The following is a 144179-nucleotide window of genomic DNA, read 5'->3' on the forward strand; positions in this document are numbered from 1 at the left end:
AAAACGGGATGGTTGGGAGGTATGGTGTGTGTGTAACGCATGCATTTTGTTAACACAGAACCTCCGGGTCCGAGTGTCACCCCCTTACAGCAGTTCCTTTTGGAAATGGTTGGTGCAACCTTTTGCGTAGCCACCCTCAGTCCAAGGAATTTACTTGTTATACCCCAGGTAGAAACTCCCTTTCCCCTATCATTAAATATGTGGGATCAATTTATTCTACTCCTGGGTGACCTCGATTGTTCACCTACCCACGGGTATCTCTATTCACTCCCCGATCCTGGCCACACTCCAATGCTCCACCCGATGAATAGCATAAGGAAAGTCAACCCCTTTTGGCTGTCACTTATTACCGAGGGGGACCAGACCCCCTAGTGCCTTGCTGAGTTTTTAATGACCTTTTACCCAGCCATCGTCATACTGGGAGGCTCTCAAGGCATGTCTTAGGGATTGCCTACAGTACTCTATAAAAATGGTCAAGTGTTCCACAGCACAGGAGGAGAGGGGCCAATAAATCTGTAACATTAGAAGCAGCATTTATAGCTGACCCCATGGACGATATCAGAGATGAATGGCTGAATGCAGGGCAGAAATACATGCATTGTTTGTATGATAAGCAGAAAAGACAAACATTCTTTACAAAACCAAAATACTTTGAGCATGGCAACCAGTCTAGTAGCCTACTGGCCCATCTCATACATCAGAACAACTCCTCGCCGGCTATACTCCAGGTTGGAGGCCCAGATGGCTCTGTCCATATTGACAATGCTGCTATACTATCGACCTTCACTGAATTTTACCGTGACCTGTATAGTTCCAGTTATGACAGGACCCGGTCGGAGCTACAAGACTATCTGGGGGACCTGGCCTCCCCTGCTGAGCAGAGACAGACATTAGATGCACCGATTACACTGACCGAATTACAAGAGGCTCTATCGAACATGGCTAAGGGGATAGCAGCTGCCCCAGACGGCCTCCCGGTGAAGGTTCTTGTGCAATACCAAGACCAGTTGCTCCCTGCCCTATTGGAGGTTTTGGAGTATGAGGCAAACATAGTCCTTATCCTAAAGCCTGACAAGGATCCCACTGAGTGTAGGTCTTATAGACCCATATCTCTCTTAAACTCTGACAAACTCCTCACCAAAATACTTGCCAGCAGGCTGGTATGGCGCTACCGAGTACATTTATATACTACCGAACAGGCCAGATTAAAATTTTTGGGCCGTTAGTTTGGACATGAGAGCCCACGTCCCCCCGAACAGCACTTAGCCTCTCACCTGGATCTCCGGTCCCCATGGGAGCGGCTGGAGAGCCCTAGCTTATTTGACGGGAAGCTCCTGCCAGCTCATCACACAGCGCATAGCGCATGAAGAGCGGCCAAAAAGATTATACCTGCTGAGGGAACTATAGCTCAATCCCCACTGTGGGGTAACAACACACTCCCACACCTAACGGATTTGCAAGAGAGTCAATTCTGTTTAGATCTGGGGGTAAGGACACCGGAGGATCTATATGTAAATGAGGTTTTCATATCCTTTGATTCGCTGGAACGGTGTGATATTCCTCATAGACAGTTCTATAGGTACCTACGGATCCGCCATGCCCTGTCTGCCCAGTTCCCAAACTCCGAGCTCCATATTTCCAAATACCCACTAATCAGGGTGATTCGCTCATCTCTCTAATATAATCCCACTTAATAAATGCGAGAGCATCCCCCACGCCCCTGCAGGCCGTTGAGAAATGGAAATCAATGCTACCTAAGCTTAACGCAGTACTAAATGTACCAGTCGCACATCTTCGTCTCACCTGCTGTAAATAATAAGATGATACAACTGCACATTATTCATCAAAGTTACCTGACCCGTCTGAGACTTTTTAAAATGAAGCGTATGCCCATGTCACAGAGGTCACCAGTCCCCTGCAGAATTCCACCATATGGTATGGGAATGCCCGATCCTACAGGACTTCTGGAAACTTATTTGGCCTGCTAGATGAGTAAATTTGGGTACATCATGACAGGATCTTCCTGCAAGAGACCCTGTTCTTAGCCAGGAAATCCATCGTGTTAAGGTGAATGGATCCTAAGTCTCCCACTTGTAACATGTGGAAGGGATTGGTCAATAATATCATACCTTATGAAAAGGTGGTTTATAAATAAAGGAAATTCCCTGCAAAATTCCACAAGATATGGGACAGGTGGGGTAATTCACCCGCTACAGCTCTGGGGCCACGAGACAGAAAAAGGGCTGGGATGCTGGGAGCACCGTTACTGGCAAGAATTCCTTTATATACATATTTTTTATAAAATTTCGGATTGGGTGAAGGAGACGGAGTATACAAGGTACCATTTTAACACCTTTGTGGCAAAATTTTCACCTAAAAGAATTAACCCTGACATAGTATTGCTTACATTACTTACGTAGTATTAATTAAATCTTGTGTCCAATTGCCACCCCCTCCACACCGTCATTGGGGAGCGCAGATCTGTCTTTGGCATACCCAAGGCTGTCAGGTTTCTCCTGATTCGTTACAATGAGCCAGTGCCTTTTTGTAATGAATACTGTACAAAAATGCCATATATTTCAATATATGGTAGGAACAATCAGACCATCTAGGGTTTATGTACCCTAGAGGGTCTAAGAAATAGCAAAAAAATAAAATATATAAAAAAATTACATTTAAAAAAAAAACCTAAAAATTCAAATCACCCACCTTTCCCTAGAACTGATATAAATACAAATAAACAGTAAAAATCATAAACATGTTAGGTATTGCCGCGTTCCAAAATGTCTGCTCTTTCTAAATACAATAACATTTTTACCAGCGTTCAACTGTGTAAGGAAAATGCAACTTTTTTGCCATTTGGAAAAATATATTAAAAAAAATAAATCTAAATGAAAAGTGATCAAAAGGCCGCACAGTCCTAAAAATTGTAGCATTGAGAATGTCATCGAAAGTCGCATTGCATTTCTATTTCATGCAGGGATTCCCGTCCACTGCACTGCGTGCAGCCCATGGGATCGTGCCACCGTATGGCACATATACACAAGCTGCAGACAATCATGTGTTACAGGCCTTAGGGTGAAGACACACATGGCGTTTTTGGTCCGTTTTTGGGCCGTTTTTACTAAGTGCGTTTTCAGATTGTTAAAAACGCATGCGTTAAAAAACGCATGCGTTTTTTGAAAACGTATCCGTTTTTGTCCGTTTTTCCGAAATTGCGCAATGAAAAACGGACAAAAACGCATGCGTTTTCAAAAACCGCATGCATTTTCAAAAAACGGGTGTGTTTTTTAACGCATGCGTTTTTAACAATCTGAAAACGCACTTAGTAAAAACGGCCCAAAAACGGCCCAAAAACGCCATGTGTGTCTTCACCCTTAGGCTACCAGATAAATAGGGTTTGTCAGATAATAATTAAAATCAGGTGCCAGATAAACACCATTAACTTGCTGGTATCTGAAAGTGTTTTCTAATTTAGATCAGTGTTTTTTTTTTCAATTAGCATATTGAATTTTTATTCTGTGCTTTAGAATATATAAAATAAGCTTTAAATATAGTTTTTTTTCCTTACTCTTGTTAGGAATACACAATGAACTTGACATTTGAGAAATTGTGTGTTGTCTAATCCTGAATCAGTGTATATAAACAAAATGGGGGTAGATGTATTAATCCGTTTACAAATTCTGTTGTAATTGGCACAAAAAAATCTAGATGGGGAATGAACAGGTTTTATATGTAAGTTATAGTGGAATTAACATGTTATACACATATTTAGCTGTGTACAGAATAATGTGCATTTCACTATAATCTATACATACAACATCTTCATTACCCATCTAGGACACTCAGGGAAGTCTGTACACCGCTAAATGTGTGTAATATATATTCATTCCACTAAAATCTACATATACAACCTGTTCATTCCCCATGTACGATGCTCAGGGAATTCTGTACACTGCTAAATATGTGTAATATATATATTTCAAGTGAAAGCGACACTACCTTTCTTTCCCAACAAAAGCGTATCACTCTTTACTGTGGATATATGGTGTTTCTCACGACTGTGACAACTTTTGTATTACTTTAAATGTAGTGGTGCTCTGTGTACCATTATAAGTCCAACGCATATAGAGTCCACGAGACAGATAGAAATGCCTCATTTTAGGCTCACGTCCTCCCTTCCCTAAAGTTTTGTGTATCTCTTGTAACTAAGTATGCATTAATAAAGCAAGAGGATTATCAGAAGACTGGTGAGACTGCTGTCCATTTCTATCTAGCTTGTGGACTGTATATGTGTAATATACAGTAGGTTCATTCCACTACAATATGCACATATAACCTGTTCATTGCCTATCTAGGATGTTCACGGAATACTGTACACAGCCAAATCTGTGTAATATATTTTCATTCTGCTATGATCTGCATATAAAACCTGTTTATTCCCCATCTAGGATGCTCAGGGAATCCAGTACAAAGCTAAATCTGAGTAATATATGTTCTTTCCGCTATAATCTGCACATATAATTTGTTCATTCCCCATCTAGGAAGCATGTGGAATATATAATACCGCTTTCTTTATTTTTATTACCGTAATTAGATTTAATGTCATTCTTTTTCTTCATTCTTTTTAGTATATCCCAGTCAAAAGATCATATAGACACCAATAGCACAGCGTAGTGAAACATGGAAACATCAGCTCCCTGCTACACTATAGAGTACCGGAGACTTCACCATATTGCATCTCCAATCTCAAGCTGTTCAACACAATGGCAAAAAGCAGGAGATGCGATATAATGATTGACAGCAAGAAGACAGAGAATCTGTAGGGAAGAGAGGGGAATATAAGCGTTTATGTTTTTTTAATCATTAAAATCTGTGTTTTTGCCAATGGAAAGCAAGGGGCTAGCAATGACTGTGGGTGTTAGCGATGGGCGTTTGCTGCAATTTGCAGAAAACCCCATGACTGTATGAACCCCATGAGCCCTCTTCATATATCCTTGATAGCCCGCTGATGTATATATCCATCAGTGAGCATTAAGGGGTTAAGGGAAAATGTGGTAGTCATCTGCCACTGCTTTCAAACCTAATTATGTGGCTGTTTGTGTCCTTCTGTGGCTTAATCAACTGGAGGGGGGCATCCATTATAAGATTTCCACTTCAGATAGGGGCTGCCTTTCCAGCAGACTTTTCAATTGATGCCCTCAGGCTTACGGCAAGATAAGAGGTTTTATCTAAATCAGCTAGGAGGGCCTTTTAGTTAAAGAACTGGTCGTTCCAGACTCTAGAAACAGAGTCTGTGCTATCCCATGTGGAGGCAATTTTCTTTTTGGACTCATCTTGGAAGATTTGCTGGAGAAAGCAGGAGACAAGAAAATAATTTTCCTCCTGTTTACAGACAATTTAAGCACTTCCAAGTTCTCTTGTATGTCAAGGTTCCAGAAAAGGATGGGGTGGAGGGGGGCACTCCAAGTGTCAGAAACCCCAATTAGGACAGAGGATTGTTATTTAATCAACCCTCAGACCAGTTCAGGCATAAGTCCTCAACAACACCAGGAGGTGTGAATACCATTCTTGCCTTTTCTTAAACCCTAAATAATTGCGGCTCAAGCCATCTCAGGTGAAATGAATACAACCTATTAGGATATTAGACTATCCAGAGACTGTATGTAAAGAGTCATTAGGAACATATATAGGTTCCTATCTGATCAGCTGTCACGGAGTACTGGGACAGGGAGCCCAGAAACTGCATAAATAAGGCAGCCAGGAGTGGTTGAACAAAAGAAAAGGTGCAAATATTTCCATTACCTTTCTGTGAAGTCTCCACAAATATTTTTGTCTCACAATAACTGATGCAAAAAAAAAAAAAAAAAATTATACAACATCTGAGGTGTGGACTATATATTAGATGACACGTCACTACAAAATTAGCAATACATTTCTCATTTTAATATAAAAATTAACTTTCAACATTTTATATCTTTAAACACTATGTACAGAATAAGCACAGGCTGCAGGATTATTTATAGTAGAAAGGTCCTCCTAACAGAAAGAGGATCAGTCTCATCTATCAACTAATTTGACTCTCCCTTTTAAGTCAACTTAAAAAAAATAACATATAAAAAAGGCCTAATAGAATAAATTAACTGTCTATTTATAAGCACTATGTTCTTTCCCTACACTACAGTTGTTACTCATCTTCCAAAACAACAATTTCCACATCGTGCATGCCATCGTGGTGTCCGACCCCAAGAACCTTTCCATCACCCAGCTCCATCACCTTAGATCCACCCTCTGGGTCAGGTGCTGGGTCTATCTGAATGATCGTCTGGCCCTCATCACCAACTCCATCTTGCCCAAGTCCTGAATCCATTGCAACAAGCTCCACAGGGCTCATAACTCCACTTAATGACCCCGAATCCGGCATTTCTGTTGCCAATACAGTAAGGGCATCACCTCCCCCAGTTTTGCCCAATACAGTGGTGTACCGTAAACCACCTAAAGAAAACTGCTGTCCAACTGGAGCTAATGTAAGGGGAGAGAGCACTGTATACTGTGGCTGGGATGACTGGGTACTCAAAGTACCAGCAGAAGCTGGACGCTGAAGCCGAGGCCTCTTAGGGGGTTTGGGAGTGTTAACAGGCATCAGGACCACATTCTGAAGAACTGGAGAGTGGCTGCCTTCCTGTTTCTTTTGCTCTTCAAGCTGTCTTTCAAGATCTGGAAATAAAAAAAAATAATAATAATAATTGCTTGCTTATATTTTTAATTATTTCATGCACTTTTATTCTTATGTTGCCACTATGTGTTGTCCACTGTTTACAACACAAGCAACAGAAGTGTGGCTTTGTGTGTTTGCTGGTAACATGTAGTTTAGTGGTTTTTCATTATTCAGGAGATCTTTAGTGAATTTGTAAAATTAAAAAAAAACAAAAAAACCCACACATCTGGATTCAGGTGATAACGCTAAAAGTGCACATGCACCACAAAAAAGAAAGAATAATTTGAGACAAAATTTAGATACATGTGTCCCTAATACCTAATAGGATTAAAAAAAAACTAGTTGATGAAAACATTCTGAAAGGAACACGGCTACTATAATATGCTTGTGTATATGCCAAAACTCATGTAATGTCAACGGCACCAAGATGGCTACAAATTAATAAGGATTTGTTAAAAAGCCACATGGGACAATGCTTTCATTTACCCCTTCCCACCGCAGCCCTTTTTCGTTTTCATTTTTCACTCCCCACCTTCAAAAATCTATAACTTTTAATTTTTCCATGTACAGAGCTGTGTGACTGCTTATTTTCTGCGTAACAAATTGCACTTCATAGTGATGGTATTTAATATTCCATCCCGTGTACTGGGAACAGTGAAATTGGTGAAAAAACGCATTTGCACCGTTTTCTTGTGGGATTGGATTTTACAGATTTCACTCCACGCCCCAAATGACATGTCTACTTTATTCTTTGGGTCGTTAAGATTACGGGGATACCAAATTTGTATAGTTTTTATGTTTTCATTCATTTACAAAAATTAAAATCTCCTGTACAAAAATAAAAAAATATTTTGCCATCTTCTGGTGCTATTAACTTTTTTATACTTTGGTGTACAGAGCTATGTGAGGTGTCATTTCTTGCTACTTTTGATGACGTTATTAATGCTATCATTTTTAGGATTATATGACCTTTTGATCACTTTTTAAAGAATTTTTTATATTTTTTGATTGCCACAAGTGGCATTATCGACTTTGGGCGCTATTTTCCGTTAAGGGGTTAAATGCAGTGAAAAAACGTTATTATATTTTGAAAGATCAGGCATTTTCGGATGCCGCAAAACCTCATGGGGCTTATTAACTAAGGGTCCACGGATGCACTTTCATCGGGTTTTCCGACATTTTCAGGATTTGGGCCACTGGGACAGGTATTTAACTTGGGATTGTGTCACACGCGATCCAACTGTAGCGCAGCTGTGCTGGCTTTCATGCGACAGAAATGGGGGGGAGCCGTCGGACGATCCAACGGATTTCGACTGAGCGCGGGATTTAACTTTCAAATTGTGTCGCAAGATAAAGCACTTACATGCACCAGGAAGAAGATGGTGAACTCTGTCGGACCTGAGCGGGGAAACGACACATGCATGATATTGGGCGAACGATCTTAGTGAATCGAGGCAGAGTGCATTCCAGTTGGATAATGAACTTTCGGGGAACTCCGTGGACCTGGTAAGTAAATGTGCCCCAATTTTTTAATAAATTTTTACTGTTTATTTATATCAGTTCTAGCGAAAGGGGAGTGATTTGAATGATTATTTAATTATATATATTTCTTTTTTTTAAAAAAACCTTTTTTTTATTTTTACTATTTTTCAGACTCCCTAGGGTACTTTAACTCTAGGTTGTCTGATCGATCCTATCATATACTACCATACTACATACAGTACATACTACAATATGGCAGTATATGGGGATTTTCCTTCTCATTAATTACAATGTGCAGATCGCACATTGTAATGAAAAGCTTAAAATGAGACAACCCCGGGTCTTCCGAAGACCCAAGGCTGTCATGACGATGGCGTCACGGGGAGTGACGATCCTCAACAAGATGGCGGCGCCCATGTGCAGCCATTTTTTTTAAGCCACCAGCAGTGATCAGCGGGTGTTACCGGTAAGCCTTTGCTGCAATATGCTGCAAAGAGATTTACCGCCTATGGAGAGGGCTCAGCCCGTGAGCCCTCTCCATGCACCCAGCATGCAATGTACGATTACATCACATGTCGGTAAGGGGTTAAACTGTATTTATCCTACAGAGAAATACAGCTATCAGGTGTACAGTATGTATAGTGTCTCCTAAACACCAGTGTGGTAGTCAGTATAGCAAGTCCTCCAAGAACCACTATGCAATACTGCAAGATATATAGATATCAGTTCTGTAGCACATTCTATTTTTCATTACACTGAAGAATCATATTTTACATTAACCTACATTATGTCAAATCGAAGACTTACCTGAAAGTGTATAGTGATACTGTTCACTCTGATCTGTCTGACTTCTTTTTCGATCAATAACTTTTTTCACAACATCGAGAATTCCAAATGTTTGACCAATGTTACCAAGTACAGTGGCGTCTAGCAGAAGAACAGGTTTATGATTTCTTAGCCTTAATTTTATATTAGTATAAAGAGCCACAAAATGGCAGGCACCATTTAAAAATGTACATCTAGGGTGCTGTCAAGTTATGACACTAATGTTACAAAAAGAGGAAAGGATAGTATAACCCAAAAGACACACACCATGAATAAACACAAGATGTAGACATTGTGTGTTTATTTTCTTTTTGTAATCTTACTTAAGTGTCATTGCCATTGCCACCCCCCCCCCCAATAATACCCAAGACGTAACTTTGCATGACAATAAGTGAATTTCACTCACCAGTGATTTGAAATGGTTGCTGGTCTATTCTCTGTTGGACACCACTTAAAAGCTCCTCAATTTCATCCTGGATTTTGCTTATGACCTCATCCATAAGTCCCACATCAGAGATCCCTTTCCAGAAAAGCAGAGTCTCTTCTGTAAGGTGCAAATGAAGAAATTAGTTAATGCAATCTCATTTCATACATATAAGCCAGATTATTAAAAACAATGGACTTGTTTGGCTTCAGTTTATTATGCATCAGATTTCATATAAAACAGCCTATATTTCCTCATCACCAACGGGACTGATGAACAATATATGCTCGGTGGTTTCCAAGATATTGAACTTACTTTACATTAAACATGTGCAGATTACTTCCCTGGGAAAGTCTGTACTGCTGCCACTGCTTCTGTTTGGCCATTTGGTCGCCATCTGATCAATAATATGGCTGCCTCTGTAGGACTGTCAGTTACAGACATCCAGCAAAACAACCGCAATTTATGCAAAGAAAGCTCAACTGATGTTGAGCTAACACTAGGGATATACAGGCGGTCCCCTACTTAAGAACACCTGACTTACAGACGACCCCTAGCTACAAACGGACCTCTGGATGTTGGTAATTTGCTGTACGTTAGCCTTAGGCTACAATATACAGTTATAACAGTTATCAACTGTAATGAAGCTTTATTGTTAATCCTGGTTAACAATTTTTAACAACCCAGACAACCTCTATTTTTGCATGTACTGCACAGAGCAAGCTGCAGCTCTCTGGGACAAAAACCTCACTTTATTGTATGTATGCAAATGTTTATCTCCAATATCTGTACAGCTAGAGCCTCCTATTGGAGATTAGCTCATACATCCATCTTCAATTTATAAGGTTTGCCTACTTTCTGAGGACAGCGCAGAGGCTGTTCTTGCAAATCTCAAAGAAAGGAATTGAGAGACGGATATCTCTCACCATTCATTTTATGGCAACCCCAACAAAGGGACCCCCATTCTTCAGATCAGCGGTCATACTACATTTTTGAAAAGAATTTTAAGGAGGAGCAAGAAATTTTCATAAACTTTGTTTTGACCAGGGTCACATTGCAATACTTTGGGGTGCTACACTTGTATCCACCACAGCACTACAACTCAAGTACCACCCCAGAATTGATAAACAGAGCCTGGGACAACAATAGTCGGTCGCTTTATTGAATAAATGTACAACTCCTTCAGTTGGCTGAAAACTTCTGTAACATGACAGGGGGTGTGACCAGAGCAAAATTTCCCTATTTGGCTTGTTGTACTTTGACCCCTTATCACTGATGCTTGTTTTCAGCTCAATGACCAGACTTGATTTTTCAAATCTGACGTCTTACGATAATTGGTTATAACTTCAGAACGCTTTAACATATTTCGAAATTGTACTTCATGATAGTGGTAAAATTTAAGTGATAAGTTTTGTGTATCATTCTGGAAAATAATTTAAATTTGGCAAAATTTTGGAAAAAAAAAAAATCTTTATTTTTAAAGTTTGAAATGTTCTGCATTCCAGACAAGTAGTAAAACAACCCCAAAAGCTAGATAACTAACATTTCTGGAATGTCTGCTTTATGTTAGAATGATATTTTATCCATCCTCTCCTTTTTCTAGGATGTTATGAGGGGCAGAAATTTAGGTGCGATTTTTCAAATTTTTATGGAAAAAAAAATTTAAAAAAATCCCTAAAACTCACATCTTGAGGGACAACTCGGCTACCAAGTGATTTCAAAAAGCCTAAATAATACTAAAACCCCATAAATTACCCCACTATATAAAAACTACACCCCTCAATGTATGTAAAACAACTTCTATTAAGTTTATTAACCGTTTAAGTTTTTCAAATGGGTTAAAAAAATTGAAGTGCGACTTTTTTTTCGAAAATACATTCATTTAGGCCAAAAATGACACTTTCATAATGACTAAAATAATGAAAAGCTCTGCAAAGTTTGATGCCCAATTTCTTCAGAGTGTACCGATACGACTGGACGACTTGTATTGTCACAATGTACCTGCTATAAAATTTAAATTTTTTTTTGGTAATGTGAACATACGAGGGCTTATTATTTGTGGGATGAAATACAATGTTTAGATAATTAATTTTGGTGGTCTATAGCTTATTCATGAGATTTTATTTACTATTTCAAGGGGTATACAAACAAAATTTTCCATTTTTATTTTGGATTTTTAGCACTATTTTCCCTGCTCACTGTAACATAAAAATAATATTTTATCTTTATTCGCTGCTTCACTACGATTACAGTGATTCCTCATTTATATAGTTTTGCTTATATTTGTTAAATCTTACTGAGCAAAGCCAATTTTAGAGAAAATCCGATTGTTTTTACTATTGCCCACCTTTTAGGGGCATAACTTTTGTAATTTTCTGTTGACATGACTAGCTGAGGGCTTATTTTTTGCAAAAAGAGTTGTTCTTTTCAGTTGTATCATAGGGCAAGTAACTTTTTTTAATCACTTTTTAGAACATTTTTTGTGAGTGAATTTGATTAAAAATTGTATATTATGGGAAGTTTTTTTTTTTTTTCACGTAGTTTACAAAGCGGGTTCAATATTGTTTTAGATGTATTGTACATATTGATGCAGGTGCGGTGATACCAAATATGTACGTTTTTTGGTGTTTTATATACGTCATCTGTTTTAAGTAATTGGGCTGACTAGTGGAACTTATTATTTAATAATTTTTTTTACATTTTCTACTTTTTGGCTTGAACAAGAGTTCATCCGATCGCTTGTTCAAGCCTTTACACTGCAATACACATGTATTGCAGTGTACGGTGTAAGTAACTGAGCATGCCACGCATGCTCAGTTACATACAGCCGGGTCCTGCCAGGAGGCGGAACCCGGCGCAGAGAGGAGCCAGCAGCCTTGGGGTACTCGCCGGACCCCGAGGCTGTGGCAGGAGGGATCAGATCCCCTGGTAAGCACACTTGGGGGTGGTCCAATCCACAGTGGGGACACTTACACGCCGCGGTCAGAGTTGACTGCGGCGTGTAAGGGGTTAAACACCCAGGATCGCAGATTTTCCATTCCCTGGTGTTCATGCCGGGTCTGGGCTGTGATATCACAGCCCGACACCGGCACTTGCAGGACCCAATGTGCTGAAATCTTCTTCTGACACGCCGCTGTAGAAAGGCATTTCATCGGAAGAAGTACCCTTAATGACCGACGTAGATCTGCTAACCTCAAAAGAATTGTTGCCTTTAAAAAAGACCAATATTGGTTAATGATATAGGATTTTTGGGGAATATATGGTCAAAAAGGAAAAAAAAAAAATCCACATCTTTGTTGCAAGGAAATTTGTCATGAAGAATGTCCAAAATGGTGCATGTAGATTTGAAAATGTGTATGTGTTTTAGCACTGAAGTCAAACTCCCCCCACCACAGAATGGCCTCTTCTCTGCAATTGTCTGTCCTGCGTTTAGGGACATCATAAGTGGCTCTCACGAAGTCTGGTGCATGTCGTCAATCGCAGCAGAGGGGGCGTTGTGAGGCATTGAGAACTTGACTTCAGTGCTAAACTCTCCACCTCTGTGACTTTATAACACCAGTTTACACATCAAAGTTGATTTTCATGATGATGGCTCACTAAAGAAAGATGATTTGGAAGGTGTTAATTGCTTGACAGCATACTTGTAGTGGTTCATTAGGTCATTTTCTAACAACAGATTTCCTTTAAAAATATTTACAATATCAGAAATTACAAACACTCAAATTAATACATTTCTTTCTTTAGTCTTGACTAAAATTTCTTACCAGATATCTCTTCTCCATCCTTTTTGCCTCGATCATCTCTATTCATCTGTACTGTTGCAGTAATGCCGGAGCCCCATTCAATAGCACCTTCTTCCACTGTCTCCTCTGACACAGTCACTGTAGAAAGGCACCCTTAGATTAAAGTATTCATGAAAAATCAATTGTGTACTTCATCCTTTCCTGTGATCACAGTCCAAGTCACCACCGATGGCAAATACAGGCTAAGAATGTTAATCCATGCACAATAACAACAACAATATTGCTTTATTTCTATAGTGTCATCATATTGTGCAGTGTTTTACAGAACATTGGGTTTAGATACCAATAAAATATGCATTACAGAGAAATTACATGGTCAGATGAAGCAATAGGAGTGAGGGCCGAGCTCACAAGAGCTTACATACCTTCCACTGTAGGCGGAGCCTGCACAACATTGCTTCCAGGAACAGGGGCACGGGCACTGCTAATCAGAAGATCGAACTTGGTACTGCGGCATGTGTTTGTGCAAAGCTTGTCATGTTGGTAAAAGTCTATCTGACCAGAATCCATCATTTTTCTGAAATGGAATGTAGAACAGTATAACCATAGAAATAGAGGATACAAGATTTATATAAAAGCTTTCTCAAACTATTTACCGTAACATAACTCCTTCGAGACGAATGGCTCTCTTCCAATCCTTTAATGTTGATTTTCCAGCCAAATTAACAAAGGTTTTTGGGCTAATCATCTGGTCATTAAACTAAATAAAGAGGAGTAAATACAAAGTGTGGTGAGAAAAGGATGAGAAGCTTAAATACCAGCTCCTATAAAAAAAAATGTATTAAAATAAGCCAGTTAATGGTGTGCATCATTCTTTAAAGGTATTGGGCACATTTACTTACTAGTTCACTAAAAGTGCATTGTCCCTCTATAATGCTGCCATTCACTAAGATCATGAATATCAGAAATCATGACTATGGCGCTTCCCTGACAGAATTAACAATAATTTTTGCGGTGCATCTTTAACATAGGCCGCGGGACACAATTTGAAATTTAAATACGCCGCTTGGTCCGAATCAGTCGGACCGTCCGACAGCATGCCCCCCAATTTGTTTTGCATGAAAGCCAATGTAGCTGCGCCACAAAAGGGTCACGTGCGACACAATATAAGTGCAGACAGTTCTTAAATACTTGTGCAAGCCGTTTTAGCCATGAAGAATGTGCAAGGTCCGACATAAGTGCACCCTTAATAAAAGGTGCCCCATTGTGTAAAGTGCTTCACGCATCATACATATTTTTTTTTTTTTTTTTTAATAGAGCAGTGGACTTAAGGTTAAAAATTTACCTTGACACACTTGACATTGATCCCAGGACACACAAATTTTTTCCACAGTAATACGGCTTTGCTGTCCCCACAAGTGATAGGATATGCTATGTCAATATCATCACTCAGCTCCACTGTACCACCATCTACACAGAAATAGAACAGCTTTAATAAAACACTTTCTCCCTGTGAGTAGAATCGAATAGTCTTGTATTACCTACCAAGTGTATCTCCCATCTTCAGGGTGTGAGTCTCGAGTGATACAACAGCAGCATTGGTGTCAGTCATCTCCTCATACATTCTGTATAAATACAATAACAGTTGTGTAGTTATGGATAAGGAGGCTCTCCACAATGTATTCAGATAAGCTCACTATGGGTGGAAATGTACCATGTCCAATATGATGACAATAGAGCAAGGCCCTTAATCCTAATGTTCCACATGACTAGGTTTTTACTATATATTTAATTTGTAAATGTCCCCCATGATTTGTAAAGTGATACGGATTATTATGATGCTATATATAACTATGTCCGATGTCCTTGCCCTCATATCCAATCTATATATTGAAACTCTACTTATTGCTATTGATAAGAAAATCATAAAAATTAGAGCCAGGTAGCACCAGGCAGTGTGATAACGCCATCCATCATGCTCAAGTCACCAAATCATTTTCATACACGCACCCATGCGGAATAGGCTGCAGCTGCAGAATAACCTGCGTCTTGGCATCTTCGGGATCTTCCCCTTCTGCGCAGTCACTGGGAATCACCACAACATCCCCCATGGGGACCGTAACCTCTGCGTTCGCCATATGTCACATGAAGTTGGTGGCCTGGGGATAAATACAGTCATACTGGAGGTCTAGGCTTCTTCTCACCGGATCTAATTCTTTAACCTGCAGAGGCCCCACTATATGTGTAGCTGTACTACATGCTGAAACTTCCTGTAGTAAAGGCATAATACAGCATAATGTGTGGCTGCACCTGGTACCTCCACAGCAGGGTCAATGTCTAGTAAACATTCTGTCACCCAAACAACCACCCCCAGAAGATCACCTGAAACCCTCCTCCTCCAGGGACGCTCACAGCTCCACTCCCCAAAACTCCCCGGATCTCAGATGCCGCGCATGCGTCCCTGTCACTCTCAGGCACAGAGCGAGACCGAGACTTCCAGTCACGTGTTACAACACAGGAAGTAAGAGAAATGCGTCTGGCCAATGAGAGCGCGTTTAGTACCGGGTCATTTTTGTGAGGCGGTTGGGCGTTATACTGCGACAGGAAGCTGTGGTGGCTGCGATAATGGATGTCATAAGACTAGTCAGTGGCGGGAGTATGAGTGCCCAGGTATAGAAAGCAAAGCTGCATTGTGCTGGCATTACTAATTCTGCAGTCCTTACCGGCCCACTGTGTGAAAATACAAGTGTAGTCACTTCAGTCTTATAGTGGATGCGTTTTCACTATAGTCCTCTGCTAGTCTATACCATGACAAGCCGATTATCCTCCTAGAAACCATACATTTACATCCGTTTTGTCCAGCTTATGTGCATCAGTTTGTCTATACGTACATATTTCTAAATAATAGTGAGTCCTAAAAACCTGTACTGACTAGGACTTGCACTAACGGACGGACACACAGACTGTTACAATAACGGCTGTGGCTGATCAGTTAAGGCTGCATTCACACTACCCCAAGGGGGACGTATATACGTCCCCCATAGACGGCAATGGGCGCGCGGCACCCTACGGGAGCGGTGCGGTGCTATTTTTTCAGGGCAGACGGCGCCGTGCGCCATATATCCCTATGGAGAGTGGCGGGGTGAGGAGTGCTCTCCCCCTCCTCCTCTCCCCGCACGATGCCGTGTGCCCGCCGTGCTACGGTACGGCTTGCCCCGATCGTGTGAATCCAGCCTAAGGCTACATGCACTCTGCCGCGGGGCAGCGCGGGGAGAGGAGGAGGAGGTGAGCGCAGCTCACCCCCGCCCCTCTCCATAGCGATATATGGCCGCGGCGCCGTAATACGGGAGAAGATAGGACATGTCCTATCTTTTCCCGGGCTACGGAGCGGTATGGTGCTGCACGTGTGCTTCACCGTACCGCTCCCGTAGGGCGCCGTGAACCTATAGAAGTGTATGGGGGACGTATTTCGGCCGCATATACGTCTGCCGTATATACGTCCCCCATACTGTAGTGTGAATGTAGCCTAAGACAGTAATAATACTGGAGATGATCAGAGCAGACTATTAATACGGGAGACCCCCCAGAGCTGACAATAATATTACTGAAGATGATCAGAGCAGACTATTAATACTGGAGACCCCCCAGAGCTGACAACAATATTGCTGGATATGATCAGAGCAGACTATTAATACTGGAGACCCCCAGCACAGACTAATAACAATGGAGATGCCGGAGAGACAAAAAAATAACTGCCTCTTCTGTTCCCTGCACTGCTTCTTGATGCTTGTTGTATGCGTCATCAGGAACCAGAGGAAAGGACCTAGGAGCAGTGTAGTACAGCTGACAAGGTCCTCTTGGTCCTGATGCTGATGCATACAACCAGCGGCAGGAGAGGACCTGGGATCAATGAGTATTTCTTGCCCTCTTGCATCAATGATCGGTTCCATCAGTCTTAGAAGCAGTCATTGGATTCTGACTGTAAGGGTGCGGTCACACGTGGCATTGGCAAAATGCATGCGTTTTAAAAGACACACGTTTTGTGTTATGCTTGCGTTTGGCTAATTACAAACCTGCTTACAGTGCGTTTTGGTTGCATTCTCAATGCGTTTTGACCACGCCCTTAAATGGCAAATGCACAGGGGAACACAATCAATTAAAGCTTCCAACCTAGTTTGAAAACACAGCATTAGAGAAATGGAAATGTAAAATCTTAGGGCACGTTCACAAGTGTCGATAGAGTTGCGTTTACAAACCCAATACTAGTGCCCTTGGGGCGGGTCCCATTATTACAATTAATCAATATCTTTATTCTTAATTAATTAACATGCCCTTTGAATTTTGCCACCTTTAGATCTTGGTCTATTTTCTTAATGGTAGGGTCTAAAGGCAGCACCACAAACTTAGACCAATTAATCCCCAATACTGAGAATTCACTGAATTTTTCACCATCTCAATCACATGACCAATAAAATTTCGAGTCTCCAATTAAAAAAAAATGATGTCATCAGCGTAGAGGGGTATGTTGTCACGCTTTCCTCAGTTCCAAACCCTTTCATCGCTTCATCTCTCTTTATAATCTGCGTAAAGGGTTCTATCGCAATGGTGAAGAGTAGGGGGAGAAGCCTGCCTCGTACCTCTTGACATAGTAAAAAAAATCGAATTGAATCCCCCTGAGCAAATACTTGTTTGTGGGGCTTCATATATTATTCTTACCCAGTTTCAAAACCCTGTACCAAATCCCATCTTTTCCAATGTTTTCCACAAGAATTTCATAGGGCTTTCATAGCATCCAATAACAGCATAGAGTGGCCTAACCTTTCCTTTTCCTGTATGTTTCTGCATATTGTTTTTGATCCCTGCCGGCAGCACTGATGGGCGCCGCCATCTTGCCGCGGATCGTTGATCCCTGTGACGTCATCGGGGAGCTGCGATCCGTCACCATAACAGCCTCGGGTCTCGTTTTAACCCATTCATTACAATGTCCTATCAGCACATTATAATGAATGAGGAGGAAAATCCCCAATGCTATAGTATGGCAGTATATGATAGGATCGATCAGACAACCTAGGGTTAAATTACCCTAGGTAGTCTGAAAAATAGTACCATATTTTTTGGACTATAAAGCGCACAGAAATTTCTCAGAAATCAAAGGCGCGCCTTATAGTCCAGTGTGCCTTATATATGAAGTGATTTACATACTCAACAGCTGCCTTGAACTGTGCACAGGACTGCCACCTGCTGGTCATTCATCCTTATAATCCGGTGCGCCTTATATATGAACCTAGATGTTTTAGCAGGCATTTATTGATGGTGCGCCTTATACTCTGGTGCGCAAAATACTGTATACTCCAAAAAATACTGTAAAAGTAAAAATATAAAAATAAAAAAAAGTTTAAAAAAAATATATAATAAAAAAATCTAAAAATTCAAATCACCCCCCATTTCCCTAGAACTGATATAAATATTAATAAACAGTAAAAATCATAAACTCATTAGGTATTGCCGCGTACGAAAATGCCCGATCTATCAAAATATAATAACTTTTTTTTCATTGCGTTTAACCCCTTAACGGAAAATAGCGCCCAAAGTCGAAAATGGCACTTTTTTGCCATTTTGAAAAACATTTAAAAAAAAAAAAAAAAGTGATCAAAAGGTCGCACAGTCCTAAAAATGATAGCAATGAAAATGCCATCAAAAGTCGCAAAATGACAGCACCCACAGCTCCATGCACCAAAGTATGAAAAAGTTATTGACACCAGAAGATGGCAAAATCAAAAAAAAATATTTTTGTACAGGTTTTAATTTTTGTAAATGTATGAAACCATTATAAAACCCATACAAATTTGGTATCCCCGTAATCGTACCGACCCAAAGAATAATGTAGACATGTCATTTGTGGCACACAGTGAAAGCTGTAAAATCCAAGCCCACAAGAAAACGGTGCAAATGCAGTTTTTCAACATTTCACTGCATTTGGAATTTATTTCCCGCTTCCCAGTACACGACATGTAAAATTAAATACCGTCACTATGAAGTTCAATTTGTTACGCAGAAAAAAAGATGTCACACAGCTCTTTATGTGGAAAAATAGAGTGAAAAATGGAAGTGAAAAAACTAAAAAGGGCCAGGTCGATAAGAGGTTAATGTTTCTACTAAGCTGTATATTTCTGTAGGGAGACCATCCGGCCCTTGTGTTTTATTCTGCCCTATACTTTCTGTAGCCTCAAATATTTCTTCCGCCCCTTTTTCTTTATCTTAACATACCCTTTGGTCATCCGTTAGAGTCGGATTATCAATATTTATCTAATTTTCCATCATCTTAAATTACTCTTAAAGTACATAAATTTTGATCTGGATACCTGCACAATAATGTACTATTTTTTTTAATCTCTGGGCACAACTCTCTCCATAAACATTCCTCCATAATCTTAACAATAGAAGTTCTGGAAGGTAACATAAGAGGCTTATTTTCCCGCCATCTGTCCACTTTTGCCTCAAAGATGAAAACAGGCATATCCCCGGAATAAGTATGGAATTCGTATAAACTCAACAACACTTCAAAGCGAACAGGTGGATGAATGAACAGTGAATGAATGTCAATTGCAATATCAATTGGAAGTTCCACAGAGAAAGTCTTGTTTATATGTTCACTACACCATTTTTTTTACCTTACTGAATTTACCAAGGCTGTACTCTTCGCTTTTGCCTTATTGTATCAGGGAGTGGCCACCATGTCCAGTATTTAATATTCCATGCAGTGTACTGGGAAGTTTGAAATGATATCTGTAATATGTGTGATTTGCGGATCTGGAGAACTGGGGCCATAACTGTGGTTATGATGAGCTGTAGAAGGTCTAGACGTAGGAGATTTATCAAGCTGTCTGCGCCAGAATTATTTGCACTAAAAAGCCTTAGATGCTTTGTGCTACAATCAATAACCCCTTGGGAGCCTCCATCTTTAAATGCCGACGGCACCCTCCGTAAGTGACAGGTGGGAGCCTATTACAGTCATTAGTATTTCTAGTAGCAATATATCTACAAAATACTGCAATAGCACTGCAGTTGTATTGCAGTATATTGCATAAGTGATCAAACACCCAAAGGTTCAAGTAACCTAGGGAACTGAAATACATTTTGAAAAACAATAAAAAAATAAAAATTCATATCAAACCCCCCCCCCCTTTCCCCAGAACACATACAGTGGGAACGGAAAGTATTCAGACCCCTTAACATTTTTCACTCTTGTAGCCAATTGGCAAGATAAAAAAGTCATTTTTTTGTCATTAAGGTTTTATTATTAAGGTGGTGCACATTGTGGGAGAAAAAAAACTAATGTAGACATTTTTGCTAATTTATTAACCGGTTCGCGACCGCCCGCTGTGTATTCACGGCGGCGGTCGCGTTCCGATGCATGGAGAGGGCAGGCGGGCCGAGCCCTCTCCATAGCCGGTAAGTCTCTGCTGCATATTGTTACCGGTAACACCCACGATCGGTGCCGGCGCCGATTGCGGGTGTTTTCTTGCGTGCATGGACGCCGCCATCTTTCCGAGGATCGCCGCTCCCCGTGACATCATCGGGGAGCGGCGATCCGTCGCCATGGTAGCTTCGGGTCTCACGAAGACCCGAAGCTACTTCGGGTTAACCCATTCATTACAATGTGCTATCAGCACATTGTAATGTATGAGGAGTAAAATCCCCATATACTGCCATACTGTAGTATGGCAGTATATGGTAGGATCGATCAGACAACCTAGGGTTAAAGTACCCTAGGGAGTCTGAAAAATAGTAAAAATAAAAATAAAAAAAAAGTTAAAAAAAAATATATATAATAAAAAAAACCTAAAAATTCAAATCACCCCCCTTTCCCTAGAACTGATATAAATAAACAGTAAAAATCATAAACACATCAGGTATCGCCACGTCCGAAAATGCCTGATCTATCAAAATATAATAACGTTTTTTCACTGCATTTAACCCCGTAACGGAAAATCGCGTCCAAAGTCAAAATTGGCACTTTTTTGCCATTTAAAAAAAAATTAAAAATTCTATAAAAAGTGATCAAAAGGTCGTACAGTCCTAAAAATAATATCATTGAAAACATCATCAAAAGTCGCAAAAGATGACACCACCTTCAACTCCATACAACGAAGTATGGAAAAGTTATAAGCACAAGAAGACGGCAAAATAAAAAAAAAAAATTTTGTTCATGAGGTTTTAATTTTTGTAAATGTATGAAAACATTATAAAACCTATACAAATTTGGCATCCCTGTAATCGTACTGACCCAAAGAATAAATTAGATGCGTCATTTGTGGCGTGAAGTGAAAGCCGTAATATTCAAGCCCACAAGAATACGACACAAATGCGTTTTTTCACCATTTTCACTGCATTTGGAATTTTTTTCCCGCTTCCCAGTACATGGCATGGAATATTCAATGCAATCTTTATGAAGTGCAATTTGTTACGCAAAAAATGAGCCGTCGCATAGCTTTTTACGTGTAAAAATAAAAAAGTTATAGATTTTTGAAGGTGGGGAGTGAAAAATGGAAATGAAAAAACGGGAAAGGGCCCGGTCCTTAGCCGGTTAAACAAGAAAAACTGAAATATCACACGGTCATAAGAATTCAGACCCTTTGATGTGACACTCATATTTAACTCAGATGCTGTCCATTTACTTCTGATCCTCCTTGAGGTGGTTCTACTCCTTCATTGGAGTTCAGCTGTGTTTAATTAAACTGATTGGACTTGAATAGGAAAGGTATATATATATATATATAGAAACCTGTCTATATAAAACCTCACAGCTCACAGTACATGTTAGAGCACATGAAAATCATGAGGTCTAAGGAACTACCCAAGGAACTCAGAATTATGGCAAGGCACAGATCTGGCCAAGGTTACAATAGAACTTCTGCGCACTAAAGGTCCTTAGAGCACAGTGGCCTCCATAGTCCTTAAACAGAAGAAATTCAGGAATGACCATTACTTCCTTGACCTGGCCATCCAGCCTAACTAAGAAATCATGGGAGAAGAGAGAGAAGTAAAGAAGAACCCCAAGATCACTGTGGCTGAGCTCCAGAAATGCAGTAGGGAGATGAGAAAGTTCCACAACTATTACTGCAGCCCTCCACCAGTCAGAGCATTATGGCAGAGTGTATCAACGGAAGTTCTCTTCTTCTTTTGAAGGCTCTTTCAACATATGAAAGTGGCATACAGCAAAAAGAAGCAGCAAAAAAACACATGATGAACTTCTAGACTATGAGAATTAAAATACTCTGGTCTGATGAGACAAAGGTTGAATTATTTGGTGTTGAGGGTAATAATACACCTTTTACTATGTTTGAGGACTGCTTTTAGCTGAGAAGGAGTATGAAATTTTTGGTATTACATATAAATAACTACTAGGCGTAAATATTGTTTCTTGCAAAATTACATATGCATATTTATTCACGAAAATCACCACAGCCAGTTTGTTCTACCTCCCAAGTCTCTGACCAGACTATGGCCGTCGCCCCATACTCCTCTAGTCCAGACTATGGCCGTTGCCCCATACTTCACCTGCCTAGACTATGGCTTTCGCCCCATTCCCCACACCTTTCCAGACTATGGCCGATGCCTGCATGGTGACACCACCCAGCCAGAATGGACTGTGATGAGTGGACCAAAAGTCTGCATTCTAGTTCCGCTGCGTGACCCAGAAATTATGCTGGATTGGCTATTCAGCCACCATTACGGCATTATGTCCTGGTCGCATGGCCAAACACCAATCTCAAACGTGTAAGTCAGGTCCACTCATGTCTATTTGAAATGTTTTATTTAAATCATTTGTTTTATTTACTTATGGGAGTGGGGGATATTTGTTTTACTTTTTTACTAACATTTTTTATTATAATTTAATGGCAACATCCCATCGGATCACTGTTATCAGTGATCTGTATATGAAGACATGCAGAGAGGCTGCACATCTTGCTGCTATGATAGGGGACTGATAACATTGGCCTCCTGTTACAGTACAGGATCGGGCTGTCACACAGATAGCTCGATCCTGCCGATGGCATTGTGTGCAAGAGGGCACACTGCAGGAGGTCAAGTAGCTGTAGATCTGTGCTCTGGTCATGTGACCTTCTATCGGCCCGTGCACTACTGTAGTGAATAGACTGCAACTAGTGGCCAGTCAGAGGGAGAGAGGATCGGACTATTTCTGAAGAGTAAATCTGCCTGCACAAGTGTAATAGACGCTTGTACAGACGTTATTGCGATCTCTGTGTGGCAGCATCGTGCTATGGTGGTGTTTTTCAGCTGCAGGGACAGGACGACTGGTTGCAATTGTAGGAAACATGAATGCGGCCAAGTGCTCTGGACCTCAGACTTCCAACAAGATAATGACCCTAAGTACACAGCTAAAAAGCAGAACATCAGAACAACTCTGTGACCATTTTTGACTGGCATAGCCAGGGCCCTGACCTAAACCCAATTGAGCATCTATGGGGATAATTCAAAATGGCTGTCCACCTATGTTCACCATCCAACCTGAGGGAACTGGAGAGGATCTGCAAGGAAAATGGCAGAGGATCCCCAAATCCAGCTGAGAAAAACTTGTTGCATCATTGCCAAGAAGACTCATGGCTGTACTAGTTCAAATTGCGCTTCTACTCGATACTGAGCAAAGGGTCTGTATACTAATGGCCATGTGATATTTCAGTTTTTCTTGTTTATTAAATTAGCCAAAATATGTACATTTCATTTTTTATGTCAAGATAAGGTGCAGAGTGTACTTTAAAGAACAAAAGAAGAACTTTTTTTATCAAAACAAAGAGTGAAAAATCTAAAGGAGTCTGAATACTTTCCGTACCCACTGTATTAAAATAAAGTAAAGTCCTCTTCTATGCATCACAGCCCGGCATCCGCTCCGTGTCCCGGTCCGTCGCAGGCATCGTGACATCAGCCGCACGCTGACATTCTAATGTGTGTGCCGCCGTCAGCACACAATATGATGTCAGCGAGCGGCTGATATCATAATGCCTGTGACGGACCGCGCAGGGACAAGGAGCCGATGCCGGGGCCGCAATGGATAGAAGAGAACCTGCCAGCAGGGCATTGGAAGGTGAGTACACTTTTAGTTTTTTTTTTCCTACAGGCATTATATTGGGAGCAGGGGCTGCAGGCTATATACAAGACAAGGCTGGCAGGCTATATACTAGTGGGGGCTGGTAGGCTATATACTAGAGGGGGCTGGCAGGCTATATTGTACAGTAGCTGGCTGGCTATATACTATAGGGGCTGGCAAGTTATACTGGGGGGTGCAGGCAGGCTATATACTACTGGGGGGGCTGTGACCAATGCATATCCCACCCTCGGCTTATGCTCGAGTGTATACGGTATATAAATTTGTCATCACTGTGATTGTACTGATTCAAAGAATAAGAGGTGTCATCTAAACCGCACATTGAAAGCTGTAAAAAGAAAGCCCATCAAAATATGAGCAAATGTGTTTTTTAGCCAATTACACCACCTCAAGAATTTTTTTCCAGTACATGGCACAGAATATTGACTGGTACCACTGGAAAATAAAATTTGTCTTACATAGAAAAAACAGTAACGCAAAAAAAGAAAAAACTTGAGGGGGTTCAGGAAGTATGGTGAGGGCTTTTGGCAACAAAAATGGGTGTTTGCTGCATATTGCTGCCATCGGTGCTGGCATTGATAATGGTGTTAACCCTCTGAAATTCAATGATCAAAATCCAGCGGTGCTTGGGCGCTGCCATATTTGTTTTGTTTTTTGCTTCCCATGATGTCATTGGGGAACGAAGATCTGTTGCCAATAAAATTTGGCCCTCTCCATGCTCCCATAACACCCTCAAATTTTTTCTTTATTTTGTTTTACCATTTTTCACTCCTCATTTTTTTTGTTTACAAAGCTATATGAGGGTTTGTTATATGCAAGATGATGTACTATTAATACGTTCAGTGGGACCGGGAAAACAGGTTTTTAGTGGTTATTTACCGCTCCATAGATTTTTTTTTTCCCACATTAGATTTTATGCTACAAAATTAGGTATTTCTGTAATCATACTAACCCATAGAACTTATATAACATGTATCTAAGGCCCCTTTCACACTTGTGTTTTGATGTGCAGAACTTGTATTGCACTCTGACCCAGTATAATTAATGTTTTTTTTTACATACTTCTTATTCATGCACACACGTGTTTTTTCTAACCTGCGTTTAAATCTTAGCGTGCTCTACTTTCCCAAGTCATGCGCATGAAAAACCCATGTCTATCTAGATGCATCAAAACCTCATTGCACTCTGAGATACATGCAAGTGCAATGCATTTTTCAGTGGTCAATTGCCATAGAAAAGATAGACCACAGTCCTGTGTCTTTTTGTAGCGCGTTATCTGGGAGTTAAAAACGCATTGAAAACACCAAAAAAGAGCACATGAAAAACTGAGACGTGAAAACTGATTAAACTCTGATGAAAAATGTTAGTTTTTCACTGACCAAACTCTGATATCTCTCTCATCAGACTCTGACGTGATCTGCAACACAAGTGTGAAAGAGGCCTTAGAGTATACAGTAAACACCAAAAAAAACAACAAGTCATAAATCAGTTAAAGAATTCATTTTTTTTCTACAACTCCCCACAAAAATACACTTTCAGCAATAGGACAGTAAAATCTGTGGTAAAGTAAATCTGGGGGTAGACCGTCCCCACTGACATGCTCGTTACCTTAGGGGGTACTGGGCACCTTGTTTCTTATTCTGTTTAAGCTCCCTTTTGCAGAGAAATTGACTAAATTACCTAAAATGTGGTAATGAGCCAGAGTCCTACGTCAGCTGAGCGTCTCCTGGCTCTAGCCGCTCATCAATTATTGCCGCCTCCATAATCAGAATTCATTATTTGATCCTCCCACAAGCTCTGCAGACAGCCGTTGACATCACCCAACTGTCTGGAAGTCTTGTGCATGCGCAGTAACACCTTCTTTGCTGAAGAACATCTGGGTTTCCTTGCACAGCCCCGAATTTTGATTATGGGGATGTGAATAACTGATGAGTGTCTAGAAGATGCTCGGCTGATGAAGGCTGGAACACCTCTGGCTCATTACCATATTCTTCATATTTTTAAAAAGTCGATCTCTGCAAAACCGAACTTAAAAAGAATAAGAGAGAAGGTGCCTAGCATCCCCTAAGGTAATGAGCATGTCTACCAGTAAATCTTTTATAGAAAACAAATATTTTATAGCTCACAAAAGTACCGTGGACCATCTAAAACCAAAAAATTCTGTAGAGCAAACCTAGCTAATGCATGGCCCTCCTTCTGCGCCTCGCTATGTGTCCATACAACAAGTGATGTGGGGTGTTTCAAATTGCATAACAAATTTTAAGATGGGTTTTCTCTTTTCATCTTTTGTGAATGTGTACATTTTAGGGCTAAATGAATGTATTACTGACAAAATTGGATTCTAAATTTCACCTCAATTTTGTTTTAATTACTAGGAAGATCTCAAAGGGTTTTATATAAGGAGTTCTAATATTATATATTTCAAATCCAAATCTCATTAAAAACAATATCAAAACAAAAAAGTCTGAAAATTCGGAAATCTTCTTGAAAATACAGAAAACCAATGTTCGATTTGTAAGCTGCGTGACATCAAAACATCCAGACATTTTAAAAATTATAAAAACATAAAGAAGACATATGAGAAATGTTATTTAGTAACTAATTTAGGTGGTAAAACGATCTGTCTGAAAACAAGATAATTTTGAAAAGGGCGAATTTTTCAAAAATTTCTAAATTTTGATGAATAAATGAAAAACTTATAAAAATTAACCACAAATGTAAAGTACAACATATGGCAAAAAAACTATCTCAAAATCACATTGATAAGTTAAAGTGTTAAAAAATTATAACCATAAAAAGCAAAGCAGGTCAGATTACAAAAATTGGGCTTGAGCCTTAAAGGACACCTGTCATCAGGTCTCTGCCACTAGTCCTGTCACCTCTACCTGTTGGAGCAGCTCACAAGGATCCAATCCCAGCCTTTATCTAGTTATTTCATACATTATTCATTGTAAAATCATCTATTCTTTATCATGTAAATGAGGCAGGTCACATGGTCAGAGGCAGTGATGTCACCCCTGTTTCCCCTCTCCTCCCCCTGCTCATGTCTGTGTGTAATGTATAGTAACGCATGGCTAGTGTGTGTGATGCATCTGCTGACATGCTGCATCCTCCTAATATACAGGTGAGAGACACAGACATCAGCTACACATGAATCTGACATGTTCTGCTGTAACATGGCTGCCTGGAGCTGCTGTATCTCTCCTATACACACATACATGCACACACAGGCTGCAGGGGGCGTGGCCACCAGCACCAGGAAGCACATCATTATACAGGCTGTCAGTCATGCACTGGGGGTGTGGCTGTGTCTCCCACTCATGAATAGAGTGGACAGCTTGAATATGCTAATGCTTCATTGGACATTTTACAGGTCATTTGCATACAGCTTTAGGACCTCATTGCTTAGGTTTACAGGGCCAATGAAAGGATAGAGGCAATGCTCTCTAATGGCAGTTTATGAAAATATATTTAGTTTAGGGGGGTTATTTTGCATGACGGGTTCTCTTTAACTCCTTCCCGCATAATAATAGTACGTCCCTGCGGGTAGATACTTCCGCACCAGGATGTTTTATTGCTTCTGGCACTGGCTCATGAATGGAGCGAGCACTAGAAGCAGTGGTTGTGAGCTTTATATTACAGCACCTGCGTAATAAGCCAGATTTGTCAACTGAAAAAAAAAAGTTATGCATATGAAAATATGTTGATGCTAAAATGAACACAATTTTCTCCAAATTAGTTTTTATTCAGTAAAATTCAATAAAATACACAAAACCTCCACATATTTGTTATCGCTGCGTCTGTGACAATCTGTAAAATAAAACAGAATCATTACTGTACTGGCACGGTGAACCCCTAAAAAAAACATTCCGAAATAAAGATCATATTTATTTAATGCCATTTAAAAATGCCCTAAAAAGTTATTTAAAAAATGTTACTCGCTTTAAAATAAGACCAATAAGAAGAACAACACTTCTTGCAAATATTAAGCCCTTTACCAGATTTGTCATCCAAAAAATAAAAAAGTTATGCATATGAAAAGACAGTCATGCTAAAATTAACAAGATTTTCTCCAAATTCGTTTTAGTGAGTAAAATTGGGAGAAAAAAAATCTATATAAATCAGGTATCTCTGTAATCATGGCGATCCAAAAAATAGTTGAGTTAATAAAATCTTATCAATTCTTATCAATTAGCTATAGATGCCCCAAAATTATGTACCAGAAAAGTGCATCTTGTGTGGCAAAAAATAAGCCCCTATATGTCCATGTTAAAAAATGGAAAAATATTAAAGCCTGTACAATTTGACAATACAAATCTGCTGTGAATGGCGCCTTCTTCCATTCTATGCTCGGCCGTGTGCGCATACAGCAATTACCACCACATATGGGGTATTGGTGCACCTAAATTTATTTAATCCATTGCGAATGTTTAATTTTCCACCCAAAATGATAGTATTCCAAAAATGTATAGTAAACAAAATATTCCAATTTGTAGACCACACCTCCATTTTCTTTTAACCCCTGTAAAACAAATAGGTAGCAAACTTCTTAAAAGTACTTTTCCATACGTTAATGGGTGTAGTTTCCTTAATGTGGTAATTTAGTCTTGCTAAGTCTTGCTATTATTTAGGCCTGTCGCAGTTAATTGAAAGTTGAGCAGGTCCCTCTAAATCAGGGGTGCACAGCTCCCAGGGCAGCAGCAGAGTGGCAATTTTATTACGTTTTTGTCGCAATTTGCGGCCAAAATGAAATAAAACGTGTTCAATAAGCACAGTGCTGCAGGACCTGCCCGGCTCCTGTACAGAGGGGAAGCTCAAAGACCTAAGATGATGTCATCATCACATGACACTCCGGCTTCTCCTCCATACAGCCTCCTGCGGAACAGGGCTGCTCACAGTGAGGGGAGGGGAACTAGAACTGTGGTGGGGGGACTAGAACTGGGGGCAGGAGGGGAGAGGGCAACTCGAACTGGGGGCAGGAGGGGAGAGCAGAATAGAACTGGGGGCAGGAGGGAGGAACTAGAACTGGGGGCAGGAGGAGGGAACTAGAACTTGGGGCAGAGAGGACTAGAACTGCGGCAGGGGGGACTAGATCTGGGGGCAGGGGGAGGGGAGGACTAGAATGGGGGGACTAAAACGGGGGGAGAGAATTAGAATTGGGGGAAGCAGGGGGGGACTAGAACTGGAGGCAAGAGAGGAGACACTAAAACTAGGGACAGGAGGGAGAGGGGATTGGAACTGGGGGAAGGGGGTGACACTAGAACTGGGGGAAGGAGCAGGAGAGGGGAAATAGAACGGGGGGCAGCAGGGGGGAATTAGAACTGGGGTAAGAGGGGAGACACTAGAGCTGGGGGCAAGAGGGAGAGGGGAATGGAACTGGTGGCAGCGGGAGACACTAGAATTGGGGGCAGGAGCGGTGACTAGAACTGGGGGAAGGAGCGGGAGAGGGGAACTAGAACTGGGAGCAGGAGGGAGGGGGATCTAGAACTAGGGGTAGGGGGACACTAGAACTGGGGGTAGGAGAGGAGGGAGAATAGAACAGGGGAAAGGAGGGTAGGGGGCAACAGAACTGGGAGCAGGAGGGGAGGGGGAATAGAACTGGGGGCAGGAGGGAGGGAGAACTAAAACTGGGGGCAGGGGTGGGAAACTAGACCTGTGGGGAAGTTGTACATAGGGGGCAGTATTATAGTAGTTATATTCTTGTCCATAGGGGGCAACATTATAGTAGTTATATACTTGCACATAGGGGCAGTATTACAGTAGTTCTATTCTTGTACATAGGGGCAGTATTATAGTAGTTATATTCTTGTACATAGGGGACAGTATTATAGAAGTTATATTTTTATACATAGGGGACAGTATTATAGAAGTTATATTTTTGTACATAGGGGCAGTATTATAGTAGTTATATTCTTGTACATGGGCAGTATTATAGTAGTTATATTCTTGTCCATAGGGGGCAACATTATAGTAGTTATATACTTGCACATAGGGGCAGTATTATAGTAGTTCTATTCTTGTACATAGGGGACAGTATTATAGTAGTTATATTTTTGTACATAGGGGCAGTATTATAGTAGTTATATTCTTGTACATGGGCAGTATTATAGTAGTTATATTCTTGTACATAGGGGGCAGTATTATAGCAGTTATATTCTTGTACATAGGGGGTAGTATAGTAGTTATATTCTTGTACATAGGGGGGCAGTATTATAGTAGTTATATTCCTGTACATAGGGGAAGTATTATAGTAGTTATACTCTTGTATATTGTGGCAGTATTATAGTAGTAATGTTCTTGTATTCACAATTTCCGCCATTATTAATATTGTCTTGTTTGTGCGCTGTATTGTAGTCTGCTCTGAGGTCTAAGTTACTTATTATACAAATACAGTATTATGCAGTAGTGATTTCTGGGGGGGAATTTGCTTTGTACTACGGTTTTTGGGGCATCTAGGGTTTTGGTTAGTAGAGCAGCCCCCTGAAGGTTAGCGGCACCGAAAAAGGTTGTGCACCCCTGCTATAAACACAGGGTTTCGAGATTTTCAAAAATTTTTTACCCAAATCGCACCCAAATTCTAAGCTTCATAACATTCCAGTAAAATACATGGAATGTTTGCCTAATATCTTTTTTTTTATATACAGGCAGTCCCCGGGTTACATACAAGATAGGGTCTGTAGGTTTGTTCTTAAGTTGAATTTGTATGTAAGTCGGAACTGTATATTTTATCATTGTAATCCCAGCCAGAACTTTTTTGGTCTCTGTGCCAATTGGATTTTAAAAATGTTGGGTTGTCATAAGAATCAGGATTAACAATAAATCTTCATTACAGACACATTTGGTAACTGTTACAGCTGATCATTGTAGCCTAGGACTAAAGCACAATAAATTACCAATATCCAGAGGTCCGTTTGTAACTGGGGGTCGTATGTAAGTCGAGTGTTCTTAAGTAGGGGACCGCCTGTAAATAACTTAACACAAAAGATATCAAATTTTTAAACTAATTTTAACCCCTTAACGCTCTGCACCGTAGCTCTACGGCGCAGAGGTATAGGGAATGTATGAAGAGGGCTCACGGGCTGAGTCCTCTTCATACAGAGGTGGGGGTTTTTGCATTTTGCACAAAACCCCCACCGCTAATAACCGCGGTCGGTGCTTGCACCGATCGCGGCTATTAACCCTCTCAACGCCGCCGGCAAAGTTGGCGGCGATCGGTTACCATGGTAGCCTCGGGTCTTCTTTTGACACGAGGCTACATGGCTTATGCAGGTTCGTTACAATGAGCCAGTGGCTCATTGTAATGTATGACCTGCAAAAATGCCATATATTGCAATACTGTAGTATTGCAGTATATGGTAGGAGCGATCTGACCATCTAGGGTTAATGTACCCTAGATGGTCTAAAAAATAGTGAAAAAAAAAAGTTTAAAAAATAAAAAAAATTAATAAAATATTAAAAGTTCAAATCACCCCCCTTTCCCTAGAACGGATATAAAACATAATAAACAGTAAAAATCACAAACATATTAGGTATCGCTGCGTCCCAAAATGCCCGATCTATCAAAATATAAAAACGGCTATGGGCGGCGGTGACCTCCGAGGTGGGAAATGGCAGCCAAATGTCCGAAATGCGACTTTTACACCTTTTTACATAACATAAAAAATGAAATAAAAATGATCAAAATGTCGCAAAGACCGCAAAATGGTAGCAATGAAAACGTCGCCTCATTTCGCAAAAAATGACCCCTCACACATCTCCGTGCGCCAAAGTATGAAAAAGTTATTAGCGTCAGAAGATGGCAAAAAAATTTTTTTCTTTTTTGTACACATTCGTTTAATTTTTGAAAATGTATTAAAACACAATAAAACCTATATAAATTTGGTATCACCGCGATCGCACCGAACCAAAGAATAAAGTAGGCGTGTTATTTGGAGCGAAGAGTGAAAGTCGTAAAAACTGAGCCCACAAGAACGTGACGCACGTGCGGGTTTTTTTACATTTTTCCACATTTGGATTTTTTTTTCAGCTTCGCAGTACACGGCATGTTAAAATAAATAACATTACGGGAAAGTAAAATTTGTTGCGCACAAAATAAGCCCTCACACAGGTCTGTACACGTAAAAATGAAAAAGTTATGGATTTTTGATTTTGGAGAGCGAGAAATGAGCCGAAAAACCCTGCGTCCTTAAGGGGTTAAGGACAATGTGTCACAAGAAAACAATCTGAAAATCCCCTGGATATGTTAAAGAGGACCTGTCACCCATAAATTGAGCACTAGGAGCTGCTTACTAAAGTACTAAAGTAAGTAGCTCCTAGTGCTTAAACAAACTCTATCGGTAACGTTATCTTACACTGCGGTGAAGTACAATGTAAACGTCGGACCGCTCGCCAAGCGTATTCATGAGGGGGCAGGGTTAGGAGCAATAACCGTCGCATGATGCGCGGGAGTCACCGCTGGCCTATGTAGCGAGCGGGGTGGTCCGGGGAAGAGGCAGGACCTCGGACCTCCCCCTCATGAATACATTGGACTGCTTGGCGAGCAGGCCGACGATTACATTGTATTCCGCCGCAGTGTTAGAGATCTCCGGTAACGCGGTCACTCTAACACTGCGGCGTTTGTTTAAGCACTAGGAGCTACTTACTTTAGCAAGCAGCTCCTCGTGCCCGATTTATGGGTGACAGGTTCTCTTTAAAGCGTTCCAAAGCAATAACCACTTATAAGAGACACAGGGCAGATGTGAAAAATGGGGTCTCGTCCTATAGGCTAAAATAGTCCTGAAGAGGTTAATTATGAGGAATAGGTGAATTTTTGATATCTGACAGGCTGGCTAATATGCTTTATACAGGTACCACAGAACTGGGCTCTTCCACCTCTATGAAGATAAACATTTGCTTTGTAGAGAAGGCTGCAGGAGGTAAAATTTCTGTAGGAATACAGAATGGGTCTATCAATTTCATTTTTGTCTTATATCTATCTTTTACCAGATTAGTGAGGACGCCCGGAGTAACGATCGCAGGCAGTCCAGTTTACAAAAATTATGCTTTCGAAATCTCTTGATGTCGATTCCGCACCGCCGTCCCCTGTATAGGGAACAGCGATGTGTCATACAAGGCACAAGCCCTTTTTAACCGGAAAGTAGAGCCGCTATCAGAGCAGCATCTGCGTCATCATGATGAAGTTTAGGGCGACCAGAACATGCGCATAATCCATGTTTAGTATGGAGTCATACTCTAGTATAACGCTGATACATACATAGTGCTACAGCACATGCTGATAAATCTTTCACGTTAAACGTGTTTTATTTCATTTCAACCGTGTTATTGTTGTACAAAAGTATTATTCAAATATATGCAAAAAAAAGCATTGTGGGAAACCTCCGGCCACGCCCCAGAAGGCGGGTTTGCGATTGCATATGTAATTGGCTGATAGTAATAAGATGCAGATAATTTACATACAAAGCTCGTCAGCTTTGCTCGCATGCAACAAACAGAACTAGTTATAAATAAAGTTATTGAATGAACAAAAAAAGTGGGTTATTTAGTAAGAAGCACGCATGTGCCGGGCGGGTGACGTGCTTCCGGTCGGTGGAAAGCGGATTAGGTGAGAGCGGGCTGTGCGGGGCTTGTGAGGACGGACTCTGTAGCCTCGGGTGCGGGGCGCTGAGGGTGGAAGTGCTGGGGCACTGTGCGCTGTTATACTGCTGCCAGCCACCTCTGTGAAAGGGATAAAGTTGTTTTTACCGTAGACGATGGCGCTTGTGTTGAGTGATAAGTAAGTGATGCAGTTGAGGTAGTGGAGGCTTGTAGTAATGGAAGCACCTTGTATGTTCTCCAGCACAGAACTTTCCTTCCTTGTCTGCGCCTGTGGTTACTTTATATGGCTAGGCCATTAGTATCTGTATGTATCCATCTTTTTACATATATGGATACTTATATACTTGTATGGTATTTATATGGTGTGAACATGGCCCTACCAAGGCCGCTTGCAGACATGAATTGCCATGAAAAGGTCCATTTGCATCAGTGTGTCATTTTTCACAATGGATCATCATGAAGTATAATGGGATCCATGAAAACTGCTTAGGACATGAGCTTGTTTAATGGATCGGGTGCACAGTCTGTTAAAATTAAGCCCATGGGCTACAAACTATTGCATTTAGTAGTTCTGTCATTGGAAGGTGTGTGCTCACTCTAATGCAGAACCTGCTGCATCGCTAACATCAGTTTGCTTTGTCCTTCGTTTGTTATTTTCATGTGTTTACAGTCGATATGATCACAGTTATACTGTATACACGTTTATTTCAGTACATTGGTCAGTTATGGCATTTTGATTACGGTGTAAACTGTATGATGTAATCAACACAACAAACCTGTGGTGCATAGAGATGAGAGAAGGGTTGTGCTGGGGTTAGAGCATCACAATGATCCCAATCTTCACACTCTTGACACCAAATTCTGGGAAAGGTTTGTTTTAAACATAGAACCCTCCCATTCATGGAGATGTCTTTCAGATGCTACAATCACTTATCAGCTAAGTTCAGTTTCCTGGCTCATTTCTGTTTCATGTTATTGTTGCCGTTGGAAACACAGAAGACTGCACAAGAAAAAACCCTGTTTAATTCCTTCATTTGTTATATAGTTCCCCCTAGGTAACTTGACACTTAGCCACCAATTTTATTAACATTATAGTGAGAAGGGCACCTGTGGTAGTTTCCCAATGTGTTCACGCACACATAACACACACTCCCATGTACACAACTTATGTCGTTGTTGTCCACAGAAAGCTGGTGACCATGACGTGTGTGCTCAGCGGTCCCACCGCCGTGTGCGATGTCATTACAGAGCTAGATGCTCAGCTGGCTGTAAGTAAGAAGTGTGTAAGCATGAGCCCCCTGTATAGTGATACCTGGTATCTCTATGCTCTGCAGCCTTATTAACTACCATAGTGCCGTTTGTTTACTAAACAAGAACAGCCTTCATTGAGTATCCACCATAATATCCTTTCATATCAGAGTCGCATACATATGAGCAGTGTCTGGTACAAAGCACACCGTGAACGGCACCAAAAGAAAAATTCCTCTCCCTGTGCAGTGCGGACCTGAGATGCCGTTACCTGGACCAACCAGTACACAGAGAACGGAACTGCATTTCCTGCTTAAATGACAGATTAGCTTTAGTGAGAGAGCTGTACGTACGGCTCGGAGTTCTGTGTAGATTTCTGTGATGTGTGTGGGACTGTAGTGTTGGACCCCAACAATCTGATATGTATGATCTATCCTGTAACTAGGTCATTAATATCAGAAATGTGCCACTACCTCTTTGACGTCTGATGTTTGCAGCAGAATATGGGTCTTTTTGCTCATTTATACAATTATATTCAGAAATTGCCAAGGCTGCCCTCAAATATAAGAATTTTCCTGTGGCTATAGTTTTTTTTTCCCTACTTTCCCATAGATTAAGATTATGCATCACCGATATGTAAACCTCTTGCCCAAGTCTTTCGAGACATATAAGATGTGAGTCTCTTGGGCCCTGTCATCATGCTCAGTGTACACGGTCATCGTGTATGTATTTAGATGCATATGACTAGAAACTATGCTAGTCACTAACTATGCTATGCTTGTACTGATCAGTCAGAAACATAACTCTTCTCTTTGTACACAGTTTGAAGATTGTTCTTTTGTTCTCTATAATCTTTACCCCTTTAAATCATATCATAGCTTCTTGGGCCCGGGCCCCATACCCCAAAGCAACGTGCAGACATATCCCGTCTGGGTGAGCTTAGAGGGAAGGCACTCCAGATTATGAACCAGTTTGGAGCATCCACGCTCATCAACCTGTCCAGCTTTTCCTCTCCCACCGCCATGTCTGCCTCTGCCACTGTGAAGCAGGAGCCAACCATGGCCAACAGTACGCCAGGTAACAAGGTATCTGGAACAGCAGCAGCAGCAGCAGGAGGAGGAGGAGGTCGTGCAAGTCCAGATGCTAACCAGGTGGGTCTGGAATTCCCTTACGTTTACAGAAATCAGCTTTACTTTACATATTTTCTATTCTTCCTGTGATACAATGAAAACTTGTGGCTGCTGGTATGGTGCTGTGGGTATTCCTGAATTTATCTTAAGGTAAGGAAATAACACATACAGTGTATTGTGTCTGGTTTTATTATATAGTTGGAGCCAGTATACAAGACAGACACTTCTAGTAATAGCTAATACTATGGATTCTACATGATCTCCTATCTGTGGGAGTCAAGTGATCATTGTAATGTTTACTGCTTGTTCACAAAATTACCCGTTTTCATAAATGTATACTAACCAGATTCTCTTATGTTTCTGATTTTTTTTTTTTTTTTTTTTAAGGTTCTAACCAAAAAGAAGCTCCATGATTTGGTGAGAGAAGTGGATCCAAATGAACAGTTAGATGAAGATGTGGAAGAGGTAAGGCAAGGTCATCAACCAAGCGGGAGATTTATCAGTGCTTCTACATCAGATTATGGCATAGAAAACTTCAACCGCAAATTTTTGAGCACTGCAAGTATTTGCAATTATTATTGTGATTACGCCACCTCTGTGGCCACACCTTCATGCACACACGGCAGGCACAAGGCAGGATTGCACACTTTTTAAAAACCTGCATCTATCGGTTTTTACATGAAACAATGCGAGGTTGGTCCTGGTGCAGTTTTGCCCAGAGGTGCGGGCTCCTGACTGATACATTAAGAGGCTTATGCAGGGACATGTAGTGGAGTGGCCTTTATCATACGCCGGTGCATGATGATCTCCATCCTATGCTTTCACATAGTGCAGTTAAATGTGTGGCCCAATTTGAAAGCTGTTCTAAAAAAAAAAACTTGTATTGATTTAACTGCAACCAACTGCTCAGTCTGAATGCACCATTATACAAAGAGTATTTGTAATGTTTCATTAATCTCTCTTGCTACAGATGCTCCTTCAGATCGCAGATGACTTCATTGAGAGCGTGGTTTCTGCAGCTTGCCAGTTGGCCCGACACCGCAAATCCAACACACTTGAAGTTAAAGATGTTCAGCTGCATCTAGGTACAGCTCCATATGATGACATGTACAAACCTTTATACTTTGACTGATTAATCCTTGTAAAGGTAAAACTGATGTAAAGATGTGGATAAAGGATAAAAAATGGTAAAAGATGTACTGAACACAGAATTTATTAACATAGGGACAGTAGTGTGTTGCTCATCCCACTTTTTCCATAACTAATCCACGGATCCATGTTTATGAGGGAATTGGGACATAGCACTATTTATTTTGGGTGTAACTTATCCCACAATTTGTATACATTATGACATGAATCTATATTGCTAAAATATTTTCTTTTCTAATGCATGGATAGCAATAAGATTTTTACTCCTAACGCACACAAGCATAAATATTGTAAAGAAGGTTTTATAAAATTATGGACTACTCCTAATTTGGTCAAATACAATACATGGTTTTAAACAGAATGTACAATGTTTGACTCTTAACAATGTCCTTTTCATCCCAGAGAGACAATGGAATATGTGGATTCCTGGTTTTGGATCAGAAGAGATCAGGCCCTATAAAAAGGCTTGTACAACTGAGGCTCACAAACAGGTAACTATTGGGATTCCATTAGCATTTCAATGATTCTAAATTGCCTTTAAGGCAACTACTATTTCTTTTAAGCTTGAAAAGGGTCACATTTAAAACCTCTTCTGACATGTCTAAAGAGCCAATCTGTGCCTCTTTCTTTTTTATGTTAGGTTAAGTTCACACATTTAGTGGTGTCAGTTAGTTCTGTTCCTTTATGGAATAGATTAATAGCTTTTCAGTTAATTTTCCATTCTTATTCATTGACTCATTACCATTAATTTACCCATTATTCATCTTTTGGGTTATAACTGCAAAAAAGCCTGCAGCCTTCATTATTTTTCCCTTTTTTATAAATTACAAAAAAAAAAGTAGTGGTAGGCACCAGTAATGGTGGTGTGAACTTGGATTCCAGAATAGCCCTTTAATACATCTGTGCAGGTTCATAAGATAAGCAGTAGAAGGCAAGGCAACCGGCTGATAGAGAAGTAGGAGGATAAAAGACATTGATAGGAAGAAGATTAGTTTGATACAACTAGGAAGTTTACATGGGTAGATGAGGCAAAAGCCCCAGCACATAGAATGGACAACTGTGCAATGTGCTTTAATAAATGCATGACTCCTTACAGGTCACACTGTAATTGGTTAATAAACAAGTTAGGTTATAAAGAAACCCCTTCAGAGTCACATACATAGTAACCATTTACTCCTATGGTTCTCGTGGTATTCAAGTCAACAACTTCACATTTCTGATACTTCCATGTGATTAGAAAAAAATGGCTGCCTCATCCCAGAACAGAGGCTACTGTACTATCTTTAGGTTGTGCTTATTACTTTATTCACTGACTGAGTTGCCATTCTAGACGCATGAACAAAAGTATTGCGGTTTCATATCCAATCAAGTGAAATTGTTGCCGAATTCATTTAACCTGATCAGTATGTAATTTGATTCTTGTTTTTTGTCTTCCACAGAGGATGGCTTTAATAAAGAAAACACAGAAGAAGTAACTACACGGCTGCAACACTCGCACTCAGAGTTTGACTCCATTGTCTTGCAGAAACTGGTGCAGACAACACCTCTTCAGAGAAGAGCCCAATTTTGGAGACAAATCTACGCATCTAGTAATGTGGACTTGGCTTTATTCCTGCATTACAAAAAACCCTCTGGCAGGGAATATGTTAACTACCATTACCTTTTGTATATATAAAGACAGGGCCTTGTTTGATTAAAGATTATTAATGTTATTCTGACAGGTCTTGGCTTATTGTGACCGTGGATGATAAGGTCTTTGGTATTCCTCTGCAGTTTTCAGCATGTGCATCCAGTTCTGTTCTGTGGTGCCTCTTCCCCGTCTGATCCTCTGCCACAGTTGTGCTCCTCCAGTTCTTGCTTCTCCTGTCTCACAGCTGTCAGCAGTTCTCTGCACAGGAGGGAGAGAGCCGCAGAAACATTGCTGCCAGTCCGCGCCGAGGTCTCTAGGTACGGTGCTTTGATGGAGTCGGCTAAACTCTGCGCCTCTTCCCGTGATACGCTTCTCTTCCCACTTATATCACTTTTAGTGCCAAGTAGGAGAAAAAGAAGAGGTTGAGGCTGAGCTCGCTCTGTTACCTCCTGGTGCCAATTTTGAATGCTCTCAAAGGTTTTGTGTTCCGTCAGGTCATACAGAAGAATGACGCAAGCAGCATTTCTGTAATAGGAGCGAGTCACTGCCCTAGAAACCAGAACAAAAAAAGGTTAAGTCCACATTGTCCATCCAGTAGCCTAGCCGGTCAGATAGGACACTAATGGGAAGCCATTAAAAGTTCATTGATAGCTATGGACATTTTAACTGATCAGTCAGACTTCTGTTATAATTTTTGTGACAGAAATCAATCGTGAAAGACCAAGCACTGATGTGAACTTGCATTGACAGCCAAGAAAACAAAACAAATTATACCAAAACTGGATGCGTCCTTAACCTCTTAACGATCAGGCCCTTTTTTGCCTTTTTCACTCCTCACTTTCAAAAATCACTAAATTTTTAAAAAATCCAAATGCAGAGAAATTTGTGAAAATTTACACCATTTTCTCGTGCATTTACTTCATATGGAGAACTCTCTACATGCACCTGCAGCTGACATGTGACTTGTAGATGCATCGCATAACGGTAAGGGGTTTCTGGAATTGGGTAGAACTAATGCTTACCTCAGTCCCCGCTGCTGGCCTCTTTTGGTTAACTGAGACTCCGCAGCAACATTGGGAGTCATTTATTAACACACTTGCACCAGAATCCTGATGGATTTGTGCAATAAAAAAACTGTCTAAAAGGAGGCATGGCCTCGTTGAAAGGGGCATGGTCATCGGAAATTCACTTTGTGCCAAAAATTGTGTTGGGAAGTAAGAGTTTTCTTTACAGAGACTGCCGTGTAGGCATGTGGAGACTTAAAGATATTCACATTCCACTACTAAGGGGTTCCGGGAAAATATGCAAATAAGTTTTCCAGGATGGGATAAGGCAAACCACACCAATGGCTAAAGTCGCCACACGCCTACACGCAACCTTAATTGGCAGTCTCTATAAGGAGAACACTTACTTCCTGACCCTCTTCAAAAGTCTGTGCTGTCTACATTTGGGAGTCTGTTCCTTCTGGAATATACTGGTTTGGTTTTAATCCGGCACATCATGTCAATGGGCTTCCTGAAAGTCTTGTCTTACAAGGTAACTAAAAGAGGCATGGTTTTCCTTATCCTGGAAAACTTATTTGCATATTTCTCTCCATATTTTGTAGCACAGTTTAGACCAAATGAAACTAGGTCTAAATTCGGAAGCAACAGTCTTGTACTGCACCAGAATTCGTCGTCGCATTGATAAATCTGGTGCAGCAAAAGACTAAGGTTCCACCAGTTTTAAACTAGGAAACCAGAGACACATGGGGGCAAACTGCAGTAAATGCAGTTTGCCTGTGTATAGTTAGTGCAGGGTGCAACAGATTCAGGACTTCTGGGGCTCTTGCACCGACTTTTTTTGGTGTCTGACTTTGCATGATAAATCTGGCGCACGGTTTGACTGAGCAGCGGAACGCCACGCTTCGCGTGAACAGTGATTTTTATTTTTTTTCCATCTAAATGTTATGTTTACACAATCTGCTAGTATTCTGTTGACATTGGACATTGTTTTTACAAAAAAAGCAATGTTACAAATTGCAATTCAACTAAGATGCAAACGCAATGGAAATGTGAGCGCATTGTTAACGCTAACACATTGTAAACACTCATGCAATGTAAACGCGTATGCAACGAGAACACAAAGCAAATGTCACATAAATGTAAAAACAACACAATGTAAATACGACAAAAAAAACACGTAACTGCAAATGGCACATAAATGTAAACACTATGCAAATGAGACAAACGCAAACACCGTGTATGCAAACGCAGTGTAAGTGTAAACACAAACACTGTGCTAGAATACACATGATATACATACAAATGATATGCATACAAATACTGCGTAAAGATGAATGCAATAATTATGATGAATACACAATGCAAATGCCACATAAGCATAAAAGCATATGTGACACAAACACCACAAAAATGCCACAAAAGCATAAATTTGATGCAAACGCAAATTCCACATAAGCCTATGTGTAAAAGCAACGCAAATGGCACATAAGTGTAAGTGGGACGTAAATGTTGAGTAAGCGCTAAGCAAACATAAACACTGGGTAAGCATTACGCAAATGCCATTTAACCATGAGTGTAAACACAATATAACCGCAAATGTGAAGCAAACCGTGTTTAAGTGTAATCACCATGCAAACGCCACGAAAAACAAAAATGCAACATAGATTTGATGCAAACGCCACGTAAACGCAAAGTAAATGCAAACACCATGTAAATGTAAGTATACACATGACTCTAGTGCCACATAGATGTAAACACAACTTAAATGCAACATAATCGAACATGCCAGTGAAACCCTCAATAGTGCCTTGTCAGCGTAAATGCCACGTACCCACAAATGTAAATCCGATGTTAGTGCAAACTTTTACATCACACATTGTTTACATCGCTTTTGTTGTAACATTGTGTTGAGTTTACATTGCATCTGCGTTCACATCACATTTACATCATGTTATGAAATTTGCATTTACACTGTGTTTGTGGTAACATCGCATTTGCTTTCACAGTTCGTTTGCAATGTAAACAATAGGTACATGCAATGTGAGTGCAATTGTGGCATATTGTGATTATGTAAACATGGTGTAAACGCAATGTCAATATAATATTAGCAGAATGTGTGTGAACATCAAAACTCACTACTGTTCATAGTAGCTTCTCTGACATTGCTTGCTAATGATTGGACAGTATGAGAGAAGATTTGCATAAAACACACCTCCAGCCTCAGCTCCTCCTCGCCAATTACAATGGTCAGATACTGGGACTGATATTTCCGCAACCATGAAGGCTAGAAAGAAAATTCAAAGTGCTGCTGAATCTCCATAGAAGCCACTACTGAAATGTACTGCTCATCTCCACATGTGTGAGGTGGTGAAAGGTCCAATTTGTTGACTATGCATGTAGAAAGGGCACACTCTCCACTACACTGGTTAGTGCAGCATTGTTCTCCCTTCTCCTCTTGGCTGAGAATTACTGTGCCCTCTACTGTACAAACACAAAATTCCTAGTGTGTCATGAGAACACCAAACCACATGGTGGCCGTATTTGTATTACAAACATAGATTATGCTAAAATATGTGTTAGACAACAATCTACTCTTTAACATGCTGCCTGCGGATAGGACACAATGTATAATCTACTCAGCAACTTCTGCTCTGTAACATGCTGCCTCCAGATTAGGGCTATTTCACACGACCTTGTTCAGTCCATAGATTTGGATTTCAGTTTGGTGGTGATGTACAGGGGAGATACATCATATTTCCCTTCATGGCACTGTGGTTGGTTCATGCATGGTCCTTGATTCACAGACCACGGTCAGCTGCATTTTCACTGCTTTAGAATAATATCTGATTTACTATAGGAAGTATAATACATTCCCAAGAAAAGGAAAACAATTGTTTTTGTAGCCTAAACAACAACCCATAACTCTTCTTATAAGACATTTATTGTGTGTATTAAACATTTTTCTCCAGTTGTGTTGATTGCAAAATTTCCCTTTATTTCTAACAATAAACAGTAATAATAATAATAATAATAATAATACATAGTATTATTCCATTATGCACAGCTTTATATTAACCTCACCGGTAGCGCTCCTGGCCAGCTGTGTCCCAGAACTGCAGCCTAACTTTAACTCCAGCCTCAGGCTCTTCTATTCGTGAGCAGAAGTCTACACCTACAGTGGGCCCCGTGGTGTCTGTAAAATCTTCCTCTGTGTATCTTCTCAGGAGAGAAGTCTTGCCCACACCAGAGTCTCCCAACAAAAGCACCCGAAACTGAAAGTCCCATGCACATGCCATCCTGGCCACGAATGCTGGTTTCTTCAAGAAACTGCGTTGTCAAGAAGCTTCATGTTGTGCAGTCCTCGTCTTCTTCCCCTCCCTCCTTTTTGTCTTGCTTTCTGTAGTTGCTCACTGAGTTTCAAGTTTCCACTTGCTTATAAAATTCCTTTGTCTGTTTTAGCCAAGTCCAGACCAGGGGCCAGGTAAAACATGTTTTATCCACGGTCCTTTTCACTCACACTTGTAAAAACTTTAGTATATACCGTAAAAAGATTTTGTATATATTATATTTAGAGTTAGGTCATTTATCTTGCTATTTACTTGGAAACCAGAACAAGTCCCTTGCTAATATTGTAATACTGAAGATCAGCTACTGTAGTTAGTTCGGATACTTTACTACTTTCCCGCAATAACCATGGAATCAGCATTACTGTATCATACCAGAGATGGTTGTAAATAGACGCAGGTCCTTCAAGTCCAAAATGTTATTTTTCCCATAACGTGATTTTTTTTTCTCAAGCAAAGCTTCCAAGCCTCAATCAGGACCCAATAAGAAGCAAATATGGTCACAGATTAGTGCCACACAGTAGTCAATAGTCACAGTGTAATATTGACTACAGATGTAGTCAGCAACTTCATGCATAAGACTACTTCTTTTACATCCAAGGCAAATAATAAAACTTTTAAAATACATTGTTATATGAATTGTGAAGCCGGCTGTGTCGTGCACCCTGTAGAATGTACTATATGCCTACTCCAATATGTGGGTTATACTTTAGACAATTAAAAGATTGCCTGTCAGAACATTACAGGGGCGAAACCCAAAACCATACAAAGCACACGCACTTTTAAAGGTGTCTTCAAACACTTTTGTGACCAACATCAAGGTAACATGTCCGCAATGAGAGTGACTGCAATAGATTACGTTCCTGTGAACAAGGTAGGTGGTAATAGGGTTAAAGCCCTGCACATGAAAAAAAAACAAAATTGATTATGTTACTAGCAATTTATTATATGTTTATTAATTTCTTGCTATTGTATCAACTGCTATTATCTAGTATGAACCTGTATGAACTGCTTATCTGAATAGTTTATCGGTCTCTCTCATGTGATTTGTTTGGGCCAGGAGGGTTTGATTTCTTCCTTCCTTCTTATCTCGGAGTAGAAATGAATAAGGACCCACAATAGATGGTCCGAAACGTGTCACCGGCTTTTTCACATAAAGCCATGAACCATTTTTACTGATTTTGTCGGATTTTCTACCAGGCGTGGTGGTGGTCCAGGTTTCAGACCTCTGACACTTTTTATTATTACTACAAATACAAAATATGTGCTGCTCTTTCTTGATCACAAGTGTTTAGGTAAAAACATATCTGCATTCCGGAGTAGCTCTTATTGCGTGTGATTTCCCATGGTTTTGCCAATTTTGCCTTTAAACATTATGAATCTGTTTTAACTGTAAGACCTATAGCAAATGACAGTAAAACCACATACATTTTCAAATTTGCCTTCACTAATACAGGCGGTCCCCTACTTAAGAACACTCGACTTACATACGACCCCTAGTTACAAACGGACCTCTGGATATTGGTAATTTATTGTACTTTAGTCCTAGGCTACAATAAACAGCTGTAACAGTTATCACTGGTGTCTGTAATGAAGCTTTAGTGTTAATCCTGATTCTTATGACAACCCAACATTTTAAAAATCCAATTGTCACAGAGACCAAAAAAGTTCTGGCTGGGATTACAATGATAAAATATACAGTTCCGACTTACATACAAACTCAACTTAAGAACAAACCTACAGACCCTATCCTGTATGTAACCCGGGGACTGCCTGTACATGTAAACTAAGTACTTTGAACAGACATTATTTTAATGGGCTGGGCTTGAAAACAATAAACTAGTTATACTCACCTCCTCTGGTGCTCCTGTTTTCCCACTGTGCTGTCCCTACTACTGCTGCATCAGTGGTCAAGATGGCACCGCCAGCCCTTGCTGTAAACAAACAGGCAAGAAGTGATGGACAGCACCATCTATCTGAAAGATCTGAGGAGGCAGTGCTTACTGCAGCTACTCCTGTCTCTCTGTGCAGTGCAGTGAAGCAGCAGCATATGGAGGGCTGTAATATTCCCCCACCCCTCCACAGTACTGCTGTTGGGTCCAAGAGGAGGGGAGAGCTCAGAGCAGTGGATGAAAAGCAAGAACCTGTGTCATCCTGCTGCTAAACTGTATGCAAACTGCCCATTAGCCTCATCTTCTGAAGATATTTCTGTAGTAGCTCCTACCTTTGTTCCAGAAAAAGGGGGCACTCATGGGGCGCTCATACCACTTACACAGACTTTGAACTGGGGCCCTTCAGCTTCTAGTTACACCACTGACCACTTATATGGTTACTTATAGTTAAAACATGAATGGCATAACAAAAATAAAAATGTATTCCTAATTTTGTCATGCCATTCATACTTTGTGAATAAATTCATGTTTTAACTATACTTGGAGTATAATCGCATTTTTGATGTTGTAACTCCATATTTGTGGTATGAGGGCCCCATTAGTGCCACCTATTTTCTGTTAAGGTGGCCATTAAAGAGGACCTTTCACCACCTCACTTATATGGAGACTAGCATGCCATTCTGTAGGGGCTGCTACATAGATTCACTGGCACTTTGAATTTTCCTTCTAGCCCCCACGGTTGCAGAGTTATTAGTCTCGAGATGTGACCATTATAATCTGTTTGGTCAGAGAGGAGGAGCTGGGGCTGGGGGCATCTGTTATGCTAATCTTCTCTTATATTGTCAGTGATGAGCTGTAATTTCTCTATGTGCATCTAAAGGCTATGTTGACACATTATAACAGGGGTCAGGAACCTTTTTGGCTGAGAGAGCCATAAACGCCACATATTTTAAAATGTAATTCTGTGAGAGCCATACAATATGCACATGCCCCCCAGTAGATAGGCACATGTCCCTGAGTAGACAGGTAGCCAAATTACATGGCCCCTCAGTAGATAGGTAGCTACAGCACTTCCCCTATAATAGATAGGTAACCCCAGTACATGGCACCCAGTAAATAGGTAGCCACAGTACATGGCCCCCATTAAATGGCCCTCAGTAAATGGTTAGCCAGCACATGCCTGTAGATAGGTAGGTCAAGTAGGTACCCCCAGTATATACGTAGGCACATCACATTAGCCACAGCACATACACCCAAATAGACAGCTAGCCACAGCACATGCCCCCCAGTATATTGGTAATCACAGCACATGCCCCCCCTTCCCCCCAGTAGATAGGGAGCACCATTACGTGCCTGGTAGTAAATAGGTAGACACAGCACATGACCCCCCCCCCCCAGTAGATAGGTAGTCACAGCACAAGCTCCCCAACAGATAGGTTGCAACAGCACATGCCCAAGGTAGATTGGTAGCCACAGAAAATATCTCCCAGTAGACAGGTCACATGCCCCCAGGTCCCAGTACATAGCTAGTCAGAGCACATGCCTCCCAGTAGATAGGTAGTGCCAGCACATACTTGCCCCCAGTAGATCAGGTCAACAATTGTTACTTATCAGCGCCAGCATGCTGAGGGATAGAGACGATGAATGCAAGTCGTCCAAAAGCCCCGAGTCAGGGTCCCGGGATAGTTATGAAGGACAAATAAACTGCGGAGAGCTGTTACTAGCGACCGGGCTGCCTATGGCGAGTGTTGAGCCAAGTGTCTGCTTCTTGCGGATTATCAAAGAAAATGGTTCGCTCCTCATGGATTATGCGAAGGAGCGCTGGAAAGGCCATGGAGTAAGATATCTGCATTTCAGGTAAGCATTTCATGATCCCCAGAAACGAAGCTCTGAAGTTTTGCAGGGCTGCAGAGAAATCTGGATACAGTGAAAAGGTGGCATTCTGGAACCTCCTAAAGGCCTGCAGTATGGTGTCTCGGTCTCTGCTGCACATTAACCGCACAATAAACGGTCTTGCCAGAGCGCCTGGCGGTGGTGGTTTGGCCGGAATCCAATGACCCTTTCTGCATAAGTGGGTGTAACGGCTGCTTTCTCCAAGGCACGTAATTGTGCTGGCATCAGGTAAAATAGGTTCTCCATGACGTGCTCCCTTAAATTTGGGAAGTGTTGTCACCATAGGTCCACATCCACGCGTATCTCATCAATTTTAGCTGTCAATGAGGTAGTGGAGGACTGGATAGCAGATAGCAGCTGAGCAGATACCTCTTTCAGCAAGGGTACTGGATACTGCACGGTATTTTTCAAAGGCGATGCTCCTGTGGGGCCAGTGGGAGAAGGACCTGCCCCATCTTGGGAGCCATTCCATACAAATTCCTGTAGCTTCACCAACGCTCCGGAGGCTTTATTTTTGCTCATCCCGGACCTCTGAGTGCAAGTACTCCTTCTAAGCTTGGGACCCGGAATGGTGGCGGCTGTGGTCAGGCAGTATAATCAGGTAAAGGCTGTGTGTGAGCGGGGCTCCTCTAACATGCAGCCGCTCGAGTTGGCTGCTAACCACGCCCTAATGTGGATTACTTTTTATTACATTTTTTTATGTGATGTAAAATGATGTAAAAGTATTTCGGACATTTGGACGCTATTTTCCATTATGGGGTTCACCGCTGGGAATAACCGTTTTTTATATTTTAATAAACTAGCCCTTTTCAGATGTGGCGATACCTGACATTAATTGTTAATTACGTTTTATGTTAGTTCTAGGGAAAGGGGGGGGGGGTGGCGACTTGAATTTTTAGTTTTTTTTATTGTTCATTATTTTTAAACTTTGTTTTAACTATTTTTTAGGCCCAGTATTATAGTAGTTCTAATCCTGTACATAGGGGGCAGTATTATAGTAGTTCTAATCTTGTACATAGGGGGCAGTATTATAGTAGTTCTAATCTTGTACATAGGGGGCAGTATTATAGTAGTTCTAATCTTGTACATAGGGGCCAGTATTATACAGGTAGTCCCCAGGTTACATCCAAGATAGGGTCTGTAGGTTTGTTCTTAAGTTGAATTTGTATGTAGGTCGGAACTGTATACTTTATCATTGTAACCCACAGCCAAATTTTTTTTGGTCTCTGTGACAATTGGATTTTAAAAATGTTGGGTTGTCATTAGAACCAGGATTAACAATAAAGCTTCATTGCAGACACTTATGATAACTATTATAGCTGTTTATTGTAGCCTAAGTGTCTGCAATGAAGCTTTATTGTTAATCCTGGTTCTAATGACAACCCAACATTTTTAAAATCCAATTGTCACAGAGACCAAAAAAAATTTGGCTGTGGGTTACAATGATAAAGTACCGTATATTCCGGCGTATAAGACGACCTGGTGTATAAGACGACCCCCCTACTTTTCTGTTTAAAATATAGAGTTTAAGATATATTCGCCGTATAAGACTACCCCTTTTCCAACGCATACAAAACACCGGTAAAAGTAATAAAAAAAAACAGATTTGAATTTAACATGGTCCTTTCTTTAATTTAAATTCTTATGACATGCAGGTATATAGCAGGAAAACTGTCGCTCATAAACATAAGGCATACAACAACAACATTACCATCGGTATGCATAAAAACATTGAACACCTCCTCACCAGTAGCCATAATTAATGTCCCCCATCTACCAGTAGCCATAATTAATGTCCCCCCCTCACCAGTATCCATAATTAATGTCCCCCCTCACCAGTAGCCATAATTAATGTCCCCACCCCCAGCAGTAGCCGTGATTAATGTCCCCCCTAGCAGTAGCCATAATCAATGTCCCCCCACCAGTAGCCGTGATTAATGTCCCCCATAGGTAATATCCCCCCCCCCTCCCCCAAATAGCCATTTCCTAACTTTCACCTATGCCCCCCCCCCCCCCCAAATAGAAACAGAGCCCCATAGATTTAAGCAAAATGAAAAATAAAACTTACCTAGTTATTCCGCTCCTCTTCGCGCCCTCTCTCTCTTCTAAAGATCGGCGCAGGCGACGGCTGATGACGCGTCTGCCAGGTCAGGTGCCGGGTCATAGACCTCAGCAGACCCGGCGCAGGCAGGTGCGTCATTAAGCCTGTGCCGGCGTCGAAGGATGAGGTGTGTGGGAAGGTGGGTGGGACGGGGGCGGATCGGGGGCCGTTCAAATTTTAAATTGTGACAGCTCCGGGCCCTCCTGATCCAGGGCACGGACCAGATGCAGAACAGTCCGTGCGATGTAAGGGAAAGGCCCGCGGCTGTCACAATTCAAAACATCTGCCCGCTGTGCTGCGCCGAGTTATCAGCGCAGCACAGGGGTCAGGTGCGGGCCTCGGTACCGCGATCGGTACGCCACTGTTTGAGGCTGCCGGCAGCTTAGCCAACGCTGTGACAACACCCGCTAGCACCGATCGCGGGTGTTACCGGTAAGCCTTTGCTGCAATATGCAGCAAAGGCTTACCGGCTATGGAGAGGGCTCAGCCCGTGAGCCCTCTACATGCAGCGTGACCCGACCGCCGCCGTATAAGACGATTACCGGCGTATAAGACGGTAATCGCTTTAGTCTTATGATAACTGTTATAGCTGTTTATTGTAGCCTAAGACTAAAGCACAGTAAATTGCAAACATCCAGAGACCCGTTTGTAACTAGGGGTCGTATGTAAGTCAGGTGTTCTTAAGTGGGGACCGCCTGTAGTAGTTTTAATCTTTTACATAGGGACCAGTATTCTAGTAGTTTTAATCTTGTACATAGGGGCCAGTATTATAGTAGTTCTAATCTTGTACATAGGGGCCAATATTATAGTAGTTCTATTCTTGTACATAGGGGCCAGTATTCTAGTAGTTCTATTCTTGTACATAGTAGGCAGTATTATAGTAGTTCTATTCTTGTACATAGGGGGCAGTATTATAGTAGTTATATTCCTGTGCATAGGGGGCAGTATCATAGTAGTTATATCCATGTGCATAGGGGGCAGTATTATAGTAGTTCTATTCTTGTACATAGGGGGCAGTATCATAGTAGTTATATCCATGTGCATAGGGGGCAGTATTATAGTAGTTCTATTCTTGTACATAGGGGGCAGTATTATAGTAGTTCTATTCTTGTACATAGGGGGCAGTATTATAGTAGTTCTATTCTTGTACATAGGGGGCAGTATTATAGTAGTTCTATTCTTGTACATAGGGGGCAGTCGGTGTCCCTTTAAACATATTGTACGGCTCTTGAAGAATTACTGTATATACTCGAGTATAAGCCGTGGTACCCAATTTCAACACAAAAAACTGGAAAAAAAAAAAAAAAAACCAACACCATTGACTCGAGTATAAGCAGAGGGTAGGAAATGCATTGGTCACAGCCTGTCCCCAGTATACAGCCAGCCGGTGCATGCCCCCAGTCCCTAGTAAACAGCCCCTGCCCAGTCTATAAGAGGGGAAAAAAAAAAAAAAAAAAAAAAGTGTACTCCCCTTCTGACTCCCCCTCGAGAGGTCCTCTTCTGTCCAACGATGTTCCGGCTCCCTCTCTCCGTGTGGTGCCGTCGCTCGAGCTGTAACATCAGCACACACTGGTGTCAGCGGAAGGCGTGTACACTTTTAGGATAACTTTTTTTGGAGAATCTTTAATAAGGTCAAGCTCACCTAACATATATAACTTTCATGCTATAGATATATTAGATTTTAAATTTAACATGGAGGCCTCCCTTTATAAGAAAGATCTGCTTTCACTACTTTTGTGATGTGAACATCAACTTTAGTAGGGCAATTCCATATAGACTTATCAAAATGCAATCCATTATGAAAAACCTTGGATACAGAGACTCTTTTTTCAGTGTCTTCCCATTCATCTAAAATAATTTCCCTTAATGTTTCATTTATAAGGAAACAACTCATCTTGAATGGATCTGGCCTCTGTCTGCTCTCAATATTTACTTTATTTCCAATTGCTCTTAATAGAATATCAAGTCAAATCCACTGACATTTTCTCTTCCAGAAAGTCTTTTGCAGGATGAATTCTCGGATTCTGGATCATTTTCCTAAGTGGTTCATGACATAGCTTAGCTATAGAAGATTAGGGCTTATTTACTAAGGGTCACGGATCACACTTTTGTCGGATTGTTCACTGGATTTGGTATTTGCGCAGCTTTGGCAGGTATGTAACAGGTGTCTGCGCTGGGATTGTGTTGTATGCAATCAGTTTCTGTTGCAGCTGTGCTGGCTTCCATGCAACAGAAATGAGGGGGGGGGGGGGGTCGAACGTGCCGCCGGACAATTCAGACTGAGAGCGGGATTTAAGGATTTACCTCTGGGCCACATACACAGATTTCCTGCCAAAAGAGGGAAACATTTTGTAAAATACTGTATATACTCAAGTATAAGCAGAGCACATGGATGCGTCTCTGCTGGCTGATACAGAAAACAGAACACAGAAGAGTAGCCGCGCCCAGCATCGGGGACTGCCGGAAGGTGAGCATGCAAGTTAATTTTTTTTTTTTTTTTTATGGGCTGGCTGGCTGGCTATACACTACGGGGGTCTGGCTGGCTATATACTGGGAGGGTATGACCAATGCATTTCCCACCCTCGGCTTACTCTAGTCAATAGGTTTTCCCAGTTTTTGGTGGTAAAATTAGGGGCTTCGGATTATATACGGTAGCCCCAAAAACTGAAGCTAAAAAAAAAAAAAACGTACCCTGTAGGAAGACACTGGTCTTGGGTCACTATGGAGGAGCTTTTAACTCTTCCCTTTCTGTACAGAGTATAGGAAGATCCTCAAGTTGCAGTAGTCATGGGGAACATGGTGGAAATCTGTGTTTTCATGTATTTTAAAAAAATAAAATAATTTGTGTGTCACAAAGTTGCATGAAGGTGGCAAGTTATACCAGGTTATGATTTAAAATATATTCATGTGAACACATAACTATGAGGTATTTATAGACTGTACATATATGCTCATTCTTTTTGGGGCATAATTTTTGACATCAAAGAACATTTCTGCATATTTATATTAAAATTTTCCATTTATTGTATGATGGTGCATGTGTCTATAAACTCCCAAATGAATTTTTTACAATGTGCCATGCATGTATCTGCGTATACCTTATATGGCTTGATTTCTAATTTAAGTTTTCATTTTGGTTTTATTTGTACAAAATTGTATAAATTGCTGTGGCCACTAAAAAAGCAAAATATCTTGAAACAACAAAGAAGTTAAGACCTCCCAATGCAAAATGTATTCTTAGCATTCCCTGTATATATATTATTTATTTCAACTAAAAAGGCACAATTTTAAAACCTTCACTAAATAACAAGACAGTTTTTCCTAAAATAATTTTTTTATTTTCATCATTAAAATTCCAATTAAGACAACAACTGATATACAGACGCTGATGCTATCCAAGTATACATATATATACATACATATTCAGAAAAAATGGTTCCAGTTCTCCCTTTCAAAGTAAGACTTATTGTACATATATATACATACTGTATCTCTCAGAACGTGTCTGTAAAGCACATTTACGGTTTGTAGTAAGGCGTAGTGTATTCAACATCTACAGTATTACATCTTCCTTTTTAGGTCCCTGACCTCAAACGTTACCTAAAATCTCTGCTATTAGCATCAGTGTGAATACAGTGGTTAGCATTTGTAGTGTAGACAGTGAGTTACTGGAAATTTGGGCTCCAAGCACAGTGACGTTACGTGATCTGCATTACATAGAACCAATAAGAAAGCACATGCAAGGCCTTTAAATAGTCAACAGTGCAATACTCACATTGTATAAAATGAAAACAAACTAAGCCACTCATCCCTGAAAGATACCTTGTATCCAATGGAAGTCCTGTACACACAGGTAAAGAACTGTTTAGTCCATTTGTTTAAAAATACAGAAAGTATTCAAAAAAACAAAAAACAAAAAAAAAAAACAACCCCAAAGGGCCAATGCAGACTCCTGAAAAGCTAAGTAAGGCACCGGAAGATTATGTGATGACTGGAAGCTTTGTCCTTGGTATAAAAATACTTGAGGCGGTCAGTGGAAGTTTAGCACTGGAGAGCCACTTATTTAGGTACGAGACACAGGGGTCCACAAACCATAGGATTAAGTGGTTTTATAAATTCGGGAAATCAAAAGCTACACAGTATTACCATCCCACCTCAACTAGGTGCAGGGCTGTGGGTACAGGGAAGACTGGCCTGTGATTGGCACAACTTCCTATGGAGGTAAGTGCTTCTTGCCCAAAAAAGGTTTCTTAATCTGTCTTTTTAAGGCCGATGAAATCTGCAAAGGGAGAAAAAAAACAAAAAACATTACATTTGCAACTGCATGTTTTGTACATCACTGTACTGTAGTTAATGAGTTCATAGGGTTGTCTACCAAATCATTGCAATATGGCACATAGCCGACAAAAAGTGAAGAATGCTCCCCTGATGTTTAACTAGCACTTTACAAAAATATTTCAGTTAGAAAATGTCTTGATCCATCTGGTCTTATTCTTAAAGGGAACTTGTCAGCAAGATTACACATATCAGGTTAATGGCAAGCACAAATATGTATTTCTCTAAAATATCGGCTGATTTGTTTGTAAGAAATTTAGAAATGTTTTCAACAGTGACTCCACGATTTGAGCTCCAGAAGTTTAATAGATATAGATTTACTTTTTCCACATGCAATTTTTCTGAAATAAGCTTTAGATACGACACGTATAACCACATTCGTAGTCTGGACATAGCTTAACATAGATACCTTGGTTACAGATCATTAGGAATGACAAGATAATATACATAGATAAAAGGTAAACAAACAAAATAACAATAAACAAACTAATGGGTCCTAATGTGCACTTCTCTCAGCATAGGATAGGTTGCTCCATGAATCCCTCCAGGGCTAGGGTTCCTCCAGTGTCTAGTTATTAAAAATCTTGCCATCGTGTAGAGCTTTGATGGGATAGATCCAAGTGTAGCAGAGCTTGTGCCAGGTTTTTATGAAAAGACTGAGAAAGTTCCTGCTCGACTACACCATAGACCTGGACCCAGAATGGCTGAATGTATGGGCAATCCCACAGTATGTGAAAAAGTGTGCTTCGTTTATCGCATCCTCTCCAGCACTGAAGGGATTCCTTGCGATATGCCTTATGTATATGATTTGGGGTGAAGTTGTTTTTAGAGCGTTCTCCATGTGGGAGCTACACCTTAGGGCCTTGTGCGTCAATACCAATCGGTGTGCCAATTGGCATCTGAGAAGTCCCTACCCAATATTTTCTCCCATCTGCAAACTCCCAAGCGCCATTCAGAAGGTTATAAAAAGGATGTAGACCCTTCTTTGTAGCCGATGAGAGAAAGGGGTCTAGTGTAAAATCTACCTTTACTCGACTGGAGCGTTGTGAGGAGATGCTTCAGTCTTAGATATAAATTGTATCAGGAGAGCATACTTTCTATGTAGCTCTTTAAATGGGAGTAGGTTATGGTTCTTTTAGATCTGCGAGAATTAAACTACCCTCTTTTCTCTCCAATGCTTCATGGAGGCATCTCCTAAGGCTATATCTATAATATTGATATCAATATTGATAGTGGGGAGAAGCCCTTTGGAGTGCAGACCCGCCAACAGGAAAGAATAGCAGTGGTTAGGGGTGACATGGATATTTTATTTCCTAGGGCCAAGCTATGTGAAAACAATAATCCACTGATGAGATGATTACCAGCCAGGAACTGTTCTATTTAAATCCATGGCATTCGGGGATCCTTAGGGAGGATTCCACTAACCAGTTGCACTAGCAAGTAAGACTGCTTGGTAAAACAATTTAACGTCAGGCACCACCATGCCTCCTACTGATTTGTGCGTAACAAGAATGGATTTGGCAATTCTAGGTCAATGTCCCACCCAGATACACTGAGAGGCCATTGCTTGTGCTTCCATGAAAAAACGCTTAAGTACTGGTATTGGCTACATGTTTGTTTTGTGAATAATAGCACCTGCAGCAACATGCCATTAACCTGATATGTAAAACACTGCTGATAGGTTCCCTTTAAATTTCAACATACATCATCATTTGTTCTCATAGGAAATAAGCCAATTATCCATATAGATTACACATGTATACGTGCACATACATGAAGGAAATCTAGAGGAATATCTGTGTGGCTATGCATCATCTAAGGCCTCTACGAGCACAAATGTGCTCCCTTGTTTCTAGCCAGTCTTTCAACTGCATCAGCACCACTCACATGCTGATGACAATAGAAAATACTGTCCAGCCCATAAGCACGGGAAGACATAGGACCTGCTCTATGATTTGCAGCCCAGGCGGCTGGCTTGCTCACAGAGCGGTGCATGAGCCAATAGCAAATAAACGGGCTGGGTGTTGCTATTGAAGCCATGGCCGTGTGCATGAGGTGTATAGCTATAATATTCAGAAAGTGAGGAGATGGGTACCTGGCTGAGATCTTGGGGAAAAATGGGGAAGACGTCATACATTTCTCAATTTTAATTTGAGACAAAATAGTATTAAAAGGAGAGGAGAAGTTTAAGGGAATAGTGCTGGAATAAAATGGCTTTTATTATAACAAATAGTTTCACAAAAGGTAGAAAGCAATATTAGGAAGCTCCAAAAAACTCATCTGGACATCACATTAAACTAGAGAATGCTGCCATCCTATGGTAGCGTTAGCTTTTGCACATATACCACCAAAACATCTCTGACTTAATGAGGAATGGACTCCATAGGACCTTTCTGTATGTGTTCTGTTGTACATGGCACCAAGACAATAGCAAGCAGGTCCTTTAACCCCTTCCCGACATTTGACGTAATAGTACTGCATCGCGGGAGGTGCGTTCCCGCAAAATGCAGTACTATTACGTCATGCTTCTGGCACCGGCTCCTGAACGGAGCCGGCGCCAGAAGCTGCAGGTGTCAGCTATATATTATAGCCGACACCTGCCTATAACACCCGCGATCGGAGATTTCTCCGATCGCGGGTGTTAACCCCTGACACGCCACCCCCCCCCCCCCCCCGGGGCGATTACCGGGGGGGTCCGCTGTTCGGATCGCAGCCCCGGGACTGCCGGTGCCCGGGGCTGCGCGATCTCCTTCCTTTAGCCGGGTCCGTGCCTTCTGACAGGACCCGGCTGTAACACACTGAGCATGCGCAGCATGCTCAGTGTGTTACATTACACAGTGTAATACATCTGTATTACACTGTGTAATGTGAAGAATAGCTTGAACAAGTGATCAGTGGATCACTTGTTCAAGCTAACCTGTAAAAGTTAATAAAAATGTTAAAAACATTACATTATTTAATTATTTTTATTAAAAAATTATTTTAAGTTAGAATTCCCTAAACACAAATATTCCCTATACACATGCAATAAAGAGAAAAAAACACAAAATCGCAAAAAAACCCCACATATTTAGTATCGCCGCGTCCGTAACAATCCGTACAATAACTCAGAAACATTATTGGACCCGCTCGGTGAACGCTGTAAAAACAAAACCCGAAAAACCCGCCAAAAATTTACATTTTTCATAAAATCTCTACACAAAAATGTTCTAAAAAGTGATCCAAAAAAGTTATGTGCGCAAAAATGGTACCACTGAAAAGAACAACTCAACACGTAAAAAATAAGCCCTAAACTAGCTCTGTCAACCAAAAAATATTAAAGTTACGTCTCCGAAAAGATGGCGATGCAAAAACAAATGAGATTTCCTCTATATTAGTTTTTATCCAGTAAAATTGTAAAAATAAATGAAAAACTATATAAATGAGGTATCACCGTAATCGTAGTGACCTATAGAATGAAGATAATATAATATTTTTAGTGTACGGTGTACGACCCCCAAAAAATACGAAAAGAAAGTAAACCAAAATTGACAATTTTCTTTTCACCCATACATTCAAGAGTTAATAAAATCTCATCAATAAGCTAATGACCCACTAAAATGAAGTATTTGTAAAGTGCATCTCATGTCGCAGAAAATAAGCCCTTATATGTCCAAATTGCCAAAAAATTAAAGATTGTATAGCCATTATAAAGTGACAATGCATAATCTGCTCTGAATGGCGCAGCTCCCTTCGATGCCCTGGCGTGTGCCCATACAGCAGGTTACCACCACATATGGGGTATTGTTATACACGGAAGAGATTGGGTATCAAATTTTGAGGAGCGTTTTGGTATTTTATCCACTGAGAATTTGTACATTTTTTGAAAAACATATTAATTTAGCCAAAAATATTTTACTTTCAAAATTGCATCCGATTTTGTTTTAACCCCTGTAAAACAATTAAAGGGTTAACAAACTTCATAAAAGTTGTTTCACGTACGTTGAGGGGTGTAGTTTCTATAATGGAGTAATTTATGGGGTTTTACTTTTATTTAGGCCTCTCAAAGTGATTTGAAACCTGAGCAGGTCCCTCAGTAGCAGGATTTTGCATTTTTTAATGAAAATGTGAAAAATCGCACCTAACGTTCAAAGCCCCATAACATCCTACAAAAATAAGACTATGCATAAAAAACCATGTCCACATAAATTAGACATTTAGTGAATGTTAGTTATTACGTTTTTTTGCGGTTATGACTATGTATGGAAAAAGTAGAACATTTTGAAGTTCAAAAGTCAAAAATTTTTCCAAATTTTCACCAAATATCTGATTTTCTCATAAATAAATGCAAAACATACCACCAAAATTTTTCAAATAACCTGAAGTACGATGTGTCACGAGAAAACAATTTTAAAATCACTTGGATATGTTAAAGCGTTCCGAAGTTATAACCACTTATAGTGACACAGGGCAGATTTGAAAAAATGGGCCGTGTCAGGAAGGTGAGAAGTGGCTTCAGCGTTAAGGGGTTAAGGGTGGGTTCTTCATGCATCCACATCCCACAGATGCTCAACCAGAGGAATTTGGAGGCCAAACAAACATCTTTATATGTGTAATTCATCAAAACTGTCTATCATACAGTTGCCGTGAAGTAGTTGGTGGGTAGTAGTGTTTAGGTGATTGGTACAGCCAAATTGACCTCGGGAAACAAGAACTTAGCAGAGCATGACTTTCTCTGCCAGCTTACCTACATTACCATAGTAAATCTAGGTGGAATATGCCCTACCGTAGCCCTTCTGTGTGATTGTTTTTATTCCATCCCCTTATAAAAATGGCTGGACTGTTAATACAAGCTATTATACTGTACATGGTGTCACATTCTCATAGACTCTAAGCTCTTGCGAGCAGGGGCCTCACTCCTATTGTTTCACATGACCGTTACTCTTTAATGTCTTATTTTATTTGTAAATAAATCTGTAAAGCACTACGAAATTAGATGGCGCTATATAAATAAATAATAAATAAAATATTAATACAAAACAATAAACAGTTGTTTTAAAGATGAAGCCACTTCCAAAATAGAATCAGACCACCTTCTGCACAATGTATTGTGCCCCATGACAAGTCCTATGGTTACAATATACTCTGTATTAACGCATCAACACATAAGAACCACTGCCCACTTAACTGCTGTATATGTAGCGAGATCAGAGTATACAGCACTTTCTAGAGTATGAGAATTCCAGAAACAGACTGCACATAATGATGATGCTCAATGATTCTTTCAGAAAAGACACACTATAAACACTATAATTGGACCTACCGTGTGTACTGTTTGCTCTCTGCATGTACAGCCATCTCCGTGCTCTTGAAATCATTTAGTTCTTTTCGTATTGCCGCCTATAAACGAAAAAGAAGATGCATCATCTGACTTCCCAATCAATAAGCTACTTTTTGGAATATCTACAAACTGGAGGTAAATCACATTTGCTCGGCTGTCAACTAGGAGAGGTCCCTTACCTTGTCAGCAGGAGTGAGCTTTGTCCAGGGTTTGTCAGCTCTTCTGTCATAGTCGTGAGCATCTGTTACTTCCACATACTCGTTAAATCTAAGAATCTTTCGCTCCAAGAGCTCAGCCACTGTAGGCCTTTGACTTAGCTGCAAATAGAAGCAAGGAGGGAGTTTGAGTCTTAATGAAGACAAACATTAAAACTCTTAGAAAACCATCTGCACCCACAGAGGAAAGCAAGGTGTTAAAAAATAGGTCTAAAAGGCAGAAGTACTACATATTTAGAATTAATATACTGAGAGAATTACTTATTTCAACAAAGGCATGTGTAGGTAAATGTATCCACTCTATAATATTATTTCTAGATAAATACCTTGCGGGTCAGTCGTCTCTTGATTTCCCGTCTCTCTGCCAGCCGGTCAGCTTCATTCTTTACTACAAGCAAAATATGTACAAGAATGTCAGCCAATATCATGGAATGTGTTTTTCTGCAAATCCCACATGAGGATTGTTTAGATAAGGATTGACTTTACACCTCCCTTTTAGAGGTTTCCATCTACTTGCTACATTTCATAGATTTATTTCATTAGAACAAGGAAATGCATTTTGGAAAATGCATATTTCAAAAAGTTCCTAAATTTTTGGCAGATTGATAGATTGAAAGAAGAAAATAAAAGCAGCCAGTGTATAGGAGACTTGAGCCCATTCATAGTGTCTGACGCTGCTGGGAGCAGCGATTGCTTTATATTATAAAGGCTCTGGGTACTACAATCCCAATTTGTTCTGCTCTATTCCTTGTTCATCCATTATGTTCCTGTAATTTATCTTTTGGCACCGCATTCTGATCCAATTATGTTCTTACGTTGCAGGATGTTCCTCTGCTCCAGCTCCTCCGCTGTAGGTCTCTGGCTCAATCTTCGGTTCAGCTGTGAGCCAATCTGCTCTCGTATTTGATTCCATTCTTCTCGGCTACGGTGAGGTAACTCTGTGTTTTGCTCCTGAGGCCCTGACTTTCCGGCCAACTTCATGGCCAGGGTATCCTTTCGTTTCACTTTACTGGCCAAGGCACCTAGAAAGAGAAACAAAGCATAAAAGTCAGTAAAGGGGATATATTTCTATAAATATATGCACACACATTACTTGTATGATACTAAATATCTTGCATAGAAAAAAAATTGCTTTATCAAATTTGTACATTGCCCTTATTCTGTGGATACGTCGATTAATAAGTGCCCGACTTGTGGAACCCCCACCAATCACTAATGGGTGGAGCGGCAAGGATAAGTAGGCGTCCAGTCGGTCCAAAATAACCCAGCACAGAGCTCAACTACTTCCTGCACTCATATAGACAGTTAATCAGAGTGTCGCAGAGTGTCATAGTGCTCCTATACTAAAGAGTGGGGCGGCAGAACGCATGCTCAGCCTGCCGCACGAACAGTTAACACTCCTCTTTTTGAGTAGGAAATTTATATTAAAGCAAATAAATAACATGTGATCATATATATGTTACTTATTCTATTTTATGCTGAGAATCCATTGCTAGAATTATCCTCCTTACATAAATGGCATTAATGGCAAATTCTAGATTTAACAGATATAACCTGCAGATTTCAAACTTTTCATCGTGCATAAAGAATCTGCAGCAAATCTATGAGGCTTGTACAGGCGTTAATGCCATGTCTGTTAGGGGACCTGTTTTCATGAAGCCAGAAGTTGGATCCTCAACGATCAGATTGTTATCCCTTATGCTCTAAGTGATAACATGCAAACTTTGTACAATCCCATTAAGGTTAATATAGGAAACTATCATCCATAAGCCTAATTGAAGGGAGGAGAAAAAGAAAAGGAGCGAACATATGGCTATCACCACAATTTAAAAGTAACATTCTAAAATATATATTGCGGGGTTAGGACAACAAGGGGTGGTACCAACTATGCATAAGTTTTCTTTATTGTTAAAAAGGGTTCAAATTTGTTATTTTGGGCCATGGTAAATAGACAAAGCAGAACCTTGGCATAGATACTGATCTGCTGTTTCACTGCTTACCAGACACATCACTGTATATTTGGTAGTGCCAGTATCTGGTAACGACTTAACACATCAGAGAATATTGTATAGGCAGTTTCATTCCTCAAAAAATGTCCCATTCACATAAATCCGGACAGATATCACCATCTGTCCATATATGGTGTCTACATCTCCCAGGGATTCACAAGACACAAAGTCTCCAATTCAATTAATTAATTTTTTTGCTCAACGTAAGATTTGAACCCATGAACCCCACACTCCACCTCCCATAGAGAGACAGAGCCTCAATCCCTAATCCCATAGTCTAGTGCAGTGGTGGAGAACCTATGGCACTGGTGCCAGAGGTGGCAATCAGAGCCCTTTCTGTGGGCACCCAGGCCATCACCAGAGAGGACTCCAGGTATCTTCCTGCAATCCTAGACAGTCTAGTTGAGCACAGGGCTACTTTAAAATGACAGCACTATCTGGGACTACTGGAGTAGTGGGAAGGTGTGGACAGATCTGGGTTATCATTGTAGCTCCTGCTCCGGCCCTGACAATTCTTCCTGTTTATGGGATCCTGGAGGGAAGCTACAATGATCATCCAAATCTTTCCTATTTTCTGCTTTATTGGTGTCCTCAGGGTGCTGATATGAATGAAAGCTGTGACAGAGCAGGGAGTCAATAATTAAATTTCTATGTTGGCACTTTGCAATAAATAAGTGGGTCTTGGTTCTAGTTTTGGCACTTGGTCTCTAAAAGGTTCACCATCACTGGTCTAGTGGATAATCAATGGGAGGAATTTATGTAACCAAGAGCTTTACTGTTAGAATGTGACACAGGTATATAAAGGGGGATCTTCTCAGAGATTATTATTATTATGGAGATTGTCATTTAACTGTATTATATGCTTAAAATATTATAAAGACAAAATAAAGGGGTCATTCAGACGGGCATGATTGCTCATGTGCAAAAAATGCGGACGAGATGTCTGTGTTCAGACCATATTGTATCTGTTTTTTTCACAAAAAAGCTGATGGGGTTCTAATCTACTTCTTGCCTTGCCCAGTTGGTTGGTTGCCTAGCTACATTTGAAAAAATAACACCATGCATACAAATTTCATGCATGTGACATCCTTTTTTTTTTGCGGATCCATTGACTTCTATGGATATACGTGGTCCACATGTGAGACAAAATAATGCATGCTGCAATTTCTCACTGTCTGCACCTCCATGAAAAAATGGAGATGTGAACAGACCCATAGGAAACAGTGGGTCCGTTTGCCATTCGCAAAAAAAGGATAGTGTATGGATATGAAAAACACCCGTCTACGAGAGTCCTAAATTATACTATTTAGTATACTATAGTGTACTATTTATATTTACATTACCAGGACAACCTTTACAACACATATACTATCCTGTCATAAAGCACTAAAGCTTCTCCTGGCAAATCACTGGCTGCCTGTAACTGATCGCATGAGTTTCAAAGGAAATGCAAATGTGATCAGACTGAGCCCCACCTCCAGACTTTTGCATTGAATTTCTAAACACAATGTAAATGCCCCATGTGACTGCACCCCAAACATTCAGATGACACTTTTTTCTTTTCTTGAAAGTATCATATCGGTATCGCAAAACTTTTCTGGTTATCGTATTGTACTCAAAATTCTGGTATTGGTGTAACCCTAATTGCCGTCAGCAAGATCATGTAGTGTGACAGGGGGCCCAATATCATCAGTCCCCTGTCACTGGAACCAAATACAGAGTTCATAACAAGTGCTTCGTCTGCAGTGGGCTTCTAACATCACAGGGATTACTTGAACAGATGGGGTTAATAGGCATGCAGAGAAGGTGGGAGTTGCATACCCTCTGCATGCCTGTATATACACATCACTGATAATGGTAACATCCCATAGTTGAAAAAAATTTCAATTAAAAAGAGGAAAAAAATAAATAAATAAAAGAACTTTCTACGTACTTGTTGTTGAATCATCCTCTTCCTCCTCTTCATCCTCCTCCTTGTACAGTATGGGCCCCTCTGAATCACTATCACTAACTCCTTCATCTTCATCCTCATTTTCCTCCTGAAGGCATGGGGGAATGTAGCTTGGTATTACGGTAACAGCAGGAACATCTCCAATATATACCCTTGATGAATGAGAATTCCCTCCATCTGGTGAAAAGTCCTCCTCCTCCACGTTCGCTTCATCATCGTCGTCGTCATCAGGGCTAGAAAATATTTTAATTTGAATTGCTTCAATGTTTGCGGTAAAACAAGGAATATTATATATATATATTTATTATTAACTGATACAGTGGTGGCGTAGTGAGTCAGCCCGCAGAAAGGGAGTGTTTGCATCATATTTCTGTGTAATGTCCCATGTAATGCTGGCAGTCTGTGGGATTGGACCAACTTTTACTAGCCTTGCCCAAAGCTGCGTACTTAAGTGTCGTTTACATTGCATTTTGAAAAGCAATACAAGTGCTGAGGAGTACAGATTTGCCGAATTACATGGCTGTTTACACTGTGTTTGGTAAACCCAAATGTTAAGACAATATTAAAATGTGTGTTAACATTAACATTTTGTTACCACACATATAAACAGCGATGTAATTAGGCAAATCTCCTCTCCTAAGCAGTTGTATTGCATTTCAAAATGCAATGTGAACACAGCCTAAAGCCCTTTTCCACTATCCAAATTTAACCACATCTATGAGCTGTAGTCTGAGTATGTCACCTCTACTGACAGGTCTGTCTTAGTATATACTTGTATTTTCCATAGTATAAGCTTTTTCAGGCATCTTTTCTTACAATGGTCTTTTGACATTAATCTGTTATTCCTCAAGAAATAATTGGGTGTTTCCAGGTGTGATTTGCTGACTTTCCAAATAGTGTAAAGTAAATTCCAATTGACAAGAAAAATGGTGACAAGTTGTTAAAGGGGTGTTCCAGGAATCAGCATAATTCATATACAAATGGGCACTCAAAATATAAGCTAATATGTAATTTATTTAAAATTTTGCTCCCCTTAGCAGAAAATGCTGATGACATACACTGTGATGGAGAATTAAAATACTGGCCCTTTAATCAGTCCGTTAATTTCCTCCGCGCGTTCCGTTGCAGGACAGAAGATGGCTGCTGGTCACATGTCCACATCACATGTCCTTCACCTGCCTGGGCAGGTCATGTGATCACCCCTACATTTGGCTGTAGTCTGTTGGTTGCAGTGCATCCAGTATGGCCAGTGTTATGGTGATGGCAGTTACACTTCACTACTATGGTAATGAAAGTCTGTTATATCATCACTGTTAGCAGAGCATAAGTGGTAGGAGGAGTTACTGAGAACTAAAGGATCATGGAACTTGTAGTTTCCAGTGGCGGCCATCTTAGTGATAACTCCACCTACTTTAGGGAGGCCATAAACTTTGTAAATCATAAAATCAAATTATTTAAGCTTTGTTTTGTGACTAATGACATTGAGTATTGTAGTATTCATTTAGTTATATCATCATGGACTTTTGTGTCAGACGTTCATATTCCTGCAATACCCCTTTAATGTATTCAGCTAAACTTCCGACTGAAACATATAGTAAAAAAAAAAAAAAAAAAAATCAACAAAAAAAAAAAAACCAAACAAACAAAAACACGTCATCCATGGTTGTTGGCTGTGAGGGGAAGTACAGCTCAGCCCCCTTTGGTTGAGGGCAGTGACCCATTCACAGTTTCTTATTTCCTGTTAATTCCTATAGGTTTCAGTTTCTAAATAGTAAACCACATCTATAGCCCTAAATATGCGCTGCAGTCTGGATGGCATATCCTAGCAAAAGGACATTTTTGTGATGGGAAAACTCAATTAAAATACATGGAATTCATCTTTTAGGTACATATAAAGAAAAAAAAAACATGTTGATATAGAATTGCCATTTATAATTCGATGCATAAATAAAATACCAAATGAACCAGCAAACAATTAGAATGAGGTCAAAAGAAATATTGAAATGAAAAGAAAAAGATAAGTAGAACTTACACTTTAAGAAGCTCAATAGTGACAGGCAAGGACCTCACACGTGTTTTTTCCTCACCCAACCCCACTTCATTGGGGAAAAACAAAAGGGAGTGCGCCCGCTGAGAATTATCCAATGTGGGCACTGCCTGTGGACTGTTGAGAGCCTGCTGAATACGAATATGAAGAGGCAGTATAGGCACATTAGGTGGCATTTCTTCGTTTTCTTCTTCGGTGCTAGGTGGAGGTAGTTCTATTGAAGGGGGCTCTTGTGGAGGAACAGTGGGCAGTGTGGGGGCTGGAGGTGGAAGTGGCGGAGATGGAGGAGAATTTGCTGGAACTTCTTTTGCTAGGTGAGAAGGTAGTGACACAGGTCGAGCAGCTTTCTCTTTGTTGCTTAAAATATCAGTAGAAGGTAGAAGTCCTCGTTTAGAGGGAAGTGGGGGAGAGGGACGAGCCCCGACTGGTGTGAGGGTGGTTCCTGCCAGTGCCTGGGTCAGTTCCACTAGAAGAAGACATAGAAGGATTTTATTTAACTATGAAGATCATATATTGGTAGTTTGTTCTTTACATGACACCAATAAAACCAAATGTAAAATTACTTAAATGGTATGAGAAAAAGAAAAAAGGACAGTGACCGAGGCAAGCCTGATGTATGAATAGGATAAGGTCTTCTCCCATGGCACTTTCAGTGATGGTTCAACTAAAGCTATGACTTATGATACCTCCTGAAGCATTCATGACTTAATAGGTTTGTACCAAGTTTATATGCCTTATCCACAGAACCAGAAGTTGGACCTTTACTGATCACAAAAACAAGGCCTCCAACAATTGTCTGAAGAACAGGAGTGTCGTTCTCATTAATAGGTGGAGCACACTCTATTCCATGCCATGGGAATGTCAGATATTGCCAAACTCGGGGGTTGGCTGTTTCTGGCACAGTGAATGGGAGTGCTGGAGATGGAGCAGTGCTTGCCAACTCCCATACAATTGAATTTGACCTGCCATTCTACGCATTAGAGAGAACAGAACCTCAGCAGTCAGACTCTCATTGATCATCCATCATGTGGATACGGGATAACATACAAACAAGGCATTACCCTTTTAATCTGGCCTGGCATCATAATCCTAAGGCTGGCGTCCTCATGGAGATTTTACATGCACATTTTTAAAGTTTTATTTGTGAGTATAATACAACAAAGAACCATTACTCTTTATCAAATAGACTACACTACGTACATATGAATTTCCTCCATACGGCAATCCATTGTAATCCTCAATTAAAGGAGGATTAATGGTAGCGTTTTTCAGTCTGAATGGAGATGTTTTCTTGTGAAAGGATCATTGAGTTGTGAAAGAACTGAATCAAACTAGAAGATTTTAAAGGAAGAAAACAATATTGAGTGCCACTATATTGAGGAGATCCCTTCAGATATTTTATTATTTAGAAAATGTCATTACATGACATTTTTTAATAGCACTTTGAATTTCCAAGCAAAAAGGATGGTCAACCAACAGTGCCTGGTTCTAGTGACTCTGTATGTTTTATCTCTGTACTGTGGTATCAAAGTGAGTATTATTGCTCCATAATGATATTACTCTGTGTTTTATACCTACACTGTGATATCATTGTTTTAGTCCTGTGTTTTGACATCACTATGTGTATTCCCCGTATTGTGAGGTCACTTTTTGTTCATTGTACCTGTACTTCACTATATTATTCAAGTACATTAACTTTACTGCATTTATTCTCCAAAATGATACATCCAGTCTGCATACTCTTAGCCTTTTAAAATGTGCTGTTGAAAAGGTCAGGATTTAGTGAGGGCCCCCATTTGATGCTTTGCTCTGGGGTCTGAAGTAAAATATTAGTAAACAGAAGGTACATGAAAATGTATAAAGTACAATAAAAAATATTTGGCCTAAGATACAGCATTATTCGTATACTTACTCATTAAAGGGGTGCTGTTTCGATTCTGGGGTTTAGGTGGTGGAACTGGTGGCTGCTTAGGTGCCGATGATGTGACAAAGGTTCTAGGTGCAGGTGAAGGAGTAGAGTTTGCCAAGCGTGTTACAGGCTGGGGTTGGTCTTGACTTTGGCCCTCATTATGTTCGTGAGTCACTGAGTTAGAGGTGGAAAGTGGTCTTTTAGGGGGAAGAAGTGGCTGCTTTGCGGATTCTCGTAAGGCAAGTGGCTGCTTTGCAGATTCTCGTAAGGCAAGTGGCTGCTTTGCAGATTCTCGTAAGGCAAGTGGCTGCTTTGCAGATTCTCGTAAGGCAAGTGGCTGCTTTGCAGATTCTCGTAAGGCAAGTGGCTGCTTTGCAGATTCCTGCAAGACTTCTGGTGCAGGTTCCACTTGAGAAACAGGACGTGGTCCACTTGAATCTAGAAAAAAGAATGATTTATTTTCATGGCAACATGAATCATACTAAATTATTTATACAGTGTTGACTTTACCTGGTCTACTGTTGCCCTTTATACTCTTATTATCCTCTTGTGATTCAGTGGACCCTTTGCTCATGTGCCCATTTCTTAAGGGTGGAGACTCAGATTTTACAGCATTATCTGCATTAAAGAAAAGCTAATGAAACCCATGCAACATTTTATGAAATTAGTACCCAATTATTCCAGTGCTGCACTCTCATTTATATCAGTTCCTAGCAGGGCTTAGAATTTAAGATGCACATAAAATAGGAAGTCAATGAAGCTGCGAGCAGGATATACAACACAAAAAGGAATGGACTCGCTACTTGCCTTCAGGTACTTCAGGTACCTCCACTAGAACACCCCTCTTTATTAGCTCTTCTCTGGGCTTTCTCATAGAGATCTTTCTCTCCAGCACTTTAGAAAGGGTAAAACAACAAAGTCTAAGAATGTGAGGGAAAAAACACAACGAAAGCAAAAGGAAAAAAAATGATATCTAAGGCACTGTCTAATTTCTATCTAGGGGATAAGTGTCTGATCGCTATGGGTCCTACTAATGAAGAAAATAGGTGCCCTTACAACAGCTGAAGAGAAATTTGCCTAATAAAACAGCTGTTAACACTCGCGTTTACAAAACGCTAATGTTAACGCTTGTGTTAACACTGTAGGCAAATCTCTCTTCAGCTGTAGCGATGCGTTAAGCGCCACGTGTGACCGGACCCTCAGCGATCACTCAGTTTATCTTAATTGGACTGCAAGGATAAAAACTGTTCTCTGGAACCTTCAGCAGCTCTTAAAGGTGTAAGGAAAAACAAAAGGATTCTCATCCTTGTAAGCAGATGGAGTCAGTTGTAGTGGACCCCTATTGATCAGGCGTCTATCCCTATAAGGGATAAGATGGTGTTCAAATGATAAAATCCTTTAAAATAAATATGTTTATTCAGATACAGATCACAGACAAGATTTGCAATGTGTCTATATGAATAGGGGCATTAAATAAAAGAAGTGATGTACGCAGAAAAAAAATAGACCTTTCCCAACAACTGCTTCAATGTAATATATACATCAGCCTCTACACTTAATTTGACTATGTTAAAGAAGACGTGTCAGGTCGATTTGAGACCCTAAACCAACTATGTACCTGTGGTTTAGGATCCTAAATCGACATTTTTAAATTTAAAAAAATAAACTTAAATACTTACCTAGATGTAGGTCCGATGAGGCACATAGGATCTCCTGATGTGAGTCCTATGTAAGGCCCCTTCTCCACTGGCGTTTTTCACGCGCGAGTTCTGCGCATGCATTTGACGCTCAGAACTCGCATTGCACTCTGTCCCATTGTATTCAATGGGTCTTTCTCCATTTGCGTGGTTTTCAACGCGCGTGCTTGCGTTCGTTTGCACGCGCGTCAAAATCGCAGCATGCTCTATTTTTGCGAGTCACGCGCAATTTTCACGCCCCATTCAAGTCTATGGAGATGCATCAAGAACGCATTGCACTCGCAATCATTGCAAGTGCAATGCGAGTGCAATGCGTTTTAAACGTAAGGGTTGCTAGGTGACCAGTATAACAGTATTTCCCCTGCTCGCGAACGATCATTTAATTAAAAAAACACAATGAAGAACAGTGAAGAATAGAATAAAACCAGTGAACACAGTGAAAACAGTGACCACAGGATCATTTAAGAGAAAAACACAGTGCAGAACACAGTGCAGAATAGATTACAGATGTTCGGCACATCTGCTTACTTGTCGGGAGATACGCGCGGAGCGGTGCGAACAAAATAGCATGTGAAGAACAATATATATGTGTGTAAAGAACACATTGCAGATGTTTCCATACATCTGCAATGTCTTCTTCACACATATATATTGTTCTTCACATGCTATTTTGTTCGCACCGCTCCGCGCGTATCTCCCGACAAGTAAGCAGATGTGCCGAACATCTGTAATCTATTCTGCACTGTGTTCTGCACTGTGTTTTTCTCTTAAATGATCCTGTGGTCACTGTTTTCACTGTGTTCACTGGTTTTATTCTATTCTTCAATGTTCTTCACATCTGCTAACTTGTCGGGAGATAATATACGCGCGCGGAACAGTGAAGAATAGATCGCAGATGTTTGCAACTTATCAGAAGACATTATTTTTCAATTAAATAAAACATTTTATTCCCGAACCTTGGTCCCTTTGAAAAAGTCCCATTGACTTAAAAAAACGCGCGTGAAAAACGCACCGAAAACGCAAAAAAACGCGAACAAAAATGAAACAAAAACGCAGCAAAAACGTCAGTTTTTCACGCATTGCACCCTGACGTGAAACGCAACGCTAGTGTGCAAGAGGCCTCAGCGTCTCATCTCGCAATGCGGAAAGTGAAGCTGGGACAGTATCTCAGCTTCACTTGCCGGAAGGTGCAGCGGGATCAAGGGACCGAAGTTGTTTTGTTTTGTGTTTTTTTAAATTTGAATGCTGATAAATCAAACAGTGCAAATTGGGACACTAAAGGACCTATAGGTGGTTTAGTGTCCCAAATCGCCCTGTATAATTTATAAGCATTCAATTTAAAATACAAATTTTTATAATGATACACATGACCTTCACCTCATTTTTGTAGTGTGTTTATGTGGAGTGTAGGATATTAGTGAATTTATCAACATACAAAATAAAATTATGCACACCTTCCTTTAAAGGGAACCTACCACCACGAATCTACCTATAATGGTAGATCGGATGGTAGGTGGATGTAAGGGACGTGAGGAGAGCTCTTTTTAGAGCTAATCCTCACGTCCCCGCTAACTTTTGGGAAACTTTATTAACCTAATATGTAAATTTAGTTATGCGGCTACTGGGGCGTGGAGTAGCCGGCACGAGGCTACACAGCGCGGCTACTCCACGCCCTAGTAGCCACATTACTCCTCCTACCCGGTTGTGTCCGGCGCGCAGCTCCTCGTAGCTGCGCACCCTCGTCTGATATGATGGCGTTCTGCGCATGCTGAGCAGTCCCAGCTCCGAGGCCGGAGCTACTGCGCATGCAGTAGCTGCGCGCCGGACACAACAGGGTAGGAGGAGTAATGTGGCTACTGGGGCGTGGAGTAGCCGCGCTGTGTAGCCTCGTGCCGGCTACTCCACGCCCCAGTAGCCGAATAACTAAATTTACATATTAGGTTAATAAAGTTTCCCAAAAGTTAGCGGGGACGTGAGGATTAGCTCTAAAAAGAGCTCTCCTCACGTCCCTTACATCCACCTACCATCCGATCTACCTTTATAGGTAAATTCGTGGTGGTAGGTTCTCTTTAAGCATAAAGTAAAGCCTCTTTGTTCCTTTAATCTCTGCCTGAAAAAAAACAAACATTTTTCCAACTTTTGTAACTATTACTTCAAGTAACAACATAGCACCGAGGTGAAGGGAGGTTTAACTGTTGCAATCCCTGCTAACATTTGGAAATTATTGTAAATTTTTTAAGCTTAAAGGACAATTGGAATATGCCCACTGAAGTGGTGACTGTGCTGCAAACTGCTCAGCTCTTGGCCCCCACCTTTGTGCTCCTCTCCAGCTCCTCCCTCCTCCCCCGTCACAGAGCTCTAAGGGTGATGAGTTGACATCAGTGGGGGTGGGAGGAGTTGTACAGGTTCACAAAGGTGGGGACTGCTTTTTGAAATGCATCCAAACCAAAGCCAATCCCTGGGACTAAACAGAAGATTGTCAGGGTGCAAGCTAAGTTATAAAAAACATTGAGAAAGCAGAAAGGCATATTTCGAATGCAGTATACAACAACACTTTCGAGTAACCGCTCACTCACGTGGACCTCGAAGAGCCGTGGGAAACACTTCTGTGGAGTCCGGTGCTCGTATCCCAAATGGGCTTGTCGGAACGCCCTTTGACAATAGTAGAAGAGGAAAGGGTAGAGATCGGCACTCCAGGCTAGTTTAAAAGACTTTCTTCTTTATTCAAAAATCCATAAAATCAGTACAGGTGAACATAGTGCATAGTCCATTGGTCTAATGGACTATGCACTATGTTCACCTGTACTGATTTTATGGATTTTTGAATAAAGAAGAAAGTCTTTTAAACTAGCCTGGAGTGCCGATCTCTACCCTTTCCTCTTCTAATATTTCGAATGCAGGTGTGATGGGCTTCTTTAACCTGTCTTTAGTGAAAATGAGGATCTAATAGGTGGTGACAGGTTTCCCTTTTAGTGCAAAGAAAGATCCAAATGCCCTGATGGCTTTGGGTACTGGTAGGTTGCCAGAGTTGAGTTGTCAGGTACACCTGAAGTTACAGCATATCCTAGCAATTTGCTTTTGATAATCAACCCCCACTCCACTTTAGTCTACTACTTCTCAGTAAACTTACCCTCTGAAGTCTCCCGAAAAGTATCGCTGCTCTTCCTTTTCCTCCATTTCCATGGTTTAAATAACTTTCCTATTCCAGAAAACTTGCTCTTTCTCTTGGTCGGTGGAGTCGGAGGACCTGGGGGCACCACAGTTGGATCCCCCTCCTCTGCTGTAGAGAGACAAAAACAACAGTTTTTGTCAATGTTTTGTCAATTATGAAAAAGTGATATTCCATTTTCAATAAAGCAAAAAATATATTCATTGATTTTCTGTAGAATGATTTCCTGTTAAATCAGTCAGAGAACATATTGATTTAATTGACCACCCATTTGAGACCCTTTATTAATTCATTTTCAGAAGAAATAATGGATGGTCAGCTTTGTTAGTTTATGGGGATTACAAGCATTTACAGATAATCTTTAAAACGCCAGTCACTGGCATCAAATAAGCAGAGTACCGTAGGTGGTGCCTCTTAAGATAATATTTAAGCATGTGGTTTATTGTGCTCTTCATCACATTTGAAGAAAAAAAAAGTTAAATGGTTAAAGCTTGACAAGCTATACAAGTTATTCAGTGCCTATACATGTACGCATTACCTGCCCCTCCATTTGTTTGGTGATATAAAGGACCCCTGTTCCAGCGATCAGTGGAGGTCCTTAAAAGTGGGAGTCACACTTGGCAAATTACTCCAGTACAGACGGTCCCCGGGTTACGTAGAAGATAGGGTCCGGAGGTTTGTTCTTAAGTTGAATTTGTATGCAAGTTGAAACTGTATATTTTATAATTGTAGATCCAGACAAAAAAAAAAATTTGGGCACCAGTCACAATTGGAGTTTAAACATTTTTGCTGTAATGGGACCAAGGATTATCAATAAAGCTTCATTACAGACACTTTACAGCTGATCATTGCCATCTGTGACTATAGTAAAGCATTCAGAGAGCTTCACCAGAGGCCAGAGGGGTCTGTCTGTAACTATAGGTTGTCTGTAAGTCGGGAGTCCTTAAGTAGGGGACAACCTGTACTTTGAGTGTAATGAATTGAATATCTTTCTTGTGACAAAAAAAAAAAAAAAAAAAAAAAAAAAAAAAAAAAAGGAAAAGCTCTTGAAGATTTACAAATCTGATGCACTCAAAAATAATATTGAATGCAGTATACCTTACCCTGCAAAACTAATATATAAAGCAGGTTGTATGTGTGTGTATGTCCGCTAAAGGAATCTGCACCGTCCGACACACCATATTTTGCACAGCCGCTCTCTGTGACCCAGGGAATGTCATGCTAGATTTTGAGTCAAAATTTGTACCACACTCTTTCCAAAATACACTTATTAACCACGATCTACAGGAGCCATTGTCTGTTGGATGCTGTGGCAGTTAGCAACCAATCACAGCTCAGTTTCTATTTTGCCACAGGTCTGGTATAAGACAGCTAAGGTCTGAGGTCATATATACATGATGTAATATCTACAATCTTCTATCTACCCTTAGAGAATCGCTGATACTCCAGTCACAGTCAGGGCTGTAGGCATCTATCAGCCGGTAACATTCTTAGTATAAAAGCAATTGCCATGCTTTCATCATATGTGATACTCCTGTCACATCCAACGCTGCAGTCTTATCCATGTCACATTAGAAGGAGTTGCAGATAAAGTACTTCACATTACCTGGTCAATTATTTAGTTGATCTGTTTTGCATATCTGTGGTACTGAATATAAGATTTGAAATGCTTCTATAATTTTTTTCATAATAAAATGTGTTTGATTTGAGATTTATTTTTTACATTTTGTTAAAGCTAAGAGCAGTTAATTACTATACCGGGCAAAGTCAGGGGCTGCAGCAAGAATACAGTAAATAACACTTCCCTGTGTAGAACTTTGTGTGGTCATTGTCAGAACTGTACAATAATTGCTCAGACATTTTCCTCATAGAAATCTATTATGAATGCACTTACACAAATAAATATTTATACAAATAACTTAATAAGCAGTAAAAAGCGCTGCAGGGATAAAACCAAGTTTACTTAGCAGGTTCTGTTACATTGCCCGTTATTAATAGCAGAAAAAAAAAAAAAAAATTCAGCAGTCCGCATCTTATTTTTTTTCCTGCTATAAATAGTAGATGTGTAAGAAAGAATGGAAGATACTCTAAAGCAGTGATGGCTAACCTATGACACTGGTGCCAGAGGTGGCACTCAGAGCCCTTTCTGTGGGCACTCAGGCCATCACCAGAGATGACTCCAGGTATCTTCCTGCAGTCCCAGACAGCCCAGGACTTGCTGTGCACAGAGCTATTTTAAAGTGACAGCTCTACCTGGGACTATTTTCTGCTTTATTGGTGTCCTCAGGTGCTGCTATCAATGAAAACTGTGACAGAGAAGGGAGTATAAATCACAAATTACATTTCTGTGTTGGCACTTTGTAATAAATAATCAGGTCCTTGTTGTAGTTTGGGCACTCGGTCTCTAAAAGGTTTGCCATCACTGCTCTAAAGACTATGGGCAATGGAAGGTGAATGGAAGACCTTCTGCTTTTAGTTTCTGATTTGCACTGCTAAAATAGAGATTCTAACAGAAAGCCAGTAACATTAAACAGCGAACACAACTTTCCGTGTCCATTAGTTGGCATAAATGAGCTGACACTTCAATCGTTTCATAGTGATTGCTTAAGGGAATAGTTAAACAGGTGGGATTGGCTAGGTTGGCGTATGTGCAGTAAACAGATGCCTCTGCAAACAACTTTGCCATGTACTTCCTGGCATAGACTGGCGATGCATAGCTAGCTACCATTGTGATGAAGCTTTTCATTCCGTGTTGCACAATGCAGGGAGTGTACAGCACTTCATTAAAGGATTTAACCCTGCCATAGCCAGGCAGAAGAATCTTATATTATTATGAAATCTGGAAAAGCCAGTCATTTCTGGGTGTAGAGCAGGAAACTGGAGGCTTGTGCAGCTGATATCCGAGACAGGTGCTCATTATGTCATATTTAGTACAATTAAGTTATTTACCAATACTTTCATTCAGGTTTTGATGCATTTATTTAATAGATATTTACTCTATACATTTTTCTCAGTCAAGTGCTCCGACCACATTCTTATTTTACATTTCCAATAACACATTTTAACTACTTTAGCGGAAGTTAGGCTGTGAAGAAAGACCTTCCTGCTAGGATACTGGACAGGACAAGCACATTTTTTTTGGCTTATAAAATGTAAGAAGAAAATATAACAAAAGTTTTACAACAACTAAATACAGTAGTGGGTTCACATACAGCAGTTCCATAAAAAGTAGAGTTATGTTAAAGGGGCTTTGGAATGGGTTACATAATTTTCATCCTCAAAGATTATTTATAATGGCAGTAATTTGCAGTAAATGAAATCTTTAAAAAAACACAACAAAAAAGCAAATACAGGCAATAGCAATACACCAAGGATAGTTCTGCCACAGGTTCCTCAAGGAGGGAGGGGGGCATGGAGAAGTAAACATCTTATAGTAACAACAGATTAAAAACATCACTAACAGATACATAGAGGGTTAATCACATTATCAAAAGGTCAGTGGATTAGACACTACACAATGTGTAAGAGTAAGAGCATAACAAGCCAGGTGTATTATTATTATTATTATTATTATTAATATAGGTGTAGCTCCTGACACAGAAAGAGGATTCCCACATTTACAATTATATTTATATTTTTTCCCGGAAACTAGAAAACCTAGAATTTTACTCACCCTGCAAGGCGGGGATCACCGGCCGGGAAAGGAATGCTTGCCCCATTTGTACACCTAAAGTTACCTCTATAGAGGCAGGCCTGTTGTGGTGTTTTAAATGCCCCCTTAGGGCAGGGGGCAAATACAAAAGCCAAGAGGTACTTTAAACAGAGAAAAGCACTCAACCGAAACGGACACACATACACTGGGAACATAACACCATGCCGCCCTCTTAACTCTTTCCACACCCTTTCCCTGCAGCAAACAGGACTAACAGGATCCCGGACGTAATTATCGCTTCTGCTGAGGACAGAAGTGATACCAGCTGGATTGTGAGCAGAGATTCTACAACCAGAGAATGAACGTCAGTCTTATAAAACATTTGGGGAGTTGCGACATTTAAATACTGAGCTTAACGCCTCCATGTGAAACCTGCATATACAGTATCAGCAGGCATGTCACCGCCACTCCCCACTATGCCTCACATTTCTCTTTCTTCTGTACACAGCAATGGCTATTGACATTCCTATACCTCTCTCCTACCTATTAAGCTCCCTACAAACAATTCATCTTACTACTAAGGGTGAAAACACACATGGCGTTTTTAGGCCGTTTTTAGTTAGTGCGTTTTCAGATTGTTAAAAATGCATGCGTTTTTGTCAGTTTTTAATTGCGCAATTTCGGAAAACCGGACAAAAACACATGCGCTTTTAAAAAAAAGGATGCGTTTTTTAACTATCTGAAAAACGCACTAACCAAAAACGGCCTAAAAACACCACGTGTGTCTTCACCCCTAAGGTGATGCCACACATTACGTTTTGAACCCGTTTTCGGTTTGTTTTTAACCCTTTCTGGACCTGGCCCTTTTTTGTTTTTTCATTTTCATTTTTTACTCCCCATGATCAAAAATCCATAACTTTTTTATTTTTCCATGTACAGAGCTGTGTGACGGCTTATTTTCTGCGTAACAAATTGCACTTCATAGAGATGGTATTGAATATTCCATGCCGTGTACTAGGAAGCGGGAAAAAAATTCCAAATGCAGTGAAATTGGTGCTAATAACTTTTTTATACTTGGTGTACTGAGCTGTGGGTGGTGTCGTTTTTTGCGGATTTTGATGACGACCTTGTGATCACTTTTTATAGAATTTTTTAAATTTTTTTAAATGACAAAAAAAGTGCAATTTTCGACTTTGTGCACGATTTTCCCTTACGGGATTAAACGCAGTGAAAAACCGTTATCATATTTTGATAGATCAGGCATTTTCGGACGCGGCGATACCTAATGTGTTTATGATTTTTACTGTTTATTTATATTTATATCAGTTCTAGGGAAAGGGGGGTGATTTGAGTTTTTAGTTTTTTTTTATTATTATTTTTTTTTTTTAACTTTTTTAAATTTTTATTCTTAGTACTTTTTAGACTCCCTAGGGTACTTTAACCCTAGGGTGTCTGCACGATCCTATCATATACTGCCATACTACAGTATGGCAGTATATGGGGATTTTACTACTAATATATTACAATGTGCATTGAAATGCATGGGTTAACCGGAAGTAGCCTCGGGTCTTCGTGAGACCCGAGGTTACCATGGCGACGGATGGCCGTTCCCCGATGACGTCACGGGGAGCGGCGATCCTCGAAAAGATGGCGGCGCCCACGCGCCGCCATCCTTTTGAAGCCACCGGCAGCATTGTCAGCGGCGATCGAGGTGAAAACACCCGATTACGTCACGGGTCGTGAACGGGTTAAGCAGTCCGTCCAAAACCGTATACATCTGTTTTAGAACAGTTTTAATTAAAATAATTGGAAAAACCTGTCAATGCCTTCCAGAAAGCATGCGTTTCCATGTAAATAATGCACCTAGTGCTCATTCCAGAACAAATGTGTTTAAGTCGATATGCATATGTGATGCAGCAAAGCCCCTCCCATCACCAATAATAGTAAATACAACAATGAAACCTTTAAACTACTTCAGGGCCAATTTCGATAGAAGAGCAAGGTCATAAAGAACAAAGTTGCCTGCCCAGGCACAATCTTGCTTTCTAGTCTTGCACTGCTCCCTTGTGGACAGAGAAGAAAAGGAAATGGCTTGTATACGTGAGAAATGTCACTCTCCGTATAAGGATTCAAGCAGTAAACATGGTTCCTTTCATCTTACATTTAGGGAGGTATGCTCACAACTCCTGTTTTTGCAAGACCCACTACATGTCCCAGCTGGACAAGCAATTGCCAGTCTGTTAGCCTAAGGGTGATGCCACACATGGCGTTTTGAACCCGTTTTTGGTCTGTTTTTAAGCAGTCCGTTTAAAAACCGCATGTGTTTTTGAAAAACAGTTTTTACCAATTATCTTAATTAAAACTTTTTTAACTCATGCGGTTTTTGACGCACTGCTTAAAAACGGACCGAAAACGGCATGTGCGGCATCACCCTTAGGGTGTGATCACACGTAGCGTTTACATTCCTTTTTGAAACGCAATTCAAAGGGTGCGGTCATATGTGGAACAAAATGCAAGGTTACCGATGATGTGCGTTTCCATGGAAATGCAGATGTTATCAGGTCAATGCCCTCCGTTGCGTTTGTAAATGCAACGCAAGTGCCACACGGGACCACAACCAAAGTGTAAGATTAGCCCAATTGCATTGCGTTTAAATCGCTTAAAGGGGTTGGCCACTTTTTAATAAATCTCTTCCATTAGGCATGTCTCTGCATGTATATGTACATGTGTCTTTGCCTCATTTAATATCTTCTGCCTTTTTCTGTTCTCACCAAGGTTCCATAGCAGTCTCCCACTATCTATCTTTTCACTGTCGACCCTCACAGACAGTAAAAGGGGGTGGGGGGGAGCAGGATGAGTCAGAACTCTCCTGGTACAGCTCCACATATTCAGCACAGCTCAAACATGTAAACCAAGAAGCATGGTGGGTCTGAAGACAACAAAAAAGTAAGTAGCAGGAATTCTGATTCACTTATCATAGTTTGTACAGTTGAAAAAATACATGTGCATCAAGTTCAACCAAGGGATTGGATGAGGAAGCTTCAACTTCAATGTTATATAGGTGTAAAAAAGTATCTAGACCCTTCTTGACGCTCTCTGCTGTGACCAGCGCCTGAGGCAGGCTATCCCAGAGATTTAAAGTTCTCACAGTAAAGAGGTCCTGTTGCCTCTTGAGAAAAGAAGGTTTAATCACCAGACGGAGACAGTGCCCCCTTGTCTTTTGATTTGTTTTAACCTGGAACAACTTTCCAGGGAACACATATATAATGTGTTTCTTGCTAAATTTGCCCCTGCAAAAAATAATAAAAATTAAAATAACCCCTTTTCCGTAGAACTGATATAAAACTTAATAAGCCGTAAAAATCCCAAACGAGACCTATCAAAATATAAAAATGGTTATCTGTGGCAGTGAACCGCTTAACGGATAATAGCACACAAATGTGTGAAACGCCACTTTTCCACCATTTTAAATCACATAAAAATTAATATAAATTGACCAACAGGCTGCACAGTCCTCAAAATGGCAGCAATGAAAACATCATCTCATCTTGCAAAAAATGACATATTACACAGTTCCATACACCAAAGTATGAAAAGGTTATTAGCGTCAGAAGATGGAGAAATTTAATTTGAATACATTTTCAGAAATTCATAATCATAAATTTGGTATCACTGTGATCCTACCGAACCAAAGAATAAAGTAGACTTATCATTTGGAGGGCACAGTGAAAGTCGTAAAAACTGATGCTCCCAAAAAGTGACGAAAAAGTGGGGGTTTTTTTTACCAATTTCACCACATTTGAATTTTTTTTCCGGCCTCCCAGCACACGACACGGAATAAATAACGTCACTGAGAAGTGAAAATTGTTACGCAAAAAATAAGCCCTCACACTGCTCCGTACATGGAAAGGTATAGATTTTTGAGGGTGGAGAGCGAAAAATGAATGAAAAAAAAAAATGCTGCAACGCGAAGGGGTTAGAACTATATACGACTAGTTTGTATTATTGAAAATTTCATACTCCTCCTCAACTAAAAATATTCCTCAAAAGCGGTGAGAGGAGTATTATTTCCCTTCTGGCAAAATGTTTGTGCGACCTCTGGCCACCTGTCTTTCATTTTGTATTTTGGCTGATTTTTATTAACTTCTTACAGATTTTAATAAGTGTTTTATTGAAGGCCTCAGGTCACCTGTCAAATTTATATTTTTTTGAATGCCCTCTTTTTATCTTTTACCTTTTAACTGCAGCTGTAATCTAGCCCATCTATACTTATATAAATTTAGAAGTATAATGACCCAGGATAAATTTAAATGTCTCCCATTCAGCATTAGTATCATCATGTAACAGTATTTGATCCTAGTCTATGTCCTGTAGTGTAGCCCTGAATTTCTAGAAATTAGCCTTCTTAAAATTCAATGTTTTCAATTTCCCGACGTTTTAGCTTTTTACAGTTTAAGAGGAAAATAATTATGTTATGATGGAAACAGGGGTTTCCCAGACAGAAATCACAAGGTCCAACAATGCATCACCTCCTGTGGGATCTTCGACAAGCTGCACCATAAAATTGTACAGCTATGCAACCCGATCCATTTCCTCAGTGATATTGGGGGAATATTTCAGCCTAATTCACAATTCAGTCTAATTCACAATCACTTTTAAGTCTCTTCTGACATACAGACATACACCACCTCCCTTCCTATTTGCCCTGTCTTTCCGAAAGAGTGTAAACCCTTGAATATTAACACCCCAATCATGCGATGCATCGAGCCACGTCTCCACTACACCAACAACATCTAACTGTTCCTCTAATACCAGAGCCTCAAGGTAAATTTTTTGAAATAACATCCAATTGAAGAAATGTTTATATATGCCGCTTATTATATTTAAATTGAATGTGAATGCCGAGACAAGAATACCTCGTTATTGGTGCAGCCCTATTTCATTTTATAAGTTCCCATTGTTCGCTTCCCACCTTCAAAATTCCGCAACTTTAATTTTTCTGTGTACAGAGCTATATGAGTGCCTGTTCTCTTTGTATCAAAGTGTAGTTCCTACAATCAGCGTTTAACATGCCTTGTCACTTAAAAAATATTTTATTTTTTTTAAATTGTGCAGTCCTAATAACATTTCCCTTTATTCTTTGGGTCAATGTAATCACAGGCATACCAAATGTATATAGATTTTAATAAACGTTAATAGATTTTAAAAAATTAAAACAATTTGTATAGAATACTGTAAAACAAATTTTTTTTGACCATTTCCTGTTACGGGGTTCACCGGTAATTAATAATGGTTAATATATATTGATAGATCAGGGGATTTGGGATGCATCCTCAGAAGGGGGGGCAACCGACTGCTGTACACCCACCTCAATATACAATGCACGCTGCCCTGTTCTTTCCTCATTAATAAAGTATCACTGTTAGCAATCAAGTCGCTCAATAGGTTTTAGTGCAGTTTCTGCTAATCGCATTACAGACTTGTAGCCGTTATATGCCACCTTTCATAGTGCAGCATGTTTAGTCTGCAAAACAGTTCTAAGCTTATTAGAATAAATGTACTATTGAATAATTCATGTCTTGTGGTCCATTCACTTCTATAACAGTTTACAAGGTGATGCATCGCAGAAGATCTTTTCTGTATTGGGCAGGTCAGAGTCTTCCAGTCCTCTGCTGTCAACCTACAATGGGAAGGGGGGGGGGGGGGGGTCCAACGTTTGTACCCCCAGCATTTAGACAGACATACACTGGAGATCAAGATTATAGAACAATGTATGATCACTTGATTTTTTTCATTGATAAAAATGTGTTGGTATTTTGTAAGAGATAAAACACTTTTTAGTGGCATGGTCTATAAAAAAGTATATCAACATAAAACCCATAAATAAAATTTATGAAATAAGCGTAAAATACTGATATTCTAAGGATATATTCACACTAAACAATGCCGTTCACAATGAGGAAACGCGTCTCGCCTATCCAGTGGGCAGAGGATAAAGTAGCGGTTTTGTCAGTTATCCACTACAAAAACCAGCAATGCTCTACTTTTACTATAAACAAACACAACTTACCGCTCCTGTCTTCCATTCCAGGGGCGCGAGGGGGGCAGGGGGTCTGCACAGAGCTGTCCTCTTCTGGTTCTGGGAAAGGCAGAAATATAAGTCAGTGAAAATGCAATTTGATCGCATACAGTAATACCCAGAAAAGGATACAAATTGTAAAACATAGGTAAAAAAAGAAAAGCATAATGACATAAGGCTCTCTCCATGGGGGAGATTTATCAGGGCTTGTACAACAGTTTTTCAGCATACAAGCCTGGAAATAATCACAATGCCTAGCAAACCGCCACAAATTGCAATTATTCTCCCTGGCCTACTCTGGTTGGCAGGAGAGTAGGCCAGTCCGGGGTTGTTCCTGCCCTGCACCTGTGCCCTCGCTATTGCCTGCAACTGTTCAGGGCTGGACAATTCTACACCAAGCCGGGGCAGAATTGTAGGACAGCGAAGTTGTCAAGCCAAAAAAAAAAAAAAAAACACAGGTTGAGAATCAAAGGATTTTTTTGTGTGTCTTATAGTCCAAAAAATATGGTAATTACCGTATATACTCGTGTATAAGCCGAGTTTTTCAGCACAAAAAAATTTGCTGAAAATCCTCAACTCGGCTTATACACGAGTCAATAGGCAGCCCAGCACTTAAAAAAAAAAAAAAAAAAAAAAACTTGTATACTCGCCCTCTGGTGGCCCCGATGTCCGCACGGGTCCTCTTCTGTCTCCTATCTTCCTGTCTTCTGCAGGGCGCCGCCATGTTCTTCTCCGGCCGTCACATAGTATGCGTCAGCACCGGCCGCATTATACTATGGCGACATAGCGACGCGCTGCGGAAGACAGAAGACAAAAGAGAGGAAGAGAGAAGAGGACCCGCGCGGACATCGGGTGAGCAGCGCGGACATCGGGGCCACCGGAGGGTGAGTATTTTTTTTTGTTAGTGCTGGGCAGGTTGTATACTACTGGGGGCAGGCTGGGCTGGCTGTATACTACTGGGGGCAGGCTGGGCTGGCTGTATACTACTGGGGGCAGGCTGGGCTGGCTGTATACTACGAGGCTGTGACAATGCATTTCCCACCCTCGGCTTATACTCGGGTCAATAGGTTTTCCCAGTTTTTGGTGGTAAAATTAGGGGTCTCGGCTTATACTCGGGTCGGCTTATACTCAAGTATATACGGTACATCAAAATGGAAGTGAAATTTAGAACGGTCAAATTTTGTCTGTATACGTTCATTTAGCCTAAAATTTATATATTTCCACAAGAAAAAAAGAGAAAACCCATCTTACAATTTGTTATGCAATTTCAGAACTGTACTGGCCGCACAGCGAGTCGCAGAAGGGAAGGAGCACCCTGCAGCTGCCAGGATTTTAGTTTCCTCATTGGCCCCTTTTGTAGGCTGTAAAATTTTTGCTTTTTCGTTATTGGGGTCACGTGACAGCAATTTTTTGCAAGATGAGCTGCTTTTTTCAGTGTTACCATTTTGGGGTTAGTATCATCTACTGTTGAAAATGTAGAAACTTTTTTTTGAGGGCAGTAGTAGAAAAGCATAAATTCGGTACTGGATTTTTAACTTTTTTTTTTTTTGGTGTTCACCATATAACCTAATAATTATGTTATCTATATTCTGAGCCCACTCCGACCGTGGGTGTTACACTGGGGTGTCAGCTGTTAGTTACGGCTCAGATCTCGAGCTGAACCGGCGTCAGCTCTGCGTCCGGTATATAGGACACTGAGCATTAAGTCACTGCACTCAGTGTACCATACATATCGGACTCAGAGTGCTAAGGGGTTAAACAGATCAGAAAAAAAACTATTAAGCAGCGTTACTGCTTTCCACTTTTTAAAGGACACTACCTGTTGGAACACCCCACAAGGATTCCATCCCAGCCTTTATCTTGTCAATTCACACATTAATCATTCCAATATCATCTTTTCTTTATTATGTAAATGATCACATAGATGGTCACATGATCAGTGGCAGAGATGTCACCCATGTTACCGCTCACCTTGATCCTGTAATGTATAATGTATATAATGTGTAATGTATAGTAAAGCATTGCTAGTACCTGTGCTTTATCTACTGACATGCTGTGTTCTGCTATACACATGTGTGAGACACAGACATCAGCTACACAAGTACCTGACATGTTCTGCTATAACATGGCTGTCTGGAGCTGTTGTATCTCTCATATACACACAAAGGCTGCAGGAGATGTGGCGGCCAGAACCAGGAAGCACATGGAGGAGCCATTACACCATTAGACGGGCTGTCAGTCAAGCATTGGGGTGTGGCTGTGCCTCCCACTCATGAATAAGCTGGACAGCTTGAATATGATAATGACTCATTGGACATCTCTCTATGAAAATATATTTAGTTTCGGGGGTTAATTTGCCTGACGGGTTCTCTTTAAAATTGAGCTATTGGAGAACATGTGGCATAACTGGTGAGTTATGCTTTCCAATGTTATTACACACAAGATAAGTTTGTTTACAGATCTTTGGGGCTTCGGGTGTTCTGCTCAGGAGTTGATGGGAGGGGCCGGCCAAGCAGAACACGCCCCCTCTTGCCCCTCTTGATGCCAAGTATTATAAATAACAAAGTTGATTGGAGGGAAAAAGTGTTTAATCTAAAAGAAGGGTGTCAGGTAGTTACTAGTGTTCTATAGGAACCTGTAACTAACTGGATTTGTGAAAATGTGGTGACAAGTAACAGAATCCAAAATAGCTTAGATCGAAATGACCATATTACTTTACCCAACCAGAAGATGTGCCCATCCACTTTGTTCTACAGAAGAGTTTTGTGAATCGTCAGATTACTATGACCATTGGAGACCCTTGAGCAATGCTCACCACTTTTTTTCCCATTCTCTTTCCCCCTTCTTTACTTGTGCTCCGACTCCTACTAATACCACCTTGCTTAGCCTCATTTTCAGCATTGTTGCTGTTGTTGTTTTTGACTTGTGCTACTGGGTTTGCATCCCTTGATCTACTATTCTTTAAATAAAAAACAAAAAAAAAAAAAATGATGCGCCCCCTCTGAAAGTTATTAACCGCTTGATTACTGCCATGAACATCCTTTTTGCACATAATCCCACCCTGTGCAGTTAGTACATGTATAAATGTCATGGCAGAGAACAACTTAAAACACAGAGAGAATCTCCTTTAAAATCAGAGTGTAGGTGTCACAGAACCGGAGATATCCACTGGTAAAGTTTCAGTCAGAAATTCAATTTTACGACAGCTGTTATTAAGTTTATCCCCCTGCAGCCTGAGACTAGACCTGAAATCTGCCACTAGAGACATAAAAGCCTGCAACCTTTTTTTTAGCAATCCAACATTTCTATACTATTTATTTTGTGCCATGAAGTGTATTGATATATCTCGTCAAAACACTAAATGAATGCAAGTGTAATATACTTGCATTTATCATGGCTTCTTTGTGCAAGTTAGGACAGAAATTTTGTTAAAAAGAAATTCAGGCCAAATATTTAGAATCTCGTGTTGCAAGTCTGGACCAGCCTAATCATTCATCTATTTTTAGAGTCTGCAAAGCTAACTAAATACAATCTCCAGTAATCTGTTAACTGTGCCATTTTACTAAATCAGGGCACCAGATCACTAGAGCAATACCAATATTACAACAACTATTTCTTTTCCCCATATGGTACCTCCCCCTGCCCTCGTCTTTTTTGTTGTTGTTTATTATGACGCGGTAAGTGCCTATGTATCCAACAAAGTTGACTTATAATGTTCTGCTGCCATAGAAAGGAAAGTTTGTCCTATATAACGCTTACAATACAAGATTTTGCATAAGCAAAGCCAAAGCCAGTAGTGTTTCCCAGATAAATCTTATAGCCTACAATTTATTCTTACTCCAATTTTGGATCAAGAAATCTTATCTCTGTCCACCCTGTGTTGCCATAACGGGAACTAATAGGAATTACATTGCGCCACTGCACATGACACATTTATTGTTTAGTCTTGTAGATAAATATATCGCACACTGCTCAAAAAAATAAAGAACACTTAGGGTGCTGTCACACAGTGCGTTCCTGGTCTGTTTTTAAACTCATGCGTTTTTGTATGTTTACCATGCATTTGGCTGATTTCAATAAGTATTTCTTTATTTCTGGAGGTGTAAGCAGCTGTGAAACAGATTCAAACCAGCCAAATGCATGACAAACATACAAAAACACATACAATTAAAAAAACGCACCAAGAATGCACAGTGCGACACTATTGAACACAATTTATCTCTAAGTAAATCAAACTTCTATGAAATCAAACTGTCCACTTAGAAAAAAACAACACTCGTTGACAATTTTACATGCTGGTGTGCAAAAGAAAATAGACAACAGGTGGAAACTATTGGCAATTAGCATGATACACTCAATAAAGGAGAGGCTCTGCAGGTGGCGACCACAGACCACTTCTCAGTACCTATGATTTCTGGCTGACGTCTTGTAGGGGAGACCCCTGAGGAAGCCGCGTTCAGCGGCGATACGCGTGGGGCATTGTCTGGACTCCCTTTGGACCTTCCTCTCACACTGGTAACTTTGTGTTCTCCAGTTTTGTATGCAGCAGTTTGTATCTCAGGATTATCCCTCATTGGGATTTATATTTTGTTCTATTTCATGCATCATTTTTGTTGTTCATGTCTGCTGCCACTGGAGCACATTAGTGACTAAGGCATTCAAGTGTTTGTCCTAGGGGGTCCTTTTGCAGGTTGCCAGCCACTATTGCATGACTGCACCTGCTACATTCTGACCACGGAAGCAGTTGTTCTGCTTTTTCCGTGTTTTAATTGGTTTTATATTGTCTGTCCATTTGATTTTCCTGTGCTTGTATTTATAAATAAAGGATTTACTATTTTTCAGCTACTTGACACATGTTCTTGTTCTTTGGTTCTCATGTGCTATTTTTTCATGTATGTAGCACCATTTGATATGGTTTCCTTTTTTGGGATTGATTCCGTTCTGGTTAAGTTGTGCTCACAGCCCAACATCGTGCCGGACGTTTGGCATTTGCCAGAGAACATAAGGATAGTCTAATTTGCCACTGGCACCCTGTGCTCTTCACAGATGAAAGCAGGTTCACACTGAGCACAGAGGTCGCGATAACGCCTATACAAGCATCTATAACGCATGTAGAGTCCGATTTACTCCCCCAAAAAAGCACCAAGCGTATAAATACGCTTGGTAATTTTCTCGTTTAGGCACTGGCTGACTGCTCCAAGTGGTGCCAGCACTCACTGCGATCCGGATCACAGCGCGCAACGTCACCAGGAATACAGAGCCCCCTGCCAGGCCAGCTTTTGGCTCGGATAGAAGGTCATGTAACCAGAGCTCAGGTCACATGACGTGCTCCAGCGACCGCGGGGAGTACCTCCGCCCATCCCCATGGCTGTGTGTGATCGTGCAAGCAGTGCCATCAGCATGATTGAGCCGTCTATGTGACAGGGGGCCGGTATTATCAGTCCCCTGTCACCCTGCCTCTGTATACAGTGAGAGGCTGCATGGAGAATGCTATATGCATCCTCTCTGCATGTCTCTCTATACAGATCACTAAAAACAGTCATCTAATGGGATGTGTTCCTTGCTAAATTTGGCCCTGTAAAAAAAAAGAAGAAGAAAAACCTTGAAAATTAAAATCACCCACCCTTTCCTAGAACTGATATAAAACTCAATAAGCAGTGAAAATCCCAAACACGTTAGGTATTGCCGTGTCCCAAAATTCCCTGGTATATCAAAATAAAATAACGGATAATAGCGCACAAATGTGTGAAACGCCACTTTTACACCATTTTACATCACTACATTTTTTATAAAAATTGACCAACAGGCTGTACAATCCTCAAAATGGCAGCAATGAAAAAGTCATGTCATCTCGCAAAAAATTCAACTTTACACAGTTCCGTACACCAAAGTATGAAAAAGTTATTAGCGTTAGAAGATGGCAAAATTAAAAAAAAAAATTTTGTACAGGTTTTAATTTTTGTAAATGTACGAAAACAAAACCTACACAGGTCATTAAGGGGTTAATGAGAATATGTAATTCATTCAGCTCTAAGATGTGTTATTTCATTGTATAGAAAGGAGTTTTCTCAGTTCACACTACCGTTCAAAGCTCTGTTCCTTCAAGGATATCTAACTTTTTTTTTTATGCATTGTGAACCAAACATACCTTGAGAATGCAGTAGCTACGATGCAGAAACATATCTTGTATAATCCCTGATTCAAGTGGTTTTGCTAATCAACCTGAGCTAGATGACAGCAGCTGGGGGATGGTGCAGCGATTGATTACTTCTGCCTGTGGACAACACAGTGGGTACATTTACTATGGCGTTTCCGCCAGTTCTGCTTACCGAAGTTATTTATTAACTGTCGGCACCAGAAAAACTTTTTCCGCCTGCTCCAAAAAGGGGAGTGGCTTTGGCAGAGTGGAAACCCAGAGGAAAGTGCCAGCGCCAGGGAAGCCTCAGGAGCGCCAGAGTCTCATTATCATAATTTTATAATAGTTTTTTTTTTAACAAAACCACTCAGTTCAGGGATTAAACAAGACGGGGGTGGGGGAGGGATTTACATATCTGTCCACAACAAAATTCTGTCGTAGTTTGCACTAAAAAAAAAAAAAAAAGTGTCTGCACCACATTTATAAAGGGGTTTACACAGAATTCAGGCTCGAGATTAATCATCCAGCATTCTCAAGGTATGTTTTGTTCATAATGCATAAAAGCAAGTTGTACCCTAGATTTCCTTTAAAAAAAAAAGAAGGAAAGAATGGAGGTTTAACATACCAATTAAAAATCCCACTAACATCAATGTAAATTTTATGTCATCCGTTATGGGTATCCATTAAGCATGCGTTTTTTGTTTTTGTTTTTTCAATTGCAGAAAAAGTACTGCAGTCTTTTCCATAAAAAAAATAAATAAATAACAAAACATACATTGATGTCAATGGGATTTGTAATTCATACATAAGGAACAGAATGGTAGTGTGAACTTTGACATAGATGTGTAAATGATCTGTGGAATAAAGCACCACAGTCTCACTCAGCTCTTACAGTAAAGAATCCCATTGGTTACTTCAGGCATAGATGATGCCTCCTCATCTTGTTATAGGTCTTAAACATTTAATGATCATTACTTCTGCAAAATGTCACCCTGCAGGTCCTCTGCCATTTTGCCTCCAGCTGACATGCTCGTTTGGGGTACACTTGAAACTGGTTGTTTCTGCTAAACTGTGGCACCTACAAACAGAGTTCTAGTGTCACTGTTAAATTTACAGTCGAGAACGGGAGCTCTAATAAATATATATATAATACACACCCCGAGATATAGAGATATATGTCCTTTTAGTACATTTATACATTGTAATGAGGTCACCTCTTAGGGTTATTGTGTTTTGAGGAAAAAAAAAGTCTAAGTTTAATTGCCTGTCCAAATACACCCAAACTGTGTTCCCCAATCAAATGTCAAGGGATCATTTAGGACAGGGGTGGCACTCAGGGACCTCTCTATAGGCACCCTGGCCATCACCTCAGAGTTTGCCAGAATGGACTCAAGACCTATTTTAGTCACAGGCAGCCCAGGACCCTAGAAGGAAGCTACATTGATAATCCAAAATTCTTCTCCTTTCTACTGTATTAGTGTCCACTGATGCCAATATAATTTAATCCTGTGTAAGAGCAGGGAGCGATAAGTTACTGCTTAAATTGTCGCATTGGCACTCAGTGTCTAAAAGGTTTGCCATCACTGATTTAGGAGGGAGAGCAGGAGCAGCAGCTGACTTAAAGTGTACTATTGCTGTTGGAGGTATAAGCAGCAGCAGTAATGCCACTAGGCACCTCCAGCGTACCTTCAGTCAGTGGCAGCCTCTGATGAGGCCAATGGGAGGTGTTATGGTTAGAAGTGTCTCCTTCTGCGTCAAAATCTCAGTGCCCAAATCCAAGTTTAATGCTCACTAACATCACCAAGCCTTTTTCAGCCATAATTTTAACCTCACATTTATCTATGGTAAACTACAAGGTTTTGGAGTGAGCTACCTATGAAGGCTGAACTTGCAGTAGAGAATAAAAACATAATTCAAGGAGCAGAAAAATCTCATATGAATAATTCCAGCAACGATGTTACAAAAAGTACAGACTAGTATTAGAAAGCTCTTGCATACAAGGCATGAATCACCCGGTTGCCAGTTAATATTTACCTACTGTTAACCGACCCGTGGAGCAGCCCAGCATATACACATCTGCATATAGTTCTGTGTCCTTCCTTCACAAACACTGTACACTGACTCATGGAAGTGCTATGCACCCATATATATTCCGTTCCGGAAACAGACATTTACATTCACTACACAGGTAGAATAACATATTTTACCAATGAATCTGTTAGCAGGACTTATACAGCACAGATAAATATCTGATACGCATGGAGAACATGAAGTAGTATATATACATTTTCATTACCTACAATTTCTGGACTATCTTTCACAAGAATAACGCTGACACTGCTCCAGGCACATACCTTTCATAACGCAGCTATGTCGGGTATTTGTACCTTGCCCATCACAGGAAACATTAACCTGAATGCACACAGCCAACTTTTCTACATTATCTAAAGTATAAAACACAGACTACTGAGATGATCTATAATATGTATAGGGGTATATTACAAAAATGCATGGTATAGTACCAAAACAAATATGCTAATGCCTAAAATATCCAAAAGAGATAAAAAAAAGTGCAGGGAAAGGATCAAGGATTGTAAACCAAGCACACTGACATACTGGTGGTGTGTGCCCCCTCTGAAAGGATGTGCTCTTCTTTTAGATTCTCATGCTCTTTTTTTTTTTTTTTTTTTTTTTTTTAAAGGCTTTTAAAATTATGCAAATGAGGTCTGAAGGGCTCCAGGATATGTAGGAATTAATGGAGCCTGGCGCTTTTTTCTTAAAAACAAGGGCATAAGATGCTAAAAGAAGAGCAAATCCTCCCAGAGGGGGCACACACCGCCAGTATGTCAGTGTTCTTGGTTTACAATCCTTGATCTGGTGATAGATGTCCTTTAAGTGTAGTAACCCTGCCTACCACTAGCAAATATGATTTGGTCATTTATTTATTTTTTTAAACTATACACCTCTTCCCCTTTATAAATAATTTTTAAAACCAAAATCACATTTTGTGGCACAAAGTTCCTCAGTCCTCACTGCTTGTACAATAAAGAATCACAGTCTATGTAATGTAATGTCATTTTCATTAATGGAAGTTGGTTTTTCATGTTACAAAACCACAGAGACTTTATATAACCAAATCTGCCATTAAAGAGGTTGTCTAGTGATAGAAAGTTAGGCCCTATCAACAGAATAAGGCATACCTTGCCAACTGGTAGGGGTCTTAGCGATGGGGTTCCAATGGATATTGGGAACAGATCACAAGCACCACACCTGTCCATCTTATTCAGCTCCATAGAGATGGACGGAGCATCCATGACTAGCTGCTTCAGTCATCTCCTGACCAGTGCACTTAGGGTCCTGCTCCAGAGGCAGCACAGGACAGAGTCCGAGTTTCACATATATTCTGGCAGATGATACATATTTCATAGAGATCCCGTGGCCAATGACATCTAAATTGTTGGACACATGTAAAGTACATTATCTAAAGGCATCCCTCAGATGTCACCATAAATTGCCCTAGATCTGTGATGGTGAACCTTTTGGAGTGCTCAAACTACAACCAAAACACACTTATAGGTTACAAAGCGCCAACATGACAATTTAAGAATTACCTTAATGATCACTGCTGTATCACAGGTTTTAATCATATTGCTGTCCTGAATTCACCTATACAAATCAGAAGATGGAGAAATTTGGATTGTAGCTTCCCTCCAGGGTCCCCTGAAGAAGAAGAATCAGGTGACCCAGAGCAGGAGCTCCGATGACAATCCATGTCTATTCACACTTTCTCTCTCCTTCTGTAGTCCTCGTAGCCAATGGTGTGGCTTTAAAATAGCGCAGAGCATGGCATATCCTGGGCTGTATTGAACCGCAGGAGTTAGCCTTGAGTCCTATCTGACAAACTCTGTGTTGGGGTGACGACCTGGGTGCACACAGTAAGGGCTCCGAGTGTCACCTCTTGCACCCATGCCATAGGTTTGCCACCACTGACCTAGATGAAGGCTAATGAAGGCTAACACTGCATAAGTGTTGATATTTAAATAAAGGTTGGTTAGCGAATTCCGATAAAATGTTGTGTTCCAGATAAACATTATTATTGGTGATGTAATAGAATATCTGGGAGTATAGGGTTCTTGTAACATGTTTTTCTGACACATTACATTATCAAACTCTAACTACACTGCTGGCTGACAGAACTGTCCAGGACCTTACTTGCATCTACAACTTCAGACTAATATGATTGAGCTTATAGTAGGTGCCAAGTGAGTCACAGTGGTACAATGATGTGTTCCCTGGCCAAACTGCACGTTACCAAGAAGTAAATACTTTCTGCAGTAGAAAACAAGCCAAGTACCTGGGCCATCCCCTGCTGAGGAACACTATCATACTGTACATATGGAATGATCAGCAATAAGCTCCAAGCGTATAAAGGTTATTTAGGAACCATCCCACAACAGTATTACTGGGGTTTTCCCTGTTGGGACAGTCACTCCATAACCACCATGTTACCTTCCTGCTTAACCCCTGACCGCACTGGGGACACTTCTATTCCGTGTCCCCCTTATGGCACTTCTGCTCTTTTATAACATGTCCGGGAGAAAGTGTTTCCCTCAGGTCACACTTATTCGTGCTGAGTATATGAAAGAAAGATAAGGCGCCGCCTACGCCCTCTATTCACCACCTAGAAAGTGATGGCAAGTTCCTGGCGAGGTGCCAGTCGGCGGTTAAGTGCGGACAGGCAGTATGTGTGGCACACGGTAACGGCACACGGGGAGGACAGAGCCGCGCTCACCTGTCAGGTCCCGGCACTGCTCCTCGCTATCCAGTTCTCCCTCTCGTTCTCTCTCGCTGCTTTCTCTGTGTCCTGCCGCTCTCTCAGTCTCACCCTCTGACATCACAGGAAGTCCTACCTGTCCGGGGCTGTCAGAACCGGAAGCTCACCATGAATGTCGCGCACGGCCTCACGGGAGTTATAGTCCCTGTGTGTCCTAATATTAGTAGAGGTTCTGGTAGGATGCTCGTCCTGGGTTCTTTCTACACCCATCAGAGTCCCTGGCGATGCCACCTGTTATGCAATTGGGGAAGAGCTCTGAGTGCTGTACTAATAATTAGTCACCTAATTGTATTTATGGCCGATGAATGTGCTACAGATAAGGTGGAGCTAGAAGAAGTAATGCCTGGTATTTGCTGATGAGTTATAAATCAGGATAAAATCAAGTTCAAGCTCTCCTTATGATGCTTAGTTGAAACACAGCCATGGGGACTATGCCTACCAGTATGGGCACTGGGTGGCAACCGGGTCAAGGTCCCTGTGCTGCGGCGGGCGCCATGTGATGCTGCACACAACAGCGTAGGGACCCACCATCAAGAGGTCACCATGAAGTGGTAGGTGGGCTTATACAATTTGATCGAAATGTAACTAAGAACCTTGAGTTCGTTATATAATGTGGCCTAGCGGTAGTAGATCTCTCCCCATGTCAGTTTAGTACATTCTATCCCTTCATTTGTTTAGTTTTTTTTCCTCATACCAGCACTCATACCACCCCAATCGACCCAGGTGCTTTTAAATTAGCGGGAGACTGCATATAGTGGCCGCTTACTTCCTCTCACCTAGTGTGAGAGACCACATGGAACAGTGAGTATTCAACACCTGTTCACATGGTGCAGGTTGCATGGCATCAGCTGCTTTGGTTGTGCGATGCTGGTGGGGACCAGGGGCCCGGAGCCATGGGGGCTATGCCTGCCAATATGGGCGCTGGGGGGCAACCGGGTCCTGGTCCCTGGTGGCGCTGTGCTGCGGCGGTGACGGGAGCCAAGTGATGCCGCACACAACAGTGTAGGGACCCACAATAAACATTATACAATTTGATCAAAATGTAACTAAGAACCTAGAGTTCGTTATATAATGTAGCCTAGCGGCAGTAGATCAATGTGTGGATGTGCGGTCCAGTTCTTTTTCTCTCCCCATGTCGGTGTGCTACAGATGAGGTGGAGCTAGAAGAAGTAATGCTTGGTATTTGGTGATGAGTAATAAATCAGGATAAAATCAAGTTCAAGCTCTCCTTATGATGCTTAGTCGAAACACAGCAGAATTTTTACAAACTTTGTGTGATGTTTCCGCCAACTTGGCCTTTATCAAAGGTTGGAATGTAATACAAGACAAAAGAAAGGGTAAGTACATTTGTACGTGGTATAATTCAATATATATATATATATATATATATATCTGCATACAAATAAATAGAGAAGATACATTGAGGGCTAATCCCCCGTAGAAAGCCTGTATATGGACAGCTATAGACATATGGAGTGATCACTGCGGTGGATACCCTAGCTCTGTAGCACCCAGTATTTAAATGTGTGGTCGCACACATTAACAAGTTACCAAACAAATTAGAATAGGGGATCTCTAAGACCCCACACGAACCAGGATTCCTTGTGTGAATGGAGCCGTAGGCATGCTGCCCTTAACCACTTAATGACGTGCCCCTCTGAAAACATTGAGAGGAGAGCAATCTCTGGGGCACAGGAAGTCGTCAAACTGTGAAGCTAAACCCTGCTGATAGATCAAATCCTGTCATTTCTACTTGTCTTATTTTCCTAAAAGTGCTGTAACAGAGAATACATTATAAAATGGCGCCGTCATCATGGATCGCACCTAAAACTTCGAGGCTGAGGAATTTCGGGAATGCCCTAAAGGTGACTGGAGCATGAGACAGCAGGAAAACTCTCTAATCAAGAGACTTCACGATCTGGGAAGCCTGATATGTTATGCTTTGTATGCTCTTCCTTTTCTAACTTTTCCCTGCTTTTCTATATAGACTTGTGAAACTAAATAAACTTACGCAGTGCTGATTTTGCCCAGGGCAGTAGCATAAGTGAGATTTGAATCAGCAGTTGTCTTTTGCAATCCTTGCAACGTGCACACATGCTTTTAACTGATTTAAAATAGACAACCAACGCACACTAAAAGAGGATATCATAAATCCTCCCATAGCAAAACCAGTAAGGCGATGTAGAACAAAAACCGCCTACCACAATACACAAACCCAAGGACACTTCCACCTGATGTGTAGCACCAATGTCTCCCTTACCCCACATTTCCAGCAGAGATCAGGTACCGAAGGGTAAAAATGGTGTAGGACCTCAGGAGTCCTGTACCATTGAGCTAGAATTTTATAACTTGTCTCCTGAAGCTGACAAGAGACAGCAGGCTTATAGTCAAAGACCATAGCCATTGACCACTTCTGATCCTCAAATTCCATTCCATAAACCCCTTCCCGTGAGGTTTGGAAGGTGATCTTGGAGCCATGATTGTCTCTCAGCAGCAACCAGTAAACTGCCGAAATTAGATGGTGGGAAGGGGGTTGATCCACACACCAATCTTCGAAGGTAGTAAGATCTCTGGCGAGAGTCGCCACCAGAGCCAGGGACTTGTAGAAGCTATTAAGCTGATGTAAAGTGAGTCCTCTACAACCCTGGGGAGCCCCCGGATGGAACAAGTAGACAGAGGACAGTGTCAGACAGCATATGCCGGACCTGAATAACAGGGTTCTCAGGCACCATTAGGAAGTTAGGTTCTGTGAGTCCCAGAGGAAAAGTTAGATTCTACAAAAGAGGGGAGAGAGGGCCTGGGCAGTGTGAGGCTAGACCTCTACCCACAACCCTGTCCCAAGTATGCAGGAGAGCTTTATATAGAGAGCTTTATAAGGATAGAAGTGTGATCTGCCTGAGCGAGGGTCTTGCGAAATCCATAGAGATGCCAGGAAAGGAGAACAATTGCCACCCACCTCCACACCAATCTATAACTTTTCACAAGTCCCTTGTAAAAGATTCACTATGCACGTTAGCATCATGGCAGCGCGATACAGAAAAAAGTCAGGGAGCCCCAACCCCGCCTCCACTTTGGGTCTGGAGAGAACAGAATAAGCCAAAAGGGGTCCTGAAGTCCGCCCAAAAAAGCAAGTAGCCATAGATTGTAACTTACTCAAATGCCCCTGGGGCCGTTCAAGGAATTGTCTGAAAAATTTACAAAATTTTGGGAAGGATGTCCATCTTTAGGGTATTCATTCTGCTCATCCAGGAGAGGGGAAGCTTATGCCATGTGGCAAGAACCTTCTCCACTACGCTAAGAAGCGAAATGTAGCTGAGATAAAAGGCTGCGGATGGATCAGCAGGAATGGACAAATACTTGATGGACCCCTTGCACCAATTGAACGGCAGGGCTGAAGACAAAGAAGACAGGGAGATTGACATTGAAGAGCTCAGACTTTGAGACATTTGCTTTGAAGTTGGAAACTGCAGAGTATGCCTCCAACTCACCCAGAACTGGCGTCAAGCTAATCTCAGGATTTGTAACATATAATAAAAGATCATTGGCAAAAAACAATATTTTGTTGTCATCTGGGTTCATGATAGAATGCCATGATCTTAGCAATCATAACAGGACCGAAGCCTCTAAAAATCTGCACCCTACCCTGTCAAATGCCTTCTCTGCTTCAACACAAAGAAGGCACATTGGAATCGTCCGAGCCCTGGCTCTTTAAATAAGGGCAGTGTTTTGATGGTGTTGTCCTAGGCCTCACGACCCGGAAAAAAACCCACTTGTATCAAGCCGGGGATGAGGGGTCTCAGTACACTTCAGATCAATATTAATGAAAGATATGGGTCTAAAGTTGCCACAGTGCGTAGCATCCCTGCCGGCCTTAGGCAAGATCACTATGTGAGCTAGCATAGACTTTGGGTGGAAATGCTGTCCTCTGGCTATTTCATTAAAAACAGTCAGCATAGGACCTCACAGGCATTCCCCAAACAATTAGAAAAATCTGGCTGTAACGCCATCTGGTCCTTGCCTTAAAGATGTTTTTCCATGAACTAAAGTTAGGCCCTATCCTGTAACAGGGACTTTAGTTTGGTGGATCTTTCCCGTTTAATACGTGCCCCATGATGCATAAATAGGCTCATCACCTGGAATTTCATATATTCCCATTGTAGATGTCATCCTCACTATCTGAGGGGCAAAGGAAGAGATGACCTGCCTGATCTGCACACACACGAATCATGGAGGAGACTATCATTTCGGCGCCATGGCTGAACCCGCTGTCATGCAGCGTCAAACTGTACAGACCCCAAGACTGGTGCATGGTCAGACTACAGGATCCTGTCAATTCAGCATTGTGGAGATAGATTAGGCGGGTCATGGGACTCAAACAGATAATCCAATCTACCATAACAATTGTGGATATAGGCCTGATGGCTAAAACCCTGCACTCTAGAATGGAGAACCCTCCAGAGATCATTAAGCCACAGCTGAGACAGCTGTGTCTTGTCGACGGGTTGTTGTTAACAAAACGGATGACCTCCCTGAGTTGGTATGCAGATTGGCATCCATGGGCATGTTGAAATTTCCTCCCCCGGGCCCACCAAGCTATCCCCCACCTGGGCCACGATAACGTTAGCAAGGGAGGCCATATTCCTTTTAGGAGAAACAACACATGAGAACAATCAGGTCAGAAACAATCACATGAGAACAACAGGTCAGACAGCAGGGGACATTGATGAAGAACCTCCTCCGTGATCCTTCTGTGGATGTTGCTTCTGAGTCGCCGACCATGCAGACGTTTTCATTGGAAACGCACATGCTTTTTGGCCAAACCCCCTCCCACTTGCATTTTGGATGTGTTTAAAAATGTGACAAAAACACCACATGGGACTCCAGCCTGAGGGTGCATTCACACCATCAGTTTTCAATGTCAAAACCAGGAGTGGAGTAGGTCCCATTATGATCCACACCTGCTTTTGGGCTTTGAAAACTGCATCTTACACGTATGTGTTTTTGTATGTTTACCATGCGTTTGGCTGGTTTTAGTCCATTTCACAGCTGCTTACACTTGCAGAGATGAAGAACAACAGATTCAAACCAGCCAAACACATTTTCATTGCGTTTAACCTCTTAACGCTCAGCGTCCGATATATCGGACGCTGAGCTCAGTGACTTAACGCTCAGCGTCCGATATATCGGACGCTGAGCCGATGCCGGTTCAGCTCAAGATTTGAGCCGAACCGACATCGGGAAACACGGGCTGCCGGCTGTGACTGATAGCTGGCACCCCAGTGTAACACCCGCGATCGGAGTTGTCTCTGATCGTGGGTGATTAACCCGTTAAATGCCGCGGTCATCGCGACCGCGGCATCTAACATGCATCTGGGGGGTCTTTCCCCCACGATCGCCCCCCCCGAATCATTTTCAGGGGGCACCGATCATTGCTACGGTATCACTGGGGTCCGATCTGGACCCCAGTGTTACCTGCAGGAACTGCCGGTAAGATGGCGTCTATGACGTCATCTTACTGGCAGAGTGCCACCCTATGCAAGTGCATAGGCTGACACTGATAATGCCCTGCAATACATAAGTATTGCAGGGTATTATTATGAACAAGCAATCAGATTATTGCTTGTTCATTTCCCATGGTGGAAAAAGTGAAAAAGTAAAAAAAAAAATTATTCAATAAAAAAATAAAGTAATAAATCACCAAAAATGCCCAAAAGCCCCAAAACATATAAAGAGACATATAACTGAAAAAAAAGTCTAAATCATAACACAAACCCCACATATATAGTATCACCGCATCCGTAACAACCCGTAGAATAAAAATAAATAATTATTGAACCCGCCGTAAAAGAAAACTGTTATAAACCCTCCAAAAATTATGATTTTTACCTATTCAATCCCACAAAAAAAGCTATAAAAAGTGATCAAAAAAACATATGTACTCTAGAATGATACTGGTGCAAAGTACAACGTGTCCCGCAAAAAACAAGCCATCAACCAGCTCCGTAGCCAAAAACGTAACAAAGTTATGCCACTTGGAAGATGGCAATACAAAAATGATAGATTTTTCCCCACAATAGGGTTTTATTTTACAAATTTAGTAAAACGCAAGAAAATATATTCGTGTCTGGTATCCCCGTTATCGTATCGACCCATAGAATGAAGATAATATGATTATTAGTCTATACGGTGAACACCACAAAAAAAAAAAAGTTAAAAAACCAGTAGAGAATTGATGCTTTTCTACTCCTGCTCTCAAAAAGAAGTTCCTAAATTTTCAACAATAGGTGATACCAACCCCAAAATGGTAACATTGGAAAAAGCATCTCATCCCGCAAAAAAAATGGCATCACATGGCCCTAATAGCGCAAAAGCGAAAATTTTACAGCCTTCAAAAGAGGCCAATGAGGAAAGTAAAATCCTGGCAGCTGTAGGGTGCTCCTTCCCTTCTGCGCCTCACTGTGTGCCCATAAAACAAGTCACGGCCACATGTGGGGGGTCTTTGTACTCGGGAGAAATTGTAGAACAAATTGTATGGTGGGTTTTGTATTTTTATCTTTTGGAAATGTGTAAATTTTAGGGCTAAATGAACGTATAACCGGCACAATTTGACTATTCTAAATTTCGCCTCCATTTTGATGTAATTACTATGAAGATCTCAAGGGGTTAACAATCTTCGTAAAATCTGTTTCTGATAGCTTGAGGGGTGCAGATTTGAAATTGGGTTGATTATATAGGGGGGTTTTGATGCTAAATATGTAAATTTTCATTCAAAACTGTATTTATCCCCAAAATAGTCAATTCTGAAAATCCGGAAAAGCGATATTCGATTTGTAAGCCGCGTGACATCAAAATAAATTATCCAGACATTTCAAAAATGGTGAAAATGTAAAGTAGACAAATGGGAAATGTTATTCAGCAATTTATTTAGGTGGTAAATCTATCTGCCTGAAAACGCAATGATTTCAAATTTCAAAAATGGCAAATTTTTCAGAAAATTCATCATATTTTCTTTTTTTTTGTAAATAAACGCAAAACTTATCAGCCAAAATTTACCACTAAAATGAAGTACAACATGTGGGTAAAAAACAATCTCAGAATCGTTTTGATAAGTAACAGTGTTCAAAAGTTATAACCATATAAAGCGACGCATGTCAGAATCCAAAAAATGGGACTGAGCCTTAAGCTGTAAAATGGCTGCGTCCTTAACCCCTTAATGACCGCCCTATCGGGTTTTTACGGCGGTCATTAAGGGTACTTCTTCTGATGCGACGCCTTTCTACGGCGGCGCATCAGAAGAAGTTTTCGGGACACCGGGTCTCGCTGGTGCCGGTGTCGGGCTGTGATATCACAGCCCAGACCCGGCACTAACACCCGGGATCGGAAAAACTCCGATCCCGGGTGTTTAACCCCTTGCACGCCGCGGTCAAGCATGACCGCGGCGTGCAAGTGTGTCCCCCGTGGATCGGACCACCCCGGTGTGCTTACCGGGGGATCCGATCCCTCCTGCCGCTGCCCCGGGTTTCGACGAGTGACCCGGGGCTGTCGGCTCCTCTTCTCACCGGGTCCTGCCTTCCTGGCAGGACCCGGCTGTAAGTAACTGAGCATGCTCAGCATGCTCAGTTACTTTCACTATACACTGCAATACAAGTGTATTGCAGTGTAAAGGCTTGAATAAGCGATCGGATGATCACTTATTCAAGCCAAGAAGTAGAAAATGTAAAAAAGTAAAAAAAAATGAAATCTTTTTATAATATAATTAAATAAATAAATAAAATAAAAGTCCCATAATCTCCCCAGTAACACATAAAATGCAAATAAAGTAAATAAAACACAAAAACACGTACATATTTGGTATCACCGCGTCCGTATTAATCTGTGCAATAAATCTAAATCAATATTGAACCCGCTCGGTGAACTACGTAAAAAAAAAACTCGAAAAACTTCCCATAATATACAATTTTTCATCAAACACCATCACAAAAAATGTTCTAAAAAGTGATCAAAAAAAGTTACGGTACCTAATATGATACGACTGAAAAGAACAACTGTTTTCGCAAAAAATAAGCCCTCAACCAGATCTGACAACAGAAAAATACAGAAGTTATGGCCCTGAAAAGTTGTCAATAGTAAAAACAATGCGATTTTCTCCAATATTGGTTTTGCTCAGGAAAATTGAGCAAAAATAAGAAAAACTATATAAATGAGATATCACCGCAATCGTAGTGAACCAGAGAATAAAGATAAAATATTATTTTTACGTTACGGTGAGCGGGGGGAAAAAAATGCTAAAAATCCAAAATAAAAATTGATGATTTTGTTTGTGTCCCCCTTGAAATAGTTAATAAAATCTCATGAATAAGCTTTAGACTCCCAAAATAAATTATTTATACATTGTATCTCATCCCATAAAAAATAAGCCCTCATATGATCGCATTACCAGAAAAATAAAAATGTATAGGTCGTACAATGTGACAATACAAATCCGCAGTGAATGGCGCCTCCATTCATTCTATACTCGGCCGTGCGCCCGTACAGCAGTTTACCACCACATATGGGGTATCAGTAAACTCGGGAGGAATTGGGCATCAAGTGTTGCAGTGCGTTTCATCATTTAATTTATTCTGAAAATGTCAGTTTTGGCCTAAATGAATGTATTTCCAAAAAAATTCTAGTTTCTAAATCGCAGGTCCATATTTTTTAACCCATGTGAAACACTTAAAGGGTTAATGGACTTAATAGAAGTTGTTTTACATATGTTGAGGGGTGAACTTTCTATAGTGGGGTAATTTATGGGGTTTTACTATTATTTAGGCCTCTCAAAGTCACTTGAAAGCTGAGTTGTCCCTCAAAATGTGAGTTTTGGCAATTTTCATGAAAATAAGAAAAATCGCACCTAAAGTTCTGCGCCTCATAACATCCTAGAAAAATGACCGGAAGCATAAAATATCATCCCAACATAAAGCAGATATTCTGTAAATGTTAATTATCAAACTTTTTGGGTAGTTTTACATCTTGTCTGGAAACCAGAACATTTCAAACTTGGAAAATGAAGAGTTTTTACAAACTTTTGCCAAATTTTCACTTTTTTTCAGAACGAAACGCAAAACTTATCACTTAAATTTTATAACTAACATGAAGTACAATGTGTCACGAGAAAACATTCTCAAAATCACCGGGATATGTTAAAGCGTTCCGAAGTTATAACCAATTATCGTGAGACATGTCAGATTTGAAAAATCGAGTCTGGTCATTGAGCTGAAAACTAGTGTCAGTGATAAGGGGTTAAGGAGTTAAAATGGTCCAAGAACTGTCCAAGGATGCAGTGAGTAACAGCACCCGTTTTTAAATGCACTGAAAATACATGTGTTTTTGCAGGTTTATTATGCGTTTGGCTGGTTTGAAACTGTTTCACAGCTGCATACAGTTCCAGAAATTAATAAAACGGATTCAAAGTAGCCAAACACATAGTAAAATGCAAAAACGCATGCTTTCAATAACGTGTTTTCGGTGTGTTTAAAAACGCACCAAGAACTGTCCAAGAACATACCACGTGACAGCACCGTAGGTCCCCTCCACATAAGACTTTCTCTCTGCCAGCCTAAATGCACCAATTCTGTAACAGTGGTTAGATTGCCAGTGCTGCAATTCGGCAGACTGAAAAGAAAAATCTGTCAAGAAATTACAAACCGTATCCATGTATTTTTGTGAATTCTAATTATGTAAGGTCATGTTTAGTTTTACTTTGTAGGCTCTGTTAGAAGCCTCTGTGTAGGGGTTTCTCTTTTCAAACCTATGTAATCCTTAGTGTTTATAATAAACAATATGCAATATTCTGTTTACCTTGCCATAAAGCTGCAATATTCCTTATGTATATGTGACAATGTGGTGGTTGACCTTCTACATAACTTTCAACCAACAGTCACTTACAACACTCATAAGGACTGGAATGCATGAAAACGCACCCTTGTAGCAGCTAGAGTATGCGTGGTGTAAAGAAGTTAGCTGTAACTCTTCACCCACATAGTGACAGTGGAATAATGGAGATTTAATTTGAACATATTTAATGAAGGTATTGGGAATTTGAATAGAACATGAAGGCATTTAATTAAAGAAGAAACATTTTGAGTATCTAGAGGCATAGCCTCACAGCTTATTTTAAAGAATTGCACAAATAGAATATTCAAACATCACGTGTCGTATCTATTGCATTAAAATCACTTTGAAATTGTCAACCATCTGATGGCAGATGTTGAGGGAGATAAAGGCTGGACGGTCAACCAATTGCCTAAAGCAGTGATGGTGAACCTTTTAGAAACCGAGTGCCCAAACTATAACCGAAATCCACTTATTTACCATGAAGTGCCAACATTGCATTTTAAGCAGTAACTTATTGCTATCTGCTCTTCAACATCTATCAATCGTATCGGCCCCTTGATGCCACTCATACAGTTAAAAGAAGGAGGGCAAATTCAGACTCTCATTGTAGCTTCTCACCAGGGTCTCTCTGTACAGTAAGAATGTAGGGTCCAGTTGGATGACCTACAAAGATACTGCAGTTCTATCAATACTTTCTCACTTTTACCACAGTTCCAAACAGGCAATGAAGTGTCGTTTTAAAATAGCACTGAGAGCAATATCTCTTAAATTGCCTGGGACCGCAGGAAGATTTGGTGAATTTGACCCCAAGACAAAGCTCACCAAACAGGACCAAAGGCCTGAGTGCCCACAGAAATGGCTCCGAGTGCCACCTCTGGCACCCGTGCCATAGGTTCGCCACCACTGGTCTAAACCTTTAGGGTGGTAGGGTATAGGGACAGGCCTCATCCCAATCACATATGCGTTTTTTTGTGAAACTCAAGTGATCAGTAACCAGAACCCGGTGTCTTTCATTGTTTTAATGCAAGTTACCAGGTTATGGTTATCAGTCACATGTGTTTCCATACAAAACCTTATACACCACCCCTGCCGATGCATGGGGTAGGTAGGTGTTGCGAAAGTGTCCCTCTCCATGTCAGGAGCTGTCTGCTCCATCTAGTATGGAAACTTGGTAATTGCAGCTATAAGATTCTGCCTGGGAGCTCATGAGTTAAATGCTGTATCCAATTGTATGCTCTGTACGAAGAAGAAGAAGGAGTAAGCTGGTTGGACAAGTGCTTGCTACTTAACAAGGGGAGGTTATAAAACCCCCTGTGGGTGGGACCACATGGTCAGTCGTCAGTAGTAAGTCTGCTGTGAGAGTAGAGAAGAGAGGAGTCTCAGGCAAGCAGCCTAACACCTTGGCCAGTCAGGAGACTAGGCCCAGAACAGAGGTCCACATCAGGACTCTGTTCCATCCCTATCAGCCCAGCCTGAAGCTACTTTACTGAACTTCCAGCTGAAACTTTGCTGTTGTTTAGGCTGTTACCTGTTTCAATAAAGAAATGTAAGTTATTCTTCACCAATGTGCCTCTAAGTGATCCCTGGTTCCGGTTGTATACCACCAAGGGAGCCTCCATCTTCCATCACCAGGGATTCCTTTTACACATCAGGGTTGCCCCAGAGAAAAACCTACTCTGTCAGCCTCATCCTCCATTTTCTTGCACACACCACCTGCTGGAGACCTGCCAGGCTATGGATAAGGCCTCCATTCCTTATAACAAGCCTGTGGTCATCGCTGGCCACAAGCCCGCATTGCCAGCCACTCTGGTATTCAGGACAGCGGCTTCCTCCAGCCACCCGAAAAATGGTCAGGCCCTGGTGGGAGGATGTTGCATAAGCTGGTTGGACAAGTGCTTGCTACCTCACAAGGGGAGGTTATAAAACCCCTTGTGGCTGGAAGCACATGGTCAGAGTATTCCAGAATCTAGTACAGCGTGCAGCTCAGTCAGAGGTGTCCCAGACCAGGAAGCAGAGGTGTCACAGGCAAGCTGCCTGAAAACTGGGCCAGTCAGGAGACTAGGCCCTGAGAACAAAGATCCACCATCAGGACTCCATTCCTATCAGAAGAGCAGGAAGAAATTGATCCAGGCTGTGAGCACACCTTCCTGAGGACTTGAACACCGATCAGTCATATCCATCCAGCTGACGTTTTGCTGCTGTTAAGGCCATTGCCTGTTCCAATAAAGATAAAGTTATATTTCATCAACGTGCCTCTGAGTGATCCCTGGATCCGGCTGTACACCATCACAGTAACCCCATCCTTAATCCCAATGGATCCCTATTTATACACCAGAGTTGCCTGAGGCCTCCGCTCCAGATATCAAGCACCATGATCACCGCTCTGCACAAGGCTGCACCTGCCAGCCACCCATAAAGGTCAGGCCCTGGTGGGGGATACGCAATTGGACCAAAGTCTGCCCCTGTACCCTTGTGCTGTGTTTGTAAACGCAGCACTAGCGGTACGTGTGACCGCCCCCTTAGACGCCTGTGAGGACTGTAATAGGTAGTGGGTTCATTGGTATTCTTTCTACTCCCTGTTCAAAAGAGAAGAGAGCAGAGACTGCATATTTACTTATGGGCATTGGTCATTTGTTCCTGGAACTGTAGATCTGAGGGTGCTGTCACATGTTCGCATGTTGGTTCTGTTTTGTAATGCACTAAGGGTGTTTTCAGACGTTCCTTATTTCAGATGCAGTTTTTGTTGTCCAAACCACGAGTGGAGTAAAATAAAGAGGAGTAGCAACTTTTATCAATGATATGTTCCCACAACCTTATGATCCAAACTAAAAAACAATGGAAGGAGGAACAACTGTCCTAATACAGCAGATCAGCTTTCATTACTAACCTGACAACAAGTATATAAGTATATGGTTTGGAAGCAGTTACACCTAAAAGTTTGCTTACCGTCCTTCCTAGTCTGATACGAAAGACCATTATAAAGGACAGAATCCTATTAGAGATGCAATTAATAGGCTAAGGGTGCAGTCCAGTCACACATTGCAGTTAAAACTGCGTCGCAATCAGCTTTGAGGTGGTTTTAGGTGCAGTTTTGTTAACAGGTGAAACACATTTGTGGAACAGGTTTCCCCTTCAAAATTAAATTCACCTATTCAGTTCATGCCTTTCACCTGTTCACGTGACTGAACCCCTTAAAAATGTTGGTTTGGATAATATAAAGATAAACACCAGGAGGGCAGTTTAAATGGCATAACTTGTCTTCTCCTCAGTGCCTCCTCCCCTTCTCCCCACTCTTTGCCCTCTCCTCCCTCAGCTTCTCCCCTGCTCCCTCCCCCCGCTTACGTTGGATCATTGCTGCAAGCAATTTTTGTTTCAACTGCTCCCCACAGGACTCACCACATTCTGCTATAATGTCCCGCACGATGGTTATCAGCATATGTAGCATATTTATATAAAATCTACCATCAAAATCAAACATGATAAACCAAGGGCACAGGTGTAATCTAGCAGCAGCAGCTGCGCCTTCTCATTGTAACAGTCTGCGAAGCTACAGCTCTGAAGAGTTTCTGGATCCACCTGAGCCCTTCTGACTCATTAACATAATTTTAAAAGTAAATAAAAATGCTTTTTGTGTAATACACTCCCTGTTCTGCCACTGGGGTCAGCACAGCTCCCAGCTGCCAACAGACAGGTAAGAATTTTCTTATATATATTTTATTTTTGCAAATTAAGGGCATAAGGAGAGGGGGCATTATAAAGGGGATCAAAATGGAGGGGGAACTATATATGGGGGCATCATGGGAGCAGCGTAAGGAGAAGGCACATTACAAAAGAAGGGGGCACTATATATGGGGGCATTGTAAAAGAATGCAATGGAGGGGTCATTATATATGTGGGCATAACGGTACAGGCATAAGAAGAAGGAACATTTCAAATGGGGGCATATAGAGGAGGCACTATACATGGGGGTATAATGGAAAAAGCATAATGAGAGGGGGCATTATGAAAGAGGTATAATGGAGAGGACATTATAAAAGGGGGCATAATGAGAGGGGACATTGTGAATGGTGGTGTACAGTCATGGCCATAAGTTTTGAGAATGACACAAATATTATATTTTCACATGATCTGTTGCCCTCTGGTTTTTATGTGTGTTTGTCAGATGTTTTAATCACATACAAAAATACAAGTGCAATCATATTATCAGTAACAAAAGCTTTTATTGACAGTTAGAATGAGTTAGTGCAACAAGTCAATATTTGCAGTGTTGACCCTTCTTCTTCAGGACCTCTAATTCTCCCTGGAAGCTCAACTTCTGGACCAAATCCAGACTGATAGCAGTCCATTCTTGCACAATCAATGCTTGCATTTTGTCACAATTTGTTGGTTTTTGTTTGTCCACCTGTCTCTTGATGATTGACCACAAGTTCTCAATGGGATTAAGATCTGTGGAGTGTCCAGGCCATGGACCCAAAATCTCTATGTTTTGTTCCCTGAGCCATTTAATTATCACCTTTGCTTTATGGCAAGGTGCTCCATCATGCTGGAAAAGGCATTGTTGATCACCAAACTGATTTTGGACGGTTGGGAGAAGTTGCTCTTAGAGGACATTCTGGTACCATTCTTTATTCATGGATGTGTTTTTAGGCAAGACTGAGAGCCGATTCCCTCGGCTGAGAAGCAACCCCACACATGAATGGTTGCCGGATGCTTTACAGTTGGCATGAGACAAGACTGGTGGTATCGCTCACCTTGAATTCTCTGAACAAGCTGTTTACCAGATGTTCCAAACAATCGGAAAGGGGATTCATCAGAGAAAATGACTTTAACCCAGTCCTCAGCAGTCCACTCCCTGTACCTTTTGCAGAATGTCAGTCTGTTCCTGATGCCCTCCTTGACACCAGGCCTTGCTCCAAGAGTGCGTGCAGATGCACTCACACCTGCCTGCTGCCATTCCTGAGCAAGCTCTGCACTGCTGGTAGCCCGATACTGAAGCTGAAACACTTTTTAAGAGACAGTCCTGGCGGTTGCTGGTCCTTCTTGGGCACCCTGGAGCCTTTTTGGCAACAATGGAACCACTCTCATTGAATTCCTGATGCGATAGATTGTTGACTGAGGTGCAATCTTTCTAGCTGCGATACTCTTCCCTGTTAGGCCAGTTTTGTGCAGTGCAATGATGACTGCACATGTTTCTTTAAAGATAACCATGGTTAACAGAAGAGAAAAATGATGCCAAGCACCAGACTCCTTTTAAAGTGTCCAGTGTGGTGTGATTCTTACTTAATAATGACAGATTGATCTCCAGCCCTGTCCTCATCAACCCCATACCTGTGTTACTGGAGCAACCACTGAAACAATGTTAGCTGCTCCTTTTAAGGCAGGCCTGCAATGAAGTTGAAATGTGTTTTGTGGGAAAAAGTTAATTTTCTAGGCAAATATGGACTCTGCAATGAATTACTGTTAAGCTGATCACTCTTTATAACATTTTGGAGTATATGCAAATTGCCATTCTAAAACCTGATGCAGTAGACTTTGTAAAAATGAACATTTGTATCATTCTCAAAACTTTTGGCCATGACTGTAATGTGAGGGGGCATTAGGTATATTAGGTAAGTATATTAATCCAGCCCTCTCTAATCATGGTCATCAAAGTAATTGTTATATTCAATAAATAAATGTAGACATTTATGATATATATATATATATATATATATATATATATATATATATATATATATATATATTATTATCTGTGTATGAGCCAACATGTAAGCAGGCAGGCAATTTGAGATATATCCAATATAATTGTGTTTTGTGTTAATACATAGTATGTGTATAGGATGGGCTAATGAATACTATCTTTTTTAGGAATATGAATGTGGGGCACATATAACTGCATATTTTGTACCGATTCATATTTATATTGTGGATAACATAAAGATATGATGATCACAAAACGTGATTAATGTTCAAAGAAAATAGACAATGCAGTGAAAACATAGACCATCACTGTGAAAACAATATGAAATTGACAATAAATATTTACCCAATAACAAATATGCAGTCATTAGAAATATCCTCTCGTATAGTTTTTTATATCAGGAAATAAAATAATAATATTAAAACTATTTGGTCGTTATGACTTCTTTAACCTCACAATGACCAAGCATGGTGCGGATTTAAAATTTTCACCAGCAGAGTAAGTTCCCCAACTACTGTAGTGCAAGCCTCATTCAAAGCTGTGGAACATTTAGTCCAGGGCTACAGGAGGAGTAAGGGGCACAACCCCCCCCTCCTCCTTCCCCATAGGCCACAGTCCCCCAATAAGGCACATTTCCCCCCTTCCCTGTAAAGCACCCCCCCCTTCTTTACCCTTATGGCACAATCCCCCCCCCTCTTTCCCCATAAGGCACATCCCCCCCCCCCCTTTAACCCATAAGGCACACTCTACCCCCCCTTCCCCATAAGACACACTCACCATCTCCTTCACCCTTTAGACACATCCACCCTTCCCCATAAGGCACAATTCCCCTTTCCTTCCCCATAAGGCACATCATGATGTGCGCATGCTTCAGAGCCGTCGCATACAGTGCGGAGCGCTGCTTCTGGGGAATGAGGAAAGGTAAGTTTTGGATCCTGCTTTTATCCTGCTCTCCCGAGGAGCGCAGCATAGAGACAGAATAGTACACGAGCCGGATGGTGATCATTTGTACCAGTGTCTTAAAGCAACACTGGTACAATTGATCCAGGCGTTCATTTTTTTTTTTTCGGCGCCCCAATGGGCGCCTCCAGCACCCCGACACTTGCCCAGATAAGCCGGGTGCTGGCGCCGGGCCTGCCTTAGATCAATACTATGTATAGTATATGTGCCGAGAGCACAGACAGATTACAGAAGTCGTTAAACTGAAAAACAGAGGTGTGATAATTGAATATTGGTGTTTGCCGGATAACAGACGGGAGGAGAATACAGGATGGATTTGTAATGAGAGTTGACATTTCATGCAGTTAGCTAGTATGATAGGCTTACCAAAAGAGATGGGTTTTAAGAGAACGTTTAAAACTTTGGAGGTTGGGTATTAGTCTGAGAATCTGGGGAAGGGCATTCCAGAGAATTGGTGCAACTTGGGAGAAGTGCATGAGAGAAGAGAGATAGGGAGGTGCAGCATTATTCAGAGCTTTGTGGATGAGGGTTATTATTTGAAAGTGAATATGGAAGGAGACAGGCAGCCAGTGCAGTGATTGGCACAAACTAGAGGCATCTGTTTACTGTTTGTATCAGTGTAATCCCTTTCAGAGACCTTCTGACTCATTAGCATAATTGTAAAAGCCTCCTGATAAATCCGGCAGCAAGCTGTAGCACTAGACAATTGCAATATTTCCTGCGCCAGTTCCTGTCTATAACAAGTTTTATGGTAGTCAGCTGACAAAGGACTGCTGTACAGTGGGAAAGGAAAGTATTCAGACCCCTCCAAATTCATCACTCCCTAGTCTGAGGAGACCAAACTCAGACTACGAGCACAGTTACGTCTTATAGAGTAACACACCAGGGGCGTAACTGCAGACTTCAGCATGGGCCACCCCTTCTGCATAACGTTTAGTCAGACCTACACTTTTATACACATACACACATCTATTCACTCATACAGTTATACTCTTATACATAAAGTATATACAATCTCATACAGTATAAAGACACAGTGGCCCACATTTATTAAAGTGTTGCGGCAGTTTTTATTTTTGAATGACTTAGCACTGAAAAGTACATGCAAACTGCTTGCACATGTATTTATATAGTGTCTGCGCCACAAAATTCTGAATCGGAAGTAAGAGTTCTCCCTCTCACCCAGCCAAACCAGTTCCCTAGGCTGTACTGAGGAGACCCAATCAGGTTGAAACAGTGCTGTCTACAGTTTGGAGTCTGTTCCTTCTGGAATAGATATACTGGTTTGGTTTTAATCCCGTATCATGTCATAAGGCCTCTTTTAGGTCATGCTTGATGTCAAGGGAGCTGCTTTACAAGGTAACTAAAAGAGGCGTAGTTTTACTTATCCAGTCCTGAAAAACCTTGCATAATTTCCACAAAATTCTACACATAAATGGACTTTCTGGTGTAGATTTGGACCCTTCACCACATTTATTACCATGAATCAACAGAATTGTGTTGAACGCTTTATTTTAAAATTACAGCAAAAAAATAAAAAGTTGTTGAGTTGCGGTAATAAATGTGGTACACGGTTCGACCCGTTATGTTCAGAATTTTCTATCGTGTCACGCAGAGCAGCCACAACACAATACTGGTGCAGACACTATAAATACGTGTACAAGCAGAACTACTCTATTTGCCCATGGCAACCAATCAGAGCTCAGCTTTTCCCCACAGCTGTTTATGAGCTCTGATTGGTTTTCATCGGCAACTAGAACAGTTTTATGACTAAATCACTGCTTGTACACTTGTTTTCAGGCATACAAACTGTGAAAAATGTGGCCCATACTGCGTATACATGCATACAGTATATACACAAATACATCATATACACACAAATAAGCATATACATATCATAAGCACACATACAGCATAGCATACACATACAAATGCATATAAAGACACACACACACACATCTAAGGATACAAGGTACTTACATTTTCAGGCGAGGTTTGGCTGCAGATTTTTCTTTGAACTGTCGGCCACTGATTGAGCGGATGAGGAGGGAGGATCTTTTTTTTTTTTATAAAAGCGTCATCATATTCCTTAACACTTCACAAATCATAGGGATCATATGAAAATAAAATAAGACATTACAGAGTACAGACAGACATAAGGAACAATAGACGTGAGGGCGAGCCTATAAGGATGTGGGGGTGACATAAGAGCTTGTATAATGGTCCAGAATAAAATAACTTATAAATCGACTGGTTTGTCCATTGCGGGCATTGTCACCTCTGAATTTAGCAGTGAGGGGATCATTGGAGACTTCAGAAAGCAGTTGCAGTAGAGTGTGAAAAACAGATTGTAGAGAGTCAAAGAGGGAGTAAACCGAGAGATAGTCGAGAATAGGCCAGGCGTTCCAAGAGTTTGGAGATGAAAGGGACATTCAGTACTGCTTAAATTGGGAATAGTGAAGTATCTTTTAGGGTGATGGCACACGTGGCGTTTTGAACCCGTTTTTGGGCCGTTTTAAGCTGTCCGTTGAAAACCACATGCGGTTTTTGTAAACGCATGCGTTTTTGACAGGTTTTACAAATTATCTTTTTTAAAACTGGTCAAAAACTGATGCATTTTTAACGCATGCATTTTTTAACGGACAGCTTAATATGGCCCAAAAACGGGTTAAAAAACCACATGTGCCACCACCCTTAGCTTGGTAGCTAACAATATAGACTTCCCTCTAAAGACCGCTTTATGAGCCTCCCATAGAATAGCATCTCATGGTACAGAGGGAGTATTATCTTTAAAATAATTGGTTAGAACACGAATCAATTAATCACAATAGAGAGGGGATTTGAGAAGTGTCTCATTTAATGTGGGGCATATCTAAATGGAGGTCAAGGGATATTGGCGCATGGTTGGCCGAAGTGATAGGTACAGTAGTTGCAGAGGCTAGAACCTGCAGAACTGGAACGTTTCCCAGAAAGTAGTCTATGTGAATAGAATGTATATTGTCTGTCAGGATGGTTTATCCACCTTCCACAAGTCATATAGTGTGTTACTGGACTAGTCTATGGAACCATAAGGCCAGTGATTGGACCATCTGGGGGAAGAGGGCCTTTTTGGTTTTTGTGCTCCTATTTTTGCGCCTCAACCTTCAATAAACTGTGTACAGCGGATTGTACTTCATAGTGTCATTATTTTATATTACATGCCATGTACTGGGAGGGAGCTGGGGAAAAAATTCCAAATGTTGGGAAACAAAAAAAAAAAAAACCCCAAAAGAACGCATTTGCACCGTTTTCTTGTGGGCTGTTTGCATTATTTGGTTTGTTAGAATCACTGTAATACTAAATTTATGGCCACTAGTTTTTCTTTACCTAGAATTTTTATTATGACGAGAAAAAAAAACCTAAGTCTATTCAGTAGGACTATCAGCTGTATATCCACATGACTTCTGCACAATACAACTGATTGCCCCAGCCCCATTTATAAGGCAAGAAATCCCAGTTAATAAACCTGACAGGGCACATCTGTGATGTGAAAACCTTTTTTTGGTGATTACCTCTTGGAGCTCATCAAGAGAATGGCAAGAGTGTGCAAAGCAGTATTTAACCCCTTAGCGATCTGCATCTACAACTGAAAAGAACAACTCTTTTCGCAAAAAATAAGCCCTCAACCAGATCTGACAACAGAAAAATACAAAGTTATGGCCCTGAAAAGTTGTCAGTAGTAAAAACAATGGGATTTTCTCCAATATTGGTTTTGCTCAGTAAAATTGAGCATAGATAAGAAAAACTATATAAATGAGGTATCACCGCAATCGTAGTGAACCAGAGAATAAAGATAAAATATTATTTTTATGTTACGGTGAGCGGGAGGAAAAAAGTGCTAAAAATCCAAAATAAAAATTGATGATTTTGTTTTTGTCCCCTTGAAATAGTTAATAAAATCTCATGAATAAGCTATAGACCCTCAAAATTAATTACCTATACATTGTATCTCATCCCGTAAATAATAAGCCCTCATGTTCACATTAACAAAAATAACATTTATAGCCTGTACATTGTGATAATACATATCTGTTGTGAATGGCACTGCTTCGATCCTATGCCCGGCCGTGCGCCCAAACAGCAGTTTACCATCACATATGGGGTATCAGTACACTCGGGAGAAATTGGGCATCAAACATTGCAGAGCGTTTCATCATTTAATTTATTATGAAACTGTTTTGCCCTAAATTAATGTATTTTCCAAAAAAATTCTAAAGTTTCTAAATCGCAGGTCCATATTGTTTTAAACCTAGTGAAACAGGGTTAATAGACTCAATAGAAATTGTGTTACACTGGGGTGTCGGCTATTAGTCACAGCCGGCACCCCATGTTTCCCGATACCGGTTTGGCTCAGATCTTGAGCTGAACCGGCATCAGCTCTGCGTCAGATATATCATCCGATCGCTTGTTCAAGCCTTTACACTCCAAAACACTTGCATGCTCAGTTACTTACACCCGGGTTCTGCCAGGAAGGCAGAACCCAGCGAGAAGAGGAGCTGGAAGCCTCGGGTCACTTGCCGGACCGGGGGGCAGCTGCAGGAGAGATCGGATCCCCCGGTAAGTGCACCGAAGGGGGGTCCGATCCACGGTTAGGACACTTACAAGCTGCGGTCATGCCGACACCGGCACTTTCATTACACGATGTCCCAAAATCTTCTTCTGACGTGCCGCTGTAGAAAGGCGTGGTGTCAGAAGAAGTACCCTTAATGACCGCCGTAGAATCCCGATACGGTGGTCATTAAGGGGTTAAAGGCAAATTGTAAAAAATAATGATGTATTGGTGCATTTTGTACAACACTTAATTGGTGAACTACAACTAAGGTTAACCTTAGTTAAATTTTCAACAATAGGAGATACTGACCCCAAAATGGTAACACTGGAACACATGACCCCAATAAGGAAAAAGCAAAAACTTTATAGCCTACAAAAGGGGCCAAACTAAAATCCTGGCAGCTGCAGGGCGCTCCTTCCCTTCTGCGCCTCGCTGTGCGCCCATAAAACAAGTAACGACCACATGTGGGGGGGTCTCTGTACTCGGGAGAAATTGCAGAACAAATTGTAAGGCTGGTGCCACACGTAACACTTTGTCTGCGTTTGCAAACAAAGCCGCACCCACCTGGGCGGGCCGCTGGCCGATCGCATCGACGTTTCTATGGAAACGCCTGCGATCGGGAACGAGCCGCCGGTGTTTTGCATTAAATTAACGCAAAACACCGGCGGCTCGTTCCCAATCGCAGGCATTTCCATAGAAACGCCAATGCGATGGGCCCTGTGGGTGCAGCTTTGTCTGCGCTTGCAAGCAGACAAAGCGTTACGTGTGGCACCAGCCTAAGATGGCTTTTCTCTTTTGGAAATGTGTAAATTTTAGGGCTAAATGAACATAGAACTGTCAAAATTTGACAATTCTAAAATTTCACCTCCATTTTGAGTCAATTGCTATGAAGATATCAAGGGGTTAGCAATCTTCTTAAAAGCAGTTTCTGATAGTTTTGGGGTGCTGATTTGAAAATTAGTTGATTATATAGGGGGGTGGGGGTTGTGATGTTAAATATGTAAAATTTCATTCAAAACTTTACTTATCCTCAAAATAGTCAATTCTGAAAATCCGGAATATCCAATTTGTAAGCCACGTGACATCAAAATAAATTATCCAGACATTTCAAAAATGATGAAAATTTAAAATAGACATTTTATTCAGCAACTTATTTAGGTGGTAAATCTATCTGCCTGAAAACGCAATGATTACTAAAATGGCAAATTTTTCAGAAAATTCATCACTTTTTCTTTTTTTGTAAATAAACGCAAAACTCATCAACCAAAATTTACCACTAAAATGAAGTACAACATGTGGGGAAAAAACAATCTCAGAATCGCTTTGATAAGTAATAGCGTTCAAAAGTTATAACCATATAAAGCAACGCAGGTCAGAATCCAAAAAATTGGGCTGAGCCTTAACGGGGTTATACAGCCGTTCTATCCAAAAATCAAAAAGCATTGCATCCCTTTTTTATGTTCCCTTCTTTAATACACCCATGTTTTTCAATTTCCCGGTTATTATAATTCATTTTTAATACATATTTTACCTTTTATTGCTGGTGGCATGAAATGATGTCTAAAGATGGCCGCCGCGCTCCGCATGATAATATTAGTTCCCAGGATACCACACTCCCAAGGAGCACTTTTGTGCACGCCCACATCACACGCTCTTCTTCAATTGGCTGCGCAGCAGGCAGGGACAGCGTGCACGCACACACGCTGGCGAGTGCGAGCAGCATACACTGCAGCGAGAGCCTTCTACACATGCGCAGCTGAAGACGCTGGTCGTTACCTTAGAGATCAGTAAGTGTAAACAGCTATGGTTTGGCAAACTAACAATTACATTATCTTACAAATAATGAATTATTCGTAATAACTGTAAATTGGTGATTGCCAAATCTTTCTTTATTGCACCTTGTGGCTAGCAATGTCCGTGGCCATACAACCCTTTTAAGCTACAAAATGGCTGCGTCCTTAAGGGGTTAAAGCAAAAGGTGGTTACTTTGAAGAACCTAGAGTATATTTTCAATTGTTTCACTTTTGTCATGCATAAAATTCCACGTATGTTAATTCATAGTTTTGATGCCTTTGGTGTGAATCTACAATTTTTATAGTCAGGAAAAAAAAAAAAAAAAAAAGTCGTTGAAAGAGAAGGTCTGTCCAAACTTTTTGTCTGTACTGCAGATGTGTAATGTATACACACACACACACACACACACACTATTTCTTTGTGGTGTAGATTACTTATTTTTTACTATGAACTCCAGTGCACTGTGCGGTCAGCTCTGTGTCTTCCCTGCCTTGCTCTTCACTGGATCTCTGTACAAGCAGAAACACTGTTTCTATATCCTGATTGGCTGAGCTGTGTGTGCACGTTCACGTGAATGCCCTCAGTGCACTGGCCTCGCTACCCTAAGGGTGATGCCACACATGGCGTTTTGAACCCGTTTTTGGTCCGTTTTTCAGCAGTCCGTCCAAAAACAAATCCGTTTTTTTTTTTTTTTAAAAGCATTTGTGTTTGACCAGTTTTAATTAAGATAATTGGTAAAACCTGTCAAAAAACGCCACGTTCTGCTAAAAAACGAATCAAAAAAGGGTTCAAAACACCATGTGTGGCATCACCCTTAACTGATGTCACAACCAGGAAATGCTGATATTACAGATAGCCTCATATCTATTAGCCCTATATCTCAGGCTTGGAAGAAGCCAGAAGCATGATACAGGTATCGTTGGAATGGTTGACAAAGACTCAAATGTGCAAAAACTATTTTGTGTCAAGTAACTTTACATTTACTCTTTAACTTATATATAAATATATTTCATATAAATCCCAAATTTAATGTTCATATAACATGAGAATGAGGATCCAAACAGAAAGAAAAAATACCATCATGGAAAAATCAAGAATATTTCTTCAAGAAATATTTGAAAAATGGAACAATTCTTGTACTTCTGAAGTCTTGTAGTTTGTAATAAATCTTAAAATTTGGGGAAGTGGCAGAATAGGGTACCCAACATTTAGAAGAAACCCACCCATGTGTGGGATTGTGGCTTCTATTGTACGAGTTAGGCGTAAAAGCTTCTTTTCACATCAGTCGTTTTGGGTCAATTTTTTCTAGCTGCACCAGAGGTCTGAGCTGTTCAGCAAAACTTCTGACTTCATCAGCGACACTGTCCTGACCAGCAGGTGCCACTACACTAAGCTCTACCAAGTATGAAAGAGACAGTGGCTCAGCACCTTCGGCTGTGCCGGCCACCAAAACACGAAACACTTTATAGACAGCAATTTTCATAACGCCTTTGCGGAACAAGTGTCCTTTTGCGATAAATTCATGATCCATGCGAAAGCCCATCTCCTGTAGAAATTCAGGTAGGACTTCTGATGTAGCAATATCAACACAGTTCCTAACCAATGCGTGGCGGCTTCTGTCTCCCGCCTCTGGCTGGCCAAGATAACGAAGATGCCATGGTGCTCCTGGACGGTCAAGTGGTCGACGGGCACGGAGAACGAAGGGGCTTGCTTGCTGGCCTTTTAGCAAGTATACACTTTCATGATCAGCAAATGTCTCAGGTTCCATGTTATCACATAATCCACGTAAGCGGTGAAGGAGGCCCTCTAGTCCTTGGTCAAGTATACTGCCTAAACATAAAAATAGGAGAATTATTTTGATAAAATAAGGGATAACAGGTTAAACTTAGATTGTGTTCACACTTGCAGAAACTAACAAACCTACGGTAAGTCTGTATGGCCGCAGAAACAGTGTCTGCTTCAGGCAACAACTTGTGTGCAGCAGCATGCCGCAGATAAATCCCTACTGATCCAATATTATACCAAATCAAGATTTTTACATCCTTTAAAAAAGGGGTTGATCCTCTGATTCTGGGACAGTTACAATATTTTCTCTAGTCCCCACTGCTACCAAGAAATGATTTGTGTTAGTAGAGAGCTTAACAAGAGTGTCACATCATTATACATCACACCATTATATGGGCTGTCAGTCAAGCACTGGGGGTGTGGCTGTACCTCACACATGAATAAGCTGGACAGCAGAATATGATCATTTGCATAAAGCTTTAGGACCTGAATGTGTAAGTTTACAGGCATGCAGAGTGACAATGAAGGGATATAGGAAATGCTTTTTAATGGTAGTTTATGAAAATATGTTAAGTTTTAGGGGTTAATTTGCATGACACGTTCTCTTTAAATATATTATACACAGAATAAATTTGAGGAAGTACAGAAAGGTCCTCTGCATAAAACTGATCATTAATATGATTGTCCTGTGGAACAAGGCATGTCAGCGGGGTCCACGACTTTCAGCAAGGATGGGAAACAGAGGACCACTGCAATAAAGTACACTTAATTTTTTTGCCCAATTCTGCCACAGAAGGATTTTCAGGGATTCCTGGTAAACTAATTGCACACCAAAATAACTGGAGTAGAAATAATATATACAGCTGCTCAGACAGCGTGTGGAACATTACTGCTCAGCTCAGGCAGAAGTGGTCACAACAAAACCGAGCCAGGGAGCCATGTGAGAGGTGCATTGATAAGTCACTGGGGAAATAAGCTTTATTACGTTACTAACTTACATTTGAAAAACAACACTGACAAAACTTTTAAAAGAAATCTACCATCTGGGTGGTGGGCAAGACATGTTCTGGTCACTGTAAAAACCTATACATATGCAGCACTGATTGGCTCTGCGTTTAAAGTGTTTTTAAAATTTACAGTGATGTCAATGGGAATTTTAAGTGATACATTAAACCTCAGCACATTCCTTTTTTTAATGGAGGTAAGGAAGGGGGGGTTTAAATGGTAGTGTGGACTTAGCCTAACATGTTGTGATGATAACACTGATAACAGAGCTGTATGAATCCATTCACAACATAGCATTCTGGGTTAAAACAGTCTTGAAATAACAGAGAAAATGTTTGTTTATATTCAAAATATATTATATATATTATATATAAGTATAGTGGGGTCACGCCACTTATTTTGTTCATAAATGCGACCTCCTTACAAAGAATAAACACCTCCAGTGGATCATCTTTCCCCAGCTGGAGTATGCGTAGTACTGTGAAAAATTAGGTCATAAATAAAGGCATAGGCTTTATTCTCCCTGAGCTTTTCATCTTGTCACAGTAACACTACCTTGTAGCAGATACTCCATCATGTTAATGGTTCCTCCTGACACAGGCATGGTGGTCACAGGAGGCGCCTCCATTGCAGAAATACTCTAAGGAACAAATAGTTTACAATAAGTAAAACATTTTCACTGCATCTTAATTACATCCTTTCAGACTATACACTGTCACAAATACTATTCAGTCTCCATTCACAAACCTAACCATCCCATTTCTCTGCCATGTGACAAAGCCTCAAACATAAACCCTCACTCCTTTATAGATAGTCTTCAGAATAACAGCTCAACCGCTTGAAATGTGCATTATGTAAATTTGGTTCTGAACATTTTGGAGCTTCACAAATACATGGCAAGAAAGTGGTCACACGTGACATTTGCATTGTATTTAGAAATGCAATGCAAGTGCCCAGGGGAGAGGATTGTCCCAATCGCATCTGCGTTTCCAGTGAAATGCATGCGATCCACATTAAACACCCAGTGTTTTGCATGTAAATAATGTGCCTATCACATGTATTTCACTGGAAACACAGGGTGCGGTCCCACTGTGCATTCTTGGTCCGTTCCTGCAGGTTTACCATGTGTTTGGCTGGTTTTAATCCATATTTCTTTATTTCTGGAAGTGTAAGCAAAGTGTGCCATGTAAGAGTGCCACCCTCCATATGTATCTTATTTATTATTGAACACAGAATGTTATTTATCATGCACACTTTCTTCCATTGAAGCTGTCAGGACGATTTGGGAAATTAACCCACACCCTGTGGCTTAGCCTTCCAACTCACCCCATATTATCTTAGATAAAAAAATAAAAAAAAATATGTATACTAACTCATCTTTAATGTGCTAGACCTGTGGAGAAAAGGCACAGAAGCTTCACTGTATGATCACACGAGTGCCAGGACCTGTGCACCACCAAAGTGATTATTGCCCAGATAGAGAGGATACAGGAGGATTGGACACTACACCACCGGTGCATAAGAACCTATTGATGGTTTCCTCCAAAATAATCCTTCCAGGTTCCCGTAGTAGGAAACACTTCTTATCTCCCTTATCTCTTTATAAGAGTATTCCCCGCATCCCTGCTACATAGAATCTTCTATAAGATGCAGTGCGTGTCCCTCAGTTGTGAGCAGTGCAGTCGGTACGGACAAGCAGTATGTACGGCACACGGGGAGGACAGAGCCGCGCTCACCTGTCAGGTCCCGGCACTGTTCCTCGCTATCCAGTTCTCCCTCTCGTTCTCTCTCGCTGCTTTCTCTGTGTCCTGCCGCTCTCTCAGTCTCACCCTCTGACATCACAGGAAGTCCTACCTGTCCGGGGCTGTCAGAACCGGAAGCTCACAATGAAGGACGCGCACGGCCTCACGGGAGTTGTAGTCCCTGTGTGTCCTAATATTAGTAGAGGTTCTTGTAGGATGCCCCGTCCTGGGTTTTTTCTACACCCACCAGAGTCCCTGGCGGTGTCACCTGTTATGCAATTGGGGAAGAGCTCTGAGTGCTGTACTAATAATTAGTCATCTAATTGTATTTATTGCCGATGACTGTGTTACAGATAAGTTGGAGCTAAAACCAAACCATACAATACATACTGGTGTGTGGTCTCTCTGGCAGGATCTGCTCTTCCTTATAGCTTTCTATACCTTGTTTATAAGAAAATAAAAGCTTTACAAATTATGTAAATGAGCCTGAGAAGCTCCAGTCTCCATTAACACCTAGAAAACCCATCAGGCTCATTTGCATAATTTTAAAAGACTTAAAAAAAAAAACAGAACGTAAGAAGTTAAAAGATGAGTAGATCCTGCCAGATGGGGCGCACACTAGTATTTCCGTGTGCTTGATTTACAACCCTTCATCCGTTTGGCAGATGTCCTTTAATCTTTATGGCTTTTACTGTACTTTCAAAATCAAAAATTTGCTGTGTTCTTATTATCATTATGATCATGGAAGTAGTACATTTTTATAGTTTAATTATGTTTAAATACCTTTCAAAAATTCTGAACTCTTAGTGTTCCCAAAAGAAATACATAGGGGCACATTTACTTACCCGGCCCATTCGCGATCCAGCGGCGCGTTCTCTGCACAGGATTCGGGTCCGGCTGGGATTTAAGATGGTAGTTCCTCCGCCGTCCACCAGGTGGCGCTGCAGCGCCGAAAATAATCTTAACGCCCCGGAATGCACCATCCCATAGAAGGTGAAGGTGAGCGCTCCCCAAGCGACACATTTTCGGTTTTTAAATGCGGCGGTTTTTCCGAATACGTCGGGTTTTCGTTCGGCCACGCCCCCCCGATTTCTGTCGCGCGCATGCCGGCCCCGATGCGCCACAATCCGATCGCGTGCGCCAAAAACCCGGGGCAATTCATGTACAAGCGGCGCAAATCGGAAATATTCGGGTAACACGTCGGAAAAACGCGAATCGGGCCCTTAGTAAATGACCCCCATAGTGTTTAAAAATGGAGCTTAATAGTAGCCATACGGTGGATCAAAGAATGAAGAGTGTACTAACAAATAGATATAGAACTACATTACCGATATCATGCCAGTGGCCTTAGACCTTGGAGAGAATGTATTTTCACCAATTTTACCACATTTGGAATTTTTTTCCGGCCTCCCAGTACACGACACAGAATAAATAACGTTAATGAGAAGTAAAAATTATACCAAACAAAAGTTTGGAGTTTGTGATGTTTGTCTTCCTATTTTTCAATAAAGATTGCTGTATATATCTTCAGATTTATATTTGTTTGGCCGTTTGTTGTGCACTGCTTTAGCCTTGTCAGTTCATGAGAAGTAAAAATTGTTACGCAGAAAATAAGCCCTCACATTGCTCCTTACATGGAAAGGTATAGATTTTTGATAGTGGAGAGCGAAAAATGAATGAAAAAAATGCTGCAACGTGAAGGGGTGAGAACTATATACGACGAGTTATATGTTTGTATTATTGAAAATTTAATACTCCTCCTCAGCTAAAAATACTCCTCAAAAACGGTGAGAGGAGTATTATTACCCTTCTGGCAAAATGTTAGTGCGACCTCTACATGTTGTACTTCACATTAATGCTATATTTTAGTTGAAATATATTCCACTTATTTGTAAAAATGTTCCTATTTTTCTGATTTCTAAATGTTATATAGTTAATCTAACCTTCCAAATTGGTTGCTAACTAACATTAACCCCTTCCGGACATTTGACGCAATAATATATATTATATAGTATAAATGATAGCCGACACCCGCCTCTAACATCTGTATTATTTGGTATCGCCGTGTTCATAACAATCTGTAAAATAACTCAGAAACATCATTGGACCTGCTCGGTGAACGCCGTAAAAACAAAACCTGAAAAACTCGCCAAAAATTTACATTTTTCATAAAATCCCTTCACAAAAATGTTCCAAAAAGTGATCAAAAAAGTTATGTGCGCCAAAATGGTACCACTGAAAAGGACATCTCAATACGTAAAAAATAAGCCCTAAATTAGCTCTGTCAACCAAAGAATCTTAAAGTTATATCTCCGAAAAGATGGCGATACAAAAACAAATGAGGTTTTCTTTATATTAGGTTTTTTTTACCAATAGTTAAAATTGTAAAAATATATTTAAAAAACTGTATAAATGAGGTATCACCGTAATCGTAGTGAATATAGAAAAAATATAATATAGTATTTTTAGTGTACGGTGTACAACCCCCAAAAAATACAAGAAAAAGGAGACCAAAATTGACAATTTTCTTATCTTCCATAAATTTAAGAGTTAATTAAATCTCATCAAAAAGCTAATGACCCACCAAAATGACGTATTTGTAAAGTGCATCTCATGTTGCAAAAAATAAGCCCTTATATGTCCAAATTGCCAAAAAAATAAAGATCTGCTGTGAATGGCGCAGCTTCCCTTCAATGCCCTGGCGCAGGGCCGCATCTGCCATGAGGTGAAATGAAAATCTCGCCTCAGGCGGCAGATGTCCGAGCCCCAGGCGGGGCGGCGGCAGCAAACAGGTGAATCACTGTTCGCTTTGTTATACTGTTGCAAGTGTTGCTGCTGAGTCTCCAGAGGTGCTGCCAGCAGCCCAATGGGGACACTGCACTCACTGTTAGTGCGCGCCTATGCAGGATCGCCTGTGTCCATGCACACTTCCTGTCAGCTGCGGAAGTGGTGTGAAATGGGAGCTGTGCATTGGGTACTGGAGAGGAGCCATAAGAAGAGGATCGGAGAGGAGCTGTAAAGAAATGAGAGGTGAAGTGAATGCGGAAGAGGAGCAGAGAGTAGTGAGGAAGAACGGAGCAGAGAGAAGCCTCTGCATACTCTTTGAAAAAATTCTCACACATAGACTTTTCCCAACCCATGAGGAGCACTGTGCCCTAGTTACAGAGCAACCCTGCTGTTGCAAGATAGACATGTCGAGAGACCAAGTTCCAGAGTCACCAGAGCTCTATGACCCTCACAAGTGTTGTAGTGATGTGCAGGGTCCTAGCTCCTGCTCACTGTCTCCTCTGGTTGGGGAAGTGCACACAGAGCTGGGTCTGATACTCACTGCAGTCTGCCACTGCCAGCCGACTTCATGTCATGAAGGGCGAGGCTGCACGGAGGAGGTGTGTGCACCAGAGACCTGTGACACCACAAAGTTGTGTAACTGATGGAGAAGAATAGTCATCTGTAAGGAGCCACCAAGATGAAGACCAGGACAGATCAGAGGTAGAATTATGATTTATACAGTAAGTGATGTCTATATTTCCCTTATGGCAGCCCTGGTGCGCAATACATTTAAATATAGTAATATGAGGGTATATATCTATATATATAGATGTGCACCTATATTTGAGTTACTGATAATATGGTGTGGGTGTATTTGTATGTGTTGTATATATATATATATATATATATATATATATATATATGGTGCTGGGATTATTAATGTGTGTTATGCATATATAGGGGCAGATTTATTAAGCTGTCTGAAAGTCAGAATATTTCTAGTTACCCATGGCAACTAATCACAGCTCGGCTTTCGTTTACCAGTGCTCATTAATATTTTAAAGGGAAGCTGTGATTGGTTGCCATGGGCAACTAGAAATATTCTGACTTTCAAACAGCTTGATAAGTCTGCCCCAATATCCACAGCAGCTCCTGCATCCAGGCATCTGCTTAGCTCTTCATAGAAGCAGATCAGGTTAGTCACATACTCCAGTGTATAGTCTTTTACTAACCCTTCCAATATTTTCCCCACAATGGAAGTTAAGCTTACAGGCCTGTGATTGCCTGGCGAAGTTCTAGAGCCCTTTTTATATATTGTTACTACATTTGCCTTGCGCCAGTCACTTGGCACCACACCAGACATTACGGAATCCCTGAAGATTTTAGACAGCGATAACAGGACTGAGTTCTTTAAGAACTCTGGGGTGTAACCTATTTGGTCCAGGAGCCTTGTACACATTGATTTTATTGAGCTTAGATTGGATCATGTCTACATTCAGCCAGTCTAGTACATTCCAGGACACATGACCCGCACTGGCACCTCCCACATCTGAAGTTCTTTCTTTTATCGTATAAACAGAGCTAAAAAACCTTGACCCTAAACAGGCATAGAATTCTAACCAAATCCTTTGGGAACAATTTATTAATATGCTTCTGAATGAGCAGTATAGATGTCAGTTAAAATAGCTGTCTCTTCAACACTCCCAGGCTTCTTTTCTTGAGTTCAAGGAGATCTCCACTGACATTCTTTGAGAACACTTGCCTGCTGAGCCCCAAAAGGAGCCTGAGCCTGTGGATCTGGAAGATGCCGCTCTAGCCTCTTCTCCAGCGCATCAGGCAACTGTGACTTTGATGGCAGAAGAAGTAGTTCGGGCAGAGCAAGTCACTGTCCTAGCAGATACAATGACCAAAATTCACGAGAGCCTAGGTGGTGACCTCTTAAATGGGGAGTCTTTTTGGATCTTCACCCTGGATACTGGGGTACCAAAGGGTCTTAATGCATGACAGGACATCATACTATGTCAACTCATTATCGACTCATTTCGACTCAGCAAAATCTAGATTCAGAATACTGATATATCTACCCAAATTTTGTCTGAATTACCTTCTTATTTGTTTTCAAATATTTTGGCATTGTTCGCAGGGGTGTACCAAGCCTGTCTGCTGCCTGAGGCGAGCCATAGAGAGACCCCCCCCCCGCCCATATATGTAATATTTCAGGGACTGTCAGGACCAGATCCATCATATTGGTTTGGTGTGAAAATAAAGCAATGCAAAATGCATACAGAGTACCGCCATGTAGTATAAAATGCACACAGCATATCGCCCTGTAGTATTTAATGCATACAGCATGCCGCCATGTAGTATAAAATGCATACAGCATACCACCATGTAGTATAAAATGCATACAGTGTGCCGCCATGTAGTATTAAATGCATACAGCATGCAGCCATGTAGTATAAAATGCATACAGCATACCACCATGTAGTATTAAATGCATAGAGCGTACCACCATGTAGTATAAAATGCATAGAGCGTACCACCATGTAGTATAAAATGTATACAGCGTATCGCCATGTGGTATAAAATGCATACAGAATATATGTGGTATAAAATACATACAGCGTCCCCCCATGTAGTATAAAATGCATACAGCACCCCCCCATGTAGTATAAAATATAAAAAGCGTACCGGCATGTAGTAAAAAAGACATACAGAATATTGCCATGTAGTGTAAAATACATACAGCGTACCACCATGTAGTATAAAATGTATACAGCGTATCGCCATGTGGTATAAAATACATACAGCATATCGCCATGTAGTATAAAATACATAAAGCATATCGCCACGTAGTATAAAATGCATGTAGTGTATCGCCATGTAGAATAAACCGCATACAACGTGCCACCATGTAGTATAAAATGCATACGGAATACATATATACACATATAAACACGTACATATACACATACAAATCACATACATATACACATACAAATCACAAACATGTACACAAACATATACACATACATTACATACACACATGACATACATATACACATACATATACACATATACACACATACATAGACACATCACATACACATAAATATACATTACATACACACATCACATACATATAAACAGATAAACTTACTTTATTTTCTTTTATTTTCCAGGAAGGTTCTCCAGGAGCGTGGGGGGGGGGGCAGACAAGGGGGGAGGGGAGCGGAGAGGAGGAGGCCGGGAGCGAAGCGGAGGAGGCCGGGAGCGGAGCAGAGTGGAGGAGAGGGGGAGGACGGAGCGGAGGAGGGGGAGAGCGGAGCGGAGCATAGCGGAGGAAGCGGAGATAAAAGGGACAGAAGGAGCGGAGCGGAGTGGAGGAGAGGGGGGAGCCGAGCGGAGGAGGGGGAGACGGAGATGAACGGGACAGAGGGAGCGGAGCGGAGGAGAGCAGAGGAGGGGGAGAGCGGAAATGAAAGGGACAGAGGGAGCGGAGCAGAGCAGAGGAGGGGGAGAGCGGAGATGAAAGGGACAGAGGGAGCGGAGCAGAGCAGAGGAGGGGGAGAGCGGAGATGAAAGGGACAGAGGGAGCGGAGCAGAGCAGAGGAGGGGGAGAGCGGAGATGAAAGGGACAGAGGGAGCGGAGCAGATAGGTGCTCAGGAAGATGTGGGGGCCAGCGGGTAAAAGGATGTGCCGGCTGGCGGGAAAGAGGATGTGCCAGCCGGCATACAGGGGGGTGTGTCAGCCTGGGAGGGCGGTCAGGTGGACGGCAGCACAGGTGGGGGTTCCACCGGCAGCATAGGCAGACTGGCGGGTGGCAGCATGGACGGCCGGGCGCACAATGCCGCCCCCTCGTCCAGCAGGTGGCGCACCGCCTGAGGCGAGATTCTCAACTCGCCTCATGGCAGGTGCGCCCCTGATTGTTCGGACATATTCACACAATGTTGCAATCTCCAGTTGTAAACCACTTTTATCTTTTTGATAATAATGTTTTTATGTATTAATCAATGCTGTATGTATGATTTTTTTTTTACCTCGATCACAAGATCGGCCTGCCGGCCGAAGGGAGGTGGAGCTTCTCCACAGGTACTTACATCTGGTGTTCCTTTGCATTGTATTCACACCTTGATGAAGACACGGTCTGTCAAAACGCGTCTGTCTGTGACACTTTGCTATCCTTGATGCTTGTTGATTTTAATATGGGACATAAAGAATATTTTTACTGCCTACCTATGTCGTGCTGGATCAATGGGTATATCATTTACAAGTGTTTTACATTTTGATAGGACAGGCATTTTGGGACATGGCAATAGCACACGCATTTTTAAATTTTTTTTCCACATTTGGATATTTTTTTCGGCTTCCCACTACATTGCAGGGAATAATAAATAACAACATGGGAAAGTAGAATTTGTTACGCACAAAATAAGCCCTCACACGGGGCTGTACACAGAAAAATGAAAAATATAATGAAAATATAGAGAGCCCCCTTTCAGTCCCCAGAAGCCACTTACTGAAACTGTGAGTCCAATATCAGTGTCCATGGGGAGGGGTTCACCACCAGGAGTAGCCGTATCCAAATTACACCTAAGTCCCATGGACTGAAAGTTACACAATCTGAGCACACAGGGTCAGCACCTGATGGTAACCAAGACCTCAGAAGCAGAGCGACAACTTGTGTTTCTACTTTTAAACTCACCGTACCACGTTCCTAGACCATGTCCTCCACCCGGTATGTTACTTTTGGTGCAATGCACGCAACGGAAGTTGTCACCGGAAGAGCCGGCATCACTTGACTAGGTTCAGAACATGCAGTCAGAGCATCGGGATGTCTGAACTTGTTGAAGTTGCAGACAAAGCCAGCAGCAGCCCCTCCAGTTGGGTCCGTCATTGGGGAATCTAAGGAAAAGATGAAAATTACACTTGCCAGTATTTGGATTTCGCTTTTAGCCTCCACAGAGGCACCACAGGACAGGAAACTAGGACTGGAACCATTTAAATGTAGCCCCTCCTCACAACTCACCAGTTTAGTTTCAGAGAACCTTTGTTGGGATGCAAACACAACAGTTTTTATTTGAACTTAGGCAATTTGTACAGATATATCAACATAATTATCTTCCAGCCAGAAATGCAATATACCATCAGGATTATATATCTACAAAATAAGGAGAAAAAAACTATGCCATTGCAGAGGCTAAAGGGTAAGTGTAATACCGATAAGTGTCATTTTCATCTTCACCTATGCCTCCACAGCAGCACCACAGGAGAAATACCATAAGTGGAGGCTTTATCCATCATATAATAACAGAAGAATGTACTAGGGTTAGCCCATGTAGCAGACAAATCTGGTCTAGGGAACCCGAGGCCTGTTCTGTCCAAGAAGCCACAACTGCCCACATGGAATGGGCTTTTTGTCATTCAGTGTCTGGAAGTTCTCTAATCTCTGATCCCTATTCTTTCCCAGGAATTGAAGCAAGAGACAGTCGAAGGTTCTGAACTCACTAGTCTTCTGCAAGTTCTGGAGAATACATCTACGTACAACCAGGGAATGGGAATGGTATTTCTTTCTCAGAGGAGGGATTTGGAAAGAAAGAGGGAAGGTGGATCTCCTGTTGACAGTGGAACCTTAAGAACACCTTAGGTGAAAAAAGAGGGAAGATGTTTAAGTACAATACAGTCCACCAACACACTAAAGTAAGGGGACTTACATGAGAAGGCCTGAATCTGTGATGGCCAATAGAAATACAGATTTAGGCTGAATTCACCCTCCTCTATAGCGCACCGTTTATGTAAATTCGCCCTTAAGGGTAATGTTTCCGGAAAGTGGAATCTTGGATAGGCTCAAAGGGAGGACCTGTCGAGATAGACAATTCTATGTTAATATCCCAATGAGGAACAGAGGGAGAGACAGATGGACACAACCTCTTTACTAAAGGATACTCTGCCACCCTAAAATCTAGGAATGCACTAAAGGCTGCTACTTGCACCTTAAGAGTAGATACCCTGAGCACCTTATCTAATCCACTCTGTAGGAAATCTAGGATCAAACTTATTTCGGGCACAGAGGACTGGTCCCATCTTTCTTTAGCAAAATTTAAAAAAACTTTCGACACTCAAGGGTATGTTTTTGAGGTAACAGTCTTTTAACTCATCACTAAAGTCGATATTACCTTGTCTGACAGGCCTTTAGTCCTTAAACAGTCTCATTCAACATCCTCGTTATCAGATAAAGATTTTAGACCACTGGATGCACCACTGGACACTGGACCAACAGGTCCAGATGATGAGGGAGTTCATGTTAATGGTCTCTGGCCATCTCTCTGCACCGTGCCTGAGTAGTGTTGCTGCGACAGAAACACATGTGTTTGGTAAGTAGCAAGATGTGTTTTGTCAGTTAAACAGGCAAAAACATTTTGGTACATACCAAATGCAAACATTTTGGTCAAATCGCATACGTGTCCAGTGAGGATTGCATTGCAATTCAAGTGCATTGTGGGAACGCAGCTTCAAAGTATGCTCACTGGCAAATTTTTGAGGTAGCAATGTAGGCAAGTCTCATATCATGTCACTTACCCGCATGTACAAAATACGGTTTGCAAATGTATTTATGTGCAGTTTACGCCAGAATACTGTGGCACAATGCTTAGTAAGTGTTGGCCACTGTCTCAGCTGCAATAGGAGGCAGATTTTGGGTGGACTTTGACACAGATCTTCCACTAGAAAATCTATGCTAAATGTATGCCAGACACAGCATCCAAATGATCAGCATCCCCCTCACCCTACAGCGACAACCTAGAATCAGATATAGGCTAAATGCAGAAGAAAATGACCCCCTGAAGCTTGTAATGCCATGAGGTTCCAGGACCTGCAAAAGAGGCCTTTTAGCAGCTGTTTTTTCCAGCAGCTGAAGTGAGGGGGCGGAAGAGAACCAGGGCCTGCTTTCCTCTTCTCTTCAATCTCTGGCCCTTTATGTGCAGGCAGTGTAACCATCTTCTCAGCGACTCCACACCCGGAAGTCTCAGGAAGCCCTTCTGGCAACACTACAGTTGCAGTGTGTGGACCCCTGGAAACCATTGGACCCAGGTGCCCAAACATACCACCCTAAGACCAACCCTTTTTTATATGAAATGCAACAAGTAGATATCTTTGGGAGTCTCTGTGGATGGGGATGTGGAAGGTAGCCAGGAAGTGATTCTTCTTCAGGGAAATGGTGAATCGTATCGTATCCATCGTGAACTTCCTCTATTTTAAATAATAATTTTTTTTTAAATTGAAATTGTAAATTGCTCTGGATGAACCGTTTGTCTTCCTTGCCAAGAATACAGAGGAATAATACCTTTTTCCTTGTTACTTGGTTGTTACTGTTACAGGAGAAGCAGGTGTTGAATTCGAGCTTGTGACAGTCCTTGATCAGGGCCCTTACCCATAGGGATGGAGATAAATTGGCCCAGGCAGGGAAGAACCACCTTAGCCTTCCCCCCATGGGTAGCTTGGTGTTATTGGTCAATGCGTCCTTTATTGGCATAAAGGTTGATGAAGAACCTTTCCCTCGGTCTCTGGAGAATTCAATCCTATCCGATCTACCTCTCCTACGGAAATATGCATGCACCCTTCTCTGCCCTCGAAAAGACTGGCGGTGCTGAAAAAAAACTAGGCTCCATAGAAAACCCCTTCTTTCTGTCAGACTCCCTTCTAGAGCTTTCCTGAATAGTCAGTCCCCTTCACAAGGAAGCGTACACAACTTATTTTTTTGGAACAGCATCCCCACTGTCGAGTTTCAGCCATGTTGTTCTCCTGACTGGGTTCGACATAGCTGCTGACCTGGCTGACGTTCTTATCAGGTCTGCTGAAGCATCTGCGACAAAATTTGTTTCTTGTCTTAAGATTTGTAAGGATGCCAGGATTTCTTCAGTTGCCGTGCTTGATACCAGATCATGCTCTAGTTGTTCTAGCCAGACTCCCAGTATATGAGCCATAGAGGTGGCTGCAGTGCTGGGCCACAGCATAGCCATCGAGTTTGCCCAGGAGGCCATCTGCTTTCTTATCCATTGGGCCTTTTAATAGTCCATGGTCTTTAAAGGGAAAGGCGTTCTTTTGGCACTGTATCCCAAAGGACTGAATCCTCCTCAGAGAAAGGAGATTTCCTCTTGAAGTTTTTTTGATACCCATGCACACTTTTCTGGATTGTTCCATTCCTTCCTCAATTTTGTGCACCGGAAATACTGACTTTCTTCTCACTTAAATCCTGGAACATTTGATCCTGATGGACAGGGTTTCTAATTTCTTTCAACTCCATAGTAGCTCTCAGGGCTTCCAGCAAAGAATCCATGTCCTCCGGGGTGCCGAAGGCATACCCAATCCATACTTCTACATCCGAAATTTCTCCTTCAACAACTGGTTGAGGCAGTACTGGCATTCTTGAGGTAGGTGGTTTTAAAGGGTCCCAGTCCTTGTTTCCGGTCCCTAGTGGAACCCCTCTTGTGGTGCCGCTCTGGAGGAATAGGGGAAAAAAATTTTCCTAGATAAGGATTAAGATTTTCCTGACTTTACCAAAGAGCTACACTAGTAACAGCTACCTTTTAGGTTAAAGGCAACAGCAAAGGTTTCCAAAGGTTTCTGCAGGGAACCTTTCACCTACTTGCCCATAGGCTCCTTAAAGGTGTTGTTCGACTATCCGCAGGCTGAAGAGAAAGAGAGCCATTAAAAAAAAAAAGAAAGAAAAGATGAAAATTACTCTTACTAATTTGATTTCCTGTAACCTCCACAGCAGCACTGACAGAAAGGATTCCCCTCCATCCCAGGGACAATAAAAGGAAGGTTCCTACCCTCGCTCCCCAATAAAAATATCTGAGGACCTAACTTGTAATAAGTTTAAAAAGAGAAAAAAAACTAAGAAAAAAACCCTGAAAAATAGAACAAGAAAAAATTGTGGAGGTTACTGAAAATCCAATTACTGGTAAGAGAAATTTTCATCTTTTCCTAGCACCTCCACAATTCTTATTATATGCTGGTCTTAAGAGCAGCACAAAATGAGGGAAGAGTGATTGATTGTTGTTGATGGTATTTGGATACAACTCTAGGAAGAAACCCTGGTTAATGAGAAAGAGAAATGTTGTCTTCAAATAGCTCTAAGTATAGTGGATTGCACAAGAAAGCCTGTATTTCCTCCACTCTTCTAGAGGTTGTTATAGCTAGAAGAAATGAAGTCAGGTGTTTCAGAGAAATGTCTGATAAGGGTTCAAAAGATTCTTTTGTTAATGTTGCTAGCACCGTGGATAGGTCCAAAGGGGCAACATCTAGATGCACATGTGGTTGAATTCTTTGAGAAGCTTTTATGAATCTCCTGACAAGGGTTGTCTGCCAATTTGATGTATAAAAATGCCACTGAGAGCCGATACTTGTCCTTTAAGAGTGCTTGTGCTCAACCCTTTTTGTAAAAAAATCCAAAATAGTGGCTATATTCGGGGTATTTGTAGACTTTCCGAGTTGTCTACTAGACTTTGAAAAGGTTTTCCATACCCACAGATAAATGTGGCTTCCTTCCTTCTGACAGACCTTTCAGCATCCATGCTGTGAGTTGTAGGTGGTGAAGGTTTAGATGACGTTATCGGGCCCTGAGGCCACCTTCGCGTCAGAGCATCTATTCCTTTTGGCTTGTCTTCTTTTTACAGGAAGAAAAATGTTGACACCTGTGCATTCTGCCTTGTGGCAAATAGGTCTATTTTTGTACTTTCCCATTTCCTTGTTATGAGGAAGAAAATCTCTGGAGAAAGCACCCATCCTCCTTCTTTTTAGTTACTCTGCTGAGATAATCTGCCTTGATGTTCAGCTTTCCTTTCAGGTGCACTGCAGACAAGGAGAGGATATTCGCCTCTGTTCACTTGAATATTTGCTTGGACACCTTCTGTAGTCCACTGCTTATGCTTCCTCCCTGTTTGTTCAAGTATGCCACTGATGTGGCATTGCCTGTCAGGATTTTCACATGTTTGCTCAGAATTTTTTGTCAGGAACACCTCCAAGGCTTTTTTTTATTGCTGATAATTCTCTGACACTGGAAGAGACTATGGATAGCTTCTGATCCCTGCGCTAGATGGGAGTCAAGATGCGCCCCCCCCCAACCTTTGTGGCTGTCGACTGTGGTGATCCCTATTTGGGGCGTGTGGATCCAAGCTCCTGTTATCAGGTTTTTCTGTAGAAACCACCAATTCAGCGATTTTTTGACCTTCATTGGAACCCCTAACTTCCTGTAATGGTCTTGAATGAGCTTGAGCCCACAGAACAGGAGGGATTGTGGATGTAATCAATCCTAGTGCCTTCATGATTTCTCGAATGGACAACTGTTTTTCCCCTTTCACCGCATGTAATCTTTCTGGTATTGACGTTATTTTTTCCTCCAGCAGGAAAGACATCTGTTTCTGGGTATCCAACATTATGCCCAGGAAGTACTTTTGCTAGTTGGGGATTAAACTTGACTTTTTGTTGTTAATCTTCCACCATAGGTAAGAAAATGTTGAAAGGGTAAATTCTAGGTTCTGTAATAGTAGGGATTTTGAATTTGCAGTCAGAAGATAGTCGTCCAGGTACGGGATCACCTGTATGCCCCTTTGGTGTAAAAAGCCTGTTACTTCTGCCATTACTTTGGTGAAGATTTTCGGTTCTGCACAAAGTCCAAAAAATAGAGCATTGAGCTGAAAGAGTTGGAGGGTGCCTCCATATACACTCACCGGCCACTTTATTAGGTACACCATGCTAGTAACGGGTTGGACCCCCTTTTGCCTTCAGAACTGCCTCAATTCTTTGTGGCATAGATTCAACAAGGTGCTGGAAGCATTCCTCAGAGATTTTGGTCCATAGTGACATGATGGCATCACACAGTTGCTGCAGATTTGTCGGCTGCACATCCATGATGCGAATCTCCCTTTCCACCACATCCCAAAGATGCTCTATTGGATTGAGATCTGGTCACTGTGGAGGCCATTTGAGTACAGTGAACTCATTGTCATGTTCAAGAAACCAGTCTGAGATGATTCCAGCTTTATGACATGGCGCATTATCCTGCTGAAAGTAGTCATCAGATGTTGGGTACATTGTGGTCATAAAGGGATGGACATGGTCAGCAACAATACTCAGGTAGGCTGTGGCGTTGCAACGATGCTCAATTGGTACCAAGGGGCCCAAAGAGTGCCAAGAAAATATTCCCCACACCATGACACCACCACCACCAGCCTGAACCATTGATACAAGGCAGGATGGATCCATGCTTTCATGTTGTTGACGCCAAATTCTGACCCTACCATCCGAATGTCGCAGCAGAAATCGAGACTCATCAGACCAGGCAACATTTTTCCAATCTTCTACTGTCCAATTTCGATGAGCTTGTGCAAATTGTAGCCTCAGTTTCCTGTTCTTAGCTGAAAGGAGTGGCACCCGGTGTGGTCCTCTGCTGCTGTAGCACATCTGCCTCAAAGTTCGACGTACTGTGCGTTCAGAGATGCTCTTCTGCCTACCTTGGTTGTAAACGGTGGCGATTTGAGTCACTGTTGCCTTTCTATCAGCTCGAACCAGTCTGCCCATTCTCCTCTGACCTCTGGCATCAACAAGGCATTTCCGCCCACAGAACTGCCGCTCACTGGATGTTTTTTCTTTTCCAGACCATTCTCTGTAAACCCTAGAGATGGTTGTGCGTGAAAATCCCAGTAGATCAGCAGTTTCTGAAATACTCAGACCAGCCCTTCTGGCACAAACAACCATGCCACGTTCAAAGGCACTCAAATCACCTTTTTTCCCCATACTGATGCTCGGTTTGAACTGCAGGAGATTGTCTTGACCATGTTTACATGCCTAAATGCACTGGTTGATGCATTGGCTGATTAGAAATTAAGTGTTAACGAGCAGTTGGACAGTTGTACCTAATAAAGTGGCCAGTGAGTGTATGTTGCTATCCTGAGGAATTTTTGGTATTATTGGTGTATAGGGAGATGGTAGTAGGTGTCCTCTAGCTCCACTGTGATCATGAAGTACCTTCTTTTCTAGTAGCACAATTGCTGACGTGACCAACTCCATTTTGAATCTTTTGTATAACAGGTAAAAATTTAGCTTCCTCAGGTTTATGATTGAACGAAACGTCCCGTTCGGTATTCTCCGAAGGAACATTGGTGAATAAAATCCTTGTTTTTCTTGAGTTAATGGTATCCTTGTGATGACTTGTTTTCCTAAGGGTTTCTACAATCCTGCTGTCAAGATTTTTAGTTCCTCCGGGGGCAGATGGATTATCTGAAAATGATCCTGCGGTGGTTGACTCGGAAATTCCAATTGGTATCCGTTTGTTATGAGATCCAATACCCATGGGGATGAAGATATCTTCACCCAAAGTTCTTTAGTCTGCCCCTGACCACACAGCTGGCGTCATTGTGAGGAGGACTTGTTAGGTTGGTTCCTGTTGACAAAGATATTTTTACCTTTGTTTTTGTACAGTTGGAACCTGTTAATATGTTCTTTCTTCTTTTCTTCTGGGTGAAACTTTCTTTGAGCCCCAAAGGAACGTCTCTGTTGGTAGAATTTGTTCTCCTGAGGAAAGTTTTTCTTCCTTTCTGACGCCTTCTTAAGGATATCAACTAAGCTAGACCAAAACAGCCGATCACCTTCGCAAGGCCTATTAATTTGTTCTTGGATTCTATGCAGCCGAGTTTGACAACCCAGCTGCTCTGGCTGAGAACTTCACCAAATCTGCGGATGCATCAGCTATGTAATTAGCTTCTCTTTTGAGAAGTGGAAGAGATGCCAAAATCTCCTCTCTTGGTGTGCCTGATGCCTGATGATCTTCTAATTTTTCCAACCAGCAGGTGCATATTGCTGCTATTGCTGACTTCAGCATGGCCATGGAAGTCTCCCATATCCTCCGTAGTAACGCTTCTGACTTTTTGGCCATCGGATCTTGTAATCCTGCATCTTCAAAGGGTAGTGCAGCTTTTTTGTATATACATGCGATTGGAGTATCTACCTCCGGAATTTTGCTCCAAGTCCTAGACTCAGCTACCGCTATCGGGTATTTCCTCTTAAAGTTCTCTGTTATCTCTGGATCTCACCACTCTTTATGAATAAGGCCTACTATGTTGGCATGTATCGGGAAGACCCGTGTTTTCCTTTACCCCAGACACCAGAACATGCAATCCCCTGACCGGACATGGACTCCTCCACTTCTTCCAGATCCATAGTCATTCTTACTGCCTTAATTATTTTGTCTGCGTCGTATATATATTGCCCAATTCTTGATCAGTGCTTCTTCTGAATCTGAAGTATTTTCATTTTTAGGTCTTTCTGTGAGTATTTTCAGAATTTCATGTGCAACATCCCCCACCAGGGCCTAGCCTTTTCTTGGGGCCTGCAGACAGCCGGGGCCCGGAATACCTGAGTGGCTGGCGGTTGCGGCCTAGGCACGCTAGTGTCACGGTGCTTGGTATGGGGACCGGAGGGCTGTCCTACAGCCTGGCAGGTCTCCAGCAGGGTGGTGTTTGCAAGAAATGATGAGAGAGAGAGGCTATAGCGGCTTTCCCTGGGGCAACTCGGACCACACCAGCCCCCCATGGTCCGCGGGGTCCTTCCTGGAGGTAGAATTCAATGTACTCCCCGGGCTTCAGGTTGTGGAGTCTCTCTGTCAAATCGGGCCTTTTGACCCGTCCGGTGTAGTCCTGGGTGGCGAATCCATAACCCCGCTGACGGTCGAAGTAGCGGACCATGACGGTGGTTCGATTCTGCTTTACCCAGGCTCCTTCTTTGGATTGGCCGGCCATGAAGCGCTGGGCCTCCCTTTCTCTCCGTCGCTGTTCCGAGACAGCGTCTCAGAGATGCCGGCGGAGGGCTTCACCTCGGCCTCGAGGCTGCGGAGGTGCTGGTGCGGCAGATGGTCTCTCCGGAGCAGGCTCTGGTTGCGCAGATGGTCGGGCAGGTGCCGGAACTGGAGCGGGAGCAGCTGAACCGCCCGGGTGGTGCCCGGTGCTCTGTCACCGACTGTAGGTACATCCTCATGACGGAGGCTCAGGTCAGTCCGCGGTGCAGCCGGTGCCCAGCGAAGGGCTGAGCAGAGACCACGATCACGGTCTCGAGGGCTTCCAGGAACTACGGTTGTTCCACGGAGGGGAATGGCTGAGGACCTGGTGTTGACCTCGCTGCACAAAGTCCACACGAGTTCTGGCACTTCGTTGAGGCGTAGCAGGAAGTCCGCTTCATGCCAAATGGAGGAGTCCAAGCCCTTCCCGCCAAGAGCTGCGGCGGGCTCTATTTTCTCCTTCGCCACAGGAGGCGGGATTCGCGCCATCCGCGCGTGGGTGGAGCTTGAAGAGTCATCTGGATTTTCCCGCCAGTGAAGGTTTTGATGGGCTGGAAATACTTGCTGCGCCACAGCCTCTGAGATACAAGCTCCAGGCGCGGCAGCGCCGGATGTAGCAGAGCTGACAAAGTTCTTTGCAGGGTTTAACCTCCTGACTGCTGGAGCGATGCTCGACAGCACGTAACACAGTTCAATGTAGAAATGCACACAATCACTTGGGCCTAAACCCGGATGGCAGCAGGGTTAGGCAGCACAGTCTTTGTAATAAAGGACAGTCTATAGTGCCAAAATAAGGCACAGAAGTACACATCCTGTTCGTGACACCACTTGCAACATCCCCCACCGGGGCCTAGCCTTTTCTTGGGGCCTGGAGACAGCCGGGGTGCGGAATACCTGAGTGGCTGGCGGTTCCGGCCTAGGCACGCTAGTGTCAAAGTGCTTGGTATGGGGACCGAAGGGCTGTCCTACAGCCTGGCAGGTCTCCAGCAAGGTGGTGTTGGCAAGAAATGATGAGGGAGAGGCTGCTATAGCGTTTCTCCCTGGGGCAACACTTTGGTGTCTGGAGTATGAGTCTCTGTGTGGTGGATAGGGTGCCCGTGATGGTGACAGCCATGATAGCAGGGACCAGACAGAGGCAAACGTTGAACAAAAATAACTTACAGTTCTTTATTGGAACCGACAGGAACAGTAGCAACGTGCCTTGACAAATGGTAGAATGCTGGGGCTGCAGTTGGAGATAGAACCACAGGAATGGATCTCCAGCCTGGATGCAAGGGCAGTCTGGGAGGTAGCTGTGTCCTAGTAGGATGCTTCAGCTTATCCTGGGTTGTTTCAGATATCACCCTTGAAGGTAGGATGATACCCCTTTCTCTCACTAACTAGCTCTTTGGAGCTGCTCAGGCAGTGAGCTGAGCTCTGGCTGCACTGTTCTGTCTCCCTGTCTAACTAGACTGGAACTGTTCAGACTCCCTGGTCTGACTGAACACTAGAACTTTCCTGACCAGGGGTTTTATTATTCCCACTGGTCAGGTGGTGGTTCCTCCTCCAATTGCATCCCAGATACAATAGGATAACACATGTGATTGGTTAACACAGATTACATCACATAAAGAATTAACTCCTGCCTTACCAGGCAGACTCTACCACTGCAGTGTTACCCTGTGTTATGTAGTGACCTGCTGTGGGGTTGATCAGACCCTACACAGGCTCCAAGCTACATGGTGGGGTGCATTCGCAGAACCCCTCTTTCTTGCATCGGCAGGGATTTTGCACATGGCAAGCTGCTCATGTGGACGGTTTAGGACTGGAAGCGCTTTAGTCTTACCGACTGCCGCTCTTACTTCATTTTTAATCACGCTCTCCAGACTTGAAAAAAGTGAAGATGATTAATCTGTCATGACATCTTGTATGCATTTTGAGGTTTTTTAAAAAAAAATTTTTAGCCAGTTACTTTTTACATATACCACATTTCTTAGTTGCGGGTTTGGATTTCGTAGCCTCCTAAATAAAACACAGACATTGAGTTATTAGAATGTGTTTTATCAGCACACCACAAGCATTTAAGAACCATCCCTATACAGGAGATTATGACTTTAAGACCCATCCCTTTAAGGGATACCATGCCTTCTTTAAGCAAGAGACCATCCCAGATTCCAGCCCCAAACCTACCATGCTACAAGCACTATCTGAGGGCCTCAACAGGGTAGGGACATACCTGGACAGGGGCATCAAAGGGTTCCACAAGGTTCTGTGTTCATGGTGCCCATAAAGCTAAAGACGTTAGCATTCACCTGGCATCCTGAAGTTGCTTAAATTTCTAATTTGGCGCCAACCTTACTAAGCTCTGCCCCCTCTCCTCGACGCTGATTGGTCAATTATGTCACGTGATCGGCAAGGAACAGGAAGTGGAACCGAAAGGACTCTGCCTGGAATTCTCTATCTCTGTGCAAGCCGCCCGCATGGCTAGGAGACTAGAAGACCTAGCTGTGCCAGCTCCTCGCTCCCTGCACAGCCCTCCAGACGCCGCATGACCACTGGCGGGACCAGGTAGGCTGAGCGAAATCATGCTCCTGCACCATGGCATCTGCAGAGCAGCAGGGCCGGCGCTATGGGTAGGAAAAGTGGGCAATTGCCCAGGGCCCCCTGAAGGAGGAGTATCTCTTCTTCCAAATGAATCTAGACTTTTGTTTCTAGGTGCCATGGATCCAGAGACATTCGGGTTTAAAGGAGAATATCAGGTGTGATTCTTATATATAAAAATCACTCCCAACTGCATTTTAACAGTTAATATCTCACTTTTCCTGAAATTTAGAAACACAACTTTAGATTCATATAAAAGAGGAGACTCTCATATTTGATAGGTAAAAGGAAGTGAGGTTCTATGTGTCACAGATCCAGAGATACAGCCCCCTGTATAGTACCCCCTCCAGATTGTTAGCCATCAGGCTGCAGGTAGAATTTGCTGGACACAGGAGCAGCTGCACCTCACAGATAATGGAAATATTCACTTTATATGTTACTACATTCTGATAATGGATAATATCAACTAAAATTCATGTTTTTAACCCTCTCCTATCCAGAACTATCTAAAAACACACTTTCTCTCTTTATTTTGTGATAGTTTTTTTTTGCGAAAATTGACTGATGCTATGAGCATTCGATCCTCTTGTGGCGACATATTAACACCGCAACCCAGAAGATGTCCATAAAGCTATATGCAACACCAAAAAAAACATGTTCTGAAATAAAGTTTTATTTCACACCATCCTATAAATCCTCTTTATATCTATGTTATTACATTCTCACTCAAATTCTTATGAAGCGCGAAGGGTTCCGTTATTGTGCAGCTAATACAATGGCGCACATCTAAAAGTGACTTTTATTATCTCATTAGCTTGGTTTATGGATATATACTGTACACTCACCGGCCACTTTATTAGGTACACCTGTCCAACTGCTCGTTAACACTTAATTTCTAATAAGCCAATCACATGGCGGCAACTCAGTGCATTTAGGCATGTAGACATGGTCAAGACAATCTCCTGCAGTTCAAACCGAGCATCAGTATGGGGAAGAAAGGTGATTTGAGTGCCTTTGAACGTGGCATGGTTGTTTGTGCCAGAAGGGCTGGTCTGAGTATTTCAGAAACTGCTGATCTACTGGGATTTTCACGCACAACCATCTTTAGGGTTTACAGAGAATGGTCCGAAAAAGAAAAAACATACAGTTCTGTGGGCGGAAATGCCTTGTTGATGCCAGAGGTCAGAGGAGAATGGGCAGACTGGTTCGAGCTGATAGAAAGGCAACAGTGACTCAAATCGCCATCCGTTACAACCAAGGTAGGCAGAAGAGCATCTCTGAACGCACAGTACGTCGAACTTTGAGGCAGATGGGCTACAGCAGCAGAAGACCACACCGGGTGCCACTCCTTTCAGCTACTGCTGCTACTGCGACATTCAGATGGTAGGGTCAGAATTTGGCGTCAACAACATGAAAGCATGGATCCATCCTGCCTTGTATCAACGGTTCAGGCTGGTGGTGGTGGTGTCATGGTGTGGGGAATATTTTCTTGGCACTCTTTGGGCCCCTTGGTACCAGTTTAGCATCGTTGCAACGCCACAGCCTGAGTATTGTTGCTGACCATGTCCATCCCTTTATGACCACAATGTACCCAACATCTGATGGCTACTTTCAGCAGGATAATGCGCCATGTCATAAAGCTGGAATCATCTCAGACTGGTTTCTTGAACATGACAATGAGTTCACTGTACTCAAATGGCCTCCACAGTCGCCAGATCTCAATCCAATAGAGCATCTTTGGGATGTGGTGGAACGGGAGATTCGTATCATGGATGTGCAGCCGACAAATCTGCGGCAACTGTGCGATGCCATCATGTCAATATGGACCAAAATCTCTGAGGAATGCTTCCAGCACCTTGTTGAATCTATGCCACAAAGAATTGAGGCAGTTCCGAGGGCAAAAAGGGGGTCCAACCCGTTACTAGCATGTTGTACCTAATAAAGTGGCCGGTGAGTGTATATAGCACACACATATTATGCAGCGCTGCAAAGAGCTTGTCATATCAGTCTGTGTCTCCATGGGGCTCACAATCTATTCAACCTACCAGTATGTTTTGGGGTGTGGGAGGAAACTGGAGGACCCAGAGGAAACCCACACAAACACCAAGAGAACATACAAACTCTTTGCAGATGTTGACCAGCGCTGCAAGGCTGACCACTGAGCCACCGTGCTGCCCATCAATCTCCCTATCATCTATCTCCTATAAAATTCTCCCATAATACAGTTTATTTACCATATTAAAGAGAGCCCCTTACTATTTTATGGTCATAAAATAGTTATTTTGGGGCCCCACTTTGTCTAGAACCGGCCCTGCAGAGCAGCGTTCCACGTAGGGTGATGGACATCATGCTCCTGCACCTCGGCATCTGCAGAGCAGTGTTCCACCTCCCTTTTATTCATTCCCTCGTTGTGTTCCGCCTCCTGTCAGTGCCGTTGTGGAGGTGCTAGGAAAATAAAGCTTGTTCAGCCTTTGATTCCACAAGGCACCAATATTCTTCAGTTGGTAATACTCCAAGCACAAGATCCTGGATTAATTTCAGCTCTTAAACCCCTTCAAGACTGCCATACAGCTGTAAAAGTCTCATGTGTACATATATAGAAGACAATAGTATTACATTTTAAATGGTCTCTCCCGATTCCAATCAGCATACAGGTGCAGAAACAGAGGGTGCATGTACTTTTTCAAAGTGTCTTCTGCAGCTCCTAATGCTTTCAGCCATCAATGCTGAAGAATCGACACTGTACATAACATTTTGGTAAAAGGTTTGTATAATTTTATAATTTTTAAAAAGAACGCCAGATTTCACATTTTTAGTGGTCTGCCAATAATAAAAAAAAATAAAATATTATTCTATAAAGTTTGTCTCACATTTCATGAGAAAAAAATTAAATTGTGTGGAGTGATTCTAAATATATAATTTAAAGAGCTGAACATAAAAGCAAATCTGTTGATCTGGACATTCAGGCAACAATGACCTCAGTCATGAAAGGGGTGGAGAGTTCTCAAAAGACAACCTTGCTCCCAATGTCATGTGCCACTGACTTTACAGAGGCCAGCTCTCCTTTTCAACTACTCCCACTGTCCTGGTACAGCATTCAATCTAATGGTGTATCAGGTGCACTGACTGGCAGCAGCATGGGACAACAGTTTTGTTAATAGAGCAGATCCCATTCCTGCCCAAGCTTGGGTTAGACCCTGCAATCCCATGTCATCAGGAGTCAGGGCTGATTCTAGCCTTTTTGCTACCAGAGACGAAACTTAAAAATGCTGCTCTCCTGATGACGCTACCTTACACACTAGTAGTAAGCCATTAGACATTAGTGACATCTGCTCCATCAGGAAGAGGACTTTACAATCTGTCCATAGATTCTCTGCTCAATTCACAATCAACTCCATGCAGCACAACTCCACACCATGCCCCTAAAAATACCAGTCACTTACATTATAATGGAGCAAGTTTCTAATATACTATCCTCACAACAGGATTCAAACTATTCTCCACATAAGCTTTTTATAGTCACCAAAACTAGTATATACATCTCATTAGTATATACAATTCATTATGCGCCCTAAATTAGCCTCCCCAGAACGCGCTCCCCTGCAGTTTCTTCATCTTCTCCAGCTGGCAGCCACAATGTCTGAAGAGCCACAGGCTGGTGCACGTGATGACACCATGCACACCGGCCTAAGTCCTGCAGAGCAGTGTGCACAGGCGCAACATGCTGCACTGCTCCACCTATTAATCTTGGTGCCTTAAAGGCAGTGATTTTATTTTTCAGGTGGCACAGACTTGCCAGCTATTGGCAAGTCCTTGCTACCGGCGGCAAAAGGGGTCCGCAATCTGACGCCTGAGGTGGGGAAGTCACCCTGCCTCATGGCAGATGTGGCCTTGTCAGGGGGTGTGGGGGGGGAAGAAGATTGACTCATCCTGTGTATGTGAGCGAGATGCCCCCCCACCCCCATTCCTCTTTTGAGTGTTCTCTCCTGTAAGTCAGTATAGTTGTGTGCATTAGTATGATTTTTATCTGGATTTTCAAGAGTTTGGTTTCAGTTACGTGTTAGTTTTTCTTTTGAGTGTTTGTACACTTCTGTGGAGAGCGGTATGCAGGTTTACGTTTTGCTATATAAGGCGGGTACTGCTCTATGGGGTTTTCCTCATTCTGTGGGCTCTGAAGTTGTGTAATCCTCGATTGTGATTTCAATATGCTGTGAGCAAGTACACCCAATGTTAATATTTTGTTACAATAATTTTTTTTTAACTTAAAAAAACCCACTGGAGGCTGCCATTAGGATGGACTAAAGGAGAGAGAAACAGGAAGTTGTGTAGATATTCAGAGTGCTTTATGGAAAGAACACACCAAAGCTGAAGCTCACAGGTACATATACATGCAGACATGTAATGGAAGAGATTTAATTAAGTGGCCAACACCTTTAACTTGAAAAGTTAAAATAAAATGGAGAATAGCCAGGAATGTAATCAAAAAACTTTATTTCACACAAGCAGAAGATTAAAAAATTTTTTTAAAACAAGTTATTTCTCACATTCAAGTTACAGTAGACTGTCAACCTGAGAAAAACATTCACAGTATAAAACATTAAAGCGTGATAAAGCAAGGTGCTTTTGAAACTGGAGGTAGAATTCTTAATCATGGTAATCAAACACTGTATTCAGAGCTTATAAAATGTAATCATTATTCACAGCTTAGATAAAGGGGGATGTCCAACAAACCTAGGTTCTTTAGATATCAGATGTTTCCAAAACGGGGAAATGTATTCTTTTTATGACCTTCACTGGTTTTCTAAGAAACCCAAACGCTTACAGAACCAATGAGAAATTAGTTTTCAAAGCTTTGTCCTACCAGGACAAGAGGGAAATCAAATGAT

General features: G+C 41.5%; 5 protein-coding genes and 1 non-coding gene across 20 annotated transcripts in view; 1 reads left to right on the plus strand and 5 right to left on the minus strand.

Annotated features, from left to right (window-relative positions):
• Nucleotides 1–5924: 5924 nt before the first annotated feature.
• Nucleotides 5925–16029, minus strand: GMEB1 (glucocorticoid modulatory element binding protein 1). 3 transcript variants are annotated; one of them, XM_072136987.1, is made up of 10 exons: nt 15916–16029; nt 15203–15351; nt 14738–14817; nt 14538–14662; nt 13849–13952; nt 13618–13769; nt 13214–13345; nt 9432–9569; nt 9008–9127; nt 5925–6717 (listed from the first exon to the last, which is right to left on the minus strand). In XM_072136987.1, exons 2-10 carry the CDS (start codon nt 15328–15330, stop codon nt 6188–6190), a joined length of 1509 nt encoding a protein of 502 aa, XP_071993088.1. In that variant the 5' UTR covers nt 15331–15351; nt 15916–16029; the 3' UTR covers nt 5925–6187. The 3 variants fall into 3 exon arrangements, with proteins under 3 accessions (XP_071993088.1, XP_071993089.1, XP_071993087.1); XM_072136988.1 differs by lacking the exon at nt 15916–16029 and adding an exon at nt 15575–15730 and having other exon boundaries at nt 13214–13330; XM_072136986.1 differs by lacking the exon at nt 15916–16029 and adding an exon at nt 15575–15730.
• TAF12 (TATA-box binding protein associated factor 12) lies at nt 15755–39153 on the plus strand. 5 transcript variants are annotated; one of them, XM_072136989.1, is made up of 7 exons: nt 33860–33921; nt 35101–35182; nt 36041–36313; nt 36680–36757; nt 37263–37377; nt 37844–37932; nt 38881–39153. In XM_072136989.1, the coding sequence occupies exons 1-7, from the start codon at nt 33875–33877 to the stop codon at nt 38914–38916; spliced, it is 720 nt and encodes a 239-aa protein (XP_071993090.1). In that variant the 5' UTR covers nt 33860–33874; the 3' UTR covers nt 38917–39153. The 5 variants fall into 5 exon arrangements, with proteins under 5 accessions (XP_071993092.1, XP_071993093.1, XP_071993090.1 ...); XM_072136990.1 differs by lacking the exon at nt 33860–33921 and adding an exon at nt 33949–34092; XM_072136991.1 differs by lacking the exons at nt 33860–33921; nt 35101–35182 and adding an exon at nt 15755–15862.
• On the minus strand, nt 33312–33447 carry LOC140120096 (U11 spliceosomal RNA). The gene has a single exon (XR_011853527.1). It is a non-coding gene; the product is annotated as a U11 spliceosomal RNA (small nuclear RNA).
• A 64-nt stretch (nt 39154–39217) lies between the features above and the next one.
• On the minus strand, nt 39218–43636 carry RAB42 (RAB42, member RAS oncogene family). The gene is made up of 2 exons (XM_072136994.1): nt 43157–43636; nt 39218–39620 (listed from the first exon to the last, which is right to left on the minus strand). The coding sequence occupies exons 1-2, from the start codon at nt 43369–43371 to the stop codon at nt 39218–39220; spliced, it is 618 nt and encodes a 205-aa protein (XP_071993095.1). The 5' UTR covers nt 43372–43636.
• An 8984-nt stretch (nt 43637–52620) lies between these two features.
• LOC140118732 (mediator of RNA polymerase II transcription subunit 18) lies at nt 52621–120277 on the minus strand. Of its 7 annotated transcripts, none has more exons than XM_072136996.1 (13): nt 120107–120277; nt 81680–81748; nt 71919–72068; nt 67899–67985; nt 67602–67709; nt 67095–67529; nt 65168–65648; nt 63118–63368; nt 59991–60197; nt 59502–59563; nt 59140–59277; nt 58943–59019; nt 52621–53584 (listed from the first exon to the last, which is right to left on the minus strand). In XM_072136996.1, the coding sequence occupies exons 1-13, from the start codon at nt 120207–120209 to the stop codon at nt 53569–53571; spliced, it is 2184 nt and encodes a 727-aa protein (XP_071993097.1). In that variant the 5' UTR covers nt 120210–120277; the 3' UTR covers nt 52621–53568. The 7 variants fall into 7 exon arrangements, with proteins under 7 accessions (XP_071993097.1, XP_071993096.1, XP_071993101.1 ...); XM_072136995.1 differs by lacking the exon at nt 120107–120277 and adding an exon at nt 92617–92786; XM_072137000.1 differs by lacking the exon at nt 120107–120277 and adding an exon at nt 92506–92582.
• Nucleotides 120278–143767: 23490 nt separating this feature from the next.
• Nucleotides 143768–144179, minus strand: part of SESN2 (sestrin 2) — a 9771-nt gene continuing 9359 nt past the window's right edge. For all 3 annotated transcript variants that reach the window (XM_072137004.1, XM_072137003.1, XM_072137005.1), the window contains exon 10: nt 143768–144179. This exon is cut by the window's right edge and continues 730 nt beyond it. The gene's annotated coding sequence lies outside the window, so the exon portion shown is untranslated.

Source organism: Engystomops pustulosus, chromosome 2 (genome assembly GCF_040894005.1).
Source record: "Engystomops pustulosus chromosome 2, aEngPut4.maternal, whole genome shotgun sequence".
Classification (NCBI taxonomy): domain Eukaryota; kingdom Metazoa; phylum Chordata; class Amphibia; order Anura; family Leptodactylidae; genus Engystomops; species Engystomops pustulosus.

Excerpts from the sequence above, each read along its gene's own strand:
- LOC140118732 (XM_072136996.1), bottom strand. The coding sequence starts at position 120,209 with ATGTCAGAGGGTGAGACTGAGAGAGCGGCAGGACACAGAGAAAGCAGC. Across the intron at positions 72,069-81,679 it reads TGGAATGGAAGACAGGAGCG|CAGAGGAGGGGGATCCAACT; the intron begins GTAAGTTGTGTT and ends GTCTCTCTACAG. Across the intron at positions 59,564-59,990 it reads GCAGAGGAACATCCTGCAAC|TAAAGAATGAAGCTGACCGG; the intron begins GTAAGAACATAA and ends TTTTGCTTGTAG.
- TAF12 (XM_072136989.1), top strand. The coding sequence starts at position 33,875 with ATGTGCCGGGCGGGTGACGTGCTTCCGGTCGGTGGAAAGCGGATTAG. Across the intron at positions 35,183-36,040 it reads AGCTAGATGCTCAGCTGGCT|CTTCTTGGGCCCGGGCCCCA; the intron begins GTAAGTAAGAAG and ends ATCATATCATAG. Across the intron at positions 37,933-38,880 it reads CAACTGAGGCTCACAAACAG|AGGATGGCTTTAATAAAGAA; the intron begins GTAACTATTGGG and ends TGTCTTCCACAG.
- RAB42 (XM_072136994.1), bottom strand. The coding sequence starts at position 43,371 with ATGGCATGTGCATGGGACTTTCAGTTTCGGGTGCTTTTGTTGGGAGAC. Across the intron at positions 39,621-43,156 it reads GCTGGCCAGGAGCGCTACCG|GGCAGTGACTCGCTCCTATT; the intron begins GTGAGGTTAATA and ends TCTGGTTTCTAG.
- GMEB1 (XM_072136987.1), bottom strand. The coding sequence starts at position 15,330 with ATGGCGAACGCAGAGGTTACGGTCCCCATGGGGGATGTTGTGGTGATT. Across the intron at positions 9,570-13,213 it reads GGATGGAGAAGAGATATCTG|AAGAGACTCTGCTTTTCTGG; the intron begins GTAAGAAATTTT and ends TGCACCTTACAG. Across the intron at positions 9,128-9,431 it reads GCAACCATTTCAAATCACTG|ACGCCACTGTACTTGGTAAC; the intron begins GTGAGTGAAATT and ends TTCTTCTGCTAG.